At 34.5% G+C, this 144,179-nt stretch overlaps 6 protein-coding genes, 2 long non-coding RNA genes and 1 pseudogene across 14 annotated transcripts; 4 read left to right on the forward strand and 5 right to left on the reverse strand.

Moving 5' to 3' along the window:
- Positions 1-1,373: 1,373 nt before the first annotated feature.
- On the forward strand, positions 1,374-4,655 carry LOC109191195 (iron-sulfur cluster assembly protein 1-like). Its single transcript, XM_019341782.1, has 3 exons — positions 1,374-1,828; positions 3,483-3,537; positions 4,291-4,655. The coding sequence occupies exons 1-3, from the start codon at positions 1,528-1,530 to the stop codon at positions 4,448-4,450; spliced, it is 516 nt and encodes a 171-aa protein (XP_019197327.1). The 5' UTR covers positions 1,374-1,527; the 3' UTR covers positions 4,451-4,655.
- An 8,684-nt stretch (positions 4,656-13,339) lies between these two features.
- On the forward strand, positions 13,340-16,350 carry LOC109191191 (mediator of RNA polymerase II transcription subunit 4). Its single transcript, XM_019341779.1, has 3 exons — positions 13,340-13,546; positions 13,577-13,643; positions 14,911-16,350. The coding sequence occupies exon 3, from the start codon at positions 14,923-14,925 to the stop codon at positions 16,147-16,149; it is 1,227 nt and encodes a 408-aa protein (XP_019197324.1). The 5' UTR covers positions 13,340-13,546; positions 13,577-13,643; positions 14,911-14,922; the 3' UTR covers positions 16,150-16,350.
- Positions 16,351-19,799: 3,449 nt separating this feature from the next.
- LOC109191135 (serine/threonine-protein kinase ATM) lies at positions 19,800-75,023 on the forward strand. Of its 5 annotated transcripts, none has more exons than XM_019341712.1 (79): positions 19,800-19,970; positions 20,184-20,292; positions 20,396-20,539; positions 21,668-21,829; positions 21,931-22,126; positions 22,249-22,405; positions 22,482-22,621; positions 22,718-22,805; positions 23,070-23,173; positions 28,991-29,089; positions 30,064-30,120; positions 30,578-30,659; positions 31,198-31,272; positions 31,523-31,564; positions 31,658-31,728; positions 32,581-32,629; positions 33,220-33,291; positions 33,509-33,652; positions 33,748-33,837; positions 33,943-34,130; positions 34,736-35,336; positions 35,426-35,497; positions 35,602-35,766; positions 42,813-42,938; positions 43,062-43,189; positions 45,367-45,523; positions 45,839-45,885; positions 45,958-46,021; positions 46,151-46,225; positions 46,314-46,433; positions 46,780-46,965; positions 47,624-47,745; positions 47,833-47,902; positions 48,054-48,181; positions 49,776-49,917; positions 50,013-50,153; positions 50,298-50,396; positions 50,487-50,533; positions 52,149-52,344; positions 52,482-52,703; positions 57,500-57,571; positions 58,085-58,154; positions 58,322-58,439; positions 58,533-58,656; positions 58,899-59,042; positions 59,123-59,236; positions 59,648-59,695; positions 60,040-60,144; positions 60,332-60,418; positions 61,410-61,712; positions 61,796-61,911; positions 62,447-62,513; positions 62,610-62,684; positions 62,832-62,951; positions 63,174-63,338; positions 63,410-63,508; positions 64,755-64,906; positions 65,050-65,251; positions 65,371-65,418; positions 65,557-65,640; positions 66,009-66,092; positions 67,303-67,383; positions 67,561-67,650; positions 67,782-67,844; positions 68,026-68,166; positions 68,262-68,318; positions 68,433-68,492; positions 69,365-69,459; positions 69,549-69,657; positions 70,222-70,311; positions 71,260-71,339; positions 71,406-71,484; positions 72,308-72,354; positions 72,438-72,537; positions 73,392-73,523; positions 73,634-73,768; positions 73,855-73,920; positions 74,228-74,374; positions 74,781-75,023. In XM_019341712.1, exons 1-79 carry the CDS (start codon positions 19,893-19,895, stop codon positions 74,856-74,858), a joined length of 9,102 nt encoding a protein of 3,033 aa, XP_019197257.1. In that variant the 5' UTR covers positions 19,800-19,892; the 3' UTR covers positions 74,859-75,023. The 5 variants fall into 5 exon arrangements, with proteins under 5 accessions (XP_019197257.1, XP_019197258.1, XP_019197259.1 ...); XM_019341713.1 differs by having other exon boundaries at positions 58,905-59,042; XM_019341714.1 differs by lacking the exons at positions 45,839-45,885; positions 45,958-46,021.
- On the reverse strand, positions 61,131-81,648 carry LOC109191139. The gene is made up of 3 exons (XR_002055897.1): positions 81,598-81,648; positions 70,984-70,986; positions 61,131-61,177 (listed from the first exon to the last, which is right to left on the reverse strand). It is a non-coding gene; the product is annotated as an uncharacterized LOC109191139 (long non-coding RNA).
- On the forward strand, positions 79,704-82,262 carry LOC109191136 (probable inactive poly [ADP-ribose] polymerase SRO5). Of its 2 annotated transcripts, none has more exons than XM_019341717.1 (5): positions 79,704-80,485; positions 80,983-81,224; positions 81,322-81,458; positions 81,732-81,827; positions 82,097-82,262. In XM_019341717.1, the coding sequence occupies exons 1-5, from the start codon at positions 80,058-80,060 to the stop codon at positions 82,112-82,114; spliced, it is 921 nt and encodes a 306-aa protein (XP_019197262.1). In that variant the 5' UTR covers positions 79,704-80,057; the 3' UTR covers positions 82,115-82,262. The 2 variants fall into 2 exon arrangements, with proteins under 2 accessions (XP_019197262.1, XP_019197263.1); XM_019341718.1 differs by having other exon boundaries at positions 82,100-82,262.
- Positions 82,192-92,579, reverse strand: LOC109191138. Its single transcript, XR_002055896.1, has 4 exons — positions 92,569-92,579; positions 84,540-84,545; positions 82,305-82,490; positions 82,192-82,270 (listed from the first exon to the last, which is right to left on the reverse strand). It is a non-coding gene; the product is annotated as an uncharacterized LOC109191138 (long non-coding RNA).
- Positions 92,580-106,962: 14,383 nt separating this feature from the next.
- LOC109191143 lies at positions 106,963-115,374 on the reverse strand (annotated as a pseudogene).
- A 7,446-nt stretch (positions 115,375-122,820) lies between these two features.
- LOC109191145 (putative exosome complex component rrp40) lies at positions 122,821-127,766 on the reverse strand. Its single transcript, XM_019341725.1, has 10 exons — positions 127,536-127,766; positions 127,253-127,422; positions 127,047-127,121; positions 126,301-126,387; positions 125,470-125,526; positions 124,494-124,586; positions 123,638-123,710; positions 123,464-123,539; positions 123,230-123,320; positions 122,821-123,148 (listed from the first exon to the last, which is right to left on the reverse strand). Exons 2-10 carry the CDS (start codon positions 127,307-127,309, stop codon positions 123,029-123,031), a joined length of 729 nt encoding a protein of 242 aa, XP_019197270.1. The 5' UTR covers positions 127,310-127,422; positions 127,536-127,766; the 3' UTR covers positions 122,821-123,028.
- Positions 127,767-135,059: 7,293 nt separating this feature from the next.
- LOC109191142 (protein KINESIN LIGHT CHAIN-RELATED 3-like) lies at positions 135,060-138,679 on the reverse strand. Of its 2 annotated transcripts, XM_019341722.1 has the most exons (3): positions 138,582-138,679; positions 136,046-138,082; positions 135,060-135,627 (listed from the first exon to the last, which is right to left on the reverse strand). In XM_019341722.1, exons 2-3 carry the CDS (start codon positions 138,031-138,033, stop codon positions 135,408-135,410), a joined length of 2,208 nt encoding a protein of 735 aa, XP_019197267.1. In that variant the 5' UTR covers positions 138,034-138,082; positions 138,582-138,679; the 3' UTR covers positions 135,060-135,407. The 2 variants fall into 2 exon arrangements, with proteins under 2 accessions (XP_019197267.1, XP_019197268.1); XM_019341723.1 differs by lacking the exon at positions 138,582-138,679 and having other exon boundaries at positions 136,046-138,196.
- Between the last annotated feature and the right edge of the window lie 5,500 nt (positions 138,680-144,179).

Here is a 144,179-nt window from a genome sequence, read left to right on the forward strand (position 1 = left end):
TAGAAACCATAATCAAGTATCATAACATCACAAACAAGGGACAAGGGACAAGTGATATACAATCTGGAACTTCTCAACAGATTGACTTAATCACAGTCCACAATTCAGAGAATCATAGAAACCATAATCAAGTATCATAACATCACAAACAAGGGACAAGGGACAAGTGATATACAATCTGGAACTTCTCAACAGATTGACTTAATCACAGTCCACAATTCAGAGAATCATAGAAACCATAGTCAGTGCTTCCACCACATTATCACAGAGACACAAAATAGATCACAAATTCGCAATAAACTCAGAGCAATATGCCAACATATCTAAGAAATAACTTTTACAAAACTAGGGTTTGCAGTAACAACTAACAAAGACACAAAGTCAGTGCTTCCACTACAATATCACAGAGACCACATAATACATCACAATAAATTTAAGAATAGGGTCAGCGAGTTACTTCTTTTCTCACAAATACCCCGGAGAACGAGGGCTTCAGCCTTCAGGCCTTCAGTTTACTGGAAGTCGACGTCTCGACGACACCAGTAGTCCACCACAGCACCACTACACCAGTCAGTGCATGAGGGCTTCCACCAGTGACCAACAGAACCAACCGGACAAGGAGAGTATACACTACAAAGAAGGTAGTCTTTGTCTAGTACAGAAAGACTAGAGAGAACTGAGGAGTGAGGACTAAAATCGCAAGGTGAGACTGCGCAGAGAACCAGAGAGAACTGAGAGTCTCAGAGAATGAGAGAAGACTCAGAAGAGAAGCTCTCGTCTGGAAACCCTAGCAAGAGAAAGGAATCAAGAGACTGACTGCGCAAGTGTGGAGTTAGGAGTAACAACATATATATATACTAAGCCTAAACGACGTCGTATTGCTATCTACATACGCAACCCTAGCTTTTATCGGGTATTCGGACGGGTCGGGTGAATTTTTAACCCACCCTATCCGAACTCCGTAAACCGACGTCGTTTTAGGCGTCGGTTCGGTTTTGCAACTCGGATATCGGTTCGGTTCGGTTGGTCTATTTCGGTTCGCGGTTCGACCGGTTTTTTCGGTTTCTTCGGATTATGCTCAGCCCTACACAAGATAAGGAGTCCAAGATAAAACACAATACTACCGAAAGATGTATTCCTAATAGAGGTCGGGTTGAACACGGGATTTCGAGTCCATTTCATATTCGTTACTCTGTCTTCTTGAGTCGGTTTGCTCCCTTTATAATATATCCATCAGTTTGTAATAATACATAGACAAATTTATTTGATAAATCATCAAAAGATTTTTTTTTTTTTTTAAATACTTTACTCCTACTCCACATAAAATCTAAATTATTCCACTCCCAGAAAACAGGGTAAACACAAATGACAAATCTATATAATTGTCTGCTTCCTATTTCCTCAAACGCATTTACGCACTTCAACTAACCTAAAATTATCTCCCAGAAATCAAACAAACAATTTCAATCCTACAAAGAAATCGTTAACGCGAATTTCCCGAAATTATCAACGATTAATTCGGCAAGAATGTTGAAGCTTGCCGCCAACAGAGTTCTAGGGCTGGCGCCGCGAGTTGCGGCGGCGGAGAGGGCCACGGCGGGGCTGCCGCGGCTCTACCACGAGAGGGTGGTGGACCACTACAACAACCCCCGCAATGTCGGCTCCTTCGACAAGAACGACCCCACCGTCGGCACCGGATTGGTCGGCGCCCCGGCCTGCGGCGACGTGATGAAGCTTCAGATTAAGGTCGATGATGAGAGTGGGAAGATCGTTGACGCCTGCTTCAAGACCTTCGGCTGTGGTTCCGCTATCGCCTCCTCCTCTGTAGGTCCGTTTCCTTTGACCCTCTATCGAATTTTGATACCGATAAATATATTTTCCCTTTGTTAAATAATCTGTTTATTCTCTGATAGTTTAGAATAATACATGGATTGTTTCTTATGTCCGTGCATATATCGATAGTATGGTTTGTTTTTGGAGAACCCCATATATTTCCCTTCTTTAGAGTGAAGAAGGGATTTGAGGTGAATTATACAGTACTTCTCTTTCTTTCTTTTTTTTCTTTTTTTTTTCTTTTTAATTGAAAATATGGAAACTGTAGTGTTGTTTGCAATAGATTCCATTCTGTTGCTAAAGATTTATTTCTGTTCAGCTGCTAATTAGAGTTTTCATATTGGGTTTGTATATGGCAACAGTTTCAGTGCATTAAGAATATAGCTCTAGTTAGGTATCTGTTGTGCATTACAATAGATAATCTGCTTGGCTGAACAAAAGGCCTCTATTTTTCTAGTGATGGTTAAAATTACTAGAGAGAGCATTTATTAAATTATCATGGTCTCCTTTTGTGCTTGATCATATTTCTTTTTCCCCTAGATTATAACTTAATAACAAATTAGTGAATTATATGAATACTACAGAGTGCTTGGAGCCAATAACATCATATTGGGAGATTGATAAGTGGGAGATGTTAGCAAGAGAAATAATGCAATTTGAGAAAGATATAGACCATGTTTATAAATGGTGGCAAAGAATCCAAAGATTGTTGGCTTATCAGTGATTGTGAAAAGATGTGTCTCAATCAGTGATGATCAGAGGCATTAGACTTGCTGAGGGAAGGCATGGAAATGAAAAGCAAAAGGAATTTATATTTTTATAACTACTCTACTAGAGATATGAGAGGTTAATTTTGGAAGATTAATTTATCAGGAAAACACCCATCTCTTGTCCCAACTCCCAAAAGCACTTCTCCTAAATGCCTTAAATTGAGGATTTTACAAAATAAGATGATTTCATTGATTTGTCACTCATCTACTTCAAGAAGCCTCTTCCAAGTTCTAAAGAACATTATTTGGACCAACTTATGGGTCTTGGAGTAGAGAAGAGGCAAGAGGCTGTACACCAAATAAGCGCTAACTGAATACCTGTAGTAATACTAGTATGTGAAATTTCCGTTGGGTTTTCATGAATCTGCAAACCAAAGCTGGAGTCTAGGATTGAACCTACTTTAGAACCTTGATGCCAAGAGTTTCAACCATATTTCTTAGCGGGTGTATATGTAGAGAGAAAGATGAGAGAATGGAATTTCCTTATGAGAGAAAGGAGGGTACATTTGTATGAGAGTCACCTTCTTCAATGGTTCACTGTTGATTCTTTATCCATTGTCTATTATAAATTTTTAGACCCATTGTTATGTCCTGGGTCCAGTCGTTTATAGTGGGAGCGTTAGCGACCTCTCAACATGTGGCCTATGTTGTTCCCAACTTCTGATCTTATGGTAGCTGCGTTAATTTTACCTTTTTTTTTTCTTTTTTTTTTTCCATTTTACCAAGTCCTTTCTTTTTCTTTTTTTTTTTTTTTTAAATTTTTATTGAAGTTGCAATTCTACTCTGAATTATATGTAATTTTACCAAGTTTTTTAATTTTCCATTTTTATTTTGTTTTACAGCATTTGTTTTTTAACCTTGTTTTCTTTTTTCTTTCAGCTACAGAGTGGGTGAAGGGGAAACAGATGGAGGAGGTTCTAACCATCAAGAATACGTATGTGCCTAAATCTTAAATGACCTTCTAGTCTTGATATTTTATATTACTTGAGTCTTTTGCAATGAATTGCTTCGGTTATCTATACATGACTTTCCATCCATGCCTTTGGCCTACCTCAGTCATCTTAGTTGTATGGATTTCAAACATTTTTTTTTTTTTGGAAGGGAGGGGTTAAAATACACATAATTTTACAGAATATTACAGAATAGGTATTTGTTTTCATAGTCCAGTTTTTAAAAATTGTTTACAGATTACTTTGTATTTTAATATGCTTTTTATATTTATACCATTAACAATGCTTGTATGCTAATCCAATAGAGTAAAGATATGAAATCAAAAAAAAAAAATAAAAAATCCTATGAGCATCGAAACACAAAATCTAAGGGCTTTTCTTTTTCAATGTTACTTGAATTCTTTTGGAAGTGGAGAGGATACTTGTAGTTAAGGATCATCCTTTGTTTTAATTGAGAGTAAAACATGCGAATAGGCATTGATGACTGCAGTGAATGCCAAACTCTTGTATAGGAAATGCCTGATTCTCTTGTACTGAGTAATGGGTTAGTATACATGCAAAAAGCTTTCCTTTATAATCTCGTACAACTGCTGCCTTTACTAGTCCTGAAATTTCTATGTGCATGAATTAGTTCTACATTCCGGTTCCTTGCTATATAAATTCATTATTTATAATGTTTTGGTGTTTGAGCTTACCCGGGTTTTACAAGGGAAAGTGTATTGATGTTGGTGTTGCAGAGAAATTGCCAAGCATCTCTCCCTCCCTCCCGTTAAGCTCCACTGTAGCATGCTGGCAGAGGATGCAATAAAGGCAGCGGTGAAGGATTATGAGGCGAAGCGAGCAAAATCATCTCCAACAGAACAAGCAGTGGCGCTGGAGAAAGCTGCTGATGCTTAATTAAGTTTGCCTGAATAAAGGACATAGTATAAATACTTATGTGAACCATAGTTTCTGTTTTTTTATTTATGTTGGGTTGTGCATTGTAAAATGGATGTTTTGGTGTTTCAAAATGTGAATTTTGTGCCTCACAGGACCAGTGTTATTAATCTGTGATGAGATTATTAGTTTACGTTAAACAAGTAGCATGAAAACTTGTGATGCATGTCTCTCTAGTCTCCTAGTGCAATATTTTGTTGAGGATGTGCTTGGTTCGAACATGAGAATTGAAATCGGAATGAGAATTGAAATGATTTTCAATATTGATATTTAGTTATGTATGACTCTATATTAGAATAGAGGTTTAGTATTTTGCATGTTTAGTAGTAGGGTTGAATTGAAATGATTTTCAATATTGATATTTAGTTATGTATGACTCTATATTAGAATAGAGGTTTTAAAAATTTAAAAATAAAAAAATTAAGACAATGGATTTTAAAAGTGGTGATGAAATGAGGGAGGATAAGACTAAATTAAAGAACAAAATAGTGTGTATGATCTTCATTCTCATTTCTTTTTTTGTGTCTAATTTCATGAAATAAACACATCCTAAGTTTTCCCAAATGTCCTATGGTTTATGCTGTTACTTTATAAGGTGTTTGAATTATTTCTAACTTATGATTCATGATGGATGATTAATGAATGCAAAACATCTCCAGTGTCAAATGTATTATCTCAACTTTCCACCAAAGAAACCCAACATAGTTGTCATTCTTACTGGCCAAGTAATGGACTAGAAATAATATGAAGTTGTTAGGGATCGTGTCTAAAAGGGAGATATGAAGTCCCTTTTATAGGGTCTGGATCTCCAACATTTCGTTGACAAATGTGTTGTCTTCATTAGCCCTTCACCTTGGCCATACAGGTATCCCATCTTCATCCTCCACTACTTGTCACATCGCCCTTCATATGAATATGTATAGTTTGCTACCTCTTTGTACACAATAAGTGAAAGTAGGGGTGTAAACGAGCCGAGCCGAGCTCGAGCCTGGGTAGGCTCAAGCTCGAGCTCGTTAATGAAGGCTCGGCTCGAGTTCGAGCTCGAGCTCGGTCGAGCTTGAGAATTGATGCTCGAGCTCGAGCTCGGCTCGAGCAGCTCGATTGTTCGAGTTCGAACTCGAGCTCGATCTTGAACTCGAGTTCGAGCTCGATTTTGACATTGAATTTGACCTATTTAATACTTTTGATTTAAAATTCAAACTACTTTGTTTTGTCCATACATAAATAATAGAAATCTTTTAGGGATTTTAAGTTTAAAATTTTAATTTTTAATTGTTATTTTTATATATTATTATATTATATTCTATTATGTATTATATATATTATATATTATATATTATATGGCTCGCGAGCGGCTCGACGAGCCACGAGCCTAGAATATATAGGCTCAGCTCGAGCTCGATTACTAAACGAGCAGCTCGAGCTCGAGCTCGAGCTCGATTTTGACCGAGCTCGAGCCGAGCATTGACCGAGCCGCTCGCAAGCTGCTCGTGAGCTGCTCGGCTCATTTACACCCCTAAGTGAAAGTGGCTTGGATGGGTGTTGCTTGTTAGTCAAAGACAGAAATAGGAATAATTTTGGAATGAATGACAAAAATGTGAAGGTTTTAAAAAACAGACAATTTCGAGAAAACTCATTTGGGACATATGTTTTTTGTCAGAAACGCAAGTCTCAAATGAATTTTTTGAAATTTTCGAAAACATATTTTCTTATGATTGGTCAACGTGAAACGCAAGCGACACTTGTGTTTTCTCTCACAAATGGATGACCAGCTTTGACCACTTGTCTTCAAATCACCTCTCAAGAAGAATCCCAGATAGGCTTGCAAATGCAGCATTTGATAAGAGCTTCTTGAGTAACCCTGGTCTTTGTGCAACCACCTCTTCATTTGGCCTCAGTATTTGTAAGATGAATACCAAGAAATTATAGCTGCCTTTGGAAGCGTAGCAGCAGCCTTGTTTCTATTAGTGGTTCTCTATATTATGAGAAGAAACGCAAGTGGTACTTGCATTTTACATTGATCAATCATAATTTTAAAAAAAATTGTTTTTGAAAATTTAAGAAAAACTCATTTGGAACTTACGTTTTTGACAAAAAAATGCATGTCCTAAATAAACTTTTTTCGAAATTGTCAACTTTTTAAAGATCTTTCAATTTTTGTCATTCATTCCAAAAGTATTCATATTTATGTCTTTGACCCATTTAATGAGCCATCAATATGGTAATTAGGAATGGCAACGGGAATTCTTCGCCCTTTTTTAAAAAAAAAAAAAAATCTTTATACACTTCCTAATTTTTAATACACTATAAAATAATATTTTATTTAAATTATATAATTAATTTATAAATTTATATATTTAAATATGTAATTAGCCTAACATCCAATCATCTTAAAATACAATTTGTACAAAATACTTAAAATATTAAACAATAGTTAAAAGATTCAAAAGGAAAATGACACTTTTCCACCCTAAGTTATATATTTATAGCACTTTTTCTCCCTCAATTATTTATGTAAGCACATTAGCTCCCTCAATTATTTTAAAAGTGATGGTTTTTCCCCCTAATATATTAAATTGACATTTCTACCCTTAAAGTAAACATTTTATTTATTTTACTTCTCCAACAAATTATTGTGTATATGTAGCGATTACCACGGTTTGGTTCGAACTGAACCAGACACTATAGCAATCGAATTAAAAGTTTTCGGTTATGATTCAGATCTAGAACCCAATATTTGGATTTCAATTTATTAAATTTAAGAATTAAAAAAATTGAATCATGAACCGTGAACCGGAGGTTCCGGATCCGGTTCGCGATTTTGAACCGTCTTTATTTTAAAATTTTATTTTTTATTTTAAAATAGTCTAAATTCAACAATAAATGTGTTTTATTTTTTCAGTTTGGAACATGAACCGACCATTCCGGTTCGCGATTTTAATAAACTCTAAATATCGCGTTTTGATTATAAATTGTAATTGGAATATTTTGGTTTGGTTGCTATAGTATCTGTTTGGTTTGAACCAAATTATAGTAATAATTTGTTGGCGAAGAAAAATAAATGAAATATTTATTTTAAGTGTAAATATGTCCATTTAACATTTCAGGTGAAAAAAGAGCCACTTAAATAATTTAGGGAGAAAAAATGCTATAAGTATATAATTCAAAGGGAAAAAGTGCCATTTTCCCAAATTCAAATTATTCAAATCTTAAGTCCTAACACCAAATATCCATACATAATAACTTAAAAAAATAAAAAAGAACCAAAAGTCCAAATTAAATATTAGCCATATAAATATTAGTATATTATGCATAATTATATAAAATAATATATATCTCTATCTTTATTATTATTATTATTATTATTATTATTATTATTATTATATATATATATATATATATATATATATATATATATATATATATATATATATATATAAGCAAAATGGTTGACACAAAAATTTCCCCCAAAATTTAGGAATATTTTTGTAATATTACAAAGAGTTAATACCCAAAATGGTCCCTCGACTATGTCATAATTACCAATTTGGTCCTCAACTACCATTCTTACCCAATTAAGTCCTCAACTATGTAACTTTTACTCAATTAAGTCCTCAACTATACAATTCTTACCCAATTTAGTCCTCAACTATACAATTCTTACCCAATTTAGTCCTCTGTATTAATTTGACTGTTTGTTGACTGCCAAAAGTCGGGATAAAATTATAATTTTACAAGATTTCTCCTTCCTCTCCATTTAGCAGCGCCAAACCATGCAGCAATACACTCCGATCAGATTTCGATCGTCAAAAAATCGTTGGAAATCAAATTCATGGGCTATCCGATGCATAACCACTACTTCAATACTGACAGGTTTAGAACCCAACCGGAGCTTATTGCTACATGGTTTGGCGCTGCTAAATGAGGAGGAAGGAGAAACTTGTAAAATTACCACTTTATTTCCACTTTTGACAGTCAACAAACAGTCAAATTGACAAAGGACTAAATTGGGTAAAAATTGTATAGTTGAGGACTTAATTGGGTAAGAATGATAGTCGATGACCAAATTGGTAATTACGACATAGTCGAGGGACTATTTTGGGTATTAACTCTATTACAAATTACAAATTCAAATTCAAATTACAAATTAAAATTCATTCTGTCGGGCCGGGGTGTGGGGACCCTTAGGGTTGGGGTTCAGCCTTTTGAAAGAAAATTCATTCAATATACACACGACATATAGTAATTAAGTAATATTATATAGTAATTAAGTCCATAATTACAAATAAAATTCATATTCATATTCCTATTCCTATTTTGTATGCAGATCCCTGATTTTGAGATTTGCATGAAGTTTTTTGCTTCCCTATTCTATTAAGAGTATAACAACAACACTAACAACAACAACAACAACAACAACAACAACAACAACAACAACAATAATAATAATAATAATAATAATAATAATAATCCGTAATAATAATATTTCAAAACTCTTAATATACGATCCTAATTAAATTTTCTTATTAAATAAGTTTATAACGGTAATTACAAATATATAATTACAAAAAACTAGCAGGATTGGTACTAGATAATCAATTTTCTAATATAATTTTTCTATCATATTTTAATTAATTAACAATTTTCATAATATATCTTACCAAAAAGCCTTCCTCCCTTTTTATAATACCGATCTATATGTTAATTTGTTTATTATGGTAATCAATATAGATAATTATCATATACTAATTACTATCTAAATAACTCGTGATAATTACCAATCGTATTTAACATCTAAATTTATTATGGTAATTAACCATAATCCCTTCTTACGACGATTTTATATATATATTTAGTTCAAATAATATTAATTACCCATGCGCTTCTTTTTATTACTTTTGAATAAAATTTTAAAAATTATGACAATTAAGAAATTAATACGTTTTGTAGTATAAATTTTATCTAATTAGTTAAGCAAATTGTTAATACACATATTACGTTCATAATTAAAGGATACTTAAAAAATTATGATAATTATTTCAATTCACAGATTATTACGCTAATTCACAGAATATTACGTCTACACAATTATAGATTATTACACATACAAAATTATACTAATGGTTACTTTTGAATAAAATCTTAATAATTATAGTAATTATTAAGAAATTAATTCACACATTATATTTTTATTAAATTGTTTTTATACTTTTCATAATATATATTTATCTAATCAATTAAGGAAATTAATGGTACACATATTACAGACATAATTAAATGAAATTAAATATACACATTATAGACATAATTAACAAAAATTAAACATGCATATATTACGTCTATAATTTAACGAAATTAAACATACACATATTATTTTATTACGAATGATATATACTCCTTAATTACCATAATTATTCAGATTACATGGACTCCATAATTAGTATAATATTAATTAATTAAGAATAATATGTATTCTTTAATTATCATATAGTAATTATAATAAAACGACCTCATTGGAATTAATGATAAATTTTCCTACCCATATAGAAAATTAAACATGCACATATAATTGTGGGTAATTAAAGGAAAATAAACATACGCATATTACGTCCATAATTAAAAGGAAATTAAACGTACACATATTATGCTCATATTATCAACATGTATTTAACACTTTAATCTTACTATGGTAATTAAACATAGAGATTCCCTGAATCCCTTCATTTGATAATAGTATATTTTTGTTATCCTTTATATAATAAAGCTATATGGTTTGGGAAATAATTAATGTTACAATTAATGCCACAACATCCTTTATTATATATATAAAAAAAAAAAGCACAACATTTAAAAAATAAAATAGCTATATATTATATAATCATATAAAATATATACTTTTGAAAAATAAAATAGCTATATATTATATAATCATATAAAAAATGTGTTCAATTAGAGTTTAAATTTACACATACAAAATTTGAAATTTGCTTTCCAAATGTAATTATCTTAATTATTATTTGTATTGTGAAAATTATAATATATATGAAATACAATTAAGAATAAGTCAATGTAATTATGTAAATTATCTCTATAAGTTTATTTGAATATGCACATAATTATAGATTATATTAACCATACAAAATTATAATTTTAATGTTAATTGTAATTGTAATTTTGTATTCTATAAAAATAATAAATACTTGACCAATGGAAGCTCAAAAATATTATTATATTAAATAATTTAAAATATTTTAATTTTTCTATTTTTTATTTATATTTATAATAACATAATTTTTTCCGTGCATCGCGCGGGTGAATTACTAGTTTAAAATAATATCAATTAGCCCTGCTCTTCCTTTAATTTTTTGTTTAGACTTTTCCTAATACATTTTTTATATTAAATAATCAATTTCAACACTAATATACAAATCTTATAATTTCAAATAAATGTACACTTTCAAATATTATAATTGTTTATAATTTCATCATTAATTTTATTATAAAAATATTTATCCGTGCATCGCATGGGTAATTTATTAGTATATATATATATATATATATATATATATATATATATATATATATATATATATATATATATATATATATATATATTCGAGGTCGGATTTGGGGTCAGGATCGGCGAGGGGAAACAATCTCCGTCCCCGGCGAGGATGGTGAAACTTTTCCATCTCCGTCTCCGTTCCCTCTCCCGTCGGGGCGAACTACGGAGTCTGGATTTCTCTATCGGGGTCGGGTTGAATTGACATCCCTAATTATAATCATTAACATAATTAATATCAATATGGTAACTGCTCCTATTTCCGAATACCCCCTCCCCTCTTTCTGCCCCTGTAAATGGTATAAGGGAAAATAATTTTCCTTACTTCCTAAAGAGGAAAGGGTTAAAGGAAAATATATTTCATTATTTCTTAACCTTTGTCTATCTTGTTGTAATTGAATTTTTAGTACTTCTTTGTAAAACACACTTTGATAAATATTCACTTACATCCACCCTTGTAATTGAATTTGTCAAGCAACTATTCTATCTCAAAAGTTTATCAAGTGAACCAAATTCATGCATTGAATGATTATTCGGTTTTCATCCTGTTAATCCTTCATACCATAACAAAAATATCTAACAAATCATATCCCAAATTTAAAGGGAATGGTAAAGAAGTTTTAGATATAGAAAACGAAAGATAATTTCATAGGAGATGGAGGTTGGAAATGGATAAAGACGCATGGTAGAGCACTGCTGGGGTGGGGGATGGGGGAGGGGGGTCTTGGCCCTACTGAAATCATGTTTGTAAAAAGGTGTTAGGTGCCCGATCGTGTGGTGGACGGGCACCAACTCATTGCCTAGGCAGGTGCCTCGATTTCTTAATATTTTTTTTTAAATTACATTTGATTAAAAATAATAATAAAGCATTAAAATCCTAACCCTAGCCCAAAATTTAAAAGTTTAGTCCAAGTCCAAACTCTTAAAAGTCTATAAAACCCTAATTTCAAATTCCAAAATTTCATATTTTCATTGATGAAGCACTACCATCCCTCATCTTCAACTTCATCAACGGCAATGAGTAGATGACTTCCAAGCGGTGATAACAAGTTGCGACGGTTAGCTTTGACAAGTGAAGGAAATTTGATCATTCGACAATATGAGGGGCTATGCGAAGGCGATGGATGAGGAGGCAAGCTACGACTATGATAGGCAATTGAGCGATGGGCAACTGCAAAGGTGCGAACTCCAACTTAGGTAGTGGCAACACACATACAAAAAATGGTTGACCTGTTCGATCGGTGCCTAAATGAGCACCTACATCGGAATATGCATTGGGTTGGGGTGCCTAGCGCCTATATGTGACGTTTAGGCAGCCACCTAGGTCGATTTTTGTAACACTTACTGAAACTTTTATTTTTAATAACCAAGTTTACTAGCTTTGTCGGAGTATATCCGGGACTCCATGAACTTGGCATGAGGCCCGTTATGAGGTAAATCGATTCAATCTAGCTTCGAGACTCAACACCAAAGTATTTCTTTTAATTCTAAAACTAGTACTCCGTATTAAATACTAAGCATTGTTTATGGAGAGAATCATTTACGTTGAGGTTATGCATATTTTTAGAGAGCAAAACATAGCGACAGATGCGATAACAAATCTAAGTAAGGGCAAAAACCCCAATCTTGTGGTTATGGTGGTGACTCAGAGCAACTTAAGAGCATTTTGTACGATGGCGCTTGTGGTATTCCCTGAATAAGGATGGTGGCTAGGAATAACAACAGGGCGGGATGTATACCCCCGTCCCCGAAACCCCGATCTCGTCCCTTTCCCTGGCGGAGAATTGAAAATATTCTCCATCTCCGTCTCCGCGGGAAATTCGGCGGGGACGGTGATTTCCCGCCCCGATCAACTCTAGCTTAGTCAAAATCTTAAATTAGTGTAATTTTTAATTTTAAAACTAGAATTTTGTCTTAATTTAAAAATTATACACACACACACATATATATATATATATATATATATATTATTTTTTTAATTTATAATAGTTATTCGAGGATAGGACGGGACGGAGACCGGCGTTCCGTCTTCGATGAAAAATTACATACATTTCTCGTTTTTGTCTTCGTTCTTCAAAAATTTTCTCCATCTCTGTTTCCTTTGAAACGGGGATCGAAAATTTCCACCGCAAACAGGACAAATTGCTATCCCCCACATGGGATAATTCTTTTGTAGTAGTTTTTTATTTTCACCCGGTTAAACTCTCTTGTTAGTATAAGAAAAAAATAAAAAATTACATATATAAACCACCTCGTTTTGAGATGCTGTATATATAATTTTAAAAAATTTCTCCATTCAGGTTTCCGCCCCTCTACCGTTCTGCACTTCAACGCTCCGCCTTCAACACCTCCGCCCCATACCTTCACCTTCCGGCTTCTCCTCCACTCGTTCAGCAAGCTGCCAACGCCCACACTCGCCGGAATTCTCCCAGAGTCCCAGCAAACACCCTCCCGCAGCCGTGCTCCTTCACGCGACTCACGCCTTCACTCCTTCATCAGCAGCGACTACTGGCCGCTGTCAGCCCTCAGCAGTCAGCGAATCGTCTTCAGTGGCCGGAGACCGTCGTCCAATCGTCCGGAAACCGGCAGCAGGTCCGTGACCCTAATTCCTAAATCCCCTAATTCTAATAATATAAAACCCTAAATCCCCTAACTCTAATAATTTTCTGTCATTTCTATGATGCATTGTTGATTTGTTGCTGCAACATTCTAGAGAATTGTGATTTGCTGCGACAAAAATTTCTGTAGGATTGTTTTATGAGATTTGTAAAATTATTTTTGAGAGATTTATTCATAATTGATTAATTGTGATTTGTGAGCATTTCATTTTGAATGAAACAATCTAGAGTGATTTTAGAATATGATAGAACATAGAGGAGTTTTATCGCATAATTTGTCATGAATATTGTATTTTGTATTCGAATCATTTTATCTAACTAATGGCATTTCATATCTTGTCATAAATATTTTTACCATGTTTTGAATTGCTTTAATTTCATGCCCACTCAAATATAATCCTGGCTCGGCCACTGGATTTCTTTAATTGTCTTATTCTCTTTTGTTCTTTATCTTTCTTGCCTCCTGTCATTAAAAGCTTCAATTTTGGTGTTAGGGTTTCAAACCTCATTTATTTGAACAATATCAATTTATATAAGGCTATAAGCTTTGTATTTCTGGTTTGTTTCACAAAATGAAATGCTTGAACTTTGAGGTTTCAGTTCTGTTTACATGCAAGCTTGCTATGGACTATGTTGTTGTTGTTCATGAGCAATACTTTATATTTGGCATGTTTATCTTATTCTTGAAGTTCTACTAAATATCTGTATTTTATTTACTGTACACAGTCATAAAAAAAAATACAAATTGAAATCTGGTGGTTAATCAATGGGATACTGTGTTGGTGCATGCATATAAACCCTCAGGCAAATTCATGAATGGTTTTTTATTTTTTATTTTTTATTTTATTTTTATTTTTATTTTTATTTTATTTTTTAAATTATGCTTAGATGGGTGGATGAGAGTATCGATTCTGGAGTTCTTTATGTGGATATCATTTGCAAACCACATTGAAGTCACAGTAATTGTTATCATTTTGGTTGCAGATAAGTAGTACAGAAAGTTGACAAGAAGGTTTTCTAAGATGTTTGTTGATTGAGATAGTCATTGCTAGTCTCTTGAGTCTTATGTTTAATCTATGGTTTTTATAGTCTCTAACTAGAAACTACATCCAATCCTAAAGCCTATATTCATCATACTTTTGAGGCTTAAGTTCATGATTTCTTTAAAGTTCCATTGCTGTAAATCTGATTTCTTTCTGGCTTCACATCTGTTCTCATTGTGTATTTCTTTGGATTTTCAGGCAGAGTCCAAGATGCCACAGAATGTTCCCCACCAAATTTTGCAATCACCAGCCAGGCTTGGCCTTCCAACTCCTAATTCACCCTCTGTTCAAAACCCCCCCTCTCCCAAGGTATCTTCTCAAGTCTCTCAATCTTACCCTCGTCAACAGGCAAATCTCCCGAATACAACCTCCACTTCTTTAACTCTGCTTTCACTCCTCCCACCACTTTCTAGAGCTCAGTCTCTCCTCATTCAAATGGCTTCCCTTGCTTCTCGACTCTTTGAAGTCTCACCCAACCGGAACCAATGGGTCAGTGCCTTTCGAGGTGCTATGCCTTCATTTTTACCTTCTCAACTCCAGGCCAGTCAACCAACTCCTCCTGACTCTTGTCCTTCATCCACAAAAGAAATCCTTTCTCTCTTCAATTCTCTTCAATCACAGCTATTTGAAGCTGTTGCAGAACTTCAAGAAATTCTTGACCTTCAAGATGCAAAGCAAAGACTCTCTCGAGAAATCCGTTCAAAAGATTCTGCAATCCTTGCTTTTGCCCACAAACTTAAAGATGCAGAGCGTGTTCTCGACATGCTTGTAGATGACTATTCTGATTATCGCCGCCCAAAACGGGCCAAATCGGAAGATAATCCTGAGGACTCTTCATTGACAACTGTTGCTACTCAGCTAAAACTGTCAGACATATTGTCATATGCTCATAGAATTAGCTACAGTACTTTCGCACCTCCAGAATTTGGTGCTGGAACAGCTCCACTTCGGGGAGCGCTCCCACCTGCTCCACAGGAGGAGCAAATGCGTGCTTCTCAGTTATATAATTTTGCTGATCATGATGTTGGTTTACCCAAAACAGATGAAGGTAAGGAGAAAATTATTGAGCCACTCATTGAAGCCCCAGTTGCCCAGCCAATGGAAGTCAATCATCTTCCCAATCTCTCATCAATTCAGGGCCTTTTCCCTTCAAATATTGTTGTACCATCAGGTTGGAAACCTGGAATGCCTGTTGAATTACCCACTGATCTACCGCTTCCTCCACCTGGGTGGAAGCCTGGAGATCCAATTCCCCTTCCTCCCTTGGACTCACTTTCTCTCCCTCCAAAGGTGGAGGAGCCACCACTACGACCACTACCTCCCCCCGGCCTGCCAAAGATGCCAGAAACAATACAGGTTCGGCATGTGCAGCTTGACATTGACGATGACAGTAGTGACTACAGCAGTGAAGGAGCCAGCTCTGACAGTGAAGATTGATTTGTATTGAGAAAAAAAAAAAAACAATTAGCTTGTGTCTCCTAGATCTGGACAAGGTCCACTATACTAGTTTTAGTGGTATGTTTTGTTGTAGTATTTGATAGCTACTAATCTTCAGTCCTTGAAGAGAACATGAGCTGAGTAGCTGACCTTGATTGTCTCTATCTTTTGATTTTATTTGAATGGCCTTTATTGTGGTTATATGCTTCTCCCTAGAGAATGAGGAATGCTGATTGTTTCTCTACTATATTTTTCTGCTGTGGCCTCTGTGCTTTAGGCTTTTGAGGTTTGTTGATCTGCAGGAAATTATCTAATTGTTTGGGCTTTAGTATCATCAGAGTATCATAATTGTTTGTTGGCAATTGAAGGACAGGATCTGGAACTTCAGTTAAACACTGAGAACTAGATGAGGGATCCAAATGCAATCTTGTGAATTTAATTTCTTGAGTTCCTTGACATTAATCTATTATTAGGATCTAATATGTGATTTGTGACTTAGAATTTACTTGATAATTGTAAAATTTAACTGTTTAGGTAGAAAAAGTTTTATGTTTGATAATAATATGAATTAGAATAAAAATAAATAAATAAAAGAATATGGGTCAAATAGGTTATCGAACTACATATGAAACTAAATTTGTGACATCGACGAACTACATATGAAACTATATTTGTGCCATCAAACTACAAAAAATTGTAATTGGATATTTGGATTCTTATACAATATAAAATCATGCATTTGGACCTAAAACGACCTATTTCAACAGTAATTAATATTGTAATTGGATATTTGAATTCTTAAACAATATAAAATCATGCATTTTGACTTAAAATACCTATTTCAACCGTAATTTTAAATAAATTAACTTTTAAAAAAACTATTAAACAATTTGTAATATATATAATTCTAAGGTGTGGATCAGTACCATACTCTTATATTTGATACTATTTCAAAATAAATGGTGAAGGACTTAAGTTTGTACCAAGTACAAAACCAGCATTGTTCTCACACTTTTTGATTGACTCTGTTCAAGAAACACAGTGTCAATATTGCATTAATGAATTATACCTTGTGCTCTCTTTCTTATACTTGGAATTAAAATTGTATTAATGTAATTGGTTGTTTTAGTGACTTACATACTACTCCCGTACTCCGTATGTTTATTTTCTTATACTTTTACAAATACTTTCTAATTTACCATTGTCTTCTTAATCTTGCCTACACCATTTTCAATCCTACAGATTTGTTTAGAAAATTTGTCTATGGGTTGTGTTCAATTTAGATAAGAGTAGGAATGCATGTGTATCAAGTTTGGATTAACTAATATGAAAGTGTTGGCCAAATTAGTTTTTTTTATATGAGAGGAGGTTCGTACACTCAATGCATAGTTACTCACGTCAACAAAGCTAATTAGCTTTTGAATCTTTGTTGTATCTAAAGCCAACACTATATAACAATTGTCGTATATAGTAGTTGTCTATTATATATAGCAACAGTGAACAAACTATTGTTTTTGTTTTAAATCGGGTTTAAATCGGAACAAGAATCTTTCAAAAGGTTCTAATTTTAGGGTGTGTTTGGTTGATGGGTTTTGACCATAATAATGTGTATGAAAGTGATTGTTATTGTTTGGTTGATAGGTTTTTAGAACAATACTATGAATTTCAAATACCTCATCAATTAAAAAACTTATACCCAAATAAAATAAGGGTTTCATTCCCTTATTCATTCTCAAACACTACTATTAGTAACTATTCTCATTCCACTCTACTACCAAAATATGTTAAATACTTAGGAAAATGATCAAATAAGCCCTCAAAGTCTCAAATTTTACCCAAAAGTACAATTAAGTCCTCCAACATTAAGGGTGTGTTTGGTTCGCACATAGGAATCGAAATCGGAATGGGTATCAAATACTTGGTAATGGTAATGGGTTTTGGTGAAAGTATTTAACATGTTTGGTAGTAGGGTGGAATGAGAATGATTACTAATAGTAGTGCTTGAAAATGAATAAGGGAATGAAACCCTTATTGTATTTGGGTATGAGTTTTTCAATTGATGGGGTATTCGAAACCCATAGTAGTGTTCTAAAAACCTATCAACCAAACAACAACAATCACTTTCATACTCATTCCTATGGGCAAAACTCACCAACCAAACACACCCTAAAAGAGTTCAATTTTTTTTGAAAGCCTAAAAGAGTTCAATTAAACACTCAAACTTGTCAATTTGATGCATTTAAACCCAAATGACCTGTTGTTCACCTGAAACAACCGGTCATTAAGTTTCCGTCCAATATTCCGACGACCGTCGAACATCATATTACTTGCGTCCGGTTGTCTTCTAGCATCTGTTGGTCCCCGATCGTCTACACAGTATACGAGTAGAACCTGCTTCTGCTGCCTCGTCGCCAAAGAGGAGACGACGGCCAATCTGGTCGTCTTCTCCAGTGAAGAAGACAACGTAACCGGACTGGTGGGGCTTTTAGGTGGCATCAATGGCGGATAGTGGAGGCTGCAATCTTCATTGTTCAGCACCCTGCTGGAGTCACTGTCGGATGAACCGTCTTTGAACTCCATCAAATCTTTGGTCGTCCATGAAAATTGTAATAAACCACAGTTTGTTGGAGCTGATGGATCTTGGTTTTCGTTGGCAAAGTGATTGCATTCTTTATTTTCGTTGGAGCATAACTATCGATGAAGGTGATTGTCGTTTTTTGGCGAAGGTGGCCGTATCTGGGCGGTGAATAACTGGTAACATATTGGTTACCGGTAAACATGGTTTATTTGATTTATTTTGACAAGTTTGAGTGTTTAATTGAACTTTTCTAATGTTAGAGGATTTAATTGCATTTTTGACTAAAGTTTGATGACTTATTTGATCATTTTTCCTAAATACTTTCTCCAATACTCATTACCATTACAAAGTATTTGATACCCATTCCGATTCCAATTCCTATGTTGTAAATCAATTATATTTGAAATAAGAATCAAACCACGGTCATATCTAGCTAGAACTAAATCGTTATCATGTCTAGTTAGTGGTGCACACTTGTCAACACTACTATATATGTGAGAAATGTAGTCACGTTGTACAATTGTACATTTAGCATTCACAACTCTGCCCATCATCTTAAAAGTATACTTGCAGTAGGCGCTAGGCGCTAGTCGGGCGCCGGGGCAGTACCTATCGTCTAGGCGGAATCTCGGCAGGCGTAAAAAAATAGTGAGAGACTTGCAGTTTGACAATTTTAATGAGATTGTTTTCAACATTCAATCAAATAACACATCCAAATAAATAAAATAATGATAATTTATAAGTCATAACAACGAAACAATATTAAAAAATAAAAATACTCAAATATGAAATACTAAAATACTAAAATCATCTAAAGATTCAAAGTATCAAACTAGTCTACGAGCGACTGGACCAGACGTCATCAGACGAAATCAGAAAAAATTAGTGACTCAATCAAGTTGGCTACCTAGGCCGATTTTGACTAATTTCACTGCTTAGACACCCGACTATTTTTAAACATCTAATAGTAAAAATGAAACGACCAAGGGACCTATAATGCCCAAACCAATTTTTACAAAAGTGCTTAAAAGTTAAAACCCTCTCCCTCGTCTCCCTTAAAACCCTGTAGTCTGTAGAGACTACAGTGTAGTCTGTACTCCCAAAACTCACATATCCTATTGAAGAATTTCTTGAAAGGGTTTTTCGCTCTGGAGGATCATCCAAAATGGCGTCTAAGGTCACTTCGAGAGACATTCAGGAGATTGTCTCCAAGCTGTCCTCCGATAAAGCCAAACTCCGAGAAGTAACCGCCTTTTGACTCTACTGTTTCTCTGAGCGCTTAACTAAAGACAAAAAAACATAGGCGGCTTAAAATGAGTAAAAAAGAAAGAGAAAATCATTTCTAATGATTGATAATTGAAATTTTGGTTAAGAGATTTCCTTTCAATTTCTTAGTTATTATTATTATTATTATTATTATTATTATTATTATTTTTTTTTTTTTTTTTCAATATAGGAAGGGATTAAATTGCTGAATACATGGCTGGAAGGTGAGAGGTCAATCGGATTTTGTAAATACATTGCAGAGAAGACTGCTATGCTTAAACCCAAAGAACTTCCTCACTGTGAGTTGACGGGTTATAAATCTGGTTTTGAAAATGTTATAATGCATGGAAGTTTGAATTTAGTTTGAAATGTGAGGACTGAGGAGTGTTCATTTTGATGCAGCTGAAACATGGCCTTTTCTTATTGAATTGCTAATGAAATGTGTATTGCTGGAGATATCCAGTAGCAAGAAACGGCCACCGAAGTTGACTTTTGCAAAAACACTTCGTATCGTCGTGCAAAGGGCAGAGGACCCTCGATTTTCAGGTTGGCTTTTTGGATGGTTATCTTCGAAACAAGATGATTATGTTCTTAGGCTTTATGCAGAGTAGTTCGCATGGTTCACAATGTAATCTTTCCCTACACAGGTTTTTCAACTTTAGTTGTTACCTCTGAAATGACTGCTTTATTGAGTTAGAGATTTTTATACAAATTGCATGATCATCATTGGAATAAGAAAATGTGGCCAATCCAATAGAAATAGCTGGATCCTCATTGACATAGTGAAATTTACATTGAAATGCTCTTGTAATTGAAAATTTCTGAGGTATGCTAGTGAAATGTGGGTTAATTTTTTTACCTGAGTAATGAATATTATTTTGACTTATCAGCCACTGAGAGCCCCTATGTAGCCATGTCTAAATAAGGGTGCATACATGTAAAAGTATTGCTAATTAACTTCATGACAATGTGTATAATTATTCTAGTATCCTTGGTGAACCCATTCTTGTGCAAGACTGCATACACATCTCGTTTATTTCAAGTTGACACTTCTCTGTACAAGGGAAAGCTGAGTGGGTTGGTAATTATTCTATATATCTATAACTAAATATATCTAGGTTAGAAATGCATTCAACTCGACTGGCATCAAATATTTCACTATCTCCACCTTAGGTTCATAATGTATATCATGTTATTACATTTTTGGTGCTTTTTTTCCAAGTGTTTTGCCAGTAACTTTGAACTACTGCAGTTTTCCTTTCAGATGTATATTTGTTGACTTCTCAAACTTTCTTTTGACCTGTCAATAAACATCTACATTTGTAAGCATATACGTTTCAACATTGCGATGCCATATTTGTGGGCAAATAAGACTTTTGAGCATTTGAAGCTTTTGTCTTAATATCTGTTGTTATGGTGGAAACTTAGAAACAGAACTCCACATCCTTATTTGGCAACTTTTGCCCAAATGGATTATCATTGTGCATTTCATTACTTTATACAGAAAATCCTATTTAAATGGTGTTGAAACCCAATCTTATTCATGTAACTTAGAGATATTGAAAATCTATTGGAGTTGCATAAAATCAAAACGAGACCTGGGGTTAGAATTTTGGATCAAAGGCATTGACAAATAAATTGCTAATCTTTATCATGTGATTATAATTCTGGCAGGCAAGGCTCTGCTTCTTCTCCCTGTTGTAAAGTTGCTCTTCAAACATGTCTGTGATGTCCTAATGGATGTTCCTAGTTTCCAATCCGAGTATAGCACTATTCTGCGGGATCTTTTAGCAGTAAGACATTACGGACTTCACATGAGGAAACGGGCTTACTGTAGTGAGTATCCTTTAGTTCAAGAATCTGTTGGATAGAGTTTTTTGGAAAAAAATTCAGGTTGGTTCTTCCATATTGATTTTTATTTTATTTTGATTGACAAGGTCTTGTGCTATTCTACATGGAAAAAGTGCAAACAAGCCTGAGTGCAAAACTTGATGGTCAATTGAATCCCAAAGATGAGATTTTTCGCTGCATTCTGACCCTTCATTCTCTTCTTGAAAATCCCCCTGGAGATTTTCCTGATGATCTTCGGGAGCACATAATAGTGGGTTTTACTGTGTTTTTTACTCATATAAGGTAGAACATGTTCAGGTGCTTGTCATTTTATTTTCTTATGCAGATGAATGTTTTTATTTCTCCTGAATTGGTGGTTTTACATTGGAGTTATTGTCTGTACTCTATATGCTGATGCTTTTCAGGGACGAGGGAAAGGTTTCACGCAAGCTAATAGAGTGCATTAACTCATATTTATTAATAGATGGGCCAAATTTGGGCTGTAAATACCTAGAAATCCATAAAGCTGTGCAGCAGTTTGTGTTCCGCTGTTGGACAACAACCCATGATCGAAGTTTAAAGGTTTTCAATTGAATATCATATAGTAATGCATTATTCTGTTTCCTTAATGTGATTTTTACTGTTCCCTTCTTTGTAGGATTCAATTGTTTTCTATGCGAGGCTACAATTAAATTTGACTAGAGGTGCTACTGATGGGGGTGCTTTGCTAGAACAAGTTCTGGATGTTATGGGCAAGGAATTAGACCAAATGAATAGTTTGTGCAACAATTTCCCTTGGTTAGTGTTGTTTTACTTGTTTGTTTATTATATTGGTTTTATGCTCTGAGTGCTGTCTATAGTTCTATAACACTTGCTTATTTGCTGTGTGCCTAGGAAAGACACTATCAGGGATGAAAAATACCAATCCTTGACAAGCTCACAGTGCAGTATCATGGAACTTGCTGCCCTTGTCTTTTGTCGGGTAATAATTGCCATCTTTTCACTTATTTTTACTCATTGCTTTTCTTGTTCTATAATATTAACGTTAAATTTCTCAATAATTTATTTATTATTATATGGAGGGCATCATGGATTTTTTGAATGTGGAGTGTTGCTTTTCAATGTTTTCGTGTCATAATAATTGCTAAGATGTGATTTTCATAATTTTTTTATTTTTTATATTTTGCTTTTTTCAGTAAGTTGAGGTGCCTATATAATACTGGATTTTTTTTGGTATCTTGCTCAGGCTTGTGTAAATACATCAAAGGCACAATTAGCTGAAAAACGAGCCAGAAGAGAACATGCTGTTGTTCAGATAAAAGATGGGCTTATGAGTGGGAAGTGGTCTTGGTATGTTTATAGTATTTGAGCCTATAGTCCTAAATATATATTATTTAAAATTATTAAAATAAGTTAAAAATAATAATTTTTTAATGGGTGACCACCACGTCAGCAATGTTGAAACACAAAAGTTGTGTCTGTAGAAATATAGCTGTTGAAGTTATGTAGGGTTGTGTCTGTAGGATTGTGTCTCTTAGTCTGTATATATTTATCTGTTGTCTCCCCATTGAGACAAGCAAGTAATACAATAACATCTTCTACATCTTTCTCAACATGGTATCAAGAGCCAAAGTCAAAATTTGAATTTTTTTTTTTTTTTTTTCCAGTGAACAATACATGTTACTGTTCATTCGAAACTAGGTTTTCAAATTACTTGCTATTGGTGAGATATTTTATCAAATTAGTACTACAACCACTTTACCCATCCTCCGGCGACCTTTACCCATCAATTCCGGTCGCCGGAATCTTCTCCACGCGCCACCATGTCGCCGGCACTCCGACACTACGCGCCGGCGCGTGAGGCCGTCTCCGGCGGCCTTTTCCGGCGAAATTCTCCAGATCGTATCGTCGACTCTCCTCCTTTCCTTCCGTGCAATCAGATTTATTTTTGGTCACGATGTCTTCCGACGCAAATTCTGATAATTCGGGTACTATTTCTCCTGCCAATAATTTACCTACTTCTTCGAGCTCTGTTTATGTGCCTAATCTGTCTGGAAACCCGGTAATCACTTCTGAAAGATTATGTGGTTCTCAAAATTACCACTCTTGGTCGGATGCCGTAGAATTATGGTTTATGGGCCAAGGTGTTGTTGACCACTTGCAAAAAGAAGTGGATTTGATACCGGAAAAAGAAAAGACAGTTTGGCAAAGGTTAGATGCTCAAATTTGTAGTCTCCTTTGGCAGTCTCTTTCTCCACAATTGTTGCCTTTATTCCGGCCCTTTAAGACATGTGTCGGGGTGTGGACTCAAGCTCAATCTCTGTACACTAATGATGTCTCTCAATTCTATAATGTTGTTGACAATTTGGTTAACTTGAAGAAAGATGGTATTGATATGGAAACTTTTCTTGGCAAAGCCCAAAGTTTGATTGCTGAGTTTGGTACACTCATGCCTATTGGTGGTACACCCGCAGAGCAACTTACCCAACGAGAGAAATTCTTTGTCATACTTCTCTTAACAAAATTAGGTCCAGAATTTGAAAGCATCCGGAATCAAGTTCTTGGAAGCAACACTGTCCCGGGGACCACCGAGTTGTTCAAACGGCTCTTGCAGGTCACCTCCATTCCGGGTACTCACACATCCACTACCGAACAATCTGCTCTAGTCACACAAGGAGGTCGTGGACGAACTAACAATCGTGGTGGACAGAAAAACACTAGAGTGTGTGATTATTGTAATAGAACTGGGCACACACGAGATCAGTGTTGGAAACTTCATGGGAGACCGGTACGTACCCAAGCAAGTGTTGCTCAATCTCAACCTGGGGAACCAAATTCTCGAACCATTTCCGCTGCTGAGTATGAAGAGTTTGTTCGATTTAAAGCCACTCCCAAAGCTTCTGGTTTAACTCCTGCAGCCTACACTGATGGAACTCATACTGCCGTTGTATCACAATCTAGCCTGAGCGGACCATGGGTTATCGATTCAGGTGCCTCTGAGCATATTTCTGGTAACTCATCTTTATTTTCTCATTTCACTAAGTCTAAGTCCCTTCCATCTATTGTTTTCGGTAATGGGTCCAAGAGTACGGCTACTGTTATTGGTAAGGCTTCCCCCTTTCCTACTTTGCCTCTCTCTTCAATTCTCTATATACCTAACTGTCCTTTCAATTTAATTTCTGTTCATCAACTTACAAAATCTTTGGACTGTACTATCACTTTTTCTTCTGATTCTGTCATTATGCAGGACCGTCGTTCGGGGAAGATGATTGGCTCGGGGTATGAATCAGAAGGACTTTATCGATTATCTACCCCAAAACCTTTTATAGTTTGCATTGCTACCATTCCTCCTTCCCTTGCCCATGACCGACTTGGACATCCTAGCCTTAAAAAATTACGGCGACTTGTCCCTAGTTTGTCTCACTTATCTACCCTAGAGTGTGAAGCCTATCAGCTTGGCAAACATTCTAGAACATCGTTTCCTAATCGTGTTAATAAAAGAGCTGCTTTCCCTTTTTCCTTAGTTCATACTGATGTTTGGGGACCTTTTCGTTATAATTCAATTCTTGGTTTTAAATATTTTGTTACCTTCACTGATGATTTTTCTCGTTGTACATGGGTCTTTTTAATGCAAAACTGTTCTGAAGTACTTAATGTTCTTCAAAAATTTGTTAATGAGATAAAAAATCAGTTTGGGGTGTCTATTAAAACTTTACGAAGTGATAATGCTGGAGAATACTTTACAACTCCTTTATTTAACTTTCTTGATTCAGCAGGCATCCTCCAAGAGTCATCTTGTCCCGATACTCCACAACAAAATGGGGTATCTGAGCGTAAAAACCGGCATCTCGTTGAAACAGCCCGCACCATGATTCTTCACTATAAAGTCCCTCCAGAATTCTGGGCAGATGCTATCCTTCATTCCTGTTATTTAATAAATCGTATGCCTTCATTTGTTTTACATGGTAAGATATCTTATAATATTTTATTTCCCGATAAGCCCCTTCATACTCTTCCTTTAAAAATTTTCGGTGCACCTGTTTTGTCCGGGACACTACCCCAGGGCGTGATAAATTTTCCCCAAAATCCTTAAAATGCATGTTTGTTGGGTACTCTAGGTTGCAAAAGGGTTTCAGATGTTATTCCCCTGATAAGCATCGATTTTATGTATCTTCTGATGTTACTTTCTTTGAATCCACACCTTTCTTTTCGTCTAGTTTACCGACCTCCATCTCTCATTTTCCTGATGTTCTTCCTGTTCCTACTTTTCAAGGAGGGACCGAGGTACATTTACCTCAAGATCCGTCATCACCTAGAAATTCTAGTCCCTCACCTACTGAACCTCCTTTACAAAACAACAGTGTTACCCCCTTTCCTTACACTTATCGTCGCCGCTCTCGACCACCCGCGACAGTTCAAATCGATGAAATCCCAACTGATTCATCTCTTGAGCTATCTATGCCCTCGAACCCGGTTCCGGCAACAAGCTCTCCCATTGCAAGTCGTGTAGGTAACAGGTCATCACGAAATCCCTTTCCCATATACAATTTTATTTCATATGATCGACTCTCACCTTCATATAGTGCTTTTATCACATGTTTATCTTCTGTTTCTGCCTCTAAATCTATTAAAGAAGCCCTTTCCCACCCTGATTGGCGTCAGGCTATGGTTGATGAAATGGCTGCTCTTCATTCATCGGGGACTTGGGAGTTAGTTCCATTACCCGAAGGTAAAACAATTGTTGGTTGCCGATGGATCTATATTGTGAAAGTTGGGCCCAATGGACAGGTTGATAGACTTAAAGCTCGACTGGTAGCCAAAGGATATACACATGTTTTTGGGATTGATTACACTGACACCTTTTCACCAGTAGCTAAAATTGCTTCGGTCAGAATCTTTCTTTCTATGGCTGCCGTTCATCATTGGCCCTTGCATCAGTTAGATATTAAAAATGCCTTTCTGCATGGAGATTTAGAGGAAGAAGTCTACATGGAGCAACCTCCTGGGTTTGTTGCTCAGGGGGAGAGTAACTTGGTTTGTAAGCTCAAACGTTCTCTCTATGGTCTAAAACAATCTCCTCGTGCCTGGTTTGGACGGTTCAACATAGTAGTGCAAAATTTTGGTTTAAATCGAAGCAAAGTTGACTATTCCCTCTTTTATAGACATCAGCATGGTAAGAACATTTATCTTGTTGTATATGTTGATGATATTGTCATTACAGGAGATGATGTTGAAGGAATACAATTGTTGAAACAACATCTATTCCAACATTTTGAAACAAAAGATCTCGGGAAGTTAAAATACTTTTTGGGAATTGAAGTAGCACAATCCAAGCAAGGAATTTGCATATCACAAAGAAAGTATGCATTGGATATACTAGAGGACACAGGTATGATGAATTGTAAACCTCTTGACACTCCTATGGATCCAAATATCAAACTCCTACCAGACCAGGGGGAGCTTATCCAAGATCCGGGAAAATATAGACGATTGGTTGGAAGATTACTTTATTTAACTGTAACTCGACCTGATATCTCTTTTGCGGTAAGTGTTGTTAGTCAGTTCTTGGCATCTCCACGTGAAAGTCATTGGGAAGCTGCCATTCGGATTTTACGATATATTAAAAAAATCTCCAGGCACTGGTTTGTTATACAAAGACCATGGAAACCTTGAAATTGTTGGGTACACATATGCAGATTGGGCAGGTGCATGGGATAGAAAATCAACATCTGGATATTGTATATTTCTTGGTGGAAACTTAATCTCTTGGAAAAGTAAAAAGCAAAATGTTGTTGCTCGATCAAGTGCAGAAGCTGAATATCGATCTATGGCTGTTGGAACATGTGAACTTGTGTGGTTGAAAAACCTCCTTACCGAACTGCAGATTTGTACAAAGGAGTCCATGAAGCTCATTTGTGATAACCAAGCAGCTTTGCATATTGCATCAAATCCAGTTTTTCATGAAAGAACAAAAGACATTGAAATTGATTGCCATTTTGTTCGAGACAAAGTTACGTCTGGAGATATTACTACATCTTTTGTAGGCTCAAATAATCAATTAGCTGATATATTTACTAAAGCTTTAAGAAGTCATAGGATTGAATACATTTGTAACAAGCTTGGTGCATATGATATACATGCTTCAGCTTGAGGGGGAGTGTTGAAACACAAAAGTTGTGTCTGTAGAAATATAGCTGTTGAAGTTATGTAGGATTGTGTCTCTTAGTCTGTATATATTTATCTGTTGTCTCCCCATTGAGACAAGCAAGTAATACAATAACATCTTCTACATCTTTCTCAACAAGCAATAACCGGAGGAACAAGTCAATTTTGGTTTAATTGCATGATTTTGGACTGTTCAAGGACCCAATTGCAGTTTTTTTTTTTTTTTTTTTTTTTTTTTTTTTTTTTTTTTTTTTTTTAAAGAGTTGAATAACCCAATTGCAATTTTTCGTGTAGTTTGGTGGCCTATTTGAGCATTATTCCAAAAGTTTATGAATTCCTGCATCCCATTTATAGACCCTTCTTTGCACCACGCCACCAAGAGAATAGACTTCTCAAGTAGTTGTATTGCAATCTATACTCTGGAGTTAATTCTCTTGTTTACTTGAAGCTTACTCCTTTTGCTGGTGTGGCATTACTGATAAATGGTGCTGCTGCAAGAGTTATGGACTTATGTCAACTGTTTGTATACCGAAGGCTTTTCATAATGACATATTCTCTCACCCACCGGACCTGCAATGCAGGGTCATTTAGGAAGGAGTTTACCCTCTCCTATACCCATATATTTTTTTGGATTTGAGAGTGTATTTTGTTCTGGAACTTCTCCACATCATTTGAATCAAAAGGATGTATCTTGATTATCATTTATTAACCACTTGTGCCTTTTCTTTCCCTATTCGAATCTTTTCTTTTGATTCTAAAAAATGTGATTAACAATATACAAAAATAGGACTAGAGTGTTTGATTTTACAACTGCCAATAGTAAGAGAAACATTTTGTGAATGACCAACATACTCTCTGAATTCTGAAATGGTCTAATTAATGTTATGCATGACCAACATTCTTTCTGAAATGACCAACATACTCTATGAAATGGACTGATTAATGTTATACATGACTTACCTTGATATTTTGATTATTAACTCACTTGATGTGTTTGAACAGGCATGCGGCTTTTTGTTATCTCATACATAATTACTATACCCGCATCAAGAGGGATGTTTACATCTATTGGCTTGAGAATATATGTGCAAATTTTGAGAGGTCTGTTCTGATAACCTGTTGAGGTTTGAGTGTAAATTTTTTCCTACTGGTAAAAATATATTAATATTATTCTATATTTCTATTGCAATGTATTAGAATGTTTTACAAATTTCTGCATGCCCTTGTGCTGCAATATTGACACGCTAAAAGTTTCTATACCTTCTTTAGTACTTGATTCCTCAAAACAATCTTAGTGCATCTGTAGTAGATAGTGACTTGTTAATGTTTTACTCATGTCAGTGTTGGTATAGTGGAGTAGTAACTTTCTCACTAATTCACTATAAATGCACAAATAGTGTTTCTCTTTGATGGTACCTGTTTTGTACTGCAATTATTACTGTAATTGTTATGCGGACACGAGTTATGCTATTGACAAAAGACTAGGGGATATCACACTCTAGGGGCACAGTTTTTATTATGGTCATTATTATTATTATTATTATTATTATTATTATTATTATTATTATTATTATTATTATTATTATTATTATTATTATTCTTATCATTGTTATTATATCAACAATCGTACACAGCAACAGAACATTCCAGAAAAATCTAGATGAAATACAATAAATAATTGTGGAATGAATATGGTCTGTCAAAGGAATGACAAATTCACATCTAGTAGTCATCAATAGTTAGTTCAAGTCATTTATGACTCTGACCCCAATTTTGTCCAGATGAAATATAAAATGAAAAGTAGGATGTGGAATTTGCATTGTGTATTATTGCATTCTGAGGAGTGTCAGTGTCTGATACCTGTTTGATGTGCACATGCCACCATGCATCCTTAAATTTGGTGTACGTGCTTTGTATGAATGCCTTGAGCTTTGTAGGTGTAATTGATGCTAGAGTAATTTGACAATTCAATTCTAGATTGATCTTTTGGGCTCCAGTATATGCCATGCATAGACTGCAGAAAGTTCTCTTAATATGTAAAGTGGTTTATTCCAATAACATTTGTTTTTATGCAGGATAGTGAATGATGCCAATACCAAGCATATATATGATGGTCTGCTATGGACATTGCGGTATTTACTTCTTATTTCCATGAAACATTTAGGCTTCACCTGTTCAGTCGGGACATATTTTGGCTTATTTAGAATGAAAAAAAATAAACATTGCATTGATGGGCATATCAACCTTTAGGGTAAAAAACCAAGGTCTTCTTATGCATAGTTGTTTCTTTTGGGCTCACGGAGAACTCCTTTCAATGCTCTTTCTTTGATTGACCTTTTGGATATATTCAAACTTGCATTGTGTTTTGTCTGGTTATTGGATTCTTTTGCTGTACACTCTTTGTACAGCCTTTGTGTACTTCAACGCAATGCTAATTAAAATTTAGTTCTAAATATTTTTTAATTTATTAGTGAAGTGTTGTGTGATGTCTATTTCTCTGCTGGTTGTATGTATGGTAAGGCATTCATGACATTTATTTAATTTAGGATATGTTCTGCATTTTTTTTGATGACTTTTCTGCATTTATAGGAGTCTTCAAGGACTTTCTTGCTTGCTGTTATTCCCTGTTTCAGGCGCAGAGATGTTATCACAGCCACCTAAACCAATCAAGGTATCTTTTTTGGGACCTTACTGTAAGATCATAGAGAAGATGCTTGATACCATGCTTGAAAAATGTTAGTAATCTGCTTGTAATATATTTCCCTAGAATTTTTGTGGTTGGATTTATTCTCAATATTGAGCTAGAATCCAAGTAAATGCAACATGTCTGAGTATGATTTTAGAAAATTCTAATTTTCATTGTAGATGCTTCACATGGGAAATCACAGTAGTTTGGGATGTACTTGTTGTATAACTACTCTCTTATTATTATGTGCATGATTAGAATTGTTGAAGATTGATGGTTCTTTCAAATAGGTAAATACTTCAACCATAAGGGAAAGTTTTCTATTTCATGGGCGCATGAATACTCTTTAGTATCAATGCCTTTTCAGTTTCTTGGGTCTTTCTTCTCAATTTTTTTTTTTTTTTTAAACCAATCAAAAAAAAAACAAAAAGAATACAGAAGGAGAAGTTGGCACGTCTTATGGCACTGTCTATTTTAAACCAACAAAAAGATTTGTCAACTTACTTTTCCTGAAACTTTGCAGTGTGACAAAAGTTGGCACATGATATGGAGCTGTCTAATACATGGCTTGCCTACATTCAGTACTGTCCCTGCAGTTGTAAGTTCTGGGTGTATTATATTTTTAAAATTCGTATTTGATAGGTTTTATTTTCAGGTACTGCTGTACTGGAAGGTGCAACCAGTGTTGTCATCATTTAAAATTCAAGCACATTATATTGTCTTTGTTTTAAATTTTAATGTAGATTTCAGTTGAAACTCTTTCATCTTAAAGTGAACACTTTTCTAACAGTTTTTATTTTTATTTTTTAAAATTATTTTTTGGGTGGGGTTGGGGTTGAGATATGCAGGTGGATGCTGCATTGCTGCTCCTTGGTAACATAATTCTCAGTGTAAGTTCTTTCTAACTTTATTGAATAACTGCCTGTTTCTTCCTTGAGCATGTATTGGAGTTGGTTTCTAAACTCTTTTCTTTCATGTCTTAGGATACAATAAATGCATTTATAGTACCCCAAGATTTATGGGATCTTCGGTTCTTTAAACGGTTGCCATCAACGTGAGTTTTTCTTCTTTTGCTTTCATAATCAGGTGATACATTTAATTTTTCATTAATGTTATGCTTTATTCAATTATAATAGGATAGGATGTTAGCAACTTTGCATTCCTAAACTTTATTAGGAGTAAGAGTTAGTTGAGTGTTTGTTGGCCACAAGATAAAACAGAGAAATGTCTTGAAATATAATTTGCAAATACGTACATCTGACAAAACAGGGAGCTTGCACTGTTTTGGACACATGAAAAATTTAGGAATGGAGATAAAGCCCAACACGCTGACTTTCTATTTTAAGCAATACTTTAGAGAGAAAACACTGAAGTTAGCAACACAGCAATCAGATTTGAAAATTTCTGGCTTGTTTTACTTTTGGACGTATTCACATTTGACATGCCAAGTTCTATACGAATTGCATATTAACATTTATATGCTTACCCCTTTTTGATTTTGCTTTAGTTTTTAGATCTAGAAAAAAGGGAAAAGGACGTGATTGTTAGCCTATAGTGTGTGTGATAGTGGATTTTAATTTGTGTTTGAGTTATTGTTATACTCTGTTAAGAGTCCCACATTGATAAAATAAGATAGAATATATGGGTTTTTAAGGCTATAGGTTAGGCTAGCTAATTGATTGGATCAGTCTTTTAGTGTGGTTTGACCCATGTGCATTATAGCCCAGTTGAGTGACCTTTGCCCAATCTTAGATTATAACATTCTCCATAATGTTTTTGTTATTGAAATGAATGAATTTTGTTATATCATACATTTGTGGTATATGTTTGGCAAGATGTCCTCATAGGGATACTGTTCTCTTAAGTACTGTTTTCCATCCAATTTATGCTTGTTTCTTTTCTCCAGATCTGTTTTATACTTCATTTCATGTTATTTTTCGCGGAGAGGATCTCAAGTGAGTTATCCTATCCCTTGATCACCTTTCAGTTTAGACTTTTCTAACAGTTCAGTTGTTCATGTTTGGAAGTGCTATTCTTATATTTGAAACTCATATATTACACATATTTTGAAATCTGAAATATAAAAGTTTATATACCTAATTGCACTTTCCTCAATGCATTAATATTAAGTGTCCGCAGAATGGGGAGAAAACTCTATTCTTGTATAGCCTCTACTGTGCATAAGTAGTGTTTTTGTATAAGTCTTTGTAAAGGCTTTGGGTGCTCTCTAAGATTCTCTCTTAATATGGGGTTCAGTATGGAGTTTTTAGTTGCAGCTTAGTGGGGATTTACAGCCAGTTGGCTATATTTTTGAGGGTTGGCCATCATGTGTGCTTTAGATCTTTGGGGGAAATATTTATTATGTGGTTATGACATTTCTTTATATTCTTTATATTCTTTATATGTAGTACTTCTTTTGCTTGCTAGCTGTAACAACTGTTCCTTTTTCTGCTGAGAAGCAATTTTTTGCTGAACTTATTTTGGGATATGTACGTCATTTTTTTTCTAAGTTTGATATTTGACTTTTTTTCTGTGTACTGTGTAGAGTGACCTTAAAGACGTTTTGTATCTCAGACAGAGTCTTCTAAGGGCTGTTTTGGCATTGCCTTTCTCTAAGGTTTGACTTTGTTTTAGATTGTATTATTACATGCTATATCACTTAACTTTGATTTATATTTTCAACTGAAGGGTGACAATCGAAACCAACCTTTGACGAACTATATTTCTAACTGTTTGAATACTATGTTGATGAAAGTAAATTGGATCAACATATTTGATGTTATTTGACAGATTCTTTATTTATTTATTTTTTATTTATTTTTATTTATTTATAGGAATCCTTTGTGCTGAATGAACAATTGGTTGCCATGTTGCCAGCAGCTGTATATGTACTTTGTGTAGGTTATTCTCCTTTGCCCAGAAAAGGTTTTATTTCTCCGTTATACTATGTTCCTGAGGCTGCGAATGATACAGCAAAGGTATTCCTCAGTTTGGGTTCCTTCTATTCATGCTATAGCAATTATAAATGATGATTTATAATTTTCTTCAGATACTGAACTTCTGAAAGTGATAGGTTCAGGAATATGAGGATGGATGTCCACATGAATTTTTTGAGTGCTCTGTTGGAGTCCTCGCAAAGATTGGTGAGGAATCTGGTTACAAGGTGAAAACACATAGTTTACTTTTCTCTTTATCTTCTATTGGTAAAAGTACTTTATGTTCTATTCTAGCTGTTATTAACTGCCTGCTATTTTGTCAAAAATTTCAGGACATTCAATCCCCATGCCACCAAAGTATACGCCTTCCACGACAAGTTAGAGATCCACTTTGTCATGAAATGCAAAATTACATCTTGGAAGCAATGAATGATAACGAGTTTGAAGGGATGCTTCTGTCAGATGTCATATTTATTTGTGCCCTTTTATCTAATTTCATGTACAACTCATATATTACAGGGTCAGTCCTATATCTGGATCCTACATATCTCCATAGTTCAATAAGTTTTGCTTTGTCCTGCAATTTTAATCTTTATTTGCACTCTTTTATCTAATTCATGTACAACTCATATATTACAGGGTCTATGCTATATTAGATTTTACATATTGCATGGTTCAATAAGTTTCACTATGCCCTTATATTTTTCTTTTCCCCATATGAAGTCTTATGTATACTTGTGGATGCTTAACATGTATTTGGACTTCCTTGCTTGAATATCTCTTTTGTCCAATGCACAATTGTGCTGTCTTTTATGATGTTTCCCTTAAATTCCATCTGACTCAAATGTTCTGTTTGATATCCCATTTATTTTCTTCTTGTATATTATATGGTTGGATAAAAGTAGCTTCTCCTCGTGACTTGTGATGAGTGTTAATGTTTGTATGCATAAGTGGCAGATTACAAGTTAGTTGCATCTTTTCGGGACATTTAATTTCAATCTCGTTCCCTCTTTCACTAAAATGTTGTGCTCCCTGCTTTATGGATAATGCTAATTCCAGTTCCATGGTAATTGGTATACTAGTATTTCTACCTGCATTATATAATGTGCTCCTTCCTTCTTGCAGGATAACAGAAAATGTGACTTTCCTCTCCAATCTAGGCCAATACCTGTTGAAATTTTTGGATCATGCTATCTCTATTATGGAGAAGACTTGTGATGACATTATTTGTTGTAATTTGGGATCAATTTCCATTTTTAATAGCATGGAGATTATTATGGTTTCTTTTAGTAGTTTTTTTCACTCTCCACTGTTTGGTGAACTGCACAACAGAAATGGCATTGATGTTGTACAAACTTCCATCATTCAATCTATTGAGAGACTTCTGAAGACTCTGGCTAAACTTTATGAAGGATGTACTAATAGTGGAAGGAACCTTTTTTCTCAGCCAGACCCTCCTGCCATTACTGCCTCTGGTTCTGTACAAGATTCTCACCCATTGATTAGTAGGAAGAGTGTAATAATTGACATGGAATTGGATATGGATACCAGTTCTAAGGATGCAGATATTGTAACTTTTGATGGGAAAGCTTCAACTGGAATTGCCGTTTCACCAGTACATCAAAGGATGGAAATCATATCACTTCTTTCAAAATTTTTCTTGATTTTGCCTGTTGCTACATGGGATATCTTATTTGATCTATTGCAGAAAGAAAGTGATCCAAGGGTATACTAGTCCCTAGCTAAGATATTTTTTAATCATATATAAAAAGTAAATTTCATCTATATAGTGTAATAATCAAAGTATGTTTTTAGGTGCGGGAGAAGATTATACAGAGTCTTTGTCAACATGCTCACTGGTCTTCATCAAGGAAGTTTTTAGAATTGGTAATCTGGTTCTTTCATACTGGTTATTGTTTGTTAAGAAATTAGGCTGTGAAGTTACTTCTATCATGAGATTTTAATTGTTGTTTTGACTATTACCCCCACAGGTTGCATCAATGAGTGTTATTGTAGACATGCAGGCAGATGTCAAACTCCCAAGGCTAAGTATACTAGCTTCCATCTGCACTTTGCTGCAAAGTCTGTTGTCTTTGGACACTGTTGCAAAGGATAACAGTGATGCTTCATGTTTAAGGGAGAAGGTAGCAGAACAGGTGTGCCCAGTGTATCTTTTACTGTAAAATGATACCCGGCTTCCCATATTTTATTTTGATCCTTGTTTTCCTTTAAGTGCCTTTAGTATTTGATTAAATCATGGACACTATTTTCGTAGGTAACGAAAGGCTAGAATATTTGAGGCATTTTCTTGGATTATTTAATATTTTAGTTTAATGAAGAGTGGGGGTGTATCATGTATGAAGTGTTAGGCCTATTTGTCTAAATACTTGTGTAACTCCCAGGTGAAATTAACTAACAAATAAGCTTGATCAATACATTTTCTTTTTCCTACAAAATTATGTGGTATCAGAGTATAAAGGACTTAGGGATGTCGATTACCCCTGTACCCAATGGGGGAACCTGATTCCCTGCCCCAATGGGGATGAGGACAAATTTCGGGGAACGGGGGTGGGGATAGGGGGAGATTTTCATTCCCCGTTGGGGACGGGGAATATCCTGCTTGCCCTGCCCTGTCCCCGGTACCTTTTATATATATATATATGTGTGTGTGTGTATATGTATATATATATATATATATTTATTTATTTATTTATTTATATATGTGTGTATGTATGTATGTACTATGTATATAGAGGACATGTGAGAACATTAACCAATAAAAGATGAGTTTTTAAAAAAATGGTGAGAATGGGGTATTAATTTTAGCTAGTGGTTGAAGGTAAAGAAATGAGGTTGTGATAAATTCATAATTCTTTCCAAAGGAAAAAATAAAAATAAAAATAAAAAATGTTAATAGACTGAGAGAAGAATACCTTTGTGAAGAACTCTTTGTCTCACACTTCTTAGGGTTAGTCCACCACCCTTTAAATACAAGCTAGGGAGCAACTGATATGGTAATCAGTTTCCATAGATCAGAAACCCTAATCTTCAGTTTCCTAGTATGTAGGATACTTAATCTCACAGAATATTCTATAACAAAATAAAACATTATAAAACATAAATTTTTGATAAACTTTTGCTAGGTTGGGGAATCACCGCACCTGGTTGATCCCTGTGGGGAAGGTGATGGGGATTATTTTCCGTCCTCAGCGGGGATGGGGGCAGGGACGGGGAATGGGGGAGAATGTCGGGGGAGAGGACAGGGGATACGTCCCCCGCCCCACCCCACCCCACCCCGTTGACATTCCTAAAAGGACTCATTACACACACATAAGTGATACCCATCAGTGAGTTGTGTGATGATTATGCTGCGTTAGTGGTTGAATTTGTGATTTAGTTATTTGGGCATGTGTTCACTATTATTTACTAGTGCTGCGTGCCTGCATACCAACTGTAGTAGTGTACTGAGAAGCATTATAGTCTATTTGTGGATAGTTGAGTACTCTCTGTTTTCTGTTCTTTGAGTGATTTTTGTGAATTTTTGGTAGGTGAAAATCTTTGAATTTTGGGTAGTTGAAAAATAATCTGTGACAAGCAACTATTACAACTGAAGAGAAAAGTCTGGTGACTGTTTTTATGCACTCTAAATTGATAGACATTAGACATTGCAAGAGGCTGATAGGTCAAACTTTGGAAAGCAGAAATTCTTGGTAATAGTGAACGTGTGGCTTAAGAAAGGAGAAGTGTAAGAAATTCTGAATAGTTCTACTTTTCAATTGGAAAATACAAGCCCTAATTTATACAAAGAAGAAGATTGATTATAGGGAAGAGAATCCTATAATCAGGGAAAGTAAATAAAAAGGATCACTAAACTAGGAAAGAATAAAATCATATCACTAATTACAGATCCTAAGAATATATGCATATCAATCCAATATTTTCACATATCAATTCTAATATTTCCACACTCCCCCTCAAGCTGAGTTGTATATATTATACAAGCCCTGCTTGGAATTGAATTCTTCAAAGCTCCTTCTAGGTAGAGCCTTCGTAAGGATGTCGGCAATCTGTTTCTTTGTAGGAATGTAGTTGAGTTCAATGATCCTCGAATTCACCTTCTCATAAATGAAGTGCCTGTCTATTTCAACGTGCTTTGTTCTATCGTGATGAACCGGGTTCTTAGCAATGCTGATGGCAGCTTGACTATCACTGTACAATTTGAAAGATGTAGGAGCTTCAATTTTCAACTCATTCAACAACCTTTTAATCCACATCCCCTCACATATACCTAATGCCAGTGCACGGTATTCTGATTCTGCACTACTCCGAGAGACAACTGACTGTTTTTTGCTGCGCCAAGTGACTAGATTTCCCCATACATAGGTACAGTAACCACTAATCGATCGTCTATCAGTCAACTCTCCTGCCCAACTAGAATCCGTGTAGACTTCTAGGTCTCGGTTGTCATGTTTTCTGAAGTGCAAACCAAGACCTGGTGTCATTTTGAGATACCTTAGAATACGATAAACAGCTTCCAAATGCTCCTCATTAGGGTTATGCATATGTTGACTTACAACACTAACAGAGAAAGCAATATCAGGTCTGGTGTGGGAGAGATAAATTAGTTTTCCCACTAATCTTTGATAGCTCCCCCTCTCTACTGGAATTGGTTCCCCACTCCGATTTGTTTTTAAGTTAGGGTCCATTGGAGTATCTGCTGGCTTACTTCCAAGCATTCCAGTTTCGTTTAGAAGATCTAGGATGTACTTTCGTTGAGATATAACAATCCCTTCCTTAGATCGAGCTACCTCCATCCCAAGAAAGTATTTGAGGAATCCTAGATCTTTGATCTCAAATTCTGATGCAAGAAACTTCTTGAGGTTTGAAATCTCACCTGAATCATCTCCAGTTAGGATTATGTCATCCACATAGACAATGAGAATTGCTAGCTTTCCTGTTGAAGAGATTTTAACAAACAGGGTATGATCAGCTTGACACTGAGTGTATCCAAATTTTACAATTGACTTTGCAAACCTATCAAACCATGCCCGAGGTGATTGTTTCAAGCCATAGAGAGATTTTTGTAGTTTGCATACCAGTCGTCCATTGGAGTTCTTTTTCAAACCTGGTGGAATTTCCATATAAACTTCTTCTTCCAATTCTCCATTTAAGAATGCATTTTTTACATCCAGCTGATATAAAGGCCAATCACAATTCACAGCAAGTGATAATAAAACTCTTACTGTATTGAGTTTGGCAACAGGAGCAAAGGTCTCTTGATAGTCAACACCATATGATTGAGTGAACCCCTTGGCAACCAACCGAGCTTTGAATCTGTTGATACTCCCATCTGAATTATACTTGACAGTGAAAATCCACTTACATCCAACTGCATGTTTTCCTTGAGGTAACTCAACAAGACGCCATGTACCATTCTTCTCAAGAGCATTTATTTCCTCATTGACAGCAACCTTCCATTTGGGATCTCTTAGTGCCTCGTAGATGTTTGTGGGAATCTGGACAAGGTCAAGAGAGGCAACAAAGGCTCGATACATAGGAGTTAATTTCCCATAAGCAACATACCTTTCTATTGGGTGACTAGTGCATGTTCTAACACCCTTTCGTTGAGCAATAGGCAAATCAAGATCATCAATAGCAGTAGATACCAACTCATGGGTCATAGAGTCCTTACCTTCATGATTTTCAAGGTCAAGTAAGCTCGAATGTGTGTTTGAACAGTCCTGGCTTTGCATGTTAGCCTCTATATTTTGAAGTTTTCTCCTTCTATAAACACGGAGTTCTGGTGCTTGAGGAGGTGAATTTGGTAGAGTGTTTTCTGAGGATGGATGGTTGTTTATTAGAGGCGAAGATGGGTTGATTGTAGGAAGAGAGGATGGCGGGTGATTGACCATGTTTTCTGGAGTCACATCTGATGAAAGAGGTAATAGAGAATTGGATGATGCAGGTGATAAATCAGGTTGAGTTGGAGTAGGTTGATGCTGGTATGGTAGGACATTAGGTGAGGGAAAGGTAGCCTGATTATCTTGAAGTGTTTCCCAAAGTTGATATTCGCTCAAATGCTCCCCCGGAATACCAGATTTGGGAAAGAATGATTGGTGTTCAAAAAAAGTGACATCCAAAGTATGATAAACTCTTTTTGTGACTGGAGAGTAACATTTGTACCCCTTTTGAGTATTAGAATACCCAATGAAGATGCATCTGTGTGATTTGGGGTCAAGTTTTGTTCTTTTGTGATCATAGATATGGACAAAAGCAGTACAACCAAAAATTTTGAGTGGCAATTCCGAGGAAAAAACTGAGAGGTGAGGGAATGCTTGTAATAACAAAGATCATGGTGTCTTGAACTTTAAGACACTACTAGGCATACGGTTTATGAGGTAAGTGGCAGTAAGTACAGCTTCCCCCCAAAAGTGTTTAGGCACATGATTTGAAAACATGATGGACCGAGAGACTTCAAGGAGATGCCTATTTTTTCTCTCAGCCACTCCATTTTGCTGAGGGGTGTTGACACAGGAACTAATATGGACAATTCCCTGATCTAACAAGTATGGACCAAGAATTGAGTTGTAGTATTCTGTCCCATTATCAGTTTTCAAAACTTTGACTTTTTGTTTGAACTGATTTTGAATCATGGAATGAAAAGCTTTAAAAATTGATGCAGTTTCTGATTTTTCTTTCATGAGGAAAGTCCATGTGGTCCTAGTGTGGTCATCAATGAAGGATACAAACCATCTAGAACCATTAACATTTTTCACACTTGAAGGCCCCCAAATGTCACTATGTATCAACGAAAAAGGTTGAGAAGGTTTGTAAGGATTGCTTGAATAAATGCTTCGAGTATGTTTTGCAAGTTGACACACTTCGCAATGAAAAAACTTGGGTTTTTTATTGATAAATAAACCAGGAAACAGTTTTTCAAGATAAACAAAATTTGGATGTCCAAGGCGAAAATGCCACAACATGACTAGACTCTCATTGGAGACAGAAACAGAATTGAAACCATAATTTGACTTGGGGAAATGTTTATTTTCAGGAGTGTTTTTGAGAATATAGAGACCATCGCAAATTTCAGCACTGCCAATCACCTTCTCCGAGCCCACAACCTGAAATTCACAAAGCTTAGGATAGAGTTTAGTTACACAATTCATGTCTCTAGTGAGTTTACTGATGGAAAGAAGGTTGCAACTTAATTTAGGAACAAAGAGAACAGATGAAAGAAAAAGTTCATCAGTTAATTTGACAGATCCTGTTCCTATCACGTTAGAGAGGGATCCATCAGCAATTCTGATCGTGGTGGGATTGGTACAAGGTTTGAATGTATGAAAAACCTTTAAATCACCTGACATATGGTCAGATGCCCCGGAATCCACAATCCAAGGACTTGTGTTATTAGAATTTGCAGCAAATGCGTGAGAAGTGGTACCTTGATGACTCATCATACTAACATGTGCTTCAGCGGAAGGTGGGATTGACTGTTGTGCAACAGATATCTGCCCAAAAAGCCTTTGCAGCGCCTCAAGCTTAATTTTTGAGAAAGGACTGACTTCATTGGGTGATGTTTCAGAGGTTGCAGCCACATTATCGTGAGACTTGCTGGAAAATTCACGGTAAGCAAGGACTTGAGGAAGGTTAAGATGATTTGTGATAGTCGAGTGAGAAGGATGTGATGACCCGTCTAACAGTGAGGAATCAACTGGAAGGGTTTCAATAGGTTTAGACATAGTTGCTGGAGAGATTTGGTGAGGGAGGATAGAGAAGAGCTAAGGGTTTAGAGTCAGGCTCTGATACCATGTAAGAAATTCTGAATAGTTCTACTTTTCAATTGGAAAATACAAGCCCTAATTTATACAAAGAAGAAGATTGATTATAGGGAAGAGAATCCTATAATCAGGGAAAGTAAATAAAAAGGATCACTAAACTAGGAAAGAATAAAATCATATCACTAATTACAGATCCTATGAATATATGCATATCAATCAAATATTTTCACATATCAATTCTAATATTTCCACAAGAAGCATTTACTGAGACATGTGCAATTGATAATAAGGCTGCATTAGTTTGGTTGGATACTTGGATGAGGATAAATTACTATTTTCTTGGATTGTGAATTGCATTAGTAGGAAGGTAATATTCTAAATGAGCTATCACATTTGTTTCGTGGGAGGCCCTCAAGCTTTAGTAATTTGAATAAGCTATGCCATCCGCCATGACTCATAAGAGGTTCATCATCCTTGTCAGAAGGGATAACACCATGTTATGGGTTATTATGTGCTGCTATGTGTATTTCTAGATGTGTGAAAAATGAAGACTGAAGTTGAGAAGTTACTATTATTTAGCTGGATCTATGCTTACAGAAGGAGTATCATGTGATTAGGTCTTAGTTATTGGTTGGCTAGTATTTAGAGTTCTTTCCAGATTTGTTCTCAAGAGTTTTCAACACCTAAGGATATCGCATTTCCAGGGAGATATTATCAATAGATTCATTCTTCTTTTCTCATACGGTAATATTTGTAGTAGATATTATGGAGGTAGAAATGGAGGCCATAGTTTTAGAGGGGCATGTAGTGATTGGGGATGAAATGGTTGTGAATGACCGAAGAATGTGAAGATTGTCACCATTTCTGCAAACAGTGTACCAAGCCTCTTGTTTAACAATACTAGATATTTTACTGTGGGTGTCATAAGTTAGGTGTGGTCAACATCTATGTTCCAGCTTGAGAGGGGTGTTGGGAATGCAAAGTTTTAGGCCTATTTGTTCAAATACCCATGTAGCTCTATTCTTTCTAAAATGCTATATCTTCTAACTTCAATATTGAATTTGGAACTCCTGTTATAGCAATTTGTAATGTTGGCCAACATAAATGAAATTGATAGAGAATTGAAAGAGACTAGAGAATGAATTAGAGAATTGATTTGCATGCTCAGAACTAGTTTGGTAACTGGTCCTGAGACCTGAATTGGTCTCTGTTCGGGTTGGTCCTGGGCTAGTCCATTCTGTTTCAGTGGCCTTGGACCTTCAGACTAGATCCAGTTTCTGGATTGGTGTAGTCCTGACGCTAGAGCAACCAGTTCCAGCCCAAACTAGTTTCCATGACTCATCCTAATTAAGACTTTGCTGCTCTTTATGCATTTGAAAACATTATATGTAAATAAATACTGTCTTCAATTGTGCTTGCAGGGCATGATCTCTCTTCGGGAATTAGTTAGCAAAATGACAGAAAATGATTCCTTCCACTGGCGTGGCCGCACTAAGCAAATTGACTGCATTTGTAATTTCATATTGTTAGATCCTCAAGTTGGTCAGGTTATTATCAATTTTGAGTTAATAGATGTATTTGAAGGAAGTATAACTTGTTTTCCTTTTTAATTTAATTATTTATTTCGAAAAAAAATTTTGATAGATGATTTCTTTTGTAAACTTGTGCAGTCCTTGATTGAAAAGCTGCTGCTGATGCTTCGTGATAATGATTATCGAGTTAGGTTCTTCCTTGCCCAACGGATTGGTGTCCTTTTCCAAACATGGGATGGCCACTTTGAACTTTTCCAGGACATATGGTAGGCTTCTACCCTAAGTATTAACTATTATTATTGTAATTGTAGTAATAATATTATTATTATTTTATTTTAATAATATCTGTTTTGTGAATATACTTACTGCTTCTGGCCTTCAAGGCTCTGCAACTTTGGAGATAGATCCATACAATTGTGATCTTGCCTTTCTTCTTGGGGTGCCAGTATACTATTCCTCACTTAAATGCTCCCAGTTTGGCAGCATGAAGATGCATATTTGTTTCTATGCAATGTGTTTTTCCATATTCCCTCTTGGCCACTTTTGGTCAGTACATTGTACATTAGTGTTGGATGTTTGCATTTATTACAATTTGATTTTTTGGCTGTGTTTGCATATTTGAATTTGCCAGAAATGCAGGATAGAACACAATCACACAGTTAAATTTTTTATTTTTTATTTTTGGAAAAAGGGTCAAATTGGCCCCCTAACTGCCCTAAGTCATTCGGATAGTGCAACTAAATCCCCCAAGTAAAAAAAAGCTCCATTCTAATCCCTTGAACCTGTAAAATTGTTCAATTGAGTCCAAATCGACCAGTATAGTAGGTTAATTCTTCCCATGCTTGACACGTGTCATTTAAAAAAAAAATAAAATATATATATATATATATATATATATATATTTTGTTTTTTGTTTTTTAAACTTTTTAAAAACTTATTTATTTATTTATTTATTAAATTATAAACGGGAAAAAAAGGAGGACACGCCGGACAGCCGGTGGTTGCCTCCTTCATGGACAGCCATGGCTGTTAAAGAATTACGGCCGTCTTCCAGATCTGGACAATCTGAAACGAGGGTGGCGGCCATGGCCACCGCCCTCGTTCCAAACAGCCATGGCTGTCCGGGGCTGTCCCTAGACAGTTATGGCCGTTTAAAAAAAATTGAATTTTTTTTAGACGGACATGGCTGTCTATGGCTGTCTGGGGACTGCCCTGGACAACCATGGCCGTCTGGAACGAGTTCCAGATATCTGGCCTTGCCGGACAGCCGTGAAGGAGGCAGCCACCGGCTGTTTTTTTTTTTTAAAAATTTAATAAATAAATAAAAAGTTTTTTTTTTTTTTTTTTAAATATTTTAAAAATGACAAGTGTCAAGCCTGGAAAGAATTAACCTGCTATACAAGTTAATTTGGACTCAATTGAACAATTTTACAGGTTTAGGAGATTTGAATGGAGCTTTTTTTACTTAGGGGACCTAATTGCACTATCCGGATGACTTAGGGGTCCAATTTGACCCTTTTTCCTCTATTTTTTTAAATCCATTCTCCATTTTGTTTTCATTAGTAGATGTTTATACTTTTTTAACATGATACTAGGCAACATATGTGGAGAGAAAAGTGGTGGATGCATGGCAGTTCTGATTGAGCTGCAGCTTCATCATCTTCTGATTTACTAGGAATGTGCCATGGCTTTCTGTGACATGCTGGTATTATGAGTGGGGAGTTTGCAAGTTGATCAGTTATGGTGAAATAGCGAATGGTTCCCCTTTGCTTGTTAGCAAGGATAGTTTGAGGTGTATGCTGAGAATTGTATAGCGAACTTAATTATCATTGATGGAAAATAATTTTTCAAATACTGTAGTGATCCTGTTGGTCCCCTTACCAATTAGAAAAAAATTAGCTTCATTAAGTGTTGTTCTTATATAGGAGACTCTTTATGCACTAGATTTTTATGTTTGCTAGTAAATGTTGTGAAATTTGATTTTTATGTAAATACACTTCCAAAACGTTCCTCTTAAATCCTACTATTAATCCCTATTGCTGTTATATCTTTCATCTTTTGTGTATTTTTTCTTTGTTGTTATTGTACTGTCTTCAATAAACATTATCTTCTACAGTTGATATGTTTGGTTCATTTACAGGATGCTTTTATTTTATTTTATTTTATTTTTTATTTTTATTTTGGGTTGTGTATTGAGATATTTAAACATGAAAAATTTTCTACGCTAACCTAGTTCTGGAAATCCAAAATTCTTGCTTAATAAATATTTCTATTTTTATTTATTTTGTTATCCTTTTGGTGATCCTCTGTTTATAATTTCGCTTTGATATCTGCCCTTGCTTTAGTTGGAATTTCCTTTTAGCCAATTGCAGCTTTTAATTCTTTGTTCACTTTTTTTTTGACACATCTTAAACCTCTTAAGTACATAAATTTCCTGTTGCAGTTCAAATTTTGGCGTAAAACTTGTGATTTGTTCAAGAGAGAGACTAGTGACTGCAAATGACGTTTTAGCTGCAGGACCTCAGCCTCATCAAATCCTGGAAACAACAATTATAACACTGATGCATCTTGTGCTGCAAAGTGAGAAAATAGAGCTGGAGGTATTTTTTCCACATGCTTTTGATTCATAATTCTTGGTTTCAGAGATTCTGAAGTTTTGGCCCACTAATATATAAAAAATAGTATAGCTTTGCTAAAAGATAAAAGGACAATCAGTTAGCTAGATGCGTGGATTGAAATTCAATGTCGTTAGTTTTGCTGGATGTTCAATATTTTAAATGTGATAGCTTTTTGTATTCTTTAATACTATGTATATCTTTCCTCATATCTACCTTTACATTTTCCCTTTCCCTAATTATTTGGCTTTTGGTTTTGCTTGCATTTACTATTTGTGCTGTTTGAATTGCATATCACAGGCTGTCTTTATGATATGTGCAATTGCTGCTATGGATCCTTCTCAAAGGTAATGTAATTGTCATCTGGCTGGCTTTTCCTTAGCTGCTGTATTTTTCTTAGCAATGTGCTCTTGTTTCAGGGAACTTATCAGTTCTGTGCTTGATAATTTGTCAAAGCAACTGTACTATACTTCCAGGGCAAAGGTTATAGAAACTATCCTCTTGGTTATTTGCTTGATTATTTTCTTTTCATGAGAGATTGAATACTACAAGTCTGGGTTGTGTGCAATTTTTAAAAATATTTTTTTATGGAGTTTAATTGACATTTGGCAGTATCTGGAGGAACTTATTGGGCCAATCCTCTTCTGCTGGGTTTATTGTGGTGTAAGTTTAGCAGCACTTGTTGAGGTACTGGGTCTTTTCTGAAGTGTTTGTGTTTCCAAAATCCAAATGCTTGTAGGTAATCTGTTCTTAGCCAACTAATTGTCTACTCCAGGTGAGGGATCTCTTTGTCTTGGATGCAGAGCCCACTACTTTCATTCATTATTGCTGCCATTGGCTTCTTCCAGCTTTGATCTTACATGGGGATGCCTCCAACTTGAATTGGATTGCCAAGGTAGAGTTCTTGTTGTTTCTACTGTTATCTTTTCCTCTTTGAAAAACTCGTGGCACTCTGAGGGCATGGGGGAAGGGTTGAACAGCGAGACTTGGCGACCTATTCAGACTGTTAAAGATAAGAGGGAATATGTGATCTTGAAACCTAGTGGAATTGTTGTTGTTTTTGTTATTATTATTATTATTATTATTATTATTATTATTTTCCATAGTGCCAGTGCTTTTTGATCACTATTATGATTTCTTGCAACTGATGAGTTTTTTAAGTTTATAATTTTCAGCATTTTGTTCATTACTTTGTTGCTGATGCGTACTTTATCTGTTCTCTTTCTTTCTCTCGCATGCAGATAGTTCGTATGCCTCCTCCTGCCATAGTTAGGAATCATTTTGTGCAAATCTTCTCTGTTTGCATGGCATTACACTGCAGTAAGAACCCTGAGAGGGAGAAGGGATCAACTGTACTTGAGAGTTCAATACTGAAAATTGCTGAAATGTCTGAGAATGAAAGAGATAAACTCATAAAGAAACAAATGGTATGGTCCTTTTATCTGATATTCTTGAAATATTCCCAGCAGTTATGCTCAGTTGATTATCCTGAGTTGGATTTTATACAGTAAACTGTATTTTCTTTTATTTATGCCTTGTTTGTTCTTTCCTTCTCTCTCAACCTCTCTGATTAACTCTCTTTTGATGGAGCGCTTCAGCTTTTGAATCTCAGTATTGTTTCATCTTGTTGTCTACAGTGAAGTTATGGGTCTGTATACAAATGAAAAATTCAATATACTGCATCAGATGTCCTATATTAATATTACAAAGTTATCTTTACTCATTCTTATTGTGGTATTGGACATTGGACATGTAGGTTTGTTTTGTTTTTTTTTTTTTTAATGAAGAAATTGTGGGGGACTAGGATGAGATTGGACTAATAATCCTATGTTTGGTATGGGGAATTAGCGGTGATATTGATTGGACTGGCAATCCTATGCTTTGGTATTTGGCTAGAGGGTTAGTGATAGAAACAATGAAATTTGATGACAATCCTTGTGCCATAATTGGCATAGAGACTGTCTATAGTCATCCTATTACACTCATGTATACTCTATACACTGAATGGTCTCAAAGGATAACAACAACCCCTTCACCAGCAAATGCACCATCAAATTCACTTCCCTTTACTTTTTAATTTTGCAGGTTTCTATTGTCAGCAACATTTTGTCTCTTGCTTCTTGTGCTTCAGATCCTGTGCTACCTTTCTTTTCCAGAGATACAATTGTTCGAGCTATTGTAACTGTTGTTGATGGATTCTTGGAGATGTGCAGTGCTCTACCTATGTTTATTTCTATTCTTTTTTGGCTTCAGTCTTGTTTTCTTTCTAAACTATTTTTACTGGAATCATGTAGGAACGATTCTTCTAGAAGCTTTGGTGTCATTGACAAGATAAACATTTTCCGACCTGATCGAGTGTTCATGGTAGTTCTTTTAAATATTATACGGAACCATTTTCCCCCCCTTTTTTGGGGGGGTGGGGGTAGGGGGGGGGGTGAATAATCTGTATTCAACTGCTCTTTTTTACTCTCTGGCATGATCTGTTTAAATATTTAGCTTTATTGTGGTTGTTCAGTTAATAGTTGAGCTGCACTACAAAATTGCCACAGCAGCTCATTGCCGGCATAAGTGTAACCGGCTTGCTGGGATTGAGGTGCTCATTGATGTCTTGGAGAATAGAGCTGCAGTTTCAAGTACTCTGAGGTTAGTTTTGAATTGGAGGAGTTACAACTCTAGTTTTGAGATGCAACACTTTCAAATCTAATTTCATTTAAACAAGAAAATAGATTATGACTTTTGTGAACTATAACAAAGAGCAGCTAGGAAAGGAAAGGGTTTGCTTGAGACCCAAAACTCCGTAGTCCCCTTTTGGGTCAAATTTGTGCTCGTCTATTTCCAAATTAATCTCCCTTTTATAGGGGTTGATTACAAGGACTCCCAGGCTAAACTATTCTAATTACTAGTATTATACTTGATACTAATTGTTAATCCAAATGCAACAAAGTAAAGCTAGCTAATTAACCTAATTTAATATGTCAACTTCCGTATCAACTTCTGTGCTTGTCTTTCTTTTATGGTGATGGGGGGGGGGGGGGGGGGGGGGGGCGTTGGGGAGAGAGAGTTGTATAACTCATATAGTCCTGAAAGTCGCATGCCAAGGTTTAAAACAAGCCATGAACTAGCTTATCTCAACCCTTGCTCCAGGACTTCTCCTTGAGCTAATTCTTTTCCAAAAATATCCGTGACATAATTACCCTCATCAATAACAGAAACAACAGCAAAAATAGAAACAGCTATTTATCGGTACAGAAACTGCAAATGTGAGAGCTCACAATTTTGTGGTGGTTGTGACAAGAATAAAAATGAAAATAAGAATCTAGATTGGTAGCAATGTAATACCTCTATTTCCATAAAGCCTATTGAATTCCAGAATATTCTTCTTTGCTTGGAATTTCAACATAAATCCAATGTTTTGTCTTTGTGCTCATATATTATTCTCTCCCTTTCTGAAAATTTAATGTAACAGTAAATCTGAATTCAATTTCGCTAGAGGTCTAAACAAATTGATTTCGACTGAGAAGAAATAGCTACATTACAGATGTCTAATTTGTTTAGCAGTTAAGCCTGTACTTTGTATTTTCTTAAATCCATCCATATTTCATGTAGTTTAGCTCCTGAATATATAAGAAATAGCTTGTTCAAATTTATTTCCTGCATATCATCTTCAGCGCAATCACTTCTTTTTAAGTTTGCTTTCAGTGTTTTTGACAAGTAAATGTGTTACTCAAAACATAGAACTGAGCAGGTTTAGGAAGACAAATATAATAATTACTAAAAAGAAATCAAATTAGCATCTTGCATATAGGGAAAAAAAGAGAGATTAAGATAGCATCTTGCATCTAGACAGCATAAGATGTTCATAAAATTATAAAAACCTCTTAATCCCTCTATGGGTCTTCACATTAGCAAAAGAACAATAGTTCCCCTACTCCAAACTTAATTGTGAACATAAATCTCTTATTCTTCAAAATATCTTCTGCTTCTTTTTCTACACAAGCTTCATATTGTGCAGGGTAATTCTTTCCTTTAAACTTGTTTTCATTGTTAATATAATGTAACTGTAAAAAAAAAAAAAAAACCTGAATCATTCTCATATTCTTGGTTTATTGCAAACTTTTGAATTATGCGACATTGTATTCCTAATGGATGCCTGTCACTTCTATGGGAGCTTTATTTACTGGACATGTAAGATTAAATGACAAGTTTATGGTATGCCATCTAACGCTGTTGTTCGCAGTTACCTTCTCAACTTGGTTGGCCTTTGCATTGGCATTGATACTTTATTGGATCAATGCTGTAGTATAATATCATCACTGCTCAAAATTTTTAAAATCAATCAATCAGAGGGGACCACTGGAGCGATAGGTGAACAACTTCAGGTTAATCTCTCTTAAGATACAGATTTTCTTTTTTTTTTTTGATTTATGCAAACAATATTGACCTTATCTAATTAATTGTCATCATGGCCATACAGTTCTTGGTCTCTAAGTTGGTAAAGTGTTGCATTCCATCTGATCGTAATCATAAACACACTGTTGAAGCATCATCCAAAGTTCTTCTACTGCTTCATCAGCTTACCTTGGATGCTCATCCATCTCTTTATGAGTATATCAAAGTAAGTTTCCAAAAGAACTTGCTTGTTTTTTGTTATATTCCAGTTGCTGCACAACCTTGCTTGAGTGCTTGAGATTGCTTTAGTCTATCTTAACTGTTTATACAATGCTAGTTTGGTCAAATTATTTCATGTGAATTACTGCAGGAGCTAGAACCATTTCCATGTTTGGAGATATTTGAAGGAATGCGGAGGTTCCATGAGAAATTATGCCAAGATTACTCACCGCGGGATCACTTGCTAAAGGTAACCTGCTTTTGAGCATTGTTTAACATGGATTGTTAATGTGGTCAGTCAATCTTTTCTGATTAATTTTATTTGATATTGGCGATACAGTTGGCAAATAGATCTCATTGGCTTCCACCAAGGTTACTTGTAATGAGGTGCTGACTTCTTTCCACTTTTCATTTTCTACTTTCATTTAGGGTGTTGATATCAATTTAGAGTGTGTTTGGTACTTTGATTCATGGGGTTAGACACAAGGAATGGGAATGAAAGTGGTTGACAACTTTTTAAATACAGGCATAAGATTTGATTATCCCTATAATTACAAAACCCATTACCTAATTTAAATCAAGTATCATTCCATTGATTCAACCTTATCCCTTCTTATTTTGTCGCCTCCTCACTTCATCAACTTTCTCATTACATTGCCTATTCACTTCATTGTCACTCTTAAGATCAATTGCTCTGACTTTTTGTTTTTGTTTTTGTTTTTGTTTTTTTTTTTGTTTTTTTGTTTTTGTTTTTTTGTTTTTGTTTTGTTTTGTTTTTTTTTTTTTTTTTTGTTTTTTTTTTTGTATTTTTAAAACCTTTATTCCGGTCATACATAACCAAACATCAATATTGGTAATCATTCCAATTCCACCCTACTACCAAACATGCAAAATACTTTCACCAAAACCCATTTCAATTACCAAGTATTTGATTCCCATTCCGATTCCGATTCCCATGTTCGAACCAAACACACCCTTAGTTTCTCCCGCTTGCATACATGATACATCTCCAAAAAAAAATACTTCATGTGGGGCAAAGATCAATTCGAATTAAAAAAAAAAAAAAACCGACATTAAAAATATCAAGAGATTAATAGAATATAATAAAGGAAGATTCTTGATGCTCTAAAATTATAGATGTCATCAGATTAATGGAATTCGATCACGTAAAACTAGTTGCGCCTTTGTAAAATGAGAATGAATCTCGTTCATCTATCACAACGTAATTGACAAATTAGATTTATACTTGAATGACGTGAAAGAATAAAAAGGATTTATTGTATTCTATGTAAAGAACTATACAGAAATTTACTATTTATACAAGTATTATTCTAATAGGCCCACTCCTAAGATGAAGGCCTAGGGTTTCAACACTCCCCCTCAAGCTGGAGAGTATAAATCATATGCTCCAAGCTTGTTACAAATATACCCAACTCTAGGAGTTCTAAGGGACTTTGTCAGGTGATCTGCAGAATTGACAAAGTCACAAAGTTGGTTTTAATACACCTTGACACTATCTTCTCCCCAATGAAGTGGCAATCAACCTCGATGTGTTTGGTCCTCTCATGATAAACTGGATTTGTGGCGATGTGTAAAGCTGCTTGGTTGTCACATATTAGTGTCATTTGAGCAACATCGCCACATTGCAACTCTTGAAGTAAATGCTTCAACCTATGGTATCCAGTGGGCTCATTAGGCTGCAACTAATGGAAACAAGACTGCTGAACGATGTTTTTGGTATTTGTACAATAACAAGAATAAGTTGATGGTACTATATTAAATTTTGCAGTCTTGTGGAATAAAATTTGATTAACAGTACTACAGTAGTGTTCTGCTAGCTTCATCTTGTACACTGCATGCGTATGCATATTTAGTGTTTGCTTCTCAAATTTGTGACGCTTCATACTATAATCGCACCAGCAGAACACCTGCAGGTTTGTTTTAATTTAGTTAGTTGTTTCAAAGCTGCTAATTCTTATTTTTTAATAATTTGTTTGGGCAGCCTTAAAGCATTGCATTGGAAATTGTTTGCGGGGGGCACTCATCAAGGGCAGAACAACGATGAGAATATTTTTGAAGATGTCCATTTGCAGCATTCAGACAATGAAATTGTCTCTGCAGTTTGGGATCTGTTTCACACTTGCAGTTCAGATGATACGAATAATTTTGGTGCTTTCGTGTCTGATTTTGTGTCTAGGGTATTATGATCATTTTGCTTGACACAAGATGCTTTTTTACATTCTTTTTAAGAAATGGGCAGAAAACATTTCTCTTTCTCTCTCTCTCTCTCTTTTCCCCTATTCCTAACATCATTTATACTTTCTTGTAAATACAGGTTGGTATTGGTGATCCGCATAGTGTTGTTTTCCATCTTCCTGGAGAATCTAGACGCAAACATATCTATGGAAATATTAATGCTGATGGTGCAGCAGAGCACAAGTTTCATTTGGATAGTGGAATATCTGAAGAGCTTGTAATTGCACTTTTGAAACTTCTCAAGAAATATCTTATGGATGACTCTGTCAAGATAATTGATATAGCCTCTCAAGCATTACGGGTGAGCATTTTCAAATGCAATTTGTTATCTTCATGCTGTCTGTTCCAATATATTGGGCCAAGCCCTATTACTGTAGTTTGAATTTGTCACCATCATCCTATGATGCAATATACATTGGACCATGTGATTAAAGGAATGTGCGAATGTATATTCTCTCTATTTCAGTGTGTAAGTACAGAAGATGAAAGATCTATATATACAAGCTAAGGAAAGACTAAAGCCATTAGATTCAAAATTCAAACCCCAAGGTTGAGAGTGATTCTCTCAACCACAACCTAACTTCTCTAACACTCCCCCTCAAGCTGGAGTATAAATATCAAACATGCCCAGCTTGTTACATATATACGACATCCGACTTCCGCTCAACCCTTTCGTGAATATGTCAGCTAATTGATCACCACTACGAACATGCTCAGCCGAAATCAACCCTTGTTGCACTTTCTCTCGTATAAAGTGACAATCCACCTCAATGTGTTTCGTCCGTTCGTGGAAAACTGGATTATTCGTAATGTGAATGGCCGCACGATTGTCACACCACAGCTTCACAGGAAGTTTTACTTCTACACCCATCTCTTTTAGAATGTTATGCACCCAAACTATCTCACTGGTCACATGAGCCATAGCTCTATACTCGGACTCTGCACTTGACCGCGCCACAACACTTTGCTTCTTACTCTTCCATGAAACTAAATTGCCTCCCAAAAACACACAATATCCTGTCATCGACTTCCTGTCACTAGGCAAGCCAGCCCAATCCGCATCGGAGAACGCCTCAACACCTGTATGTCCATAATCAGCATAAAGGACCCCCTTCCCAGGTGCACTCTTCAGATATCTCACAATACGAACAGCTGCTTCCCAATGAGTTCGTGTAGGTGAACTCATGAACTGACTCACCACACTCACCGGAAATGCAATATCCGGACGAGTAATCGTGAGGTGGTTTAGCTTCCCTACCAGTCTCCTATACCTTTCTGGATCCTCAAACACCTCCCCCTCATCTGGTACAAGCTTGACCCCTTGTTCCATCAGCGTATCACACGGTTTCGACCCAAGCAGTCCAGTATCACCAAGAAGGTCCATCACATATTTTCTCTGTGAGAGAAAGATGCCCTTCTTTGAGCGAGCAACCTCAATCCCCAGAAAGTATTTTAGTATTCCCAAGTCTTTAGTATGAAACTCAGCTCCAAGGAAGGACTTAAGAGCACCAATCCCGTCTACATCACTACCTGTGATCACAATGTCATCCACGTACACTATCAGTAAAACACACCCACGGTTAGTATGTTTATAAAAGACAGTATGATCATAAGCACTCCTCTGCATTCCGAATTTCATAATCGCACTGCTAAACCTCCCGAACCACGCACGCGGGGACTGCCTCAGACCGTACAAAGATTTCTTTAACTTGCACACCTTCCCAGACTCCCCCTGAGCTACAAACCATGGTGGTTGCTCCATATAAACTTCTTCAAGTAAATCACCATGCAAAAAGGCATTTTTGACATCTAATTGATATAACGGCCAGTGATTAGTAGCAGCCAAAGATATAAAAACACGTACCGAAGCCAACTTAGCCACCGGGGAGAAAGTCTCGGTATAATCTATACCATACGTCTGTGCATACCCCTTAGCCACTAAGCGCGCTTTGAGTCTAGCAATAGAACCATCAGGTTTCATCTTCACTACATAAACCCATTTACACCCAATAGCTACCTTACCGAATGGAAGATCCACCAAATCCCAGGTTTGGTTCTCTTCCAGAGCAGCCATCTCTTCCCCCATAGCCTGTCTCCAACCATCATGACCCATAGCTTGTTTCAAAGATGTTGGCACTTTAACTGACTCTAACTGAGATATAAAGACACGTGAAGAGGGGGATAAATGGACATATGACACAACTGAAGAGATGGGATGAACACAACGACGCGTACCTTTACGAACAGCAATTGGAAGATCGGAATCTGTTGACGACGACGCTGGCGCAAGCACCACATCCACTAATTTGGTCGGGGTCGATATAATATTACACGTAATATTTCTTGCATCCGCCATAAAGAAAAAACTTAAACAAAAGAACCTGGGAAAGCCAACCGTCCGTACTCTAACACAAGCCTGAAGAACACTCCAACCACCCTTCAACAACACATCTCACGCACTGCACAGCCGGACTGGGCTCCTCACTGCGACCACGCCGGTGTAATCGGCGTCGGAAAAAGCCGCCGGAAAACTCCCCACGCGCCGGCGCGTGGATCGGCGGTCAACTGTGGCGGTGGCGTGTGGCGGCGCGTGGCAGCTCCGGTGGCGTCGCGGTTTCACGGCGAAGAGTCGTCGTCGTCCTCTGGTCGCAACCCACCCCTCACTGCTCTGATACCATGTGATTAAAGGAATGTGCGAATGTATATTCTCTCTATTTCAGTGTGTAAGTACAGAAGATGAAATATCTATATATACAAGCTAAGGAAAGACTAAAGCCATTAGATTCAAAATTCAAACCCCAAGGTTGAGAGTGATTCTCTCAACCACAACCTAACTTCTCTAACAGACCAAATTTTTATACCAAATGTTGCACCAAATGATATGAAGCAAGCGTCACAACTTTTTGCATTTATTTTCTACCACAAGTTAATGACATGAAGCGATGCTGGATGGTACATAGTTTTTTGTATAAAGAGTTGGTTCATGTAGCACTTATTGTACACCCCCCATCCTCCACTTCTCGTCTTTCCTTCAGTGGGCAACCACAGATGGTAAGAACAATGTAAGAGTGAAAGAAAAGAATGCATAGAGAAACTACCCCCACTTTAAACAGAAAGTAAACTATAAAATCTCAGGGGTCGTTTACTTCATTTCTCTGTTTTTCCATTTCCATTTTTCTAATTCTCCATTTCTCCAGTTTTCCATCTCCATTTCTCTATTTCTCCATTTCTCCAGTTTTCTAATTTTCCTTCCTTATTTCCAATTTTTCATTTTTATTATAATAATAATAATAATTTCAATACACCAATAACATACGCAATAATAACATGTATAAACATACAAATGTGCTTTTTTGTGCAAATAATAATAATAATAATAATAATAATAATAATAATAATAATAATAATAATAGGGAAAATGACACTTTTTACCCCTGAGTTATATACTTATAACAGTTTTTCCCCCTCAATTATTTAGGTAAGCACATTAGCCCCCTCAATTATTCTAAAAGTGGTGTTTTTTCCCCCTGATATATTAAATTGACATTTATACCCTTAAAGTAAACATTTTATTTATTTTACTACTCCAACAAATTATTGCGTATATGTAGGGATGATCACGGTTCGATTTGAATTGAACCGGATACTAAAGCAATCGAATTAATAGTTTACGGTTATAATTCAGATCTAGAACCCAATATTTAAATGTCAATTTATTAAAATTATGTATCAAAAAAATTGAATCTTGAACCGTGAACCGGCGATTCCGGATCTGATTCGCAGTTTTGAACTGTCTTTATTTTAAAATTTTATTTTTTATTTTAAAATAATCTAAATTCAACAATAAATGTATTTTATTTTTTCAGTTCAGAACATGAACCGTCCGTTCCGGTTCACGATTTTAATAAACTCTAAATATCGGATTTCGATTCTAAATTGTAATTGGAATATTTCGGTTTGGTTGCTATAGTGTTTGTTTAGTTTGAACCAAATTATGGTCATAATTTGTTGGAGAAAAAAATAAATTAAATATTTAGTTTAAGGGTAAATATGTCCATTTAACATTTCAGGGGGAAAAACAGCCACTTCAATAATTTAGGGGGAAAAAATGCTATAGGTATATAACTCAGGGGGAAAAAGTGCCATTTTCCCATAATAATAATAATAAAAGAAACGGAAAAAAGAGGAAGACGTTGGGGAAAAAAAATTAAGAAAGAAAGAAGAAAGAAGAAAGAAATGGAAAAAAGAGGAAGACGGGGAGGGAAAAAAGAAGAAAGAAGAATGGGAAGAACAAAATACAGGCATGCGCTACACGCAAGATTCGATCTCTGGACCTTACGCACTGTTCATCCGATTTACTGTTCACCCGTGTCCATTCCTCCATTTGGAGAAAGCTTTTTATCTATTCTCCAAATTTGTATTAGAAGTGGAAGAATAGAGATAGAGATTGAATTTGGAAGAAGAAATTTAGTAAACAAGTTCTCCATTTTTCATTTTTCCACTTCTCCAATTCTCCATTTTTCTAGAAAATTTTCCATTTTTCCAATTTAGTAAACGACCCCTCAGCTTTTGATTTTCAGAAGAGAGGCTAGTTTTGTGTCTCTAACTCTCTATAGAACTTATTGTACAGTTAAAAACAGGAAATCTACAGAAAGCACAAAGTTTACCAATTAGTCTACACCTAGTAATTTCTAAAGTTGACTGAAGATATGCATAATGTTTAACAATTATTTTCTAGTTCCTCAGATGTCAGGCTTTACCTTAATTCAGATTGCGACCTTCTCTGATTCCATGTGATGTGGATACTCTAATGAATGAATGATGTGTAAAATTTATTGTCCACAGAAATATCCCCAAATTGGTTATCATATTATAAAGGTGTCACCATTGTAGAGCATCTAGACAAGTATTCTTCAATCACATATACACGCAACCGCATTAATCACACACTATATTTATTTTCTCAGGTGTATTTCATTTACATTTATTTTGGTTCACTGTCTTGTGTTGTTGGTGACATGATTCTTTCTGGTCACTGCTTCTGAAGAACTACTGAACGTCTGAATCTACCCTTATTTTTGAGTTTTGACTGAGCAGGGAATACTTTCAACAGAAAAAGGTCGGAGATGTTTATTATCTTTCGGTTCCTATCAAAGGTTGCTTATGGAGGTAACAGAAATAAATGCTAGACCTTCTTAGATGTTAACTTTCAAAATATATGCTATGAACTTCAAATTGCTGACATCCCTCCATCTCATGTGAGTAAAATGAATATTGAGCGAGTTGGAATAGGTTTTTTTTTTGTTTTTTTGTTTTTTGTTTTTTTTTGATTTTTTGTTTTGTTTTGTTTTTTTTTTTTTTTTTTTTTGTTTTTTTGTTTTTTTGGTTTAAGATAAAGTTTTGGAGTGTGTGCATGATGTTTACCTTTTGTGGAAAATTTCAAGTCTAATGTTTTCTTCTCATTCTGTAGGGTTTTCCTTTTAGATGGATAGTGAGTTGGGGGGTGGGGGGTGGGGAGGCTTTTACATTGGTAGTATATATTCTCTTCCATTGCACATAACATTTTGTTTTCATTTTGCAGAAGATGAATGAATTAATGAAAGTCATCCTAGTACCATGATATATGGAGTGTGATCAGTTCTATACATAAAGTGGTACTTATCAACTTGTATGTGGTTGCAGGTTCACTCTAAAGGTTTTAATCTGGATGTGGTACAGAAACTTGTTTCAGATCTAGAGAGAAAGTATAATGGTAAAGTTACCACTCTAGTTTGTTTTCCTTCTATGTTTTATGCTTATGCAGTTATATTTATGTCTTTATTACTTATTATATGTGTCAAGCTACCCCCTTACTTCTCTAAGGGGTAGGGTGGAAGGTGGAGGATTGACTAAAGGATTGATTTTCTTGTCCATGGGCAGCTGAAGCTACTTCACTGGAGAGTTCTACTTTGTGGAGTACTGATGAGAAAACTTTTGAGACATGGATATGCCCACTTGTGCATGCTCTAATTGGATATTGCAATGATACTATTATAAGGTGGGTTTCTTCTTTAAAAGAGCAATTGTCTCATTTTTTATGCCTTGCCTGGATGATCTACATTTTACATGAAAATTTTCCATATCCCTCTAGATTATGTCAAGAAATTGTGTTGGTGAAATCTGAAGTTGCAGAACTTCTATTTCCTGAAGTGATTACCAACCTATCAAGGAGGACAGATGTGGCTGTTGATCTTGGCCAGCTAATTTGTACAAAGGTTCTCTTCTTGCTGTTCTTAACTTTTAAAAATTATCTTACAATTATTCTGTTAGTTATAACGTAATCCCAGCCAATGTAGGATAGGTTGCATAAAAGCAAACTACTAATGCTCTAATATAATACTGATTACCTTGGCTAATTAAACCGTGACATGCATATGGTCTATAAATTTGAATGTTGGTTATCACTTCCTCTCTATGTTGAATGAGGAATAGTTATTATCTCTATGTTTGTATTTAGGTGCAGGAAAGTATTTTTACTGGGAGCAACAAGCTGACTAAATCAATTCAAGTTGTACTAGAAGCACTTAATGTTCTTCGGTTGTGCCATGTAACTGAACGAGCAATTTCGTCTTCTACTGCACATAAGCAGGAAAATTTGAAGGTTGATATGATGCGAGTGGTGGGATGATTTTTATCAACATTTCGCTGTTAATTATTAACAATATTGCCTGATATTTTCAGCAATACTCAAGGCCCTCAAGTTATGGATCAAGATCCCGCTCTGCAATAGTTAAGGTGAAGGATCAGCCAACAACGTCATCTGGATCTGCATTCTCCACATTGCTTTGGGATAAGGTAAAAAATTTGTTGGTTACTATATACTTTGCTATATATCTTCAATCCTGAATTCCTGATGTTTTATGCTTTGTGCAAGTGCTATTGCACATTTAATTTTATGATTTTGTGTTCAATAAAATAATTGCTCAATAGCTGCACATTGTTAGTAGTAATAGACTAATAGGCACCAAAGAAATTTTGATGTGGAATCTAGTTGAATATAATTTCTAAACTATTATGTTAATCAGTATTGTGACAGACAACTATTTTAGTTTGTTTGATGACATCAAGGTTTCAAAGATTATTTATTTGTTATTGCCAACATGTATTGGTGTTTAATATATGTAAGAAGCGATAGTTATCCTGTTTATTTCTTTAACATATTTCTGACTTGTGTTCTTTGACTTCTTTCTCTTTCTTCTTGGTTAGGTGTATTGGCTTCCCATAGACTATCTGGTTGTTGCCAAGTTTGCAATTGTGAGTGCTAGAGCTTGACACTCTCCACTATTATTGTTTCACTTCCTAATCTTTAGTATTTCTCCCGGTCTATTAGTGTCACCTTTCAGTTGTACTCAACACATCAAGGTGTTTGAGAGGGAAAATTTTAATATTTTATTTATCACCTTGAACATATTCCTTCATGTCTGGGGCAAATTCTTTTGGACAGATGAAGCCATGTAAATTGTGATGATGGGCAGCAAGTGGGATTTAAACCCAGGCATCTACCTGCTTTCATACCCCAAAATTGTGTGCTAACTTCAGTAGAGGCTTATGCTGCTAGAATGAGTGGGATTAATTATTATTTTGTATATTATTTTCAGACTTCTGGTGCTTACTTTAGTGCACTTTTGTATGTGGAATACTGGTGCAAGGAAAGATTTAGCAGCCTTACCTTGGGGAATCCAGACTTCTCCCATCTTGAAATAGTGAGTTTGTACTATGCACATTTGATTTGACTTATTAATGGACAAGTTTGTTGTTTCTTAACTGCTTTTAATGTTTGTAGAACACTAATCTGAAATCAAACTATCGATACTGGGTTTACTGCTATAGTGCTATACTAACTGCATAACTAATACAAAGAATTTAACTTTTTCTTGTCTTGGCTTTCAGCTTCCAGAACACATTGAGATACTAGTCTCTGCAGTTACACAAATAAATGAGCCTGACAGCCTCTATGGCATCATCCAATGTAATAAGGTTAGTCATAATACATCCTGTTGCTACTGTTCCCCACTGCTCACCATAACTGCTGCTCTCCTCCTCCCACCACCACTCGCTTTGGTATTTTTTGTATGAAGAAAATTGTTGAGAAATTAATACCAAGGGTTGAACAGTTATTATTGAACCGTCCACTTAATGTGTTTATGCCTAGTTTTGATAACCTAAAATTCTTTTTCATGTATGTGTGTGTGCATTGTACTTGATCAGTAAGGAAGAGTTGTACACTTTTCTTCTTTTTCTACAAAAATGATCCAAATTTGAACATATTTGCCTCCTTTTTTATTTTTCTAATTACAAGGTTACAACTAATGAACATGTTTTCTTTAAAGATTTTTCAATCCAACTTTCCAAAATAACTACAAAAATGATTTTAAAAACTGGAAATACAAAATAGGATTTTTAGATTTCCTTTCTCATCATTTCCTTGTGTTTGGATACATCATGCTCAATGCACTAGTTAAGTTCCCTAGTTAGACAGGAAAGAAAAGTTGCTTCATTTTTGAACTGGAATTGTGTGCTGCTGTCATATTTTCTTTGGATTGACTACTGCTGCCTATAAAGAAATTTATGCATCTTGCTCTTCTGTCCTTACAATGAAACTAAGTTGATGGCAAGAGATACTTCACTATATTGAACTTGGAAATTCTCTAGTACCAAATCTGGATTTTGCTTTACATCTTTTGATAACTGTTAGAATCTAAAATTGGGCCTAGGTCACTCAACTAGGCTATAATGCTCATGGGCCAAACCACATTAAGAGACTGAATCCTAGTCTAACCCATGACCTTATAAACCCTCTTATTTTTCAATGTGGGGCTCTTAACAATAACATGTGTCAATTGTTCAGAAGTTAAAAGTCTTTCAGTGTGCATAATGCTTTTATGAATATCTCCAATGTTTGGTTTTCAGTTCAGCTTTCTTCATTCCAGTTTTGACCGTTATTTTCCCTTTACTTTGTTTTTGGCAGTTATCCTCTCAAATTCTTACCTGTGAACATGAAGGGAATTGGAGCAAGGCCCTTGAGTACTATGATTTACAAATTAGATCTGAACCAGCAGGGCAGATGGAGCATCTTTCAGCTAAAAATTCTCAATCAGCATTTCATACATATTCTTCCAGATCAGATGAGTCAATGCGAAAGCAACCCCTTAAAGGATTGATTCGATCATTGCAGCAAATTGGTTGTACTCACCTGTTGGATGTGTGTTGCCAGTGGTTGACTTCTCAGAAAGGCCAGTTTGAACATGATCCAGAATTTACTGAGTTGCAGGTTTCCTAACATTTTCTTCTACTGGTCACTTGCTTACATGATGTTATAGTTCACTTTTTAAGTTCTTTGTCAACTATATGTAGTACGAAGCTGCTTGGCGCGCAGGAAATTGGGATTTCTCACTACTCTATGGTGGATCGAATACCTTCCCTTCAGTTCAAGACACCAAAGGTGATCATTTCAATGAAAATTTGCACAGGTATATTCATATAAACTTCTGCTCAAGAATTGTTCACTTGGTGCTTGAAATTCTCTCTTTGTACTAGAACAAGAAGTTTTTATACTTGTGCAGTTCTAATCTTAGAACTGCCTTTAGATGCAATTTTCATAGGAGGCTTTCCAAATTAATATTCCAAATGATCTGAGCAAGGAGCATCCATTAGTTCCAGCTAGCATTTAGGTGCATGATAACTATGGGATTATGTATTACTAGGAGATTCTCTAACATCACTGACCTTGTTAATATATTGGCACATTAGGTTAACAAAAATATTAGATTATGGGTCCCTCATTTTGCCTAAAACCGCCAGTCCTGTCTTAAGATATAAATTTCAAGCGTCCTGTAAAGCACTGTGACACTTAATTTTACAAGATAATTGCTAATTTACATAAAATCTAAATTAGAAAACCTGTGAACGAAATATATCGCACAAGGAAAAACTTCACACGCAAACATGCTATACATGTTATATATGATTTTGTCAATGTTATACAATGTCCCGTATGTGATACAGCTGTTTGAGGGCATTACAAGAAGGGGATTTTGGTGAATTTCACACTAAACTGAGGGACTCAAAACAGGTACTTTTTGTTTTCTATCTGTTGGTGTTGGCTGTTAATGGACAGCCATACCCTAGTAATTTCTTGTTTTGAAGCTAATCCTTGACTTTTATTTAGGAGCTTCTGCTTTCTATCTATCGAGCAAGTGAGGAGAGCACCAAATACATTTATCTAGCAATAGTTAAAATTCAGGTATCAAATTTTCTGAACTGGGGATGCCTTGGTTTATATTTTATCAGTAGGTGCTTAAGGTTTCTAGTTATCCAGAAATGCTCTTGTAAAACTGAAGATCTCAATACAAAATTCTTCATAAAGTTATTCTGGTGTGTTTTCAAGCAGATAATTTATCATCTTGGGATGGCATGGGATCTGCGTTGGCCTTCATCAAGTAAAAATCTTGATTCTTCCTCAGAGATGAAGACTTTGATATCTGAACCTGTAGTCCCATCAAGCAGCCAGGTATATTAAGTTCATTGCACTTTCTCCTTAGTTTTGTGATTTGCAGCACTCAGGACTCATCTTATCCTGTAGCGATAGTGTGCAGTGATTCTTTGTAGTCTCATTTCTTATAAAGCAGATTCTGATTTGGTATATGTGTGTGTGTGTGTGCGTGTGTGTGTATTGGTTGTTGTAGTTAGATCATGCTTTTCTGACCACTGAATTTGAATTGGACTGATTCAGTTATCATGGCTAGTTAAGGATTCAACTCACACTTTGAAACAAGCACAATTGCACATGGATTTGTTGGAACCATTTATAGCATTTCGAAGAGTTTTACTTCAGATTCTGAAATGTACAAACTGTACTGTACAACATCTATTGGAATCTGCATCTACACTTCGTAAGGTGATCTATTCTGCTAATTATCATTTACTTTGGATTGTTTCAGTTGCCTGAATTGTTCTCGTTATCCACAGGGCTCGAGGTTTTCTCAGGCTACTTCGCTTTTGCATGAATTTAAGAGTTTTTGTGCTGAAATGGGAGAAGAAAATTCTAACCTTTATTGGCTTGGACGGGTGTGTATAAAGTTTTCTTTAAATCAATTGTATAGGGTATTGTTTGAGGATTTTACTGCTCAGTTCTCCTACACTGATGACAATTTATCCTCTTCCTAATTGTGGGCTCTTCTAAACTACTCCATCAAAGAAACAACCTTGGCCACTTGCTTCTAGTTTTGAAAATACAGTCTGAAGGCCCTGAAGTGTGTCCTAGATCTTATTGTTACCCTATAATATAAATATGCATTTTGAATCAGCATGCGATGGATGCAGGATGTCTTGCACCATATTATTCATTTAATCGGATAGTGACTGAAAAATTTGTTCTAACAAATCAAATTAAGGCTTGAAGAGAACATCTCTAAAATATCCTTACTTTATGACCAATCAAAACTAGGGCTCCTATATGTGCAATTGGAACTACAAGATCTTCAATGTTTCTACTGTTATGAAACAGACTTTTTTCTTTGTCTGTCTCTCTTTTTCTCTCTCTCACGAAGACTGACAAAGGCTCCAAAAGTTAAGGATTGAGTTCCAAATGGTGCTCTATTGTTTGCATATTTGATGTAGTTTATTTAAATAGCTATTAGTGGATTAATAGATAATGATTGGTAGGATATGTTTTTCATTTTCCTCTGACATCGCTGTAGCTCTAGAAAGTAAAAAACTAAAATTCTATTACATCCTAGAAGAGAAATAAAGTTTTCAGGACATAGAGATTGTGAGACACAAGTTTTTGCCTTCCTATGTAAATTGCTCAGGAGAGTCAATCTTTGCCCTCAAAACACTTTGTTGAGCACATTTATCTCAAATGTCAACATTTTTAAAGATTTAGCATGCATAGGATTCCTCATAAACCCTCAACTGAGAAGAAGTGCTGTGAAAATGTACAATGAAGTCCTGACTTTACTTCAGTACCTGCTAAACTCACATCTGGGATCTGACTTCTCTCATTCAATGAAAATTTACTTTTCCAAATTCCAAAGTTCAAGATTTCCTTAGTTTCTTGATGTTTGCATGAGTAAATACATGGAATGATTTTTGAATTTAGTTAACTACTTTGAATGTTGCAATCTGTTGGTAAAGTTTTCTGGTAGTTTATTTTTCCTTTTTGGTTTCTACTTATGGATCCTTTGGTTCCTATTATTTAAATTTAAAAAAAAAATTTACTTGCCAATTTCCATATAACTAGTTTGGCCCGGTTTGTTGGATATATTTCTGCAATGGAGAAGAAAACTGCTGCTAATATTTCATTTGTTCCCAGCTTGAAGAGGCTAAGCTTCTGCGTGCTCAAGGTCAGCATCAAGCAGCCATCAACCTTGCAAAGTATATTGCGCAGAATTACCAGTTTAATGTGGATGCATCTGATGTCTTCCGCTTAATAGGAAAGTGGCTAGCAGAAACCCGTTCAAGCAAGTTAGTAGTACATAATGATTGTGACATAGTATATATATCACACTTCTATATCTAAGTTTCAAACCCTTGACAATGATCCATGAATGTCAATGTATGGTACTGTATATTTTACTGTTTTCTCATTATGGAAAATGGTTTTACAGTTCAAGGACTATATTAGAGAAATACCTTAAACATGCTGTTAATCTTGCTGAGGATTGCATGACAAAAGATAAGGAGTCCATGGCAAAGAGGAGTCAAATGCGTTTCCATCTTGCTCATTATGCAGATGCTCTATTTCGCAGTTATGAAGATAGACTGAATTCCAGTGAGTGGCAAGCAGCAATGCGGCTAAGAAAACACAAGGTATGCTGAGTGTCACCCATTTAACGAGAAAAATGAACCAAAATGTGGAGGAAGCCAACATAGGCTAGGAGTGTGGGAGAGTAGTAGATTTATGCTAATTTCTGTCTCTACATTTTCAGAAAAAGGAGCTAGAAGCACTGGCTAGGCGACTGAAAACTTCATCAAAGGTAAGTTAATACAGAGTATCACTTTACTATTTCTGTTTACTTGTTTGCAATTTCCCACAGGATGGACTTTCTAAAACAAGGATTATAATTTATTAATTTACTTTCAATATATGATTTCTCTCTACTGTTTTCCCCTAGGGAGAAAAGGTTGACTACTCAATGAAGATACAAGAATTACAAAAGCAACTTGCAATGGACAAAGAAGAGGCTGCAAAGTTGCAGGTAAGAGATGATGGAAGTTCTTCAAAAGTTCACAATCATTAACATTTTCACTCCATAGCAGAGCAAATTTTATGAGCTTCCTCTTCATATTTATTGTGGAGGATTGTATGTAAATTCATGTCATTTACTTAACTGCTTGGAACTTCAGATTTTTCCCCATCCCTTTTACAACAGGTGATGGTTATCACAGTTCCAATAATGTTTACTTGGTATTCAATCTATTTTACATTTTTACATTACAACGAGTTCAATTTGATGCCATATTTGGATTAAGTTCATTCTGAAGTGATTATGACTTGGTTATCATGATTCATGAAAATATACTCAGGTGTAATTTTATAACTGAAAATATTTCCTTGACTAAACAGGAAGACAGGGATAACTTTCTAAACACAGCACTGGATGAATATAAACGATGTCTAGTCATTGGAGATAAATATGATGTCAGAGTGGTAAGTACTTGTGTGTTCTCCTTCATAAATTATACTTTAGAGATTCTGATATTTGGTTCCTTAAAAATTTTAATTTCCAGTAAGTTGGGAAAACTTCATAAATCATACTTTAGAGTTTCTTTCATAAGGGCGTTCAATTTTGGTATTACTGACAGTGTGCCATATCTATTCCCCAAAGGTGTTCATTTTTGACACTGTTATATTTTATTTGCCAAAGTCATTCATTGTTCTTTTCATCGTTATGGGCTTCCCTTCATTGCTCTGTGCCCTATCACTATGGGTCATATATATTCCTGTATCCCTTTGTTGCTTCTGCTCAGTTTCACCTCTACTGTTTAAAGCCTTTTTAGTGTTTGTCCTAGCGTGTTTGTGTTGCCATGTTAATGATGTTATTTTGAGGTTGTTTGTGTTTAGCTCCATCCTTGGTGCTTTTATCTTCATTCCCAAGGGTTGTGTATAAATGTTGTCTTCCAAAGCCATCTGACATTGTTATCCTCTAGCCACATTCTTTTTTTTTTTTTTTTTTTTTTTTTTTGGTAGTTTCAAGTTAGGTGGAGTGTTTGTTTTAATTCAAGCTTGGAACTTTTAGATGTTTCAGCATAAGGGGGCATGTTGAAAATAGGAAACCTTAGTCCTATTCTTAGTAGTAGTGGCTTAGCCCAATGTTCCTATATATATAGGAGCTCTATACAGTTAAATACAAAGAAAAACAATTTATTGTAATTTATAATTATTAATACAATCCTATTTTTTCTCTAGTCACTCTTTCTTTGGTTTCTCACATATTTTTCTTCTGCCTAATTGGTGGGTGGTTGTTATTCACCACTTACCAAACCTTTGAATCTCTCAATTTCAACAAAATGAAGTAGTCCTGTAGGAGATGGTGAAGGGGAAAGAGTACAATGGATCTTACTGATACTATCTGCACAAAGCAAAAATTATTCATTTTGTAATCCAACACAAAAATGTTTGTACGAGTGCATTTATTGTGAAATTGATAATCTTATGAGTAGTATATAGCATGGCAAAGTAAATATTATGTGAAATAAGTTATTTTTTATTGTTCAGTTTGGGAAGGAGGTTAACTATGCACATTTTAAACATTGCTGCTTTTGTGAGATAGAAATTTCTCAGGGTACTTGTTACACACATCACTGTTCTTTGTTTGTATGGGGGATTGCTAGAATATTGACTTGCTTGTGTTGTCCAGGTATTTCGTCTTGTTTCATTGTGGTTTAATTTATCAACTAGATCAATTGTTGTTGATAGCATGCTTAGCACAACTAATGAGGTATGCTTTCATATTTATTATTTAATCTATTGATTAATTAATTGATTAATAGCTTTTGTTAGTGACTCTTCTTTGTGGCATCCTGCTCAAAAGCTGTATGCTTTATATTTCATAAGTTGTCTTGTCATTTAACATGGTTCAATGGTTCATCATCAATATTAGCAATTACTTTTTCAGGTTCAGTCTTATAAGTTTGTACCATTGGTTTACCAAATCGCTTCAAGGATGGGTAATACAAAAGATGGTCATGGGCCACAAAGCTTTCAGGTATGAATATAAGCTACCTGAATCTTCATTCTTCTCATGGCATGAAGATACAAATTAGAGTAAATTATGTTTTGGTCATTTTATGAGAAACCAATCTGGCTAATTGGATATTATGCCTTACATTTGTGTAGTTTGCATTGGTTTCTCTGGTGAAGAAATTGGCTATTGACCATCCATATCATACAATATTCCAGGTACATAAGTTGGGGGGATGCATTTTCATCCAGGGTATTTACTTAGGCATATTGTTCAAGTAGTAAATTTCTTGTTAATGAATCTGGTATATTGTTTGCACCAAGTAAATTTTTGAATTTCCTATGGCCATCTTTTCTTCAGTCATCCTCTATCTAAAGTTTGTCCCTTTTATGCTTTTAGCTGCTAGCTTTGGCAAATGGTGACCGCATTAAAGATAAGCAGCGCAGTAAAAATTCCTTTGTGGTTGATATCGACAAAAAAGTTGCAGCGGAGAATCTCTTGAAGGAGTTATCTTCTTACCATGGAGCAATCCTTAGACAGGTATAGGGCTCATTCGCATTTTGTTTATGTGAGTTACTTACACTTTTTCTTGTATTTCTGTTTGTCATGAATTGGCTACTTTTTCCTTGGAACAGATGAAGCAAATGGTTGAAATTTACATTAAACTTGCTGAATTGGAAACAAAGAGAGAGGTAAACCATTGCCTGTAATGTATTTTCTTTTTGAAATGTTCTCACCTTTACCTTTCTTCTTCAAACCCTAGCAGGTTATCATTCTTCAACTATTTATTGCATTTTGTTTAGCAGGATACTAACAAAAAGGTCACTCTACCAAGAGATATCCGCAGTGTCCGAGAGCTTGAACTTGTAAGTTCCTTATCTTTCCTCTTGCTTTTGTGAGTATTGAACCACTCCTTCCCAATAGAAGTACTGATAACCGTATTCTCCCTGAAATAAAAGTCTCCCCAGCTGCTTGATGTGGCTCTTCTATGTCCCTTGTCAAAGCAACATATAATAGGGAGAAAGAAAAAGAGAGTTGGAGAAGATATGTTTAACAGAACAAATCAGTCATACAAATAGATGAGACTCTATTTTTATGCTGACTAGAATGTTAGGAAAGCAAGTATGAAGCATTAAAACCTGTCTCACAGAAAAAAATAAAGAATGAATAAATACTCCCAATAAATTAATACTATATTGGGATGTCCAACAAAATTTTCCCGTTCAATAAATTCACAACTTCATTACCCAAAATATCCTTTTAAGTAAAAATTTAAAATAATATATTGCTCATTCATTTAATGTGGGCAAAATTGTTAATATATCACTTAATGCATTAAATATACTCTCTTAAATCTTTGTGTGTCTGGTCAAAGTGGATTATTTTTTCTGGATAGAGGGAGTGTTAAAAAAGAGAGGGAAGGGATGAAAGGGTTTTAGGGAACAGTGACTGAGATAATCCTATCATTATACTTGTTGAGAAATTAGGAAAACCAGTATGAGCACATTATAACACTTCTCAATTAAGATATTTGTCTAGAAATAGAATTATTTCTGTTATAATCTATGTACATTCACTTACATACCTAAGTTAATACTCCATAGAATATTCTTTTCGTACTTTAGGTGTATTTTCTCTTATTGAATCTGTCTTATGGTGGGTGACGGCCCGTTTTCCCCCTGACGGACCACCTCATGATTTCTATCAGACTATTAAAGTTGAAAATATGGAATTTCAGGTTCCTGTCATAACAGCCAATGTTCCTATAGACCCTAGTTGTCTGTACAGTGAGGGGTCCTTTCCTCATTTCAAAGGATTGACAGATTCAGTCACGTATGTTTTTGCTATATCATATCCATTCACTTTCAGATCGATGACTTGTTTATAGCCATACCAACTCACTAGCTCTGTTTTTGTGGCAGTATAATGAATGGTATAAATGCTCCAAAAGTAGTTGTATGCCTGGGCTCCGATGGAAACAAGTACAGACAACTGGCAAAATCTGGCAATGATGATCTGAGACAGGATGCTGTAAGCGTTACTGGCCTTTTTTTAATTGAATTGTTTGTCTGTAACACAGTGGGTATCCAATGTTACATTTATATTTTCATTTTGTGTTTGCCTATGGATGAAATAATAATCATATGGATAAGATGTGACAATTTGGAAAACATATTCTCCATTAGTAGGTTAAGGATTGTTGAAATATAGAAACTAGAAACCCTAGTGCAGCTCTAGTTTTAAACTAATCCATTAGTTAGGCCCATTATATTCCTATATAACCATGCCTAAACTTCCTATTTTATATGCAATCTATTATTTTTTTATACAATAATATATTCTTTCTTTCTTTCATTTTTTTTATACTTTGCTTCCACCTAATTGGTAGGTAGTCGCCACCCATCTAGCATTTCAATCCCTCAATTTCAACAATAATTTCTAAATATCTACTTCAATAATGTGCTTTTAGAGCCATCCATCCTTTGCAAATCTTAATTATTTATTATGCTATTCATTATGCCTGTAAATTTTGGTTCATTTTTTCATGTATTAGATATTGAATCATTCATTGAAATGTTCGAAAATAACATGCAGGTGATGGAACAGTTCTTTGGTTTAGTTAATACTTTCTTGCAGAACCATCGAGACACCTGGAAAAGGAGACTGAGAATTCGTACATACAAGGTAATATGTTGATTTGAAGAGGATAAGCATTACCATTTGTTGTTAGATACTTCAAATAAACCTTTCGGAAATGGGGAAAAAAAGATCTTAACATTGTGTTTACCATTACAATCTTGAGGAAAATTATATCATATCATATCATATAAGTGTATTTAGTGTTGAATAATGTAGAAGAATGAAAAGATTCATAGTATTCAGTCAAAAGAACTGTACAGACATCTACTATTTATACAGGAATAAGCTATATTAACCTAATGGGCCCATTCCTAAAAGGGCCTAGGGTTTCAATTAGAATAAAATTTACCCAAGCATTTACTTTTCCTTGAGTACTATATTATGAATAGCATAAACTTCAATATAGTCTTGATCTACCGTTTCACCAGATTTCTGAGTAAATATTAGTACCCTTCAGTTGTTTAATTTTCAATAATTAACTGATATTGGCTTATGATTACTCAAAATTGTGTGTGTGTGTGTGGGTTTCTTCTTGTTTTTTTTTTTTTTTTTTAATGTTGCTGTAGCAGTAAAACTTTCTCTCTTAAACAAGCCAATAAAGTGAAGTATTACCATTATAACATCGGTGAAGCTTGACATAGGACCACTGACTGATTAAACATTTTGACTTTTAGGAAAACATTTTCCATGGAATTTGACTTCCATCCAACCAAACACCCCCTTATAGTGAAAAGCTCTTTTTAACCCAACCAGAAATCATATGCATATATTTTCAACATAGGTCATAGACCATTCCTTTTCGTGGATGAAGCATCTCAATGCAGCTGATTACTTATGGACAAGCTATTGTACGACCTTACAACAGCATGCCCATTTTTTTTTTTGTTAATAAATCATGTGAATAAAACATTAAATTTATAAAATGTATACTTACAATTATGCATGCATTACTTTCTTCTTCTTCTGCCACTCAATTTTCTGCTTGTGATACAGGTTGTTCCTTTCACTCCGAGTGCTGGTGTTCTTGAATGGGTGAATGGCACAGTTCCTCTTGGTGAATACCTTATAGGGAGGTCAGTACATCTACCTGAATAATTAATACAAACCAGTTGGATACTGAACTTATTTACATTCTTTAGCACAAGAGACGGAGGTGCCCATGGACGCTATGGAGTGGGAGACTGGACATTTCTTAAATGTCGACAGTACATGGTTACGGCAAGTGCCATTTTTTTGTACTTTCCTTTAATGTTTTATTGGCTTGTTAATTTGTTATCTTGTTTAGTGAATCCCTGCTATCAGCTTCTTATTAGTGTACCTAAACTAGCTTTCATTGTTTTACTTCCCTTTTGTTTATACATTATGTGCACATATAAAATTTGTATGTAAGAGCAAATCTCTTTTTGGTTGGGTGGGGGGGGGGGGGGGGTGGCGGAGGGGCAGGGATTATGAAAGTTAAGAATCCAGTCTAGCTTTAAGGTTTTGTCCCTTTGGATTTTTAAATTTAGGTCTTATATGTGCTTTAGGTGACATATTTTATGAGAGGCCCTACTGCCAGACTTTTCAAACCCTCAAGTACGACACTATTATTACAAGGAAATGAGACTTTTAGTATCCAATTTATATCTGTGGTGTAAACTTAATTCCTTAGTAGGGAACACATTTTTTAGTGTAATTACCATTCTGACACATTTTTTAGTGTAATTACCATTCTGCTCTTGCTTTAAAACATTTTTTTACTATCTGTCTATGAGGGGCTACATTTGCAACTGTTAACTGCTGTACAATTCCAGTGGAATGTGTATGCTTATCTACGAGATTGCATGTTCTAAGCTATGGATTAGTGGAGAAGGAACATGCTTTAAAAAAAAAAAAAAAAAAAAAAAAAAAACACTTTCCATATATTAATTGAAGTATATTTTATTCCTGTTGATTAAGTTACATCTAAATAAAATGTCTGTGTGCAATCAACAAATTTTATCTGATATTTCTTTGTTTAAAAATAATGAATATGGTATCTAATAGTCTCTGTTGTGTGTAGGAGCATGACAAGCGCAAGGCTTTCCAAGAAGTTTGTGACAATTATAGGTCTATTAATTTTTTTCAAACATACTATGCCTTTGAGATTTCAAGTGCACTTTTTTAAACAGCATAAATTATGTTTGGTTTAGGCCTGTCATGCATCACTTTTTCTTGGAGAGATTTTTACATCCAGCTGATTGGTTTGAAAAGAGGTTGGCTTATACGAGAAGTGTGGCAGCTAGTTCAATGGTGAGTTTGCTACATCATAGACTGAATAGTTTGCAAAGGGTCGCAGAATATCATCAAATCATAAATTTTAGCTTCCTATTCTCAGAGAAGCAAATGCATAATATCTCCTTAAATGCAACTCTTAACCTAGTATATGCGTTTTAATCACACAGAACAAAAAAGACTTGGACAAGTAAGAAATAAAGTCATTTGGGGTGAGGCTATCCTTTAAAGAAAAATAAATTACATAATATCTACTCCTTATGTCTGGCATGCCAAATCATCTTTAAATCTGAAAGTGGAATTATATGAAAAGTTTCACAACCATTTGCCCATATGGATGCCAACTCCCCCTTAGAAATTGTTTGGATAATAGTAAATTACTCCGTATTAACACAACCAACAAAAGTAAAGCAAGGATGAGGAACGCAATATTTTACATGGTTTAACAATTTGTCTGTGACTCTGTCTACAGTCACACTAGGGTTTCTTTTTACTAGTGCTCAGAAGAGGAAGACCATGTTGATATGATCACTTATGACTAGAGTGGAAGGAAGACGATGACCAAATTTAACTTGCAGCAATGTTATTAAAACGATACTCTTATTATTTGTGCTCAACTGCAACAAGTGATGTTGGAACCTGACATTGTTAATCAGAGCTTAAGTGTTTTGATTCCTTCATGAGTCAACTTTACCATTGGCACAGTTTACCCCATCTGATAAATCCCATCCTTGCACCCAAAAGACTGTTCATTATCACTTTTGCAGCTTCTGTGTTAACTGAAACTTCAGTGTTGATAGGATGAAATCTGTTTTTCATAGTAAGGGTGCTATTTTCTTTCTTATTTCTTCCCTTTTATATTTGGCTCTCAGGTGGGTTACATTGTTGGACTGGGAGATCGACATTTGATGAACATCCTCGTTGATCAAACTACTGCAGAAGTTGTTCACATAGATCTTGGCGTTGCATTTGAGCAAGGCCTTATGCTTAAAACACCTGAGAGGGTTTGTCTATTTCATCTTTAATAGTTCTCATTTCTGTTAATATTGTCGCTCACTCATTCTTTTATTTTCTTCAGCTGTTTTTAGAAACTAATCTATAATATCTCCTGTAGGTACCCTTCAGGCTTACTAGGGACATAATAGACGGTATGGGCATAACTGGAGTGGAAGGGGTCTTCAGAAGATGCTGTGAAGAAACACTTTCTGTAATGCGGACAAATAAAGAGGCACTGCTAACCATTGTTGAGGTGCAATAATTATTTTACATACTCTTGCATTCAGAAAGGGGGTTAGAATACTTTGGCATATCCGAAACTGATGACTTTTACTGCAGGTCTTCATCCATGATCCTTTGTACAAGTGGGCTCTGTCCCCTCTAAAGGCCTTGCAACGCCAGAAGGTATATTAGTAATTTTACTCCCTATTTCTACTCTGCATATATGCAGCTGTTATGAATCTACATAACTGAGGAAGGGCATTTTGGACTGAATGTGGTCAATCTAAGAAAGTCATCAAATTAATAGTCAATGATTAAAAGTAAAAATGCCACTATAGGTGAGGGAACAAAAGTGGTATTGACTCTATTAGAAGTTAAAACTTTGATTTTTTCTAACATTAAGTTACATCCACATACTAATCTACTAAAAACCTGAATTGCACCAAATACTAATAATAATAATAATAATAATAATGCCGGTTTCTCTTAGGACATTGATGAAGATTTGGAGACTAGTTTGGAGGGCTCACAGGAAGATGAATATGAAGGGAACAAAGATGCTGCAAGGGCCTTGATGCGTGTTAAACAAAAATTAGATGGATACGAGGAAGGTGAATTAAGAAGTGTGCATGGTCAGGTAATATTGTAACCTCTAGCATGCATTTAATCAGCTCACCATGATAAACTACTCTTGAATCTTTTACCTTCTCTTCAATTTTAAATGATCTACTCATCTATTTGATAACTTCCTGGGATTAGAAACATTTCCTTCAAATTTTAACGAATATGAATGTAGCCTATATTTGCAAGTCAAATAGTTTATGTAGTTATGCAATCAATTAATGACTAATACAATCTGCTAATTGTTTAACAGCTAATTGCCAAAGATCTTTGTGGAAAGTAAAGGAAAAAGATTGCCAAAATGCCATATTAAGTAATTTAGTTGAAAGATGTTTGGGAATCTCATGCTATTTGATTTTCATATGCATATCTAATGTTTCTTGCAGATTTACCGGTTAAATTAGATTTTTACATGTGTTTAGGTACAACAACTTATACAAGATGCAACCGATCCAGATCGTTTGTGTCACATGTTTCCTGGATGGGGAGCCTGGTTGTGATTTGTGAATGAAGCTCCTACTCCAATTCCCTTTTATGTATATTTGTGAATGTTCATGTTCCTGATCTTGAGTGTATAGAAATGCGAATACTGAAATGTATAACATTGAGATATATATCATTCTCTTTGATCAAAATGGTGAGTATATGTACATCCTTGGGTACATATTTTACCTCAGTTAAGTATTAGGAAACCCCATTCACAAATTGAAGGACTCTCTTGTACTTGAGATTTTGGTACATTTTCATAATTTGTTCACAGAACTCACCATTGCCCTTAGAAAAATGTTAATACTACAGTATAACTCAATCCTTAGTTTTTTTTTTTTGTTTTAAATATATATTTTAACATTGAGTATTAATATTGAACATATATTTTTGTGTATCCCCATATAAAATACTAGTACTATTTATGCAATCCATTAAGTCCACGTATATATAGTGATATTGACAAAGTTTTTTTTCTTAGCCATATTTCTTACCATTGACATAGTTTTACATGGGAAAAAATGTATTTTTAATGGTGTAATGGTTTATATCTTTTAGTTATTACAAAATGCACAATTAACTTTACAAAAAGTTTCATCTTTGTTCATCAAACAACAAAGTCATAAATCTTCTTTAGCAAAAAAAAAAAAAAGATACGGAGTACAATTTTTAACAAAAGTATATACTATTCGATAAGTCAAATTGAAACAAAGAGTCATAATTCTATTGCTCAATGGATACTTTTGTTTTTGTTTTTGTTTTTGTTTTTGTTTTTTTTTTTTTGTTTTTTTGTTTTTTTTTTTGTAAAGTCAAGAATGCATTTTGCAACTATTTATTTAAAGATAAAAATTCAAACAACTAAAACTAAATATATGAGGGTATAAAAACACATTTTTCTCTTTTACATAATTAAGTTGTGATAGTCTACCACGTCACCTTATTTGCTAAAATATTTCAAAATAAAACTTTTGACTAAATAATATTTTTTTAAATATATCTTGATATTATATAGTCATGTGATATTTTTATTAAAAAAATAAGAAATAATGGTTAAATTAGCCACTAAGCTATACATGAAAATATAATTGGACCATTAGATAAAAAAAAAGTGCAATAAACTCATCAAACAACTTTTTGGTTTGGCTTATTGAAGCCAATAAGATGAAAATTGAAAAGTTACTTGGAGTAGATTTTTTAAATCAACTTATTGCATTTTCTTTTTAGAAGTACAATTTAGCGTTTGTTAGGAACAACTGTAATTAGATTTTGATGATACCGAAAGTTATAAAAATTGTAGTCCTCAATTTATTTACTATTTTGAACTTATGAATATTCAGCCTCTTTGAATAGTTCCGAGTTGTTAGTACAATAACTCGAAGAGTTATCTATCGAACAGTCAACTCAGCTAACAAGTGAAGAGTTCAAGTAGACAAGGAACTACGAAGAGTCAAAGAGTCGAAGAGTATATTTGAAGACCGAAATGTTGCATTGGGCGAAGAGTGGAAGGGTCAATCTTATCAAGTAGTAAGAGACTTGTAATATGTCGAATAGTAAGGATAACTATTCGAACGAAAGATTATAAAACTTAAGGTTCGAAGCGGTAACTCGAAAGGTAAGAGTTAATCACTCAGATGAACTGGTCAAGACATTCTTTGAGCAAATAGTTTGAAACCTTAAAAGTTATGAAGCTTTATGCGAAGTGTTACTACTACAAAAGGAATCCTGGAAACACATCCCAATTCTCAATGAGAACTTTTTTAAAAAAAAGCCTAGACAAAAGGTGCAGTGCAAAAAAGCAAGATGCAGCAGATAAAAGCATGTCAACGACTTAAAATTTTGAAAAAGTAACATTTCGAAATGTGCATTGGTCATTACCTAATGGTTAAAGGATATTTAAAATTCATCTCCCTCTAGTAGATTTATTTCAAACGATATAAATACCTTCAATCAATACTGAAGAAGGTGTTGGTCAATTGAGAAAAGAATATAAAGTGTTCAAAGCAAACTAAAGTGCAAGGAAATATTAACCAGTGAGAGAAGATTAAAGAGCTTAAAATTCAAGATCTAGCTCATAGTTTGGTCGTCGGGAAATCAATATTCAAGCACTACAAGAAGTTGGAGGATCAACATTCATTTTGTGGACAACCTTTGTAACTCTACTCGGTTGAAGTAGAAAGAGATAGAGTAACATGTTGGTACTTGTGAAAAACCTGGAAGCTAGAGGCCAGCTTAGTGGTCCTCATTGTACTAGAACTCTAGGAGTTTTAGTGTAATCCCCATAGGAGTCTTTTGGAGAAGAATGATCGTAGGCTGGTTGATAGCCGAACCACTTCAAAAATATCCCTCTGCCTTTACTTTATAGTATTCACATTACGTCTTTAACACAACCAAACTTAAAATTTATTAAGTCTAAACTTGTAAATCAAAAAAAAAAAAAATTCACATTTTTCTATTGTCTATAAACTTTACGAATAGTTATTATAGCTTTAAAAATTTGTACAAGTCTATTCACTCCCTCTAAATTTGCAACACAACCCTTCATCACTGGACTCGATCTCATGACCTTCTACATGAGAAATGTCACTAAATGTCATCTCAGTACAATGTGCTTGACAATTATTGTGATTTTTATATATTTATTCAAATTTACATTTTAGCCTAAAGCCTATTGCATCTTTTAATGTGCTTCCAAGAAAATCATGAGATATCAACAAGATCTTCAGAACTTGTCTTAAAGCATGTTGTTTTATCATGAAATTATAATTTGAGAGTAGAAGTAGTAATTTGTGTTAGAAAAAGGTAGGGGTCGTTTACCAACTTGGAAAAATGGAAGATTTTATGAAAAAATGGAGAAATTGAGAAATGGAAAAATAGAAAATGGAGAAGTTGTTTACTAAATTTCTTCTTCCAAATACATTTTTCATCTCCATTCTTCCGTTTCTATATGATTTTGGAGAAAGGTTTTTTAGACTTCTCCATTTGGAGAATTGGAAAAGATGCGGGTGAATAGTACTGCAGTGACCTTGAAGTCCAGTGTTCGAATCCGTCTCTTGGTTGGGTGCTGCTTGTGTATTTTTCTTTTCCTCCTCTTCAGTTTATTATTTATTTATTTATTTATTTATTATTATTATTATTATTATTATTATGATCATTGGTGCTTCCTCTTCAATCTTTTTTTATTGCTATTATTATTATTATTATTATTATTATTATTATCTTTGTTGTGGAAATGTATAAATGTTATATGTAATGATTGTATTTAATTTAATGAAATTAAAAAAATAGAGAAATAAAAAAATGGAGGAATAGGGAATGAAAATTAAAAAAATTGGAAAAATAGAAAATTGGAAGAATGGAGAAGGAAAACTGGAGAAATGGAGAAATAGAAAACTGGAAATGAAAAAATAGAAAAATGAAGTAAACGACCTGTAGCGCCCATGGAATTGAGCAGTGCGTCGCCATCAAAAGCATATGTCGGTCTCTTTCGTCTTCACCCTGCACCGACTCTGCAAATAAGCTGCAGCCTTTTCACGTGGCTATGGCTGCTAGCCTGCTACCATATTTAAATATGGCTATCTATCTAGCTGCAAACATATTTAAATATTTAGCTAGCCAGCCAGGAGTATTCTTATTCCTCTTCTACCATTTTTTTGTTTTTTTTGGAATTTGGGAGAAGAGTATTCCTATTCCTATTCCTATTTCTATTTCTCGAATAGTCGAATTGTGATCCCCGTTCCCATTTTGGCTGGAGCATGTGATTTCGGGAAAAAGACTAGAATGTGCCGTCAACAAGGCGAAATTCCCAAAATGTGTTGTATTTTTTTTTTTGACAACAATATGCAAAACTCCTTTCGGAGTTGCGTTTTTGGAGTATTTAATATTTTTCATGTATTTCAGTAAAACGCAAGAGGCAGTAAAACGCAAGAGGCAGTTGCGTTTTACGAATACGATACGTAAAACGCAATACGCTCTTGCGTTTTACAGCGCATACTGTATCCCCCAAAACGCAACTTGCGTTTGTGTTTTATGTATAATACGAAGTTGCGTTTTTGTCATTTTTTTGTACTGACCGTTTCCGGCGAATTTGAAGGCCGGGGAGAATTGATCGAATTGAAGATCAGAATTGAAATAGCTTGGTATGGGGTTGAGTACTAAGCAGGTTTCCGACGGGGATCATCAACCTGGAATTATTGAGTGGGATAATCCCCCGACAGGCGGGAGTACGAGGTTGGATCTCCCGGCGGCCGTACAGCCGCCGCAAAAGGCGGTGGAGCCTTTGAAGTGTCCGAGGTGTGTTTTTCGTATTGAATACGTATTCAATACGTAAAACGCAACTACCAGTTGCGTTTTACGTATTTAACGAAAAAAAATACGGATTAAATACCTTCAAAAACGCAACTCGCAATAGAGTTTTGCATATTTCTGCTAAAAAAAGTCAGCACACATTTTGACTAATTCTCAACCATTTCTACACATTCTAGTCTTTTTCCCTGTGATTTCACGGGAATGGAAATTAAACAAATATATTTTGTTTTGTTTTTAAATATAAATCAATATGAGTCAACATTTTTTTTGATTTATTCTGTTTATTACGTATTCACCAAATATAATGTATAATTAATCGGGTATAACCCGAATTTATTAAGATCCGACCCGTTGACAGCCCCATCTAGAACTGTTTATTCTTTAGTACGGTAACGGTCCAAATTGACACACGAAATTCACATACGACTTTTCTCCCACTTCCCGTTTGATCACGAAACCCACGATAGATTAGACACCTTCCCAAGAAAACCCCATTCTAGTAATTTCACACCCCTCCATTTAAATTTAATTAACTCTCCCTTGACCGCCACTCAACGTCGGCCAACTCAAACACCGCCACTCCTCCTCCCTCTCCACCGAATGGATTAAAACCTCAATGGGAGACCATTCTATTTCTATGGCGGTGTTTCGGTTGCGTCTTTAGCTTCTTCTTTTTCACTTTTATTTATTGCTATTTTCGCTACCAAGATGTCTCTATTCTTTTGACTTGAGATTTTTCTCTTCCATGTTATCTCTTAGAATCAGAATTTGATTCCAAATTCTTTGTTTTTGCAATAAGAGTCTTGGAATCCCTCGAAATTATTTCTTTTCTTCTCTTCTAGCTAAGTTTTCCTTTATGAGTGCTGGGTTCCTGAGTTCTTGAAAAGTTTCTAGAAAATTCGGGGGAAATGGAGCGCTCACAGGTATCGGATTGTGAGAGCGGGATTTCGGGTTCGACTCACGAGGTGGATTCTCCTTTCGGGTTCGAGAACGGGTTGATCCGAGTGGATGAAGGGGAACAAGCTTATCATTCCATCAAGCAGAAGCTGGTCTCGGGTCTGGGGGTTCTGGGTTCTCAAACTACGATTCAGGGTGTTTATAAGAGCTCTTATCAGGGGTTGATTAAGGAGATAAAGCTTAAGATTTTTGGGATTTTTTCAAAAGCGGTGGAGAAGAAGAATGGAGGCTCTGCTAATGTGGAGTTTGCTTGGTATGGAGCTTCTTCCATGGATGAGATCAACGCTATTCTTTCGCATGGTTTTGCTCCTAAAACCAACAACGCTGGAAGCTATGGCCATGGAATCCATCTCTCTCCATCCAATTTTCCTCTTGGAAGGTAACTATTCACTCATTTTGAAGCTCTTGTTTGCTTAAGTTAATGATTATGGATCGAATTCATAATAATGAGTTTATACTCAAATTTAATTTAGTTCTAGAAGTCTTCAGTGCTGTGCTTAATTAGTCCAATATTCCAATGGTTTTGAGGTGATAGTGTTAGCTGATTGGATTAGCCGGTTTGACTAGTTAATATGTTTGGAAAATTAGCTAAGTTGATTATAGGCAAAATGAATGAATAATTTATTTTCTATTGAATAGCTTTTTTACAAAAAGTTAATTAACCAAACACTCGTATAGTCTTGTTTGCCAAACAGGTGGAAAGTGAAATTTGTATCATTAGTCTCAATAATCTATAGAGTAATTACAGCTGTGTTACATGGCCACAGAATGACTCATTACTTCATTGTATATCTAGTGATATAGTTCAATATTTGATTTATGATTATATTATTCTGTTTGCTATGCTAATAGCTTGCTTTTTTTGGTTGATTTTAGTTTGAAATCCGCTGTGGCCGATGAGAATGGTGTGAGGCATTTGTTACTTTGCCGCGTGATCCTGGGGAAGATGGAGGTTGTGCCGCCCGGTTCTGGACAATGGCATCCCAGTTCTGAGGAGTTTGATTCTGGGGTTGATGATTCAGTGGCCCCGAGAAAATATATTGTGTGGAGTACCAACATGAATACTCATATCTTGCCTCAATATGTGGTCAGTTTCAGAGTCCCAGCCTCCGTAAAAGGTGAGCAACTTGGGGGCGTTTGATTTTCAGTAACTTTGAGAGGAAACTATTACAAGGTTGGTTTTGTTAATGTGTTGTCTATTTGTTTGGTTGTCAGGGGTTCAACGAAATTCTGTTCCTTTGAGGTTACCGAATTCGCCATGGATCTCTTTCCCAGCTCTGGTTTCTGCACTGGGTAAATTTTTGCCACCTCAAAGCATGAAGTTGATTACAAAATACCAGAAGGATCATAGAGTAAGTGATTTTTGTCTTCTTGTTTTTTCGTTTATTCTTGAGATATGCTATGGTTTCCATTGCCTCACCTCATCAAACCACAATGTTGATACTTGTTATAAATTAAGATTGGGCTAGAGTCAACTGGGCTATAATGCACATGGCCAAACCACACTAAAAGATTGAATCCAACCAATTAGTTAGTCTAACCCATGGCCTTATAAACCCATATGTTCTCTCTTATTTTATCAATGTGGACTCTTAACAACACTAATGGGTCAAATTTGTTTGTAGGAGAGGAGAATCACAAGGCATGAAATGATACAGCATGTGAGGAAATTGGCAGGAGATGATTTGTTGGCTACAATTATAAAAGCTCAAAGGGATAAGGTATGCCCTGGCCTCAATTTGATGAAATGTGATTCTATGAGAAGATGAATTATTTTGATTATACAGAATCATTGATATAAGTTCTTATTTATCTCATGGTTTAATATGAACTAGCTGACATTCGATATTTCTATATTTCTTGGCTTTTGAACAATCACAGTTTAGCTGATATCATGCTCCTAAGTTTTCACTTTCTCTATCAATATGTTTCTGATTGGTTTTGAAATATCTGTGGTAATCACCAATAACTTTTAACCTTTGATCATTTGCAGAAGAGCATCAACTGAATTTTGTTCAAGAATGATCTCACTAATACAGGAGCAATGAAGGTGATGCATTCTGGGGGAAGTTATAGAAAGAAAGAGTTATTGACAGAATCCTATATTTGACATAATCTTATATTTCTATTTTTGTTATAATACAATAGTTTAGTCAGACTATAACTTAAAAGATTTTTTTTTTTGGAGAAATTTTAACTTAAAGATAGTTAGCTTAGTTTCAATTAGATTAGGACTCATTGTATTAGTCTATTTAAAGGATATCTTCAATCAATATTAGACAAGCAGAAATTTGATGGAACTCAAAAAGGGAGTTTGGGATCTCAACAAAAATTTTAGTGTTTTCTCTCCATCTTTATTCTCATTCAAACAACTTTGCCTGTGGCTTCACCGCGCGTTGTGAGTTATACTTTCACAACTTTTGTGAACCGTACGGGAGGGACAATATATGTATTACGGGAAGGATAATATATGTATTATTTTGAAAAATGAGGGACAACATTTACATTATAGGTGAGTACTATATGTAACGTTTTGAAAATTGAGGGACAATATTTAGACCACTAATAATGTAGGGGTGACACTGATAATTAACATATTATGGAAGGGCATAAATTAAAATTTTTCTTATTGGTAATATATAAATTTTAAGTTAGGATGAGTGATTTTAGATTTTTGTTTTTATTTTTTTTTTTATGGAGTACTTTGAATGTCACTATATTAAGATCAAATGTCTTAATTTTTTATTTTTATTTTTTAAAACTTTTATTCTCATTATAGACATCATACATAATTTAACATTAATATTAGTAATCATTTTAATTTTATTCTTTTATTAAACATGCAAAATATTTTTACCAAAACTCATTATCGTTACCAAGTACGGAATATTTGATTACAGACTTAAAACAGGATATCAGACTTAAAATATTGTGTTTATGTGAATGCAAGGGACATGAATAACAGTAACAGTGAATAAACAAATCGAATATATTGGTGGCGATAATCTAGTGCGGCTGTGTAGAACTTTTGTTGAAGAGGGCGCATTATAAGAGGGTATCAATCAAATGAATATTGTTAGAGTAAGCTGGACATCATGAAAGATTTGAGGCCTATTTCGATGTGCAATGTAGTGTACAAGGTGGTAGCAAAAGTACTGGCTAACCGGCTAAAAGTTCGGTTAGATGGTCTTATATCTCTCAATCAGAGTGCGTTTGTACCTAGGAGGTACATTACCGATAATATTTTAGTGACTTTTAAAACACACCATCATATGAAAATAAAGAGGCAAAGGAAAGGAGGGTTTGCCGCGCTGAAGCTCGATATGAATAAAGTGTACGATAGAGTCGAATATGTGTTTTTGGAAGGTGTAATGCTACAGATGGGGTTCAGAGCAAGGTGGGTGGACCTAATCATGAAATGTGTGACAACAGTGGAATACAATGTTCTTGGTGAAGGGGAAAGGTACGGACGGACGTATAAAATCGAGGAGGGGATTAGGGGATTACGCCATGGTGATCCTCTCTCTCCTTATTTATTTATCTCGATAGTGGAAGGCTTGAGCGCTATGATAAGGAGACATGAAGATGGCGGGTGGTTACGTTCATGGTATAGCGGTGGCTAGGGGGGCTCCGATGGTGTCTCAGTATAGCTTGCTATTCGCGGATGACTCCTTTGTGTTTTTTAGGGCCAACTTTCAGGAGGCGAAGGCTGTCGCGGACATACTGAAGGATTATGTTGCGGCATCAGGTCAGTTAATTAATTATGACAAGTTCTCTATATCTTTTAGTTAAAACGTTACGGCTCTAATAGGGGAGTTATGTGCGAGACTCGCTCTTTGTGTGGTTGAGGGGGGTAATACAGGGCGGTACTTAATGCAACACTGGTGGGTAGGAATAAAAGGGAAGTGATGGGGTTTGTGAGGGAGCGGATTTTGACGAGTATCACAGGATGGAACAACCGGTTTTTATCCCGGGCAGATAGTGAAGTTATGGTAAAGACAATTTTGCAAGCTTTGCCCACATATACCATGAATGTCTTCTTCATGCTTCCCTTAGAGCTCTGTTGGGAGTTAGAAACTATCATGAACAAATACTTCTGGGTAGGGGGAGAGCGAGGAAGGAGGGGAATTCGGTGGATGAAGTGGAGTAGGTTATGTATACCTAAACGGTTGGGAGGGCTGGGATTGAGGTGAGTGAGAGAGTTTAATATAGCCATGTTGAGCAAGCAGGGGTGGCGGTTAATTCAGTACCAGAATTCTTTGGCCGCTAGAGTACTGAAGGCTAAGTACTACCCAAAGGAATCATTCTTGGAGGCCAAACTGGGGAGCAACATGTCCTTTATTTGGAGGAGTATATGGCAATCACGAGAGATTTTGCGACGATTGAGTTGTTGGTGAGTGGGTGACGGGAAAGATATCAGGGTTTGGGGTGACGCATGGCTTCCGGACATCGAAAATAAACAACTGACAACGATAATGCCATCATAGCTGGCAGAGGCGAGGGTGTGTGGGTTGATGAAGACGTCGGGAAAGGAGTTGGACGTGGAAATTGTACGCGATGTTTTGAATGAGAGCGATGCGGAGATGGCAGTGACGGAGCTAGTGTGGGGGCAGCTGCCCCCACTCCCCCACCCCACCCCTTTATATATATATGTATGTATATATACATATATATAGCATAAGATATTATATAAAATAAATATTTATGTATAAATTTTTAATGGTTTGACTAGCTTAGTTAGTTGAACTTTGCTTTTTTATGTTAAGAAAGAGCCTCAGGGGAGGCGTTATTAGCTCTTTGTGTTTCAGTAGGTTGAGAAAGTATATGAACAGATACTACAATGTAATAGAGCTAGTAGCATTCAAAAAAAAAATGTTAAGAAAACCTATGGTCTTCGAATCTCATTAACGGCATTTTTCTTATCTTCACTTGTTTATTTTATCTCTTTCATTTCTTCCCAAGATAAATATTTTTTTAATCTACTTTTATAAATCATTTAATTAACAAATTAAATATTCTTTTAGTCTACTTTTTATGAATCATTCAATTAATGTAATATACAAGTTTATATTATACTTTATTGTATTCGAATTAATTTAGAAAAACTTAAAGTTGATCAACTAAAAAAATTAAATTAAAACGTATTTATAAATATAGTATTATTCAAATTATTTTATCTAATTTATTATGTTTCATATGTTGTCATAAATATTTTCACATTGTCACCCACTCAAGTATATGTTTGGCTCCAACTCTAACTATCGTGTAAGATATTAGAAACATTCCATTGTAATTTATAATGTATTTTGTATTTTAACCTTATTATGACTGTTTGATATTTTGTAATTGATATTTCTAACATTATTTAAACTTCGCCTCCGCTCACAAAATTTTCTAGCTCCGTCCTTGGTGGTGAGTATGCCTCTATCGAAGTATGACTGTAAAGATGCAACTGTTTTGGGTATTGGATAGTAGGGGAAAGTTTACGGTTAAAAGTTGTTATAGTTTTCTGGTTGGAGAACATGTTACGGAGGTGTGGTTGGGGTGGACGTAGGTTTGGACTATGAAGATACCTCCCAAAGTGAAAATGCTCATTTGGCAGACGTGCAGCGGATGTTTGTCCACAGAAAATATCTTATGTGAACGGAGGGTGGACTGTACGGCGATATGCAAGCTCTGCGACGATGAGTGTGAATCTAGTCTCCATGTGTTCTTCAAGTGCACAATGATTAAGGCTTGTTGGAGAAGGTTTGGTGTAAGCTTGGAGGGGGTTAGTTTGGATTCTGTGCGTACGGGCTTCTAGTACCTATTGTCGACTTTGAGCTCGAATCAGTTGGGCTTTACCTTCTCTATGCTGGAGTGTTTGGCAGTGCTAAAACAACTCTTTGTGGAACGCAGAGGCGGGCGAGTGTTGATAAAATCCTGTCGCTGGCCCAGAGCTTCTGGAATGGGTGACGTTGGGTTCATGTACGCGAAGAGTAGGATGACGGGGAAGCGGCGAATGCTAACGTCGAGCGATCGAAACATAAATGGTATTTTTATTTTTATTTTCTTAATTCCATTAGTATTTACTAATTACAGAAGGGCAGGTCTACTACTTGAAAGTTCAAACGGGGCTCCCTAATTTTTCAAGAACTATATTACAAACAGAAAAGTTAACGAAGGATTAAATTTGACAAATATTACATAATTGAATAAGAAGGATAATCGAAGACAAAATTGGTAATTACACATAATCGAGGGACCATTTTAGTTATTAACTATTAATTAAATTATGGTAAAATTTAGTGGAAATTAAAATAGAAAACAGTGCACCACTCATTTTATGCGCTTGAATGATGAAATTAATCTTCAGGTGGGACCGTAAGATCAGATGCATCCAACAGCTTTCCTTCAACTTTTTCCACTTATATATATACTCCGTAGAAGAAGCTTCATAACCTTTCGCTCTCCACCAAACTCTTCACACTTTCTTCTCCCTCACTTCATAGCTCAGAATGATGCAGGGGAGACCGGTTTTGTTGCTGACGTCGCCCAGTACTAACCGCTGTTCCGATAACAATCTGGTGGAGATTGCGGAGAGAGTCGTCGAGGAATTCAGGGCAGAACAGGGAGAAGCCGTCTCTGAGTTTTCCGACGGCGGTGATGATACGTTTTCCGGCATGGAAAGCGATGAGACATTAGTTTCCGGAGAAGCTAGCAAGGACGGCGTGGTAGTGGAGGCGGAGGATAAGAGTAGCGATGTTGAGGAGGATTTTGAGTTCGAGTTCGCGTTCGCTCCTAGAGAAATGGCTTTTTCGCCGATTTCCGCGGATGAGGTCTTCTGCAACGGACAGATCCGGCCGATTTTTCCGGTTCACAAACGGAATTTGTTGATAGGTGAAGGGGAATTTCTGGACGGGAACTGTAATTTGGTAGCGGTATCGAACTATGGCGTGGATCAGGGGGTTTCATCTACGCAGCCGGTGAAGCCTCGGCTTCCGTTGCGGAAGCTCTTCACCGAAGACCGCGAGACTCTGTCGTCATGCTCGTCGTCGGAAGCCGACGAGCTGGACGGTGTTCCGGCGGACACGTACTGCGTTTGGCAGCCGAAACCGGCAGATGATCATCTGTCTCCCGGGAGATGTAAAAAGAGCAACTCCACCGGCTCCGGCTCCGCCTCGTCTAAACGCTGGAAGTTTCGAGACCTTCTCTACCGAAGCAATAGCGACGGGAAGGACGCTTTCGTCTTTCTGACTTCGACATTCAAAAACAGAGTGGATAAGATCGCCGCCGGGAAATCGAAACCAAACTAGAGCTTCGCCGCCGAAGCTGCGGCGGCGTATCAGGCCGTACAAACAGGATATTTGATGAGGTATTTTAGTAGCGTAAAAGGTTTAGTAGAAATTTGCAACCTAACTAAATCCTATTTTCCGGGAGAAGAAATCAGAGTAGAAATTAAGATAAGAGTTTTGGTAGTAATTAAAGCTCTTAACGTACGGAGTATTTCTTATCATTTGTAAATATGTTTGGTAATTTTTGTTATATTTTGGTATTATTGCAAAACATATTTATAAAGAGCATTTTTCATAATGTGTTATAGTAGAGTGTAAATTATTAATATTAAAATATAGTCTAACTAAAAGTTCAATTTAATACGAATGTGTGGACGTGATGTGCAAGTTAAGTGATAAACATATTGTATTTTGAAATTGTTAGTACTAATTCTTAACTACAAATATAGGATCCAGAACATAGTGTAGTTCTTAGTGTAAGATATCCTCTTTTTCTAGGTGTAAAAATGCGTATTATATACAAGATTTTGGAAGGCACATGTCGATTTCTCGGTATGTATGTCTTTTATGTGTCTTTTACAAACGGGACGATGTCAAAGGTGGAGCCAAATGTTCATAACGCTTGATTGACTTGTACCTACCGCATTGATTCTCACGGTCGATCTTGATTAGTTAAGGTGGTTAAGGTCAGATGGTGAGACGCAACCGGTCACGTATGGAGATCCCAAAATTGTACAACATTATTACTCTTCATTTTAGTACACAATATATGTTGTGTCAACTTGAGTGTTGGTAATATTTAAAGATATGTTGTGTCAACTTGAGTGTTGGTAATATTTTTAATCTTTAAAGTATTCTTATATGAATTTAAGAAAAACTCACAACAATTTTTAGAAATTAACACTATTATTATATACTAATATGTTCATTTCTTCATGGATTTAACCTTAAAACACTTGCATTAATACTTCATATTATTATATACTAATATGAAGAACTTGCATTAATACTTCTCAATCCTCTTAATAAAATAACACACCTGAAGATGATGCAGGATAATATGAATAGTGTAAGATAGAGAGACATGCAGGAATAATAAACAAAAATAAATGCAGAACATATAAAGAACCAGAAACACAAGATATGTGTACGCAGTTCGGAGAAACTTTTCTCCTATGGCGGCCGGCGGGGCCAAACCTAACTTTTACTAGATGATCACAATTATAACCATATGATTCTCTATGCACCTATGGCCTAATCAATTGATAGCAGGTTTTCACTTTTCACAACATGTAACCTTCACTTCTCGTAGAGACAATCTTCTATTAAATATGCAGGATCATTTTTATGCCACTTTACAATAGAGAAAATAACAGATAAATATCCAGAGGATTTAACAAATTAAATATTATAAGGAATTAGGGAGAGTGGCGTGAGTGTGTTGTTCCAAAGCTTATCAGCTTCCTTTTAAATAGTGTAGCATCAGGACTCTTGAATCTTGGAGAATTTGAACAAGGAGTTCTTTGAAATAAGGAGTCTCTTAATTCAAAATGGTGCCGAATATTCTAATATTAGGACTTTATGTATTTGAGTTCCTTCTTAATTATATATACATTAATATGTACATTGTATTATTCTATTCAATACACAACTCTATTGGCTCTTAGCTCTCATCTGGTATCAGCTAAGCTAGGGTTTTCTTTCCAATGGCTATGGGATCTGTTAATTCTTCCGAACGGACCGTCTCTAATGCTCCTATATCTTCCGCTATAATTAATCTAACCAAACTAACTTATAATTTGACAAATAATTAGTCAATAAATTATGTGTATCATTTGTACATTTACAAAAGTCAGTTAGGAGAATAGGCGAGTACACCAATACCCAACAATCAAAGGGTGCATAAACAAATTTATTAAAATTTTAAAAAAAAAAAAAAAAAAAAAAAAAAAAAGTGATCAGAGGGCAATCAAATATGCATATGTGAACATAAAGAGCTTGTCATCTCTAAATCAAAGTTAATTACTAATCTAAGCTATTCATCCCCCAAAGCTATAGCACATGTGAATCAAGTCCAAAAAAAGTACATATTTAAGATACGGGGTTAATTTGGTAACTTTTTACATTTACAAATCAATGATCTGTCATTAAAAATGAGATATTAAGTAGTCAAGTGATGTCATCACTTCAATAAAAATAATTATACAATCACATTGCCAATACAAAAGAGTCACACTCATGCGAGACCGTCTCACAGATTATTATTCGTGAGATGAGTCGGGTCGGTCAATATGCAAATGTAATACTTATACTACTAAATGTAATATTAAATCAAGAATAAAATGTTTGTTGCTTATAAGGAAAAATGTAATACTTTTGAGTACAAACATAATACTTTTATATTTTGATGTAAAAGTATTATATTTTCCCTTATAAGTAATGTTGCACTTATAAAGAAAAATGTAATATTTTTTTTATGTCAAATGTAATATTTTTTGTGTTATATATGAGCTCGAGCAACAAATAATAATTAATACATAATAAATCGCTTATGTTATTTTTTGAGTACTAATGACTCTAAAACTTTCTTTATCTGTTGCAGGTCAAAGAATCAATACCCCACCACCGGAGTTTAATCTTGTGACCTTCCCTCAATGAGAGCCACATGGGTGTCCTCTGAGCACGATGCTTGACAACCTATGTTATTTATCCAATCAAAAATTATATTATTATAGCATAAATCTAAGGTCAGTATATAATAATAATAATAATAATAATAATAATAATAATAATAATAATAATAATAATAATAATAATAATAATAATAATAATAATAATAATAATAATATTTAATTTTTGGGAAAATTGCAGTTTTCGTCCCTAAGTTATAGGGTAATTGTAGAATTCGTCCCTGAGTGTTTGTCATGCTCACTTTTCGTCTCTAAGTTATCATTGGCGTTGCACTTTTCGTCCCTGAGTTATAGAGTAATTGTAGAATTCGTCCCTAAGTGTTGGTCATCATGCTCACTTTTCGTCCCTAAGTTATCATTGACGTTGCACTTTTTGTCCTTGAGTTATACTAAAATTGTAAAATTTGCCCCTAATCACTACTACATAAATGGTATACTACGTCACTTAATAGACGACGATTATTTAAAAAACTGTCTTCGAATATATTGTGTTATACTACGTCACTTAATAGACGGTGATTGTTTAAATAACTACCGTATATAGTTGACATACACGGCGGTTCGTATATAGTTAACATACACGGCGGTTTCAAAACCGCCGTAGAAAGTGTATATTTACAACAGAAGTCACTTACATGCGCGACACTTCAAAAATCGCTGTGTATGTGTAAAAAAAAAAAAAAAAAAAAAAAAACCGTCGGTGGTTATTTAAAGTGTATGACGTAAAAAAAATAGGGAAAATGGCACTTTTTTCCCCTTTGTTATATACTTATAGAACTTTTTCCCCCTAAATTATTTAAGTGGCAGTTTTTTCCCCTGATATATTAAATGGACATATTTACCCTTAAAATAAATATTTCATTTATTTTTCTTCTCCAACAAATTATAACCACGATTTGAAAAAATAAAATACATTAAGTGTTAAATTTAGAATATTTTAAAAATAAAAAATAAAATTTTAAAAGAAAGTTTGAACCAACCGTTCAAATTGGATCCAAAATCGTGAATCGACGGTTCAAAATAAAACTCAAATCGCGATTATATATACTTATATGTGAGACTCAATATAAATGCAGAAAAAAACATACACTATTTGCAAATATTATAATTCTAATTTAAGCTATTGCTAGTAGTTGTTCCGATTTGAACCTCCGGTTCACGGTTCAGGATTCATTTTTTTTTCAGTTCACGATTTTAATAAACGGAAACCCAAATATTGGGTTATGTTATGAATCATAACCGAAATTTTTTAATTTGATTGTTATAGTGTTTGGTTCAGTTCGAACCGAACCGTGGTCATCCCTACGTATAAGCAATAATTTGGTGAAGAAGAGAAATAAATAAAATATTTGTTTTAAGGGTAGAAATGTCCATTTAATATTATCAGGGGGAAAAACCGCCACTTCTATAATAATTGAGGTGGCAAATATGAATGCATGAATAACTCAGGGGGAAAAAGTGCTATAAGCATATAACACAGGGGGAAAAAGTGTCATTTTCCCAAAAAAATAATTAAGGTATATACGGTGGTTTTTAAAAAAACCATCGTCTATTAAGTGACGTAATATAACTAGACGGTGGTTATTAAAAAAAAAAAAAAAAACCCGTCTATTAAGTGACGTAGTATACCATTTATGTAGTATTGATTAGGGGCGAAATTTGTAATTTTAGTATAACTTAGGGACAAAAAGTGCAACGTCAATGATAACTTAGGGACGAAAAGTGAGCATGACCAACACTCGTGGACGAATTCTAAAATTACTCTATAACTCAGGGACGAAAAGTGCAACGTCAATGATAACTTAGTGACGAAAAGTGAGCATGACCAACACTCAGAGACAAATTCTACAATTACTCTATAACTTAGGGACGAAAACTGTAATTTTCCCTTAATCTTTTAAAATCATCTTTTAATACCAATGTTGCAAAAAACGTAAGGCGCCAAGGGGCGCCTAGCGGTCTAGCTGCCCGGTCTAGACCGCCTAGCCGGCCGGCCGCGGAGGAGGCCGTTGAGGCCATTCCTCGCGGCGGCCTCCCACCGCCTAGCGCCTAAGCGCCGATTAATTGACGCTTAGGCGTGATTTTTGCAACACTGGTTAATACTATTGGAGTATAATAACTTAAATAATTAATCAATATTTATTGAAACTCAACTCAATTGTAATGATATTTGTCACGTCACTCTAACACTTATTATTTTCAAAGTAAATATTATAATTATAATAATTATCTTTTTTTTAAAACAATAATAATTATCTTTAAAAATAAATATTTATCAAAGTGTTATATAATATTGAGACTCATAGACGTAATTACCTTAACAATAAAAATGTATATGGTATAATTGTAATATTGGTCATTTTACTCACGGAACAATGAAATAAGAGGCAGAAGCCCTATAGAAAAGTAGAAAACTGTGATATTTTTCTCATTTTTAAAAATAAAATTTACAGCTATTTTTTTTTTTTAATTGTTTTGGGAATTTAGATGGAGAAAACTTGTTCATTTCTAGAAGTGCTAAAAAAAGTCAATAAATGTTTTAAAAGATGCGTGAAAACGCAACCTAAACTACTCCCACCATTGGTAATTAGCGTGAAAAAGTAATCAAGGAAATATGTTTCCAACCTTAATTACATTGAAATTTCAGCAAAAAGAAAAAAAAAAATTGTTGGTGGTCTCCTTGACGTTGACTTAACATCTTTTTTCCATTAAAAAAGTTTAATTCCATAATATATGTCTATGAAGTAAGAATAGTGGAAAAGTAGGTGAAACTTTAAATCTTTAAAGTTGATAAAGAATGTTAAATATTTAAATCGTTACCAACAAATAATTAAAATATTATTAATGTGGAATTGATAGCAGTCCACAAAAGTTGAGAGTATGTTTTTTAGAGTCCATGAAATATTTTTCATTACGTAATTTTAAGGATAATATATTGCCAACAAGGACATGTACGCTGAGTCGCTAAGTGAGTAAACAACAACAACAACAACAAGCCCTACAAAATTGCACAATTTTTGTCACTCCTTATGTGGCTATTTTTAAATATATATAATTTCACTTTTGGTCCTACGACTTTTGAGATTCTATCACTTTTGAAAAACTTTAAAGTTGTGCACCAAAAGTGATAAGACTTCAGAAGTCATGGGACCAAAAGTGAAATTATATATGTGCATATATATATATATATATATATATATATATATATATATATATATATATATATAATCAAATGAGACAACATCTTCCCGTGAGACGGTGAGACACAACGTGAATGCACACAGTCTACTATGCAAATGCACACCGTCTAGAGTGTGCGCACTTAGCCCAACATGACTTATATATATAACTGATAAGGTGAAAAGCCTCCCTTAGGTGAAAAATAAGATTTAATCTCATCCATTGACTCAGTCCAGATCAAGGGTCAAAATAAAGCTATTTAAAACAAAAAAAACGTGGTGGCACAATAGTAATTTTGTGTAAGTTAATTTTTTGTCTTTCCGAGCATTGTTTCTCCTAGCTTCTTGTAGAGCATAATATATATATATATATATATATATATATATATATATATATATATCGGATGGATCAAATCAGAGTTTTAAAAAAATACGGTGACATTTTTGTAATTAACGTAAATTTCATTTTGCAAACTTGAACACTTAAATAAGAAATAGTTAACTAAATATATGTAAACATGGATAAATTTTAAAAAATCAATGAAAAAGTTAAATTTTAAATCTAAACCGTAAATGTTTGACCTTAACTAGTAAAATGTAAACCCCTAAACCAAATAAAAATTGAAAACTCAATCATAAACTCTAAAATTCAAACTCTAAGTGCAATGCACTTTCGTATTTAATTTTTACAAGTACAATCTTTTAATACTAAATATGCAATATGTTAATACTAAATTTTCAAACTTGAAAAATTCTGAGATGTGCAAAAGTTTGCACAGTAAAGTTAATAATAATTACAAAAATGTCACCGCATTTTTTTATAAAACATCTTATCTGAGCCGTCTAATTTTTCCACACGCACACACACAATCATTGACCAGGGTCTACATAGCATTATGAACTATGAATTGAAACAACGAGGTACATAATTAATACTCGTAAGATACATAATTTCATAATACAAAACACAAAAAATCACAACAAAAGACACATCATAGCATTATAGACTTAACTGGATTGAAAAGACGGGGTAAAGAATTCATACTTGTAAGGTACAAAATTTCATAATACAAGACACAAAAAATCATAACACAAGACACATACGTACACATGATTGCTCCGGATAAAAAGTTCTCTCCAAGAAAATTATTTTCTCTCCCCTCCAACCACTATCTCTCATTTTTTCTCCGTTCATTCTCTTCTTTCTTCTTGGGTTGGAGATGTCCTTAAAAGGGTGCTAGTGAAAATGGTATAATTGATCGAAATAATTGTACCATTTTAATTTCATTATGATTGCTCTACTCGTTATAATTAATCACATTACTCTCCCTTAATTTCACAAATTAGAGGAATGAAAAGATATATTGGACACTATAAATAGGGATGTTTTTGTCACGTATATATTGTGTTAATTCTTCAATTCTTCTGTTTTTCTTTTGTCTTACCCTAATGTCAAATCTAAGGGAAAAACTCTCCAAAATGCATTTTCTTACCAAGTACGGAGTATGTTTAATCAAATGTCCTTATCATCTAATCAAAAGCTCCCATTATGGTTTTGGAAAATGTACAAAGAAACAAATGTCTCCCTATCTTCAAATTTCTCAGTGACAGGAGTTAGCTAGATCGGAGGTCTTCAATTTTTGGCTTTTTTTTATTTGTCAAGTCAAATATTATTATATTCTTTTTATTGAAACAATTATTAGTCTTATTAGCAACCTTAATTAGCTTGTGATAAGATAATTAAGGAATCATAATTTTATTTAATTTTGAATTAATAGTTACGTTGTATCCTTTCATGAATATGTGTCTTTCGAAACTTTGGAAGAATGACCAGGGATCGAGTCTCACCAGCGGCAGTGTGGGAGCAACCTCTCAAAGTGAGGGGGCTCCTTGTGCGCAGTGAGTACCGGTCTAGCCTCTGTGATTAATGTTCAGTTGAGTCACCATTATTTACAACCTCTCACCGCTCTGTCGGGCCGGGGTGTGGGGGGCCCTTAGGGTTGGGGTTCAGCCTTTTAGAAGAATGAATATGTGTCTTTCATAAAATTTTATAATAAAATTATAAGCTGCTTGCATTCCAACATAAAATTCAAGTTGAATAAAAATGGCACAGGTCACTGAAAATTGGGAACAGATGCTAATGGAGAGTATTTCACTGTTTTTAAGTTTTACCTATATGACAACCTGACCTGCTTATGCGAATATTGGAGAGTATTTCATCATCACAAGGTATAGAGGTGCGACGATTTACTTTATTTCTTCATGTCGCTTTATACTGTCACACATTTTTAAGATGATCTTTACCAATGTTCGCTCAACAATTCCCCCACCTAACAATTGCCCCCACCCAGCAACAACCAATCTTAAATGACATGGCTCTGATATCAGCATATCACTTGCTTAATTGTTAGGATCAAACGCTTATTACTATGCCAAAAGTTATAGCTCGTAGCGAAGACACGACTTTATTCCTATACCGCCACACATTTTTGAGACACTGGGTATTGAACTTGACCTTTACCAGCCTCAGCCCAACGACACACAACCACCGGGTCCTAAATTTGACATTTACCAGCCTCCGCCTAACATTATAATCCTATTAAAATAAGGATTGATAAATGTGCAGTTTATTATATACTATAATTAATTAGCTAGTTAACATGGTTTTTGAAATAACTAATTTCATAACATGTTCTACTATCTACTAATCTAATAATAAGAGCCAATAAAGATAAACCTATAACAAAAACTAAAAAATGTTGGTCCAATTGTTTGCTAAAATGAATGGTTAATATTATTTTGATTTTAGTATTTTTTTTTAATTTTACCATCTATTATATCATTTACTTTAATTTCATAAATAACTTCGCATTCCGTCAATGTAAACTTTAGTAACGAAATATTTCGTTAACTATTTATTATTCTTAACTTACTCATTGATTTCAATAAGGAAAGTCGTAGGTTAGAACCTTACCCCAATCAGATTTGCATAATTGTTAAACATATATATACTATGAATATATTAGAGTGTATTAAAAAAAATACAATATAAAATTTAACATGAACTTTGGAGAATTAATTAGCTAGACTATACATATAGCATTCAAAGTTGAACATCAAAGATTACAAATAAGGAACCTTGGAAATCATTTTCTTACATTTTTAAAAAAAAAAAACAAATCTTGGTTAAATTTTTTTTTTTTTAAATTTAATTAATCTGCTTTTGATGATTTAGAAGTATTTAGAACAAGACTCAATATGATTTAATAATTTTTGTTTGTATTTCTATAATGATACAATTGTACGTTACTTTTCAAATATTGTACAATTATTTTTTTAATCGGACAAAATTGTTCTTATATCAATCCAGGTTATATGCTTGGGTTTTGTCCATTTTCTTTTCTAATTATTAGATGTATACATTGTACTTCAAATATTGTACGCTATATTATTATTTGACCACATTACCCTTATTATTTTTTTTTTGTTGCACAATTACTCTTACACCGTTATAACTGTCACTATTTAATTAATAACTTCTATCATTGATGATTAAATATTAAAAATTATAATTCACCTTTATAGTTATCATATATAGTGTAAAACCCATATATTAATTTTTTTTTTAATGATTTTGCACCAATTGTCTTTATAACTTTGTATATTATATGTAATTCAAAATTCTTACTTTAATTATCATTTGCTTTTTTTTTTCCAATATAAATATAATTTTCTCCATATGAATAGAAATATAGGATAATAATTGCTTATTTGAATCTAATATGAATTTTACAACTTGTAGTCTTTATTTATTTATTATTTCTTAACTTATTTAAATATAATAATAATAATTTAATATTACCTAATAAGAAATAACTTTGTAATATGTTTCTATTCATTTTTAAAAAAATAAACCAAACACAATAATACATTATATTTTATTTTTAGACAAATACAATAAAATAAAAATATTTTCAAAAAATAATAATTTTTCTAAAAAAAAAATATTCTTCCAATTTCTAAACCTGCCCTTAACTAAAAAAAGAAAAAATATATAATATATATATATATATATATATATATATATATATATATATATATATATATATATATATATATATATATATATAGGGTCCGGATCAGGTGAGGACCTAATCTTAGGTGAGGACGTGAGGACTAATCTAGAGCATTAAATCAGAATGATGTATGATTGAGATTAAAAGAAACAAATCACACGGATTAAGAAAACAAATTCCTTTAAAATATTAAAATATATAAATTTAGGGTAAATCAGTCTTATTAAAAGATGTGCATTCCTATACAAAATATTGTGCATTCCTATTCTGAGTGTTGTGCATCAATAACTTCATTGTTGTGCATTCAAACCCCGCCAAAAAATCATACAGTGAACATCCAATGTTCTACGATGCATTGAACTATGTGCTATAATGCACAACTCCCTAGCCTATAGTGCACAACTTACAACACTAGGTTGCACAATCAGCACACACGAATGCACAATCGTACTACCCAGGCATTTATACATATACACGACAATCCAAATATAGACAACATTATACTCAAAAGAACAAGCGAAAAAAAAATAAAAAATACTGATTAGTTTGCAAAGGCGAACACTCAATCTGAAGAAATCGCGGCTCCAAATTGCAACGGTGATGATCCAAGAAAATAGGAAACCAATTTGGCCAAGGATTATACATGCGTTCACACTTAAAAAAAATAGAAAAAGACACTATTATCCCACTTTAACAAAAAAGATCAATCCATGTCATCTCAAGAACTCAAATCTGGACCATCCAAATAAAAAAAACAAACGCACAAGATTAGTCCTCACGTCCTTACCTAAGATTAGGTCCTCACCTGATCCGGATTCTATATATATATATATATAGCATGTCTCTAGTCTCTATGAAACATTCTTTTTCCTACCCCAAATTCACTGTCTCACAGTTTTCCATAATCTCTCACACTTCACATTACTTTTGAATATTGGCTAAGGTTTCCCATTGGGCACTGCACAACCCTATAAAAATTGTTTATTTAATTATTTTCTACTCTTCACATGAGTGATGTTACACTCAATTTTTTTTAATTTTTTTTTATAAATATTCACCTCATGAAATAATTTTTTTTATTTTTAATTAATAAATAAACTATTTTTATTAATAGTCAATAAACATAGAAAATTTTATTGTTACGTTATGAATTAAATTTATGATGAATATTTTTAGAGGAGTTATACTACATGTACTCTCAAATTTAATCAGTATGTGATAGATTCTGATAGATTATTTTCTTCATATGAGCCCGCCCGTGAAAAGGAAAACAAAAGATGGAATATCGAAAGATTGATTTCACCCAAAAAGAACGAAAGGACTCGTTCTCGCAAATCAAAACACTGAAAATGGATATATGGGTTGGTTAAAGCCGAAAGTAATATACTAATATCCACCTAATCACTTTATTTGCAACTAGAAATAGGATTTTAAACGATGGAAAAGTTGCTCCAGTTTCTAGCGCTAAATGCGGTGACAACTTTTGCTCTTTCTCTTTTTGAGAAAAATTCTACTCAATCTTCTCTTGGAAACTTTTAATTTATATACACGGATTTAGCTCATTAATTTAATACGCAATATTTGGAGGAAGGAAAATAAGAAAAATAGAAAAAAGAAAAGTTCTGTAAATTGAGATGTTCCTTGCATGAATCATGGTATGTTCTCGTATCAATAAGGTTGCAAAAATCGCGCCTAGGCGCTAGGCGCCTGGCCGCCGCCGCGAAGAAGGTCGGAATCGGCCTCCTCTGCGACCGGCCGGCGCTTTAAATTTGTTTTTTTTTTTGTTTTTTTTTTGTTTTTTTTTTTTTTTTGCGTTTTAAATTGCGAAAAGTTCGGGAAGGCATAACTTTTGACTCGGTTGTCCGTTTTGGACAATTTTTTATTTCAAATCGCGTATTTTTTCGAGATCTATCCACCGCAAACCGCCTTTGGCGGTTTGGTCCACTAATTTCTCAAAAAAATGCTTCTTTAGCTCTTACTTTTAGTTTTTTATGTATTTAGATGGTTTAAACAATCTTTTGAACACTTTTACAACCACTTTCGTAAATAGTTTCTAAAAAATAACTATGGAAACATTATGTTTTATTACTAAATTTTTAATTTAATTAAAAAAATTAAAAAAATTAAAAAAATTAAAAAAAATAAAAAATAAAAATAAAAAAATCGGCGCCTATGCGCCCCCTTGCCGCCTAGGGGGCGCCTAACGTGTTTTGCAACATTGCGTATCAATAATACAATATGTTGGTTTTACGGCTTAGGGGTAGCCGTTCGGCAGGCCAACGCTACCGTAAACATTTAGGATTTGAGCTAAGTGAAATCAATAAAAAGATGGAAGAACAAGATGTTATTATTCGGAGAGAGATCCGACCTTTTACAAGGTGACCCCGTGGGGGTATTTATACAAGAGAATTAGCTTTCTACAAGATAAATAGGTCAAAAGGTAGAGCTGAATCAGTATAGAATCTACCATAATTAGCACATTAATTGCTACATTGAAAGAAGGAAGATGCATGCTGATTAAGGGAAGGAATCCCCGCAAAATCCGTCGTTAACCGTCTCTCGGTGCGCACTCGGTTGGGGATGCACCGACTGCCTGATCAGGTAACCCGACTAGGGAGGCTAAGACACTCAGGCAAGGACACTGCAGCCGTTGAGCCTAATCGGCCATCCAGGCCCTTTCAAGGGAGCTCGACCGAGGACACGCCAACTACCTAGCCTGGTCGCCCATCCAGGTTCCTGAAGGAAACCCGGTCGGGGACACACCGACTACTGAGCCTGGTCGCCCACCCAAGTCCTCGGAGGGAACCCAGTCGATGACACGCCGACTACTACTGCGCCTGATCACTATGCCTGAGCCAGCCAGCTCCTATCTGGGTACCCGCTCATCTATTGGCCTGGTCTCCCGGGTGCTTCACACGACAAGCGGTAATAATGGGTGTAGCCTTTTCCCTCGATATGCTAAGTGTTACGCCATGCCCGAACCTGAATGCTCCTCTACTCTCCAAGCTTGGTGCCTGATTTGGGTATCTATCACAATCAATCATCAATATAATATAGAGAAAATGGTCAAATAGGCCCCTAAACTTTATCCCAAAGGTCAATTAGGCCCCTAAACTTTAAAAAGTTCAATTAAACACTCAAATATGTCAAATTGGGTCAATAAAGCCCAAAAATCAATAAATGACCTGTTATTACAGATCATTTCAATTCCGGCGACGGATTCCGGCCACTGGTGACGAATTTCGGTCACTGGCGACAATTTCGAGCCGTCCGGTCGTCTTCCACCAGAGAAGACGACCAGGCGACCGCCTTCTCCAGTAGAGAAGACGACCAGATCTGGTCGTCTTCTCCATGGCCGTCTGGTCATCTTCTCCACTAGAGAAGGCGGCCTTCTTCTCTAGTGGAAGACGACCGGACTACCGGAATTTGTCGCCGGTGGCCGGAATCCGTCGCCGAAATTGAAATGGCCTCTAATAACAGGTCATTTACCGGTTTTTGGGCTTCATTGACCCAATTTGACATGTTTTAGTGTTTAATTGAACTTTTTAAAAGTTTAGGGGCCTAATTGTCCTTTGGGGTAAAGTTTAGGGGCATATTTGACCCTTTTCTCTATAATATATAGTACATAAAGAGTAGGAAAGAACACAAGATATATCAAGAAAAAGAATTATCAATCTTATTATAAATCATTCAGTCCAATATATACATGATATACATAATTTCAGTAATATCTACATTTTATTTATTTATAATACTCCTCTTTGGACATTATTATATGTTTATATCATACTCATGCCTTATTAAAAATTTTACTAGACAAATCAAATTCGAAAAACTCAATTGAGCAAAATAGTACATTATATAGGTCTGTAGCAAAATAGTACATTATATATGTGTGTATTTATGTGTTGCACACTTCTTTTGTTAAAAAATCTTCAATTAAGAAATTTATATTAAAACATAATCAAAAGAATAACAACGACGCCTAATGGGCTGGCAAATTATGCTGCGCACGGCGCTAAAACGGCGCTGTTTTCACTGAAAACGACGCCGTTTTAACTAAAAAAAAAAATTGTTCGAAACGCTGTTAACGGCATATTCGTTATGAAATTATGAATATACAGTTATGACATTATGAATGTACAGTTATAGAATTATGAATGTACATTTATGGAATTATGAACTTACAATTATGAACATAGAGCTTCGAAAATTATGAATGTTCGGTATGGAATTATGAATGTACAGTTATGGAATTATGAATGTACAGTTATGAAATTATGAACATAGAACTCTGACATTATGAACTTACAATTATGAACATAGAGCTTCGAAAATTATGAATTTACAGTTATTGAATTATGAATGTACAATTACGGAATTATGAATGTACAAGTATGAAATTATGAATGTACAGTTATGAAATTATGAACACAAAGCTGTGAATATATACTCCTATAACGAAGCGGTCTGAAAATAAATTTAAAAAAAAAAAGATGAAAATAACAGTGCCTGACGGCACCGTTACCGTACTCATAATGCACGCTGGGCACGATTCCACAGCATAACGTCTCCTAATGGGTTAGCTAAGTCCATTTTAACAACTAAACACTTATACCCAAATGTGTATTTTAATTAAAACCTGGACCATATATTGCCATAGTTGATTGACGAAAATTGGGAACATCAATAGTCAATTTTTACAAAAAGTCGAATTTAAAATCTTGTAATTACCAAGTTAATTGTCCGACTAATTCAATTGGAGTTGTTCCAATTGTATTTAATTTCTAATCCTTGAAAATCATGATACATTTTTTATTCGAGTTAATTCCAGCATTAGTCCTTTGAGTATAGTGATTTTCCATAATTAGTCCTTGACTTTTAATTTGGACAAATTTGACACTTGACTATCAAAATCGTTCCAATGTTAGTCCTTCTGTTATCTTAGTGTTATTTAGGTGTTAAGTTCAGGGGTAAATTTGTCATTTCCGTTTTCTGAGCTAACGCTTGATATTGAAGGACGATTAGTTAGCGACGATGCTATCGTGGTGGAGCTCATCTTCCGCCTCAAGCAGCCCTCATTCTCGTAGCTGTCAAAGGTGTGTACTCCGCCGCATCCCGCCGCAAAGAGGTTATTACACATGTGCTTGCCTTCTCCCAGCTGGGGCCATTGCCAGCGAAGATCGAAGCCCACGACATCGACCAGTCGGAAAAAAGGCAGCCGCTGGAAGTACCGCCACGTTTAGCCGGTTAGCCCGACCACTCCTCTCTCCTATACTAGTGGCGCTGCTTCACCCAGCGACGGCGACTTTGACGAGTCCAATCGCCTCCCTTCTTTGTCGGATCTAACATCCAGTTTTAGATCCCCCTTATTAAGCCGATAGGGAATTTTGTTGATGTTTGGATTGGGGATAAGGGGAAGGGGAAGGGAGATGGTAATGCATCAAGCTGATGTTTGAGGGAATTAGTTCCACTTATGAGCCATCAAGCTGTGGGAGGGATTAGTGTTGGAGAATTAGAATTGAATGAGTTGGCTGGTTTTGTAATTGCAGAAGCATTTTTGTTGAAGTTGTGCTTCGAAGGTAGTTTGAAAAAGGAGTTGCAGAGTGAGATGAGGTTCTGGATTGCATGTTCTATTAGCAGGCTTCATAATCCCTTCTTTTATGGTTAGTATTGGTATTCGCATTGTTCATAGTTCAAGGCATTTGAATCTTTTCCTTGTGGTTGACTATTTGTTGAAATTCAGAGTAAGTGCCAGCCTTTTATGTTAGAATGCAATTTTTTATATTCAAGAATCCACAGCAAGTGTTCGAACAACACCACTTCGCATCCGACGGCAATGGACTCGTCCGAGTAGCTTCCGGAGCGCTCCGTCAGTTCCCGAAACAGAGAATGGTCAATAATGTCTGAGTCGACCAGGTATCGGCGACGAGACTTGCCCACGTACACCGGGTGGAGGTCCTTAGAAGAGGCAACGCTATAAGGGCCGGAGTAGTATACTTATACATACACAGAAGAAACAATGGAGGCAGAGAAAAGATCAGCCAGCAGGTTCATGAGAATTTGGGTCTTCTGTAGGAGCAGTTCTGGGAAGAAAACTAGCTATCAAAAGGCTGCAATTGAGTTAGGCAAAGAACTGGTATCATATCAATTTTTTCTTTAATATTTTCATAACAAATACAATAAGATCAGAGCAGTGGTCGTCGTGCTCGGAGAAGGAGTTGGGGGTGGCGACAACGATGGAGCTGGGTTAGTGAACCAATGATATATATGGACGCTTTTACCCCTAAACTTAACGCCTAAATAACTCTAAGATAACAGAAGGACCAATATTGGAAAGATTTTGATAGTCAAGTGTCAAATTTGTTCAAATTAAAAATCAAGGACCAATTGTGGAAAATCACTATACTCAGAGGACTAATGCTGGAATTAACTCTTTTTTATTCGGAGTAATTTTTTTTTTAATGCTATTAACTCTATTACAATATAGTATTTATATTCTCACACTAAGATTCGAATATGAAACCTCTATCATTTGAGGGGTCATAGCTATGTCACTAGACTATAATGCCTTTGGCATTACTTTTCTTATTTAATCCGCGGTTGTTATATCATGCACCGCGCGTCAGACACTACAGTGTGTCTAAATCGATACTGTCTCGCGTATTATTTTTATATTATCAAATGAAATTACAGTTATATCAAAATGATACTGTAGTTGTGGTGAAATGAAACTGGATAACATTTCACATATTTGAGTGTATGTTGTACAATGAAGATATAATTATATTGAAATGATCATGTAGTTGTGTTTTAATGAAATTATAGTGTATATAAAATAAAATTAAATACATTTTCACATATTTGAGTGTATAAAATATTGAATGAAACTGTAGTTATATCGAAATGAAACTGTAGTTGTGTTGAACTGAAACTGAAGTGTATACAAAATAAAACTGAAGAACAGTGTTATTTTTTGCGAAGATTCTGTTTCTTTTCATTAAATAAAACGACGTCGTTTTGACAGTGTCGATTTAAACACACTATAGTGTCTAATGCGCGGTGCATGATGATCATGCACCGTGGTGCATGATATAATTTGCCTTTAATCCGTAATTCATTTACTTTTAAGAATTTTAAGGGCTTATTAACTTTATTTTGTATGTGGGCCAATCTAACTCAATTTCAAGGATCCACATTTCGACATGGACCGATCTAATTTAAGGCAAATTATGCTGTGCATCCGTATGCACCATGCATGGTGCATACGGATGCAAAAACGACGTCGTTTTAATAAAACGCGCGTCTCTCTTTAGAAAAAAAAAATTAGGTTCGATTCCTAGCAACAACATATAAACTAAAATTCCATAATCGATGAACTATAATTCCATAATCTAATCTATGAACTAAAAATTCCAGAATGAATGAACTAAAATTCCATAATCTATAAACTAAAATTTCAGAATCGGTGAACTACAATTCCATAATCGATGAACTATAATTCCATAATCAATGAACTATAATTCCATAATGAATGAACAATATAATGTTGTTGCTGGGAATCGAACCTGAATTTTTTTTAAAGGGGAGACGGGCGTTTTTAATAAAACGACGTCGTTTTGGCATACAGATGCACAACATAACGATTGTCTTATTTAATATTAAATGGACAAATTTAGCTTATTTTAGTTTTTGAAATTAAGTCTAAATATTAAAAAAAAAAAAAAAAAAAAAAAAAAAAAAAAAAAAAGAGGTTTTAGCACTGTTATTCATACCCAAAACTAATCGTCAGTTGGACCCATTCCAGGGCATCTACTTAATCAATGAATCTACTTTGCAGTTCTGAATTTATGGCAAATTAATGAAAAGAAACAACTCTCGTTCAATTCTTCTGTCTAACTAATTTATTTTTAATGATGGTTCGATTTTATTTTATATACATTTAGTTTCATTTCAGTATAACTAAAAGTATTTTTTAATTTTTTTGAAAAGAACTAAAGTATCATTTTGAGTCAACTACAATTTCATTTGATAGTATGCACTCAATATGTGAGATTTTTTATTAAATTTTATTTTACACACTGTAATTTTATTACAACACTACTAACGTATAATTCTAATTCAACTACGATTTCATTGGATAATATACACTCAAATATGTGAAACATGCTATTCAGTTTCATTATATTAGACGGAACCAGAAATTGAATTGGGGGGGGGGGGGGGGGGGGTGGAGGAGGCGAAGAAGTAGGACGGTTTCAGAAATTTTTTTCAATAAAAGCGAAACATTAAAACAAAAGAGATAATTTAAAAAAAAAATTACCTAAGAATTTTTTTTTTTTTTTTATAACCATTACTTAAGAAATATTGTTGGATATGTGCGAAAAAATAAAACACAACGAAACTTTATAAAAATATTCATAACAAAATATGAAACTTAATTAATTTGATAAAATAATTTGAATAAAAAACACATTATAAATTACACATATAAAATATTAAAAAAGTGACTGTGTTGAAGTCATAGGAGGACTCAAAAATATGTAAAACTTTGTTAATGCAAGAATTTAAATCCAAGACCTTTACTATTAACAAATATATGCCTTACCAACTAATCCAACCAACTAAAATATATACTATATATGCATATACTATATATACATATATACATACAAAGATTATATATAGAGTGGGGGTGGGGTGAGGGGGGGCACTTGACCCCCCTACCCCCCATTTGGCTCCGTCCCTAAATTTATACACACACACACACACACACTTTGTAGTTTCATTACATTACAACTAAAGTATCATTTTAATATAACTACAGTTTTCATTTGACAATATACACTCAATATGTAAGACTTGTTATTCCGTTTCATTTTATATATATTGTAGTTTCATTAGCACAACTAATGTATCATTTTAATTTAACTATAATTTCATTATATTTGACAATATACATTCAATATATGAGACTTATTATTCAATTTTTTATTTTTTATTGAAAAGCATTATTCAATTTTATTTTAAATACACTATAGTTTCATTAAAGCACAATTAAAGTATCATTCTAATTCAACTACAGTTTCATTTGGCAATATATACTCAATATGTAAGACATGTTATTCAATTTTATTTTAGATATATATACACTTTGATTTCGTTTTATTATAAGCATATCATAAATAAGAGATTAGTTAAACATAACAACCGTCTTTTCTTTACTTTAAAAAATGGTGGTGTTTTTGAATCATGGTCCACACACGGACCTTGGGTGAAGACTAGGGAACGAGGCTAGGTCAAAATACATCTTGTGACAATTGGATTAGAGGCGATTTTGTAACTTTGTTATTTTACTAAACTTGCCCACAATATAAATGTGGATCCAGTCTGCCGATCATTACAAAACATAAGAGATATTTAGCGTTTTAAATAAATAAAATAATCATCAATTCCACTTTCAATCGCACGATTATTAAACAATTTTCATATTTGATCTTCAACTATTAATTTTTTTCATATTTGATGTCACGACTTTTTAAATCGTGCAACATCTGGTCGTCCAATCTAATTTTCAGTCACTGATAATCAATTTTTTTAAAAAAAATTAAAAATGTCATAGAAAATGACAATTTTATTTTTCAAGATAAATCACTTAATTATTATACACTCATACTCAAAAATATAGAGATACAAATTTAGTCACGAATATTCTAGTGGAGGGTTTAATTATACGAAACTACGAAAGCTGGGAGGGGTGAGCGGTGCAAAGGAGTAGCGGAGGTTTGCAAAGTGGCGGCATAGTCCCTTGCCCACAAGTCATAATGTATAATCTCATCAAGTGAAGGACACTCGACCACTTCCTCTCTGTGCTTCTCGCATGTCTCCTCCACTATCTTGAAAATGTCCAAGTACCCGATTCTGAACGAAACCAAACATTTTTCTACAATCAGCTAATACTATCAACTAGTCAAATCTGTTAATCCAATCAGTTAACAGCTATTTACCAAACACCCACAACATATCGTAGAAGATGATGGGATCGAAACAATTAAAAAACATATATACCTTTGATTGATAAATAGTTCAACTGCTCTTTCATTTGCAGCACTGAGAACTCCAGTCATGGTCCCTCCTGCTCTCCCAAGCAGCATAAGCAAGGCTCATTGATGGGTATTTCAGATTGTCTGGGGATTTGAATGTCAATGACCCAACCCTAAATATACATACAAATTATTAATTAATTGCCCAAAATGAAAAAATAGATACTAAAATCATTAATTGGATCTTACTCTGAAAGATGAAGGCGTGGCCAAGTGATCTCAGAACAGTAAATTCTATCTGGCCATGACAGTGTGTAAAGGAGAGGCAAACGGAAGTCTGGCAGCCCCAATTGTGCCAGTACAGACGAATCCTGCAAATTCAACGATTATATTATTACTAGTTTTTTACGCGCGATTGGGATAATGCCCAATGTTTTTTTTTTTAAATAAGTACTTTAAAGTATATTAAGGCAAGATTATATTGAAATTGTTCATGCATAGATAATTGAATGTTGAATTTGCGTATTTAAATAGGTAATTCTTCTCGCAAAGGTTGAATCTCCAACCCCAAGGGCCCCCCACATTCCGACCCGACAGAGCATTGTGGGAAGTTGTAAATCACGGTGACTCAATGGTTCAGCAGGACCAAATGCCGGTGCGAACAAGGAATCTACCCACTTTGGACATAATTCCCGCACTGCTGCCGCCGAGGTTCAAACCTTAGTCTCTTCTCCCAAATACTGCCCACTAAACCATTGAGCTAAGCCCGTGCGGGTTAAATAGGTAATTCTAAGTTTACAAATGCAAGATAATATAGTCAAGATTGATTATAATTGTCAATAAAATAATTGTATAGGTATGGTTGAAACCAAATACGGGACATAAGGGAGAACAAATAAAAATTAGGGCATAAAATATTAAATATATACTAATATTGTTTGAGGAGATTTCGACATTAGGATTTGTGGTTAAGTTCTATTAAGACTTTAATATTAGAATTAGATTAATGGTGTACTTATTATAATTCTATATTAGACGTTAATATTAGAATTAGACTAACGGTGAATTAACGGAAAAGTTAAATGGATAATCATATAATTAAGGATAAATTAGAAAAACATTAAAAAAAATTAAAACCTGAACAATTTGAACCATTCATTTGATTTAATAATTTGACGATCATTTTTTCTATCCAATGTTAATAATTAAATAAATTCGTTGGACTATGTGGTCTAATGGTATCCGGGTTGAACTTCCATTTGGAAGGTTGTAAGTTCAAGCCTCAATAGAGGCATGTATGAACAGATACTACAATGTAATAGAGCTAGTAGCATTCAAAAAAAATAAATTCGTTATAATCTGCTAACTATCAATTTGTTGTGTGATTTGAATACTCTCTTTGTCACAAAATCTCTCAAGTAGTTAATATGGTTGGCTTTAATTAATTATATATTTTTTTAATTTTTTCATGGTATTAATAAAATACTTGGTAAATAAATATATAGCATTATTTTGTATTATAACTTTGATATTTAATTAGAAAAATAGTGCACAAAAAAGATAATAGACAATGTAGTGAATATAATCAATTGATGAATTTGAACGTAAAAATTTTTACATTTGAGAAAAATAAAGACAATATAACTAATGAAAATATTTCTCTTAATTAATTTATTGATAATGAATAATTTTTTTTCACTGAATTAAGACATTGTAAAGACAATGTAGCGAATATAATCAATTAATAAATTTGAATATAAAGAATTTTTATATTGTAGAAAAATAAAGACAATATAACTAATACAATTATTTCTCTTATTTAATTTATTGATAATGAATAATTTTTTTTTTGAATAAAGACATTGTGGACACATAATTCTAAATTAAAGAAATGTATATCTATAATTTTTTGTTGTAGCTACTAAATTATTATTTATATAATTTAATAAGAGTAAAATAGAGTACTAATTATGCCAACTTTGATTGGGATGAGGTTCGAACCTAAGACTTTTTTTTTTTTTTTTTTTTTTTTGAAATCAATGAGTAAGTTAACGGTGAACTAACGGCAATTCTTAAAATTTTAACGGAATTAGTAACGGTGTGTGGGTATTTTAGGAAATTTTTGTGTAAAATTTAAATCTTATCAATCTTTTAATCAATCTGAGCCATTCATTTGATTAAAATCTGTGACCGCCATTTTTTCTACCCATTATAAGCCTAACTCTCTTGGGCTCTTATTAGTATTGTAGATGTAGATGTAGATAGTAGATATAATTGCAATATTAAATTAAATTAAGAAACAAAACTTCAAAATTATTAATCAACAACACTCTCACACACACATATATTACAGTTCCTTTGTCTGACCATAAGGAGTGACACATGCCACTTGCTTACTTTTATTTTGGATGCTTTGTATGGTGATCTTCAGTAAGAAGGTCAATCAGTCAACTGTCTTATCATATTGTCAGGCTTATTAGTTTGGACTAATTAATTTAGTCTTATATATCAAACTGTCGTGCTTAGCAGTTTGGACTAAGTTTATTTTTTGGAGTTCAAATTTCTTGAACCTAATCTTAAAACTTTAAACTATAGGGCTAGCTTAATCGGACCACCAAACTTATCGATTTTGGTTTATCAAGCTAAAATATGTTGGCTCTAATTTTAAAATTTTTCGATCTTATTAGGTCAATTCATTAAGACTGACAATCCTAATCTTCAGTATTATTAATTGAAATTTCTTTTATTGAAAAAAAAAAAAAAAAAAAAGATATGAATATGATCTGCCTTCTAAGGTGTATGTTTTTACCTGTGTTTCAACCATGGAGTGGATGATGGACTGTGGATGAATGACAATTTCAATGTTGTCATAATCAGTCCCAAAAAGATAGTGAGCTTCAATAACTTCTAAGCCCTACAAATACCAGTAAACTCAAATGTCATAAATATTAAGATTTAACGATTGCTATAATAATAATATTAATTATCTTTGAAATAAATGTTCGTAAGAATATAGGAAATAGCATTTGGGAAGATATAAATTACGGTCACGGTTGTGGCGCACAAAGGATATGCTCACTTTAAGTATAATCCTCACACTGTCACTACCGAGATTCAAACATTGATCTCTTCTCAAAAATACTATGTACTGAATGAATCAGTGAGCTAAGTTCGTGGGAGTACACATACTTATTAATAATATTCATGGCTTTAATTAACTTGGTTTACCTTATTGAATAGAGTGGCGGAATCCACTGTAATCTTTTTTCCCATGCTCCAAATGGGATGTTTCAAAGCATCACCTACTTTTGCATCTTTCAATTTTTCAACTGGCCAATCCCTGCCATTCATCACACCATAATACAACATTCATTTCCGGGTAGATACACAACACAATAAATAAATAAATAATAACATTATTTATCCAATTAGCTAGGTTGATGAAACCTGAAGGCTCCTCCTGAAGCTGTTAAAATAATTCGTCTGAGAGCACCCTCTGGCAAGCCTTGGATACACTGCCATGAAAATAGTTTGTTAGCCCTTATTAGAAATAATGGTAAAATAGATTACTTTTATTGGGAAATTCACAGTATGTTATAACGATATTTAATTATGTTTTATGATAAATTCTTTGGATAGAATGAAACTAAATAGGTTATGTTTAACTCGTCTTGTTTATAAATTAACTTAAACTAGTAGCTATTAGCTTATTTTGAAATGTTACTGTTTCAAAATAAGCTATTAGCTTAAACTTTCAATGAGAATGTTTGATAATAGTTCTTAGTTAATTGGGTTATTAGTGGGTTTGACTAGTTGATTGTAGAAAGTTGTTTGGTAAATTAATTAGCTATTAACTTATAGTTGATTACATGCAAAATGACCTATTAATTAGCTGTTAACTGATAGTTGATTACATGCAAATGACCTTCTCAAAAAGCTGATAAAAAACTGATCTGAACAGCTTTTTGAATTTTAGCATTTTGAAACAATAAGCTATTATAAAAAGCTAATTAATCAAACACTTATATTGAATGTTTAACCAAGTCAAAAAGTTAATAGTGGTCAAAATTGACTGATAAGTTAACTATATTACCAAACATGGCCAATATTTTACTAAACAAAGCTTATAGTTTATTTGTAGGTTAAAATAAGTTATAAATTTTAAAATAAGATATATCAAAAAGAGTTCTACTATGTATACTCCCAAATTCTAATTTCTTACTTCCGCCCCGGAGGTGACAAACAAGAAGAAGAATTGATTAGGCTAATTAGTTAACCTTTAATTATAGTAATATTTATATAAGTTAACCTGGAAAATTGCAGAATGCTCAGAATCTGCAGGAAGAATCTTGACATTATGCTTGTGAGCAAGAGGAAGAACGAAAGGGCCGCCGGCGATGAGCGTCTCCTTGTTCGCCAAAGCAATGTCTTTTCCGGCTTCTATGGCAGCCACCGTCGGCTACAAAACATCACATCAATATATATATATATATATATATATATATATATATATATATATATATATATATATATATAAATGCAATGATTTAATTAATAACCAAATAACAGGAGAGGTCGGTAACCTTGAGCCCAGCACACCCAACTATTCCAGTAACTACAGTCACAATATCTGGATGCCGGGCAACCTGAAATACAATATATATACTATTATTGTTTTATGTAATTTAAGAAAGAAGAAACTACATGCTAATTAATTTTTTTTTTTTTTGTTTTGATAACGAAACCCGTAACTACTATCAACTATCAAGTATCAAGGAATCCCCCAAGGATGGGCACAAGATAAACCCTCCTTATAATCCTAACCAACAAATTAAATTACAACAAGCTAAGTAGGTAAATCAGTATATGTTGTACTTGTCCATAAATAATCAGTTTAAACTGCTCCCATGAAGAGTCAGAATCTTACCAAGTCAACAACCTGACATGATCAAATTAATGTTTAAAACTACGTATGTACATAGGACTAACCTCAATCAAACCCTCTTCTCCAGGAATAATTTCAGGCTTTTCATCCAGATCAGACAAAGCTTCTTTGAGTTCATCAACCAAGGATTCGTCCCGGATTGAAACTAACTTTGGTTTGAATGTTTTGACCTGCATATATGCGGCGTATAATATATGCATCATAGACAAGAATAACACTAGTACAAAAACAGCTTTCAACATCTGTTGTACAGACCTTTTTGCGTTATATATATATATAACAATAATATTCAATGATTTTATATATTGGTTGATATCTTAAATAATTAAATTATTCATAAAGAATGCTACATTTATGAACAATATAATATTCAAACCTGGTGAGCAAGAAGAGTGACGTTTGAACCTGCTGCAAGTGCAACCACTCTATATTTCTCTGGATTTTCTGCTACCACCTCTAAGCACTGCACAGTACAGTGTAATGTGTTATATATGTTTTTTTTTTTTTTGAATATGTGTTATATACACTTATTTCACCAATAACAAATAAAATAAAAATTAAAGTAACGGTAAATATATGGAAATTTAGAAAATGATATTTGAACTTTCTGGAATTAATTAAAATCTCTATTATGTGTCTTTTTTATTTTATTTTTTATTTTTGTGTAATCACTACACTAGAATGTACACTAATCTAGGTAAATCCTACTCCTGTTTTTGTCTTGATTTTAAAAATGAAAGAAAAAAAAATTACTCTTTTTTTGTTAATAAATTAGAATATATCACATAAATAAATACAGAGTAAAAATAGAGTCTAAATTGAAGATATATACGGAGTATATAGTATTACTGCAAGGAAAAAGTGGGGCGCAACATTGTGTGTTTCTGTTGGGATTTGGGAATCTCATTCAGTTTGTTGACCGACCAATACTTGTAATACAGTACAATAATTGAGTCTGAGGTTGTCAAGATACTCGATGAGGACTTGCTTGGAAGTTGGAATACCTCAGCGAGATGTTCCTTGCATGTGTTAGTTAGGGTGTTTTTTTTTTTTTTTTTTTTTTTTTTTTTTAAAGTAAAATGTAATTGAGTCTATAGTTTGTCACTATGAGCAGTTTAGTTAGTCACAGGGTGAAATTTAAGAACAATAACATGAGATCAAGTCTCACGATCGAACAGTAGTGTAGGAGCAACCTCTCAAAATAAAAGATGCTCTTTTGATTTACATCCTCTCAGATGCTCGTTGGGATGGTGCGTAGGACCTGTAAGGTCGAGGATTCAACTTTCTTTTATATTAATTTCTTAAGTCAGGTTGTTAAATTTTTTACTTAATTAATATTTAATTTTTAACAATATCTCTTTATCTATTTAATTGAAAGATATATTCTATCATAACTAAAAATCTAAACTGATATATAATTAGATTGGGCATTTATATTCATATACAGAGTATTATATGCTCTACAATCATGCTGACAATATGTTATACAATCAATTATATCATATTTATTTAGTTGTACTCAATACTATTAATTAGTATTAAAAAAAAAATTGGCAATTTTCTTTCATTACTTATAAAAATGTTATTACTTCTGTCAATTTACAGTAATCGACATTTTTATTATTCAGAGTATTGCATTTTTTTAATTTATTGTGTATAATAAGTTTATTCATTAATTCATGTAATATAATAGACTTTTAACGATCAAGTGTCCGAAGGCATGTGTGTTGACATGCATGTATCTGTTTTGGACAACAAAATGTTGGGCATCGGTTAAGTTGGCTGAGTTCAGCCCCCAGTTCCAACTCGATTCGGTTGGGTTGGCTGAGCTCAGTCTTTACTTCATTCGAGACGTGACGTTATGGCTTACCAGTGAAGTCATAACGTGTTTGATTTACATCAATATGAGTGACCCATTGAAAAGTAAGCTAGCATTTACCATAATACAACGCGTTGAGATTCATCACAAATTAAAATAAAAGTATGTACCTGAGTTCCAACAGAGCCGGTTGATCCAATAATTGAGATAGGCTTTGGACCATCCCAAGTTTTGCGGCTTTCTTCCGCCACGGCCCTTCCCGGCCAGGCTGGTTGTGGTTGAGCCGCCGCCGCCTGCGATGAACATTTCACTCTCATTCCACCATCCTTTCTCCTCATTGCAACCCCACCTGATGAACAATATAATAATAATGTAACATATATAGGGGAGACAAAGGGGAGGTTTTTTTTTTTTTTTTTTTTTTTCAATTAATATTTAAAATTGTTAAAATAAATAAATAAATGAAGTATTTCTTTTTAAATGTTAATCACCACATGAGAAGTTAACTTGGAGTACAGGTCACTGTTGGTTCAGTGGGATAAAATTGACTTGCTTGAGTTACTTACACTTTTTTTTTTAGTTTGATAACTTAGCTAATTGTATTATTGTGTATAATTCAGTAGCTAATTTGATTCTTGTTCCTCAAGAAATTAATGCCAAAGATGAAATATAGTCGAATTAAAAATGTGTGATTAAATGTAAAAATGTCCATCATAACCGGAAACTAAATATGAAAGAGTAAGTCTTGTGTAAGATTGATTGTCTCACGTACTATGAGATGTGTAATACTTTTCAGTTAAAATATAATATTTGTTATTAATATATTGAAAAGTATTACTTTTTAACTAAAAAATATTGCACCTGTGTCAGGACACGAAATTATGAGCATATTTATTGTAAACTATACATATAGACATTGAAGGGGCAGGGGGTTGCATACTCTAAAACAAATCTTGCATTATATATATTCTCAAACAAACAAATAAAATGGGTGTGTGTGAATATATATAATGTGTCGTCTAACTATATATATAATTAAACACACATATATAATAACGAAACCTTGGAGTTTGAGAGAGCTAAGGTTGTAGTTAGACTTGGAGGTTTGGAATTGGAAGAATGAAAAGGCCTTGGGTTCAGCACATGAGATAAAGTTGAGAGCCATTTTTCTCACAATTTCTCCCCTAAACACAACACCAATAACTTGAAAAGAAAGAACTGAACAACTCTCCAATGTGGTCTAGCACATGAATGATGTCTAATTTGGATAACTATTTATAGAGTGCTTGCATACTCTGCATGTCATGCATGTGCTTCTTTTTTCTTTTTTTTTTTTACAATTTTTTGAGTACTACGGACTCTATTACAATGTAGTATCTGTTCGTAACTACTTTCTCAAAGTATTGAAGCACAAAGAGTCAATACCGCCCCTATTGAGGCTTAAACTCATGATCTTCCATTTGGGAGAGCTAGCCACTTCATGCCACTAGACCATAAGGACATTGGCAATAGAAACAAAAGTTATATTTCCAAATCATAAGCTAAGCAATCATACTAGTTAATATTAAATAAAATACATGCTAAATATTTTGAAAAGGAGTAAATACCCAAAATGGTCCCTCGACTATAGCTAAATTCACAAATTGGTCCTCAACTTTCAATTTCAATCAATTAAATCCTTAACTTTGTAATTTTAACACAATTTGGTCATCTGTCTATTTGACCGTTTGTTGACTGTGATTTTTGAGGATATATATGTACTTTCATGGTCCATCATCGGTTTTTTAAGGTTCCGGTTGCATTTCCAGACCGCACTGTTACATTCGAATCCACTGCCGAAAGCAATCTACCAAATTCGGTCGCCTTTCTTCATCCTCCCTTTGGATTCAATGTAGTTGAGTTCGTACCAGAGCGAAGAAGACGACGTGTTTCCGAACCGGTGCAACGTCATCCTGGAGGTCTCCACGTGCTCCGACGAAGCTGAGGTTCTTCTGGAGATCGTCGATCACGGTCAACAAATGGTCAAATAGATGGAGGACCAAATCGTGTCAAAATTGCAAAGTTAAGGACTTAATTGGTTAAAATTGAAAGTTGAGGACCAATTTGTGAATTTAGCTATAGTCGAGGGACCATTTTGGTATTTACTCTTTGAAATATACAAATGATATTTGGAAAAATTAACATATATTGACATTTTAAGTTATCATTTTGATGTATAATTTTGAGTGAGATCAACTTCTAATTTGGATCGGCACAAAGGCAATTTGAAAATACTTAAATAGCATGACCCACATTCAAAAGTACGTGATGTATTTGTACTAGTATAAATATAATTCTAACTTTTTAAAAAATTGAATTGTGTAACAGGGGAGGAGTAGAGCATTGCTCTTTTTTGATATGGTCTCCATCATGAATAAGCTCCTGGTTTTTTTTTTTTAAAAAAAAAAAATCTTTTTTATCTTTATTAATTTACAAAAATGACATTCAAATGATGTATATGCAGTGGGGGAAAGGATTCCTCAAGTGCAAAAGGCTCTCAGGGCTGTACCATTATCAAGCAGCTAACATTAGTTTACATAGGCAGTGTTCGACAATTAGTTGTTAGTTAATAGCTAATAACTGATTAGTTTAGCTAATAGTGTTAGTTGATTTTACCCGTTGATAGTATTAGCTAGTTATAAAAAGATACTTGATAAATTGAATGCTTACTCTTAAGTGTATTGTGTTATTTATTTAACTATTAAAGTATTTTTATAATTTAATGTTAACGTTGTATAATTATTAATTATTTTTAACAATTATTTTTATTTTATTATTAATATTTTTATAATTATAAAGAAATACTCCATAATTAATAATGATTCAATATTAGAAATAAATTTCAAATAAAAATATAATAACTAATAATTCAACATAACAGTTAACATAATTGTGTTTGTGTGTGTGTTGTAGGCAAATTTTAGGCGCTTCTGATGATATTAAAAATATAAATTTGAATAAAATTGAATAAATATAAACATCACAATAACCAACAACTATTACGGGTAAATTAGACTTTTACAACGTAATAAATTGATATCAATAAGCTACTCAAAGTAAGCCTTTTCATTTTCAAATTATTGACATTAATAAGTTAAGTCAAAAAATTTACTAAACACTCATATTAGTACTCAAAAAAAAAAAATCATATTAGGTATTTTGACTAGTCAAACAAGTTAAAGTTGATCAAACAATACTATTTTCCAAACACCCCCATAATCTAGACATGGTCCACTTATGGGGTGTTTGGTTAACATGAATTGCAATTCAATTACAATGAAATTCAGCGAAGCTAGAAACTACAATGTTTGGATGAAGGAAATTGCAATACCCTCATTTTGTTGAATTGCAATTCATATATCCCCTAGGAATTGGAATTCAGCACACATCTAGGAAAGGAAAAAAATAAGGAAAATGACTAAATTATCCTTTATTATTAGTATTATTAATTAATTAATTAATTAATTAATTATAATAATAATAATAATAATAATATTATTATTATTATTATTATTATTATTATTATTATTATTATTATTATCTACAAATCTAATAATAGTCAATAAAGTTATGTCCCTGGTGAAAATTTTAAAATGTTAGTGTAATTGTTGTTGCAATGAATGGTTCGTAGTATTTTGATTTTAGTATTTTTATTTTCTATTTTACCATCTAATATATCATTTACTTTTCCTAAATACCCTTGTACTCGATCAATGTAAACTTTAGTAACGAAATATTCTGTTAACTATTTATTATTCTTAACTTACTAATTGATTTTCATAAGGATTGTTTTAGGTTCAAACCGCATCCCAATCAAAATTGACATAATTGTTAATATATATATATATATATATATATATATATATATATATATATATATATATATATATATGTGTGTGTGTGTGTGTGTGTGTGTGTGTGTGTGTGTGTGTGTGTGTGTGTGTGTGTTAGAGTGTTTTAAAAAATACAATATAAAATTTAACATAAATTTTGGTCAATTAAATAGAATCACACATTAGGTATTGATGAAACACTGCACCTAATTTACCTATATATTCAATACATATGAGAAACTATGTATATTATCATTGTCTTTTTGGGGAATGAGGATTTAGTTCTGTTTTTGAAGGTGCATTATGTTGGAAAAATAGCATTAAAGGTCGAGAAAGAATCACCTATGTAAGAGAGAAGTGAGGGTCGCTTCAAAGGAGAATTGTTGGGCACAATTCTTTAGAAACTCTCGCAGAACCAGGAACGGTGACCCACGACCAAAATGGGCACACTCATGAGAACAGAGCATGGTTGGGAGGTTCCTGTGTGAGATATGTCATCGTCTACACAAACGGCAGTCGGTTCAAAGACATCGCGTTCTACCGAACAGCCAGTAGAGTAAACATTTCTTCACAAGGGAAGGTTCAAAGGGTATAGTGACTCCCTACCTATCCTATGCAGGGATCGACCGTTTGAACACAGTTGTTTCCGATTTCAAAATACCCCGAAAATCAATTTTTCATTCATGTGGGGGATTGTTGGAAAAATAGCATTAAAATGGCATTTTAAGTGGCTATTTTGTGGTACAATTATCAGTGGGGTCCACTTCCGATTTGGGTCGGGTCAAAGTGGATTTGGGGGGGGGGGCAATCAAATTCCAACTAGACGAGATTGAAAAAGGCTTGATTCAAGCCCGAGCTCGTGTGCACCGGCACCTGCGGGCACGAATGTTGTCCGGAAATTGGCTGGCCTTGGGCATAAATTATGCCAACTTTCGGTATCAGTATTTCCAACGCACTAGCCACTTGGGTTCGGCCAAGACCGAGACGAGCTCGGTCCAGGCCAAACTGGACTATGGTTTCGGCTTGTGAGGCCGAAACTAATGTCTCGGCCTAGGGCCGAGACTTGGCCTAATGGCCGAAACTGATGTCTCGGCCTGGGGCCGAAAGTTTCGGCTTTGGAAAGCTGAACGTGGGATTAAATTCTTCAACTGCAGAATTAATTTTGGATTAATTCCAATTTCAATTTTGAATTTAAATCCCATGTAACGGTTTGTTGTTTCAGATGTTACAAAGCTAAGGTTAATGGCTTTGTTTAATGCTATAAAGTACTCCATCCCTATATAAGAAGGCTAGAAGATAGAAGCTTTTACACACCAAAACAAAAGCACAGAGCTCTACACGAAATTTGTTTTCAAGCTACAAAACACTTCTGCTTCTACTCCTTTCTTTGCCTAATTGTGTTCAAGGTTGTTGCTCTAGTTCGCCGGGTTCGTTCGGTTGGGTGCTCAAACGTCGAACCCTAGCGCGTTTTATCCTGGGAAACCTAGGACACGACGCTCCTAGCACTTTTGGGAGGTGGCAAATAAGATTTTAAGGAAAGAGTGGTCTCTTGACTCATGCTAAAAACCCTTACCCAAACACGAGCCATCATTTCCTTCTCTCGGTTTTGGATTATGCTTCTAAGCAAAATCCGTTCTCCATATTTGTTTTGCCATTGGATTGGACCTATAATCTGAGGATTATTTGTTCCTTTTTGGTTGATATATATTGGTATATCTTTTTCGTAGATATACATATATACACATAACCGTTGGATCCGTTTTATATATATTTGTGTGTATATATATATTTCGGATAAATATCAAACAATATTTTATATACTTGTGTGTGTATATATAAATATTATTTTACGATATTAAATCGATTTTGGTTCATTATCACCAACACATTACGCCAAGGTATTAAAATTGTATTGAAGCACACTAGCTAAGAGACTAGATCAAATCAAGAATTCATTTCTGGCAGAAGTGACAACAAGAGGAAGCATAGATCACGCCAATTAATAGGGTTTTGTGTTGCAAAAACTAAGCTTAGGGTACTATCCAGTGTGGGTGTTTTCCTCTAAAATTGCTATTGCACCAGTTAATCCAACATTTCTTCCATAGCTCATCCATAGTTATGCATTCATCAAATATTTACTTTTATGAAAAATTGATAATATTGCATTGATATATGTCAGGATACCGAATGATACTTTAATAATTATGAAACACTGATTTAAAAATACACATTGGACATCAGACTATTCACGCAATGCACTTGTTGTAATTAATTATTATTATACAAATATATTTTAATCTTTATATCACTTCTATCATTCTCATTCTCATTCTCATTCTCAATAATTCTATTTCTTCCTACCAAACAACATAATGTGAATTTCTATATCATTTAAACATTATTCTTTTTCTATTAAATTACAATTCTTTTCTCTCTAATTCTTTCTTTCCAATCAGACGCCACGTTAGGAATATTTGGGTAGGCTGTAGGCATGTGGCATTGGGGCCTCGTTTTGCTAGGCGTCGAAACGTGTCACGCAATAGACAAATGGCAAAAGAAATAGACATGAAAAGGGTGGTCCGCCCTCCAACATTATAGGGAGCTGAGGACTAACTGAACGCACCAGAATTAGTTACAGGTATAGTACATCCATTAAAATTAAGGGCTATACCCTCTTCGCTCAACACGTGGTATAGTATTATAAGTTGAGTTAATACCCAAAATCGTTCTGGTTTTTCTTAATTTCGTCCTAAACGACTTTGGTGATTTAATATCGTCTCAGACTTTTGTGTTTCTCTCAATTTAGTCCTCCATTTGTTATTCCGTCAAATTGGTGTTAAATTAAGGGACAATTCAGTAATGTCAATATTGATCTCTCTTTACTTTCAACTTGTGAAGTGCGAAATTCCTCTTTCTTGTACGAATTACACCCAGAATTACTCCCGGACCTGCAAATCAAATTTTATATTTGCAGTTTTAGGAGTAATTCTGGAAGTAATTCGTAAAAAAAAAAAAGGATTTCGCAGTTCACATGTATATGAGTAAAGAGATGTCAATATTTAAATTACTGAATTGTCTATTTATTTAACATCAAATGGACATAATAACAAATGATGGACTAAATTGAGCAAAAATACAAAAGTTTGGGACTAAATTGAGCAAAACACAAAAGTCTGGGACGATATTATTGGGTATTAACTCATCATAAGTTATAAGACAACGAAAGGTGGTCCTTCTTCCAACATTATTTAGTTTGGTATTATACTCCAGATTCGTCGGTACAATGTCATGTGTAACAAGGAAAACAAGTCACACTCCACAATATTTACTTTGGTAAATCAAATGATTTTTGCCACATTGATGAGTTTTAAAAAGGGAAAAAAAATATTCTTACTATATTCACTAAATTTTAATTTTATCGGGCATTTGGTTTCAATGACAAATTGAGGGAAATTTAATTATAATTTCATGTGAGATAAATAATTTAGGAACTTAAATTACATTGTTTAGTTGGTGGGAGTACTAGTAAAAATGTACATAATATATTAATGGAAGACACATAATTTTTGAATTAAGATGCATAATACAAGATAAACCTTTAGCAATTGGGGCAGCAAAAGATCCAATTATTACTCAGTAGGATACAATTCATGTGAGTGCAAGAATTATTTTGTTTTCCATAAGCTAGCAGTGCAAAACATGTGTATTTGGCAAGAAGCGCCATGCCTTTTCATCATCACTTTCTTGTCGTTTATTTGTTGCGAAAGTTGAATTTATGGGAGGATACATACATCATGTTAGTTTTGTTGAGTTTAATTTGCACATTTTAAATTATTGAAAATGATACATGAATTTTTATAGAATAAAATTATTCACGTATGGTAAAGATAATAAAAGTTATGAATCACTCTTTTTTTAGATGAATTAAAACATGACACGTAAGTATTGAATAAAAATTAAGAGTACGGAAGCATCCATATTAGTAAGGGTTTTGCACAATTTTTAAAGAAGCCATGTAAGAGAGAGACAAAAGTGGGAGAAAAAAAAAACAAAAACAAAAAAAAACAAAAAAAAAACAAAAAAACAAAACAAAAACAAAAAAACTGATGTTTCCTGGCGGCCACTCTGACGCGTCCCAGCAAAAGCGAGGTGCGCTTCAAACGTGCGAAATGTGCTTTTTTTTTTCTTTCTCCTGCAAAATTCATGTACTTGCAGGAGACAAATTTCTTCCAAAACCAGCTACCCTATCAATTTTTTTCTTGCCAAGCTAGTGTTTTCCCCGCAAAAAAAATCCAACAAAAACCACTAGTGTGAAAGCTCTTAGTCTTTGAAAATATGTGTTATAAAGGTGGAGTTGTAGATTTGCAATTTAGCGAAGTATGGTGGCCTAGGTTGGGACTTGGCGCAAATTATTCCGTGAATCCGAATCCAAATGTTTATAATTTATATACTAAATATTCACAATTTATTTTTAAAAAAATTCACAATTTGTATACTATGAACACATAATGTTTTTTTTCTTTAAATTTGAATCGAAGGGGTGACCCAAACGTACAACAGAGACCTAATCACTTGATAAAAAGTAAGACATTTGCAATTACATAAATAATATTATTATTTGAATGTCGCTCAAGCTACTAAGCTAGTTTGAGAATTTTATTTCTTCAAATTTCTTTTGTTTTTTTCCTAATGCAATTTAACTCTTTTATTTATCTTTTATTTAGTTTGCAAGCTATTAAAGAAGAACGGCATTTATTTAGTGCACATCTTCACGTAAAAGTTGTGATTTCCTCCTGAACGTAAATAAATAAATAAATAAAATCTTCAATAGTCTTTCATATTAACCACCATAACCTTTTGTCATTCCACAGTTAATCATCACATGTAAGTTTATCCTCAAAACCAAACAAAGAATATCCCTATCCCTATCCCTATCCTACCAACAAAAAGCTTGATATTGAATGCAAAATATGAAAAGGCTGGATTCTACTTTCTGGAGCTAAAAGCTCCAAAATTGTGTATGATTATTGCACTCTCTGGAGCAGCTTCTCCACCATAATCTTCTGCTGCACGGCGCTCAAAGACTCGGAATTCATGATAGCATTTGCGACAAGGATAGTTGTTGCAGGGGCGGGAGCATTTACCTACGACATCACAAACTATTTAGCATAAATGATGAAAGACCAAACAATGCAATGAATGCTAGAGGAGCACTTGTGTCGTACCCAATTACGCCCATTCAAACCAATTGCAATTTCAAAAGAGAGCTTCTTGCCAAGAGCTTCAAGAACAGGGCATGTCGGGGAACTCAAAAGTCTAAGGAAAAGGATAAAAGAAGGAATTAGGGAATCTGAATAACAACATATGAGATAGGATGCACGATATTCCTCCAAATTTCAGCAAGTGTGTTCATGTTTAAGTCAGAAAATTACGAAATAAATGGCCAAAAGAGATCTCACATCCGTGATAAGCCTGTTGATGATTCAAACATGTAACCCTCTTTAAGGGGACCAAACTCAGAAGCCTTTCCTGAAGCTACAGAAACAGGCAATTGTTTCAAACTCGAGGTTAAGCATTTAAAAATAGAAAGTTCAATAAATAGAAAGAATTCTTTAAGCTGAAGTGGAACTTACCATCCATGCATGACAGCTCAGGGTTCATTCCAGTGTTGGCCTTGACAACACGAGCATAAATCAGCGTTCCAGCCTGAAAACAACCATATGAATCTCAAAATAGCACCGATGATGATGTTGATAGTGTGTAGAAAACAGAGCAAATCCAGGACAATTTCACAATACTCTGCTGAATGAGCAAATCCAGGACAGGGTGATCTGGCTTCTTACACTAAGAAAATAAACATACTAAAAGGATTCACATGCATGTGAAAGAAATTCAACTTGCTGGGTGATCTGGTGCACCCCCACCCCCCCCCCCCCCCCTCCCACCCCTCCTCCTCTGGCCAAGCATCTACTTGCAGACTTGTAATCCTACAGCTTTTTTCACATGCATTTTAAAGAGAAGACATTGCCACACTTTAAGGAGCTACAAAAGTCCATGAATTAGGACCAAACTGTTGTTGAAAAGAAGAGAGGAAGAAAATACCGAAATTGAACATTCTGTCCATTCCAACCACACTGTTGGATGAAAAACTTTATCCTTAGCTCATTATTCTCACAGATCCTTGGGGCCTCAAACTGCATTTAGCTCATTCTTGAAACTACCCTCCCCACCCACTAAACTTTGCAGATTTAGACTCTTGAGCATCATTTTGCAATCCCTTGAACTATAGATGAACCATATTCCAGATGTGGAACTGGTTCGAGTTTATATCATGTAAATGGGTTACTCAAAATTTCAAAACCACAAAGGCTGGGTTGGTAGAAGCAAAATTTGTAAAAGCCAGTCAAAATATATGAAAACATTGAATTGAGCCATAAAATGAAACCAACAGCATGCCATAATCCATAAGCATTTAAAGGAAGAAAGTACCTCAAATTTTGGAATGTTTCTTCTCGTTCCTCCTTCAAATGCTAGAACGGGCAAAAATGCCAACATTGACCCTTTAATGTCTACAAGAAAGTTCTGTCACCAAAAAGAAAAAATAAGCATAAATCTTGAAATATGTACATGAAGGTTCAAAATAAGTCATGCAAACAAATTGAAAGTTCAAGTAAAAATACAGAGCCTACAAAAATACAAAACAGAAGAACTAGACTTAGTTTGAGACAATGATAAAAACAGGTTGAGGTTAACAAAAATAGATACGAAAACATTAATGGTTGAACTGCAGCACCGCATATCTATAGCCGTTTGAACCAGGGGAACCAGTGAAGCACATATCATATGAATAACACAAAAATATAGTAGGGGGGCAAAATTTTCTAAAGCGATGAATTATAGGCTTGTGCTATAAAACCAATGTGAGATGTTTAATAGTCCTTTTAACAACATAACCGAAAAAGTGAAAATTATAAAGGACAATTCAAAAATGATTTAGAATTAGAAACAATCACCATCAAAAGATTCAAATTGTAAAAGAAAATGAAAATACAGAAGAGATTTTGATATTCATTACAAAATCAAGTGGAGGTTCTCATTTTTATAACACACACAGATGTATTTGTGTGTATATTATTATTTCTGTTTTATAAGTGAAACTGGATCAGGGGATGACATCTATAGGAATAATAAGGGAAGGAGATATTGTACACTCATATAGAATCTCTGGCATTTAATTATTGAGAATCAAAATACTCATTCTCCTATTAGTTTTAAAATTTTTAATCAAATTATTGCTCAAAATGGCATGACAAAAATTTGCTTACATTAAATCTCCTTAAAGACAATAAGAGCTTTAAATACCTAGTAGGTAGTTAAGTTCCCTATTCCCAAGTATAAAGCTCATAAAAATATTACCACATTAGAACATTCTCAGTATCAAATTTGATGTACATAAATTACTCACATCTGGTTTAGTGTCGACCACGATTCCAAGAACTGAATCTCCCGCACTAGGAACATACTGTAAAGAGTATCATGATTGATAAGAAAAACTTGCATAGTATCTATAAGTGAAATACCATCATATTAAATATTTTCATAGAAGTAAATAAAAAAATAAACATAGAAAGAACCAAATAAAGTCTTAAGGAAAAATCCAGATACAAGACTTAGGGAACATTAAAAATTAAAAAATAGGACCCCTGTGATAAAGATCACAAGTAGCAATTAAAGAGACTCATAAAATGCTTCTTGCCCCTCCTAAATTCCCTCCATGACATGTCTTATAATCATTGGGTGCCATGAATTGGCTGACCCCATCAACTTTTAATGAAAAAGTAAACAATCAAACAGTGCCATGTCAGGAGGGAAATTATGAGGGGAAAATTATATAGGGGTGAATAGCAATACTCATAACAAAATATCAATCACACCTTGATTTTAACATGGTAAATCAATACTCAATAGCTGCAACCAACTAACAATTTTCAATCACTTTCTATTATTATAAATTAGTTTTCACACTAAGTTTGAGCCTTAGCAATACTAAGCACAAGAGAACAATTTGAATTTTGAAATGAATTAAAAGCAATACTAAGCACAAGAGAACAATTTGAATTTTGAAATGAATTAAAAGCAATACTAAGCACAAGAGAACAATTTGAATTTTGAAATGAATTAAAAGCAATACTAAGCACAAGAGAACATTAAGCACAAAACCTTGAACTTATCACAAATACCATATCAAAATCATTTGTTGTTCAGTGTTCTAAGCAATTTAAAGCATCATACTCACTCTTTTTTGTGAGCTTTCAACCCAGTATTTATTTGGCTTTGTATATCTCAAAATCCCAGCTTTCATGACAGATACAGTATCACAATCCTGCAAAAATAAAAAATACAAAAATACAAAAATAAAATAAATATCAACTAAATTTCTGCACAAATCCAATTGTTTATATTTCTGTAATTCTTTTTCTATCCTATACTTCTTCCATTTAGTAATAGGGCCATACTATTTAGTGTATCTCATTCATCACTGAAATTTTAGAAATGCACAAGAACATCATGACCAGTCTGAAGAGTATATGTATAAGTCTTTAAAAGCCCAGAACACCAGTGATTGAACATAATTAAGCATTAAACCCAGTTTAGTTTGGCTTAACTACATGGACTCTATTTAACCATCAATTCGTTTAAGTGATAAATCCATCATAACCTCTTGCATATCTTCCTTAACTTCCTTGATATAAATATTAACTTAAGGATCCAAGATTGGAGCATTTTCCATCAGAAAGTATCACATAAAGCAGCAAACTAACAAAAATAAATCACATCACACGCAAGGAGTACTTAGCAGATTGATAAAACACAAGGAGTGGTATATCCTTGCTGCTTGTGAAGAGAATTTATGTAGTGCTTTCATATTATTACTTCTAATCCATTATTCTAATTGTTGATTAATATAAACTTTGCACTTAAATTATATAATTAAAAAATGTGAAAGAAAAGAACAGTAAATTTTAGTGAAGGAGTGAAAACCTGTCGAAGGCCACCCCCAAGCTTTATGGTTTCGTTAGCCAGTGAAGAAAGATCCAATATCACATCACCTGGGACCTTAATAAGAATTTAAAACATAAATTCATGATTTGCATTTTTGAATATAAACACACTCGCCAAAAAAAAAAAAAAAAAAAAAAAAAAAAAAAAAACATCTCTAAGAAACCCAAAGTAGTAATTCTACTTACTACTGGTTGGTCGATGAAGCTTGAGAGAGTATTTGGTTGTTTAGCTTCCATTTTCATTTTTCATCAAGAAATGATAAACCCTAAATTTGTATTTGGGGGGTTTTTGGAGTACGCAAGGATTAGGTTTGGTTCTAAAATAGGTTGAGGTGCTAAGTGCTTAACTCAGAATCCTGCAAAAACAAAAGGGAGAGTATATCTCAATGCCGTAAAAACTACAATCTTTATAGAAATCGTGTTTAATATAAACATATTTTAGCTTTGAAACAATATATTCTGTGAGTACCAGTCGCTTGTGCTAGCCACTGAGTGAGCCGTGAGCCTTCAGGTTTGAGGAGACTGTCGGCTGCTATTAGAGTGACAAACTGAGAGGTCAGCCGGCTCGCCGCGCCGGAGAAGACTGCCGCCTGCTGGCTGGCTGCGACGGCGTGGGAGACTGAGAGACGGAGAGGAGTTGACAGAAGACACTAATCGCCGAGTCTGAGAGGAAGGGACAAGGGCATTCAAAAATTGTTTAGGGCTGGGTATTTAATTTAATTGTTAATAAAATAAAATCGCTTTAAATTTTGATTTATGTTATATCCCAAATATAGTAAAACGAGAAAGAATAGCTCAATAGTTCAATATGCATTATATAGGGGTAATTTATATCTTGCAAAAAGACGTTGTTTTAGATTTTTTTTTTTTTTTTTAAATTTTGCTACCCCGTGTTTGGCAGTTAATTTTTCTTTAAAAAAAAAAATTCATATTCAAAAATGTACATAATGTTATACATGAATGTACATAATTGTATAACAAAATATACATACTGTTTTTTAAAAAGATAATACACATAATCTAACATAATACATAATAAACATAAACTTTTAACATAATACACATAAACTCTTAATATAATACACAAAAATTTCTTGATTCGGATGTACATAATTGTATAAAAAAAATGTACATAATTGTATAAAAAAAAATGTATATAATTGTATAAAAAATGTACATAATAAAAAATATACATAATTGTATGAACAAATATACATAATCACAACAACTTCCTACCGCGCCTCCCAAAACGACGTCGTTTTGGGAGGCGCGCGGCGCACAGTGCTACGTGTGCCGTGGTGTAGTGTATAACGATTGGTATATGGGAGAAGAGACCAAAGTTTGAATCTTGACGGTCATAGTGTGGGGATTCTGTGTGCATCGACATTTGACTCTGTCTGTTGAACCATTGAGTCACCGTTCCATCCACGTTAAAATCATATTGACGTGACGGTTACCGAATTTTAAAATATATTTTTTTAATTTTATTTTAATAAAATTAAATAATTATTTAAAAAACAATCTGAGAAGGTAACCTAGTGAGTCCCAATGAGCCGCCTTCTCCAGTGAGGAGGCAGCAGGTCGCCTTCTCACAAGAGAAGGCACCCCGGTTGCCTTATCTAGTGAGAAGGCGACTTATTGGGTTGCCTACCCCGGTGTGAAGGCGAGAGTTTTTTTTAAAAAACAAAATAAATAATTATTTAATTTAAATTTTTAAAAATAAAATTAAAAAAATTACAAAATATATTTTAAAATTCAGCAACCGCCACATCAGCATGTTACTAGGTCAATAAGTCATTTTAGGTTGAATTGCATTATTTTACATTTGATACTGCTAATTATACGTAGGCAATATAAAATAACACGAGACCAATTAAAGCAAGTAAAATCTCTATTGATCACGGTAAAGGCCCTAAGTACAATCTACTTGGCTGCTTTGAGTACCGACTGAGTGCGGTCGGGATTCTCTAGCAACAACCTATCGATCGTCCAAAAGTCCCTTACACTGTAGCTACTGTGGGTATTTATAGCCGCTATGCCGGGGACAGGATTCCAGCCGTTCGGCATGTCCTCCACGTAGCCACCACGTGTCATCCTCCCGGGTGCCCTGCCTGTCGATGTAAAGAGCCGCCACGTGTCCTTCGTCAGCTCTTTCGCCAAAGGGCTACCGCTCGGTGGTCGACACCGTCGCTCGGGCAACTCCGGTCGGTCTACGACCGGGTTCTTCTCGTGGAGCCCGACCTGTTACCTGCAAAGACAAGGAGAAAGAGACAAAAGGCTCCTCGGTCGTGGTGAACTTATGTCGGTCGGGATATTCCCTACCAACATTGTTTGGAAACTTAATTGTAATTTTTTAAATTCAATGACTCAATTACATTTTATTGTGTAGTTGAATGACATATTTGACCCTTATTCTAAAAAATATATAACTATCCTTTAACTAATAATTACAATAATGCATGAACATCTCTATGTAGATGTAAGAAACATAAATTTCAACCTTTTGATAGAAGAAACATAAATTTCAAAGGGCATTATAGAGATAGAGATCCTAGTCTAAAAGATTGGGTAATTGAGTTCATGTCCACTTGAGCTCCAAATTATTGTATTCTCTATAACACTACTCTTTGACTAATTACCATATGAATGAATTCTTATGTGACTCATTAAGAACCTTGGTAAGAAAAATTTAATGGGAAAAATAACTATACTGAAGAGGGAAGAAAAAAAAAAGTAAACGCTCAAATCTTTTGTGCTTAAATGATACCTCAAAAAATTATGAATATGGATCAATATCTATTTTAATATTATTTTTAAATAAAAAATACGCAATTATTTGAAACTCGATTATCTTTCTTCATTTTAACGTACAAGTTATTCTCGTAAAAAGTGATAATAAATTGAATGGTGTGATCATGTATGTGCATTGAACCATGTCAGTTCGAAAATTCAAAATTTTGAGTGTTACTTTTTGAGTTTTAAATTCAAATTATATGAACAATATCCATATATGACAATGGGTAAAATAATACGGAGTATTTGTTACATGAACCCTAATAGGATGAGTTTGGATAGTTGATGGTCCAGTTTGAAACGAATTTGAGTAGTTGTGAAATTTCTGTGCCCAATACTTAATTGTGTGTGTACCAGCATGCGAGTGTATTAAATAGGTTTTGGTGTGATTTCGAGTACTACATGGGTAGTGTCAAACGTGATTGAAATTGGTACATGTAATATTCATTTATGCTCAAGTAGTTCTAATTTCTAAATGTATTTTGATTTAAATTTGAAAATGGTTAAATAGAAAATTACATACCTATTGTCATTTCTAATAGCCATGGATAGAGTAAAAACTTAAATCATTATACGTAGTCATAGTGGTGAATATATAAATCGTATAAATAATAGTGGTGATGATAAGATAAGTAGATATAGGTGGTGACAGAGTAGGTAGGTGGTGGTAGATTTGGTTGGGTAGATGATATGAGTAGACAGACAAAGGGCTTGTTTGGTTATTAGCGGTTAGCGATTAGCGGTAGCGGGTTGTGTTAGCGGTTATCAGATAGCGGATTGTATTTGCAAGTTTGACCAGCAGATTATATTAGCGGTTTATAAAAAAAGTGTTTGGTAAAATTAGTTGTTTAGATTACCGGTTAACATGTAAAATGACCATAAAGGTATACATTATAATTTATAATTTATAATAATAATAATAATAATAATAATAATAATAATAATAATAATAATTTTTAAAAAATAAAGAAAAAAAAAAAAAAAAAAAAAAAAAAGGGAGCAGCGCTGCTCCCCTCTTGTATTCCCACTTTTCCCACAGTCCCACATCGGTGAGAAAAGTGAGAATGGAGCCTTGAGGCTCTTATTTAAGGAGCCTCAAGGCTCCACAAATTCGTTGCCCATCCCAGATGGGCAACGTTGAGGAGCCGTTTTGGCTCCCCAAATTGAGGAGCCATTTCGGCTCCTCAAAATTAGTTTTAAGTTTTTTTTTTTTAAAAAAAAAAATATAAACAGGGGCGTTTTGGGGAAAATTAAATTTTCCCCAAAACGCCAACTTGCAAAAGCAGCGGTTTGGAGCAAATCGCTGCTAACCAAACGGTTTTTTTTTTTGGCGGTTTGACCAAAAATAACGGATTCGCCAATAATCAAACATGGCCGAAACCTTGTTTGGCAATTGGCGTTTAGCGATTAGCGGTTTGCGGATTGTGTTAGTGGTTTTGACCAATGGATTGTTTTAGTTGATTATAGGAAGATGTTTGGTAAAATTAATTGTTTATGATTAACGATTAACATGTCAAAAGACATATATGGACATGTGTATATTTTACTCACTCTACCCATTTTGTATGTCATGTTTATTATTCATTGGTCAAATTAACTCTTTCTTCTTTGTTTTTTTTTTAGTAATTTTTAATTATTTTTAAATTTGACTTTTTATGTTTAATAATACTTTTACTAAGCATTGCCTAATCCAACTTTTGTCCAGATTATTCATATGCGGGTTATGTTGTAAGGCATTGTCAGAATCTCAAACGACACTTTGAATCAGTGTTTATCAAGTATGTTTCTCGATCAGTGAACAAGTGTGCTCATGCATTAGCTAGGGCTGCGAGTTCTCAGTCTGGTCATATTAGTTGGTTTTCATATATTCCTTTGAATGAAGTTAATATTATTGCTTTGGTTTTCAAAATAAAAAATAAAAAATCACTAAAGGTCCTCCGAGTTTGAGGCATTACCAGTTTTGGTTCTCAATTTACAAGCCTACCACAATAAGTGTTGGAAAAATTAGCTTAAAATGGCATATTAAGTGGCTATTTTGTGGTACAATTATCAGTGGGGTCTACTTCCGATTTGGGTCGGGTCAAAGTGGATTCAGATTCTTCGTAGTAAGACGAAGAGATTGATATATTGTACGCTCAAAACGGATAATGAGTGAATGAGATATTGATTCTCAAAGTAGACCCATTTAAGTTGGGAAATGAAGGGAAAATGTAGGACTTTGTCCCACATTGGTTTGGAAACAAGATTTGCCCCCCTTATATACATGAGCTCTTTTCAAGCTTGTAGAATTGTATAGCATAGAGGCTCTCTCGCGAGGCGGGGGGGGGGGGGGGGTGCAAATCAAAATCCAACTAGAGGGCATCGAAAAGGCTTGATTCAAGCCCAAGCTCGCGTGCGCCGGCACCTGCGGGCTAAGTTATGCCTAACTTCGGTATCATTTTCCATCTGATATAGTCACTTGGTTCGGCCAAAACCGCACCGAGAGCACCTACTCTCGTGTGTAGCACGAGAGGTTGTGGTGCACCGAGAGCACAACTCTCGTGCATCTGTGACCACGAGAGATGTACTCTCGTGTTGCCTGGTCCATGTGCTCTCGTGTGAACCTGCACCCCAACGGTCTGAAACCCGAAAGTTCAGCCTGTTGTACAAATTAAACTCATCTGTTACGGAATTAATACTGTTTTAATTCCAATTTTAAATTCTGAGTTTAATCCTACTTAGTGGTGACCGTTACAGGTGTTATACAATTGGTTTAATACCAATTAAAGGCCATGTTGAATGCTATCCTCTCCAACATCCCTATATAAAGAGAGGTAGAGCAGTAGCATTTTTACACAGAACGAAACTAAGGAATTCCAGTATACTTTGCTTCAAAACTTCTGCTTCTACTCTCTTCTTTAGCCAACCAGTGTTCTAAGCTTTGCTTTGTTTGCCGGGTTCCTTGTTTAGGTGCTTAAACAAGGAATCGTAGCACGTTTTATCCTGGGAAACCTAGGCTACAACGCTCCTAACACTTGTGGGAGGTAGCAAATAAGGTTTTAAGGAAAAGAACATTGTGTTCGAACTCGTGCTAAACCTATATCCAAACACTCCACCTTTTCCTTCCCAGTTTTCTGTTTTTCCCATATAATATTAATCTTTCCGTAGGATTATTATTATTTTGGGATTTTCCACCTTATTACCCAACAATAAGTTCTCCAACTTCTCTAAAGTTACCACTAAAAAGGTCCTCTATGTTTGAGGCACTACCAGCTTTGGTCTTCAACTTACAAGCCTACCACAATATAAATCCTCCAACTTCTCTAAATATACCTCTAATAGTCCTTCGTTGAGATTTTTTTTTTTTTCTTTCTAAAAGTATAGTGAAATTGAAGGACAAAGTAGTAATATCCACTTTTTTCCACTTAATATAAAGATAATCTTAAAATCAAAATCTACAAGGAGATTGAGAGAATTGTTTGAAATTGTCTGCATGGGAAAGTAATTATTTTTTTGTCTGTCAACAAAACATAAATATTTTTTTTTCCAATAGATATATGTAATTTATATCAACAATTAGATAATTTTTTTACACGTTTTTTATATTTTAATAAGTATGACTGCATGAGAATGATAATTTCCATGTGAGCTAACTTCTTCAATTCCTAGAATCTAAACACAATTGATGATTTATTGAGATTGATTTCGTGCTCAGAAGGTTTGGCATAGCAATCCAAAATTTCTTTAGGTGCAATTGCCTCACTTTTATTTGCCTTAGGAGTGACATTAGACCATTTTTGCCCCAATTATGACATCTCATATGATGATGTATTTCATGGAGAATCAAAACATTATTTGTAATTTGTCTATCCGACACAAAAACTATTCGAGACTTAGAGATAAGGGTCAGTAATTTTTTTTTTTTTTTTTTTTTTGTTCTATTGGCAATCACTTTAGCAACAATTTTGTAGACTACAATGCATATGCTAATTGGTTTAAATTGACAAAAGTATCAGATTGAGCACATTTAGGGATGAGAACAATGAGTATAGTCAAGTTTTCTAAGAAAATTAGCATTGTTAAGAAAATCTAAAATACAATAAGTGACGTAAGATCCATCAATGTTCCAAATTTTTTAAAGGATAAAACAATAACACCATATAATCTAAGGAATTTATAGGAAGACATTTAGAAAAGACGTCACTGACATTTGAATAAGTAAAAAGGCGAGACAATAACTCATTCATTCTTATAGACATCCTTCTTCCAATGACATTAAAAATTTCCTCTAAATTTCTACATTTGAATTTATAAATTTGAATAGAGACCAAAATTACTCAACAACCATTTAATCCATCCCCTCCTAACCATGCATCCAATTACACTACTCCCTTTGATTTCTCCAATTGTTCTACCTTTAGCCCTAGCATGAAAGAATTGTGTATTTCTACCCCTTGTTTAAGCCAACGAACTTTTTTTGCTCTTTATTTCCACATCATTTCCTCATCTAGAATCTTTTCAAGCTCTTTATTCAAAGCATGCATCTCTTTAATTTGTTTTGTGATGATAAGATCTTCCTCATAGGTATTGATTTTTTTAAAGTTTATTCTCAATTCTCTTCCTCTTTTCCACTAGGTACACAAAATTCTTTTATTCCACCTGTAACTCTACCCTTCGTGATTTTTTCCCAAACTACCTGTGCAACAAAGTTAATGACAGGAACTGACAAGAGACTATTTGAGCGACTTGTGATTTACCTCTTTTAACAACTCTTGGAGACTTAAATTAATCTAGTATAAATTGAAAATCTAATGTATCATTTAAAAAAAAAAAAAAAAGTGACAGGTACAGCCTAGAATGACAACTGTTTACACTCAAAACTCCACCAACCTCAATTGATGAGTTGATCATTCAATCATTGTGGTGGTTGCCTTTGCATTTCATACTCGCAGGTCCTACATTTCATTTTCATTGTACCATAAGCTCCAACTCTATATATTCTCTTCTGCCAATTGTTATACCAAGGATCAGGATTCATATTGCATTCTGAATCCTGATACAAATTCTGTATCTTTAGTTAATACATTATGTACTTGTAATTAACAGTTTTTGTACATATAAACAAATAACTTGATAATTGCTGACATATAATATAATAGCTACAGGTACAAAAACGATCAACTACAGGTACAGAATGTATCAACTATAGACCAGGATCTACAATGCAAGGTAGACTCTCTGCCATGAAATAATTTGCCCTCTTCTGCAGTGTCCAAACTCTTTGAATCATGGAGTTGGTGGATAATAAACTTTCTTTTACAATGATATACAAATGTTACACCTTGTAAGAATACATTCATATGAAAAAAAAAAAAAAAACAAGACAACTTGTGATAAATATATCGTAAAATAAATCACATCTCAATGCAGCCCCATGTTTAAATCACACCCATAATAATAATTAAAAAAGAAAAAAAAAAAAAAAAAGAAATCTTCATCTATACCCCTTTTCTGTTTTGTATGTTTTCTTGACAGAACCAATATGCCATTCCATATACAAACATTGTGATCAAACCTGTATGCCATTGTTATTCACAGTAGTACTAGGACGATGATTGACATCGAGCAGATTCTCTAGCGATCTCGCTTTTCTATTCCGAACCCTCCCCGCCTCCTTTAGTAGCTCTGCCAGCCTCTTCTTTTCATCGTCCACATCTGGATTAGCCGTTCCTAGCTTTTCCTCTCGCACATTCACAATAAATTCCAAGATTTCAATCGCATCGTCCAGCCTGCATACCACCATTTACTCACTCAACACGCTAAATATTTCGGTTGATCAATATATATTTCTAAAGTATTCTTTTGCATCCCGTAAAAACTTATACTGAGTATATGTAACGAGAATTGAAGATGTGTGTGTGTGTATAAAGAGGGCTAGCAATCAAAGTGTGAAGCGACAAATAGGTTACGCAATATTCCTAGGGGTAAAGTAAGACCAAACATTAATGGCATGTTTGGTTAATGGAATAGGTCAGGAATGGAATAACATTCCTTGGAAGGTTTGGTCATTTTGTCATAGGAATAATATTCCTAGGAATGAGCTATTACCTGGGGAATAGCCATTTCCAGGGGGCCTTGGTATTAGCTATTCCCGTGCTCTTGGGAATAGGTTTTATATCACAAATACCAAAAATACCCTTTGCATACCTGCCAACAGCATCATATGTGCCCGCGAGGTTGCTGTACACCCCTAATGTCTCGGGGTGATAAGGCCCGTATTCTTGCTCCAAAATGCCCCGTGCTTCTTCGAACAAGTCTACAGCCTCGTTTATGGCATAACGCTGTATACAAGCGAGCCCCATTTGGTTGAGAGCGATTCCAAAGAATGCAGATTTCTTTTCCCCACTGGCACGAAGCTTTGAAATCCCGCTTTTGAAAGAGTTATAGGAGTCGGAGTATCGCCCCAACATGTAATAGATTACGCCCATCTGGGCTTCAATGCCAGCAATAGTACTCTGCTGACCGGGGGCGTCGTTGTAAATCTTTAAAGCCTTCTGCAGTAGCTTCAACGCCTGCTCGAGCTCGTTCATCGATTCGTAAATAGCAGAAACATCAGTAAGACCGCTGGCAATCTCTTCTGGGGCGACACCCGGTAATGGTTTTCCATAGATTCGAAGGGCGTTTTCGCAATAGGATTTTGATTCCCGCAGTTTACCGGTCCGGTTATACAAGTCAGCCAGACGGACGAAAACCGAAGCAACAGATGGGTGAGTTTCTCCTTTGCCAGACTTGAGAGCTGTGAGTGCCTTCTGATACGCGAAAATGGCTTCGTCGTAGCGGTTTAGCGATAAATAAGTGTCTCCGATACTGCAATCGACAGATGCCACCTCGGTTTCCTGCCCGTTGGCCACCATGGCCATGCTTGCCAAAACGAGATGCTCGAGAGCAGCCTCGTGGTCTCCCTTCGACTCGCAAATTAACCCCATCAGCCTCCTATCTGCTGCCTCCTCGAGGGAAGGAGGTGAGCCGTTATCCCGGTGCATGTCCAGAGCCATCTGGCAAAGTTTCTCAGCCTCGTCAAATTGCAACGCCTGAACGTGAGCTTCTGCCAGGTACCTGCACGTTTCGCCAACTCTCGGGTCGTTATCCCCGAGAACTTGTCTTTGGATTCCCAAACCTGTCGTATAACAAATAATCGAGTTCTCGACTTGGCCCAACATTGCATAAGTGTCACCCAACTGCATATATCCAGCGAATTTAGCCAGGGCGTGATCTTGGCCTTCCTCGATCACGGGGATCTCGATCGAGTTTTCCAGAATGGGAATAGCATCACCGTACTGGCCTAAATTACAGTGTATAGCTGCTGTGACATGCAAGCACATGACCACATCCAAGCTGGGCTTCCCGTCAGCACATTTTTCAAACGACTTGGCAGCTCGAAGAGCTAAATCGAGAGCTCTACGAGGGTTATCCCCGGAAGAAATCAAATCCCTTGCTTGCTTGAGCAAGAACGGTCCAAGATCGGGATTTTCTACACCCGAATCAGACATATCCTCAGTACCCTTCTTTTTATTCAAAGAGGAAACTCCCCTAGCTGGTTTTCTTTTTTCGCTCTGCTTATCTACTGAAGGTTTCCCCGGAGGGCTTTTGCCTTTCGGACTTGATTTCCCCGAAGCATCGGACTCCAACTGCGATTGAGAAGCTTTCTTCGATTTCCCCGACGGGGGAGTTTTGCTGGTTGAAGATTCGGAATTGCCCAACGCTGTAGTAGAAGAACTCTCCTTCTTAGAACCAGAATCACTACGGGAATCATCATTCCCATTCCCGGGCCTCTGCAACTCCTCGTCCTCCTCCATTATCTCCACTTCCCTCATCTCCCCTCCCACGAGATGCCGCAACTCCGAATCTATTCTCGACTCATCCCCATCAGACCCGTAACTCTGCCTCGATGGCGAATGCTCAGAGCTCTGCATCTCGCACACATTATCATAGAGCTCCTCAATAGATTTCTCGGCCACCCCATTCCCCGTATAGCCCGTTCCCCCATTCCGAGGGCTTTGAGATGCCAAACCATTCCTCGGAGACCCATTCACAACTAAATCGTCATTATGAACTCCAGAATTCTCATTCTCATTCTCCTTCAATTCACTATCCTCCCTATCTTCATGAATCTCATCCACAACAACTCCAGGCATCTTTTAGCACCCACAGCAAGAAAAACCCCCAATAAATTAAATAACTTATCTGCAACCATTTGGTAAAGAAAACACAATCTTAGAGAGCTAAAAGTTCAACCTTTCCATACCCACAAACTCTGCCAAGAAAATCCAGAAACAGATCTAGTACATATCATATGATGCATATATCTTGTGTACCCTATTCACCTTGACAGAAAAAGTTTGACCTTTAAAGCATTAAATAGACAAATTACTCCTACAGATTTGTCCACACATGAGAAAATAACAGTAACAGGAGCAATACAACAGCAAAATTCAATCTTTTAAATCAGGAAAAAAAGGGCATGAAAATTCAAACATTAAAATAGAAAATAGTTAAACAGATCTTAGCACATTAAGTAACAATATCTACAGAAGCAAAACCCCATCAGAAACAGAAACAGAACCAGAAAGTACAAGTCAATGAACAAGAAAATGCAAGAAAATGAAAGGGTATGATACTATGATGGGAAACAACAAAAAGAAAATTTATTTAGCTGAGAAACAGAAAAAAGGGTAAAGCATACCTGATAAAGAACCCACTGGAGGGGGCAAGAACAATGGCTGAATAAGTTTAGGTGTTATATAGAGAGGAAAAAGGAAAATACAAGAAGGGGGATGGGGGTGGGGGGGAGGTAAGTAGGGGGGTGGGTGGGTGGAGAGAATGGAAGGTGGGGTGAATCTATCCTTTTGGTGGGTCTGCAGAAGTGCAGAGTGCCTCTAAACATACAAACTTACAAAGAGAAACAGTCATGGTGGGGACAAAGAGGATGTGAACCGAATTTTGAGAAAAGAGTGAGGGCAAAGTGGGAAATAACAGTTAATATAATGTATTTTGCGGTGGAATGTCAGAGTTAAAAGAGATGGCGACTTTTCCCCAACCTTTGCCTCCGTTCCAGCAACGCCTCCTCTGGCAATACTTCCAAGCATGGTTGGTAGACTCCTGAAATGACATTCTTGCCCTTGCCATATCTCTGGAATCACATTTCACTATATTCAGTGTGATAGCTTTTTAATTAGTGAATGAGATTTCTCATTGAAAAGATAATCAAATCTTATAGTTGTGTTTTAAAAAATTATTAATCAAACACTAACCATGATTTTGATTCTCATTCTTAATGTGTAAATCCATTAACCAAATACACCCTTACTTCTTTTCTATTCTCAAGTAAATCAAATATTACAATAGAAATTCCTAGTGTGAGGATTACGTCCAAAGTGGACAAATCACTTATGTGCACCAATATTTGGCTTTGTCTGTTGAGCTGTTAAGTCACATTGATTTACATCTTCTCAAATGTTATGTCAAGCCGGGATATGTGAGGGGGGCTTGGGGTTGGGTATTCAGTCTTTTTGGAGAAGAAGAAATTCCTAGTAATTTTATTCTCACCAATCAAATAATATAATTTGAACTTACACATTATTCATCTCATATGAAATTATAATTTTTTTTTTCTTTCTAATTCTCTCATTGGAACCAAATGCCTCATTAGTCTCAAATTTTCTTTGTTCAAATCGATTAAATTTTATCCAGATTATTTAATGTTAGATTTATTTTTTTAGAGTTAATTTCATTTTGGTCCTATGATATTGTGGTGTTGTCAATTTCAGTCCACAACTTTTAAAATTGACAATTTAGTACAATAACTATTCAATTTTATCAATTTTAGTCAGTCCAGCCAAATTACCGGCAAGTTGTCGCCAATTTTTATCTACATCCCATCTGCATTTGTATTAATTCAAACAATAGTTTACAAATTTGTTTCCATTTTTACTTTGAATTAAAATATTATGACGATAATTGACTGATAATTTGGCTGAATTGACTAAAATTGATAAATAAAAAAAAATTGAATAGTTACGATAATAAATTATTAATTTTAAAAGTTGTGGACTCAAATTGACAATACTCTAACAAAAAGTGAAATTAACTCCTTTTTTAATATATAATTACGGAATCAAACTCTTTCAATATCTGTTATTTTATTTATCAAAATTTAAATTCAAAAAATAAAAATGTTTAACAACTAAACTATTTCCACTTGATTAAATAGCACGGCTACTCAGATATCATTGTCTACACAGACTGTCAGTCTATTTGTTTACTTTTACAGCATAACACTTTAGTTCGTTCGTATGTTGGTCTTGTTATTCAGTCTTGTGCCCAGTTAGTTAGTTCTATTTCAGATTGTTTTGTTAGCTTTGTTCGTAAGGAGGCCAATCAGGCTGTCCATTTTTTGGCTAAGGCTGAGGGTGCTATTACCACTCGCTCTGTATGGACGGATGCTCCGCCACCTTTCTTGAACCAGTTGGTGATATAATATATTGCTTCGTTGGTTTTCAAAAAAAAAAAAAAAAAAAAAAAAAAAAAAAAAAAAAAAACTATTTCCACTCTTACCACGAATTTTATTAAAAGCAAAAAATAAAATGAAAACTAAATATTGAAGTCATCCACCTAATGAACCGCATAATTTAAAAGACTCAAGTCAACATGTCTGCCCATTACCTTTGTACTTGTCATAATACTATTGCAATAATCACCATATTGTACTTAATGAATGTATTATTATTATTATTATTATTATTATTATTATATATATATATATATATATATATATATATATATATATATTTAAATTTTCATTGCTAAATGCTCCAAAACCACCTCAGGAAATTATGCGAGGCACGTCACTTTTGAAATCATGTCAATTATGACATTGTTTCTTTATTACTATGGTATTATTTTAATTGATTTTTTTATTACAAAAAATAAAATAAAATTTATAGATCATAATGGGAAGCAAGCCTGTTACAATAGTCATAAGCTACCACAAACTTCTTCATCATCTTCGTACTCACATCAAACCATTGCATGGATCCGTGAACCCAAAATTAACATTGAAATTGTAGCATTATTTATTGATAGATTTCAGCGTTGCATTATACTTAGGGGTCGTTTGGTTCAAGGAATGTCAGATTACCTTACAGCCTGTTTGGTTCGCTGAAAAATATTTGATGGGAAATGGAATTCAAATTCCATGGAAAACAAATTACCAGGAAAATAGATTCCATTGTTTGGTTAGTGGAAAATAAATTACTGGGAATATGAATTCCATTGTTTGGTTGAGTTTGGAATGGTAAGGAATTATGAATATAAAGACCAATATGCCCTTAACAATAATTTATACATGTGTAGTTAATAAATTTTGATGAGGGCAAAATAGTCTAATAGTACTATATTTTCTTCCCAACTCATTTGGAAAACAAAATACCAATGTTTAGGTAGGATTTTCTTTTCCTTCACCTTTGGGAAGTCAAATTCCCATGGAAAAGATTTTCCATCCAACCAAACAAGGTAAAACATCATTTTCCTACATTTCATGGAAAATCTTTTCCATGGAATTTGATTTCCATCCAACCAAACACCCCCTTAGGGAATGTTAGATTGCTGGGAATGTTAGATTACTGGGAATGTTAGATTCCTATGTTTGGTTAAAATTGAGGTATGTAATATAATCATGTTTGGTTTAGGGTTATCTTGTATACACATTATAATATCCTTAACATATTTTTATATATTTTAATAAATTTAAAAATTAAAATAAATAAATAAGATAACTATATCATATATAATTACATGATTTTAAAATATTAACTAAAATCTTGAACTTGAGAAACAAAATTATTTTATATGCTAACATAACATAATAAAAATAAAAATATATATAATTACAAAAATAATTATATATATATATATATATATATATATATATATATATATATATATATATAATAAACTAACATAACCAAGGTTATCTTACATTACCTAAGATTTTGAAGGGAATCACATTCCCTTCAAAATCCTATGTGGAGGGAATGTGACATTCCTGGGGAATGTTAGATTTCCTAAGATACTATGAACCAAACACGGGAATGTGAGTTTTGAAATGTCACATTCCCTTGGTTATGTTATATAACCTGAACCAAACGCCCCCTTACTTCTCAATAAATTACCCACTTTATGATTGCTGTAAGTCAAGCACGCTTAATCACAAAGTTCTTTAGTTATCTGATTACAGGTTACTACTTGTTTAATATGCAGGTTTAGTAGCTAAAGGGTAACTTGAACAAGTCACGAGTAGTGGAAGGCTTAGATAATACATAGGTAGGGCAGTAGGTAATGAACACTTATATTATCGCATTTATTGCGACGGAGCTTCATACATGACTCAAACTACTTCCCGTACTGAGCTCAAATAATTCTTGCATACTATTTAATTCTATCTTTTTTTCTTCAAGGAATAATATCCCTTTTTTCTTGAAAAAAAAAATAAAAAATCTCAAAAGTAAACTATTGGAGTGAGTTGATAATATTATATTATTTTATATGCTGCTTTAATACAGGATTGAACTTGTAATTTTATGGTCACTAAGTTAACAACTTAACAACTTGATTGGGGTTGCTCTCAAATCCCAATTACAAGTCATTACAAATTAGTTTTTGGTAGATTGAATTATATTATATTATATTATATTTAGAAAGTGATTTGTAATTGTAGAATGTAGAAAAAATACTGATGAATTAAAAGTGTGATGATATGATATTTATATTTTTAAAAGTTTTTGGGGGTGTTTGGTTGGATGTAGTTGCAATTCAATTACAACCTAATTCTTTGGTCACCGGAATTACAGTGTTTACCAAAATGCAATTAGGCCATTGAACTCAAAAAATATGCAATTAGGTACCTGAACAACACAAAATGATGCAATTGGGTCCCCGAACAACACAAAATGATGCAATTGAACCAAAAGTGACCTGTTTACATGTTAATATGCTGACGCGTAGGTTATCCTATTCAAATAATATTTTATTTTATTTTAATTATTTTAAATAATTAAATTAAATTCAAATAAAATAAAGGAGTGGGGGTGGGGCTTCTCTCCATGCTGGAGGAGATGAAGAACCGTCTTCATCTCCATGCCGGAGACGAAGAGGTCTTTTTGTCTCCTCCGGCATGGGGACAAAGAGGTCTCTTCGTGTCTTCCGGCATGGAGACAAAGCCTCCCCCTTTTTTGTTTTAAATTTAAAATTATTAAAATAAAAAAAATTATGATTTTAATAGGATAACCTACACATCAGCAAATTAACAGCTAAACAAATTACTTTTGGTTCAATTGCATCATTTTGTGTTGTTCAGAAACCCAATTGCATCATTTTGTGTTGTTCATGGACCTAATTGCATATTTAATTTTTTGAGTTTAATTGCCTAATTGCATTTTGGTATGTAATTCGATGACCTATTTGACCCTTATTCCTTAACATTATTATTACACAATGACATTTTAGCCTTTATACCACTACTTTACTTCTCGATCATTCCCAATAATTCTATTTCTCTCTACCAAACAATATAATTTGAATTCTTACATTATCCCACATTATTCTTTTTCTACTGAATTACAATTGCTTTCCTTCCTAATTCCTTCTTTCCAAACAAACGCCCCGTGAATAGCGTAAGGTAGAAAATAAATAAAATGAACACATTTAATTTTTATTATTTACAACGTATTTATAGTGTCACTCTCTCAAAAGTTGTTAATTTTCATTTGGCTTCATTATGAGTTTCTAAGAATTGTGACTTCATCTATATCGTCGGACTTAGAAGCTCTGATCTGAGTTGTATAATTTATATTTGTATGTTTGTATTTGTGGACTCGCAACTCCATATTAATTAGAAACAAAAATTACAGTACCCTATAACTCAATGACAAAAGTGCAATTTTTCCTATATTTTATTTTCATTTTTTTTTGAAAAATTTGCATTTAGCTAGGATGTTTAAAAAAAAAAAAAATCCATTAGTTGTATACTAAATATCAAATTGTAATTATTAATTTATTATAGTTATATAATTATGTTATGATTAATTATTATGATACAATTATTAATTACAATAACTAATTATTCAAGGTGCACTTGAAAGTCCTTGATAGGGAATTCCCTTGGGGTAACACGCCGAGTGTTGACCGGATTTGCGCGCTTGGGTCATGCTTGGATTAAACGAGTCAGAGTCGGCCGGAGAAATCGGCCCTCCCGGTCACTCGCAAGCCCCAGACTCCCGCAAGG

Source organism: Ipomoea nil, unplaced genomic scaffold (genome assembly GCF_001879475.1).
Source record: "Ipomoea nil cultivar Tokyo-kokei standard unplaced genomic scaffold, Asagao_1.1 scaffold1617, whole genome shotgun sequence".
NCBI lineage: Eukaryota > Viridiplantae > Streptophyta > Magnoliopsida > Solanales > Convolvulaceae > Ipomoea > Ipomoea nil.

Coding starts and splice junctions, on each gene's coding strand:
- LOC109191142 (XM_019341722.1), bottom strand. CDS start 138,033: ATGCCTGGAGTTGTTGTGGATGAGATTCATGAAGATAGGGAGGATAGT. Junction 135,628..136,045: donor ACATATGATGCTGTTGGCAG/GTATGCAAAGGG, acceptor GGTGGTATGCAG/GCTGGACGATGCGATTGAAA.
- LOC109191195 (XM_019341782.1), top strand. CDS start 1,528: ATGTTGAAGCTTGCCGCCAACAGAGTTCTAGGGCTGGCGCCGCGAGTT. Junction 1,829..3,482: donor TATCGCCTCCTCCTCTGTAG/GTCCGTTTCCTT, acceptor TTTTTCTTTCAG/CTACAGAGTGGGTGAAGGGG. Junction 3,538..4,290: donor GTTCTAACCATCAAGAATAC/GTATGTGCCTAA, acceptor TTGGTGTTGCAG/AGAAATTGCCAAGCATCTCT.
- LOC109191145 (XM_019341725.1), bottom strand. CDS start 127,309: ATGAAAATGGAAGCTAAACAACCAAATACTCTCTCAAGCTTCATCGAC. Junction 125,527..126,300: donor TTGAAAGCTCACAAAAAAGA/GTGAGTATGATG, acceptor TACTCTTTACAG/TATGTTCCTAGTGCGGGAGA. Junction 123,540..123,637: donor TGAGCTGTCATGCATGGATG/GTAAGTTCCACT, acceptor CTGTTTCTGTAG/CTTCAGGAAAGGCTTCTGAG.
- LOC109191191 (XM_019341779.1), top strand. CDS start 14,923: ATGCCACAGAATGTTCCCCACCAAATTTTGCAATCACCAGCCAGGCTT.
- LOC109191136 (XM_019341717.1), top strand. CDS start 80,058: ATGGAGCGCTCACAGGTATCGGATTGTGAGAGCGGGATTTCGGGTTCG. Junction 80,486..80,982: donor TCCAATTTTCCTCTTGGAAG/GTAACTATTCAC, acceptor GGTTGATTTTAG/TTTGAAATCCGCTGTGGCCG. Junction 81,225..81,321: donor AGTCCCAGCCTCCGTAAAAG/GTGAGCAACTTG, acceptor TTTGGTTGTCAG/GGGTTCAACGAAATTCTGTT.
- LOC109191135 (XM_019341712.1), top strand. CDS start 19,893: ATGGCGTCTAAGGTCACTTCGAGAGACATTCAGGAGATTGTCTCCAAG. Junction 47,903..48,053: donor GACCTGATCGAGTGTTCATG/GTAGTTCTTTTA, acceptor GTGGTTGTTCAG/TTAATAGTTGAGCTGCACTA. Junction 63,509..64,754: donor ACCTTTATTGGCTTGGACGG/GTGTGTATAAAG, acceptor ATTTGTTCCCAG/CTTGAAGAGGCTAAGCTTCT.